This window comes from Glycine max, chromosome 20 (assembly GCF_000004515.6).
Source record: "Glycine max cultivar Williams 82 chromosome 20, Glycine_max_v4.0, whole genome shotgun sequence".
NCBI lineage: Eukaryota > Viridiplantae > Streptophyta > Magnoliopsida > Fabales > Fabaceae > Glycine > Glycine max.
The window spans coordinates 43709853-43853360 of NC_038256.2; the positions used below are offsets into that span (position 1 = coordinate 43709853).

The following is a 143508-nucleotide window of genomic DNA, read 5'->3' on the forward strand; positions in this document are numbered from 1 at the left end:
AAATAATTTCCCCAAAGAATTTCAGGGTCAGTTTGTTATAGGTTTTTCTAATATAAAATTCATTTTAAAAAAATATTTTAGTTTTCAAGTCTTTATTTCAAATTTTCAAAATAATCAGAAGTTGAAAAGAATCTATCTAATTAAAATTAGAAGCTATTTTGTATGAGGACACACGAGTTGTTGACTTGTGTTTCAAAACTCTGTAAGCAAAATAAAATGTGTTTGAAAAGGCAAGTGTTCATTGTTGAAGTAAGTTAAGAGGTAGTATAAAGCAGTCATCTAAGTTTTGAACAATACCCTTCACGTTAATTTAAATTAGATTTGTAACTTTTTTAAACAAAAGCTTTCACAAGTATTTCACAACTATGATCATTTGAGCGAGTACTAGGTCATATTGTAATATATTTTTTAAAATAATGGCTCAAATATCTAAGTTTACATATTATTTTGCAATTAAGAAATATCATAGCCTATGTGACGGAAGTATGCTCACAAATTATAAATGGGGCATCTTTTGCTCAAACCAAGAACCGGTGAAAATGTCTCTTCATGTCGTTGAATATACATTGGACAGAAGATTAGGTTTGGTGATTTCATCCAAAGAGAAGTTCTGAGGGTGACAATATTATGATAAAAGTGAGATGATTCGAATTAGACTTGACATAAGCTAAATCAAACTTAACATCTTAATTATTTTGAACTACCTCTAGAGTGATTATATTTACACAATAAAAAATTTAAACATTCAATTAACAATTCTTTTTTCTTCTTATCTCTCCCTTCCTATCATATTATATTATGAATCAAATCAATTATTACTCTCTCATCTCTTTCTTTCTCTCTAGTTATAAATACCTCAAAATTGTCCAAGAAACATTTTTCCTATATTTATTGGCAAAAACACCAAAAATATACTAATTCTTCACCAAATTGTTATGAATATGAACCAATAAAAATTTGTTTGATTGGTAGAATCAAACAACATCCATAAAAGTTTGCTGACATACCCTTTTTGTATAATTGAACATCTTTTCTTCCCTTCAAATTTTAATGTACTTGTGTAAATCCAGAATATACTGTTTGTGTAAATGTCACAATGTTCCACTAGACAATCTATAATGTTTACTCTCAAAACATGCATAGCTTGAATAATATTTGTGGTGCTATTTCATTTTCCTCCTCAACATTTCTCAGAAAATAAATAGTAAATAGGTCGAACATAAGCATTTTCCCACAACCATGTAGGAAAGCAAAAGACTCAAGGCAAATGCCATGTTTGCTATGCTAAACCCTTTCATGTCTTTGTTTATAACTTACACAAGAGACTTTTCAGGTTAATGCCACACAGAAACCCCAATACTGTGCCAACTTTTGCTTCTTCCCTCGGTAATTTAAATGTTTAGTTAATTGGAATTGACTTGAAGTTGTGTATATGTCATTGTCTACCCTAAACACAGAAACCAAAACATGTGTTGGAGAGGTGAAGAAGGGTAAGAGCGCGGGTTCTGCAACTTGCAACTTTTTAAAAAGCTAAAGTTAGAGAAGCAAATATAGACTCAACAATAGTATGGAGAGAAGGGAAAAGAGAATCATCCACATGGATAAAGAAATAGGCACAAAATTTTCACCCATTCAGGATGACAAACATTCATTCCTCTAGGTATATTTGTTTTTTTTCCCCTTGTAATGTAAAAAAATTCTCACTTTCATGAGCTAATTACACCGTTCTTCACAACAAAATCTCCTTACCTAACTACAAGAATTAGTAGTTCCCACATTTTAACCGTCCCAGATTCTTTCCCTATCTGCTAAAGTCTAATTACCAGAAATTTTCCATCTCTTTCATCCAAAAGCTATATATATAGAAATAATAATCCACTGCATGAAGAATTATGCCTCCTCAATCAACCATCTTCCACTGTCAATAATCTGTGCAATGAAAATGATATTATTATAGTAAAACGACAGAACCAAAATATAGAAATAAAAGTACAATTTGACTAATATTAAAAAACATGAGCCATCCATTCCATATAGCCATGTATAACATAACACCTACCATCACGTTTCTTCTTCAAACTCCTAGCAAACATCAAGCATATGACCAAAAACGCCACTCCAGCTGCCCCTCCTACTATTATAGCCACTGTCTTCCCTGTATTTTGCCCTGCCATTGCATCAATTAGCCACACATCACACTCATAATCAAACCATATTCTACATTGAGCAAAGTCGCACATTTTTTTAACATTGGCACAAATAGACAATTATCACAAAATTGAGCCGTGTGCATGTAAAAGATTAATGATAAACATGCACTCATATTTTAAACACCCCACTAACACCTCTTATTTTTTCATATCTCTTTCTTCCTATTATATCATAACCTTATCATACTTATAATTTTTTCTCTTTTCCAACCTATAATTTTTTTTTTCTTTTTCAACTCTCTCTAGACGTAAAATAAAATCAAGAGTATTCATCAAACATTTTTCCATGTAAAATGAACAACGACAAACAAAGAGGGATTATATTTTGACATCCAAAAATTTCAAACACTCAATCAACAACTTTCTTTTCTCTCTATCTCTCTCTTCCTATCACACTAAATCATCAATCAAACCAATCACTTGTCTATCCTCTTTTCCTTTCTCTCTCAAGTTCTAGAGAACTCAAGTTGTGCAAGAAACACTTTTCAACAAACACAAATTTAATGTCATTCATTCTTATCTCTTTTGGTGTCTAGGTATTAGTTATTACCAGAAGAAGAAGAAGAAGAAGAATAGGAATTGGAAGATGATGAAGCTGAAGAAGAGTGTCTTCCTGGAACCCCATTAGGGTAATAACTATAACTAATGAAACACTTGTGCAAATAGACCTGGCCTGAAATGGAGCTTCCACATTCAACCTGAGCCCTCTGGACAGCACTTTTGACACACTCCCCACAATCAGAATCACCAACATCTCCCTCACATTGCCCCATCACATACAAAGACTGGTAGCTGGTGGCATAGAAGCCATGGCCAGTGACCACCCCATTCTCCATCACAGAGAAAGCAGTGTCCCTCCTCTCCTCAAACCCTCTCCCAGCAGCGTTGGTTCCCCCACAGGTCTTGTACAAAATCTGCATCCCCGAGATTTGCGTGAACCCTACAACCTCGTACAGCATGTAGCAACCCAGGAGCTGGATTCTGGCGGCGGTGGTCTTGCCGCAGAGCTTGTCGGACAGGACCGGGAGCCTGCTCACGCAGTTGTAGCAGTCGGAGTTGGAGAGGTCATCTCTGCATTGGAAGAGCCCAGTCATGGAGGATTGGCCACTCCCTGCAGTGGCCTTAAAGAACTTGGCTTTGGTGGATTGTGAGACCAATGAGCCAAAGAGTGATGAAAGGGCTTGTGAGTATACCCCATTTGGATCTGTGAATGTTTCCTTGGAGCAACCCTTGTAGACCAAGGTGGTGTAGTCAGAAGCAGATTCAGCAAGGTTTGTGAAGAGAATCAGGAACAGAAGAAGGAATAGTGATTTTCTGGGAAACCCCATTTGGGTGTGTGTGGTGGTGACAGCTGAGAGGGATCAAATCATGGCAATTTTGGGGGGAAAGGAAAAACCTTTAAGTGTTTGTGTGTGTGTGGTGATATCAGATTCAGAGAGAGTCTGACTAAGGAAAAGAAGAAAGAATCGAGGGTTGAGGTTAAACTTTGGATTTTTCTTCTGCTTTTTTTGCTAAATCAGGAGGGAAAAAGGAAAGGGATTTGAGGGTTGCTGTGCTCTGCTGTGGTGGAGTGACTCTACGTTCTGGTTTTTGTGTCCTTGGGATTCACTTTCCTTTGGATGGGATAGCATAGCACAATGTAGTAATGAAATTGAAATGCAATTGCCTATGTAGATGTGCACTAGCTGTACTCTCTTTCTCTCTCTATAACTGGTTAATACTAAAAAGAAAAATGAGTTTTTTAAAAAGGGGTATGAGTTTTTTGAAAATGGTGAACAATTTTTTATTATTTGAAGAGAATGAGAACAAAAGTGGTTGAATTAATTAGGCGTTTAAAGTAGTGGGAGAAAATATTCCCCCATCCGTCTAGAGAGAAGGTTATGGTTTTGGAGTGCATGTAGAGAAAGGAATCTGGTTTTGGTAGGAGAGAACAAAATGCAGTTTGACCGTAGCACATTGTGGGATTTGATTTGAATTCAACTACGCCTTAGAAAGTTTGTACCTTGTTTTTAATTCTACTACTACTACGGCTTTGGGCACATGCAGGGACTAGTATTTTTTAGTGCCTAAAGAAGTGTTAAGGAAATGAGAAGCTTAAAAATTGAAAAAGGAATATTTACTAAGAATATTGCTAATGAATTCTAATCTTTGCAAAGCCAACCTGGTTGGCTCGTAATATACCTGTGCTACTCTTAACACCATGGAGCCTAACAAGACAATTTACAAAATAACATTATGGTTAGAAAGTTTATAACATTGTTAAACTTTAGATAATATTTTGAACTTGATTAAAAGCATGGGATATAATTTTTTTTTCATACTAAGCTAGTCACTACGCAATTTTTTGTCCTTTATTCGGTAATTTTATTTTCTTTATATTGCTGTTTTTGAGACTGCATGCATCCCAGAGATATGGCTAGATAAGATCATGGTTTTGAGAAGATGACAAATTAGAAGGGTAGAGCTGGCACAATTCTACTTCTAATTGAATTCAGACAAAAATATGTGCTATTGTTTAAGCGTTGCGTTGAGTCTCAAAACTATTCATATATCAGATTTGAGGTTTTAGATTGAAAACGTGCATATATTAACTTTTGATACCAATATTTTATCATACGAATTACTAATTAAATAACAAACCTATGAAAGTACATCTAATTTTTTTCAAAACAAAACTCTTCAATTAATAATCAGTGATTAGAGTGAAAAAGAAACAGAATATGCAGGGTGAGGAGGAATCTTCTTTAGAGGGTTCACTTCCTTTGGATTTGAAGCATAACACACATTCGGGTTGAGCTGCCTTCTCCTTGTGCAACAAAAACTGATGACAGGATGGTAGGTACCACCTAACAAATTGATAGATATCAAAGATTTTAAGATTCTCTAGTTGAAGGAAATGGAATAATAATAAGAGTATGTTGGGGTAATCTTGTTTAGAAGTACTTTTAAGAGAACATAAAAAAAATTAAATGAGATAAACTTTCTTATAAACTAAAATGAGTTCTCTATAAGTTTGTAGAAACTCTTATATATAATTTTTCTAAAAGTTAGATGACATATGGAAAAGCTAATTTCATTTTCTTCTTTTTTTTTCTCCTAAAAATATTTTTAGAAAAGCTTATTCAAACATGTCCTACATTAGTTACATATATAGATTGGTTACATATATTCACATGGAGAAACAAACCTAAATGCTTATGATCATCTCTAATCTATGGCTTTAGGGAGCATCAATCTAATCTTGCAATATTGATACTCCTTGAGTGGGAATGTTCTTTTGTGTATATAAAAGTTTCGTTGAGAAAAATCAAATTTATTAGTATTCACCTTAAAGAGAAACTAACTCATTGTATTGTCAAATTATTATAGTATTCTTTTTTATACTTTCATAATGCTATAAAATTTATAAATTATGTGCCACAGTAAATTGATGTATATATAACTGTGTGTGTGCACAAAACATTTAGAAAAAAAGGAAGTTGAATTATTTTAAAAACAATATCGCATGCCACAAAGGTCACAATGACTTGTTATAAAAAATTATTATTTGACATAGTTAATGTTACTAACTTAAACCAAATAAAAACACTAAATATATTTAAATGCTTAACATATTATATATAATATATAAAAGCTTTATATATCCACATGTCCCATGCACAAAACACTAGTTAATTATATGTGTTGGCATTTAGTTTCATGTTTATATTGGGCGCCGCATTGGCTGACTCATTAGTTGGTTTTCAATTATGGAAGAGCCAAAGATCCAACACGCTGGCAGTGCATTGCATTTTGAAAATGCAACGGAAGTATTATCATATATAGCTTAATGTCATGATGTTGTTCAAAACTAGTTTAGTGAATAGGCCATATTATATGTAAAGAAATATTAGCATGTACATAGCCCATATACATAACTCTAATATAGCAAGACACAAGTAATGGTTTCTTGGACCTACAGAAAAGAGCCCATGATCCATTCATAAAGAAATAATATGTATTAACCTCAAATAAATCCAATCGACCTCATACAACAAGATAATTTGTGTTTATTTAACAAGGATATCGTCACTGTATACTAAAATTAATAATTTAGTCACGAGGTGATAGGTTGAATATGTCATTTTCTTTGCCATTGTAATCATTTTTCTTTCAAGAGTCATTGGGACAAAACATAATATCATACTCCCATAAATTAAACAAGGGAATTACCATTAGCCTCTACCCGTGTCCCCCCACCTTCTTGGCACCCCTTCCCCTTTCCCTTCTTCTCTGCGCCCAACCCAAACCAACCCTCCCCTTCTCCTTCCCAACCCCTCCTTTCTTCCCTTTTGAACGTCCTCTGGTTGTTTTTTTTTGGCATTTTGTATTTAAAGGAATTATGATTCTGTTATTTACTTTTTTATTTTTGTTTTCAATGTGCAATATACTTTGAAAAGACTTTTTGGACTGAAAAAAAATGTTCCAATTTTTTTTTGTTTTAATTTTTTTTAAAAAACAATATAATTGAATCTAAATTTCATTGTTTTTTTTTTTTGCCTCAATGGAATCATGAATCCGTTGTGTTGTGAAAAACAATAACAACAAATCACAATTTTGTTGTGCTAAGGGAATGCTAAAAAAATAACAACATAATCTGAGTTGAGGAGGTGCAAAAATGATTAACAATGAAATCTAGATTACATTGTACATTTCATTCAACAGAATCATAATTTCGTGGGAAGGATAATTTGGAATTAAAAAAAGGGGTTAGCCCCTTAATAGGGACCAATAACAAATAGATGGGGACCAATAGCAACTCCCATTAAATAAATCTCACTGGGCTAACTAACTAAATATAGTAGGATCCATCCAAAAGCTAAGGATGCAATTGGACCTGAGTGAAAAACTAAAGACTCGTTATTTACATCCCTGTTTTTTTTCTAAGCACTCCCCTGTACCCCCTTTCCATCTTTCAATTATTCATTATATCTTTTTTCTTAAAGAAGTACACCATTTTTGTTTTTTAGAGATGTATTTCTGAAATTACATATACCTATTTTGAAAATGTATCTCTAGAACTATGATTCATAGTTTCAGAGATATATTTTTGGAATATGTATATATTTTTCATCAAAATATCACTTAAGAATTAAGATGGTTGATGAGAAATGAAAAAATGATAAATGTTTTATCTTATACCCATGTTTGTTAGTTTTATTTTTATTCTATCATTAGTGTTTTTTAAATCCTATCTAAAATCTTATTTCAATCGTATCTTTATTATTCTTTAAATCATAATTTTAAACTATCTTCACCATATATTCATTATATAATACTATATTTTCATCATTATTATACAATGTTTTACGTTTCTCTTCATGTGACAATGTATTTCATGGTACGTTTATCACTAACTTCATGTAGCACTAAATTTGATGCAGACTTGATTAGAAAATGAATGAACACACTTAATGGAAAGAAACCATCACCAAAAGTTTTGCTTTGTAATTAAGGTGTATAATATATGAAGTTAGTGATAAACGTCTCTTGAAATACAATGTCACATGAAGGAAAATACAAAATATTGTATAATAATGATGGAAACACAATATTATATAATGAATATATGGTGAAGGTAGTTTAAAATTAGGGTTTAAAGAATAATAAAAATAAGATTTTAGATAAGATTTAAAAAACACTAATAATAAGATAAAAATAAGACTAACAAACATAAATATAAGATAAATATTTATTATTTTATTTATTTATTGTTAATCATCTTAATTTTTAAATGATATTTTATTAAAAAATATATACTTATTCTCGAAGTATATCTCAAGCACTATGAATCATAATTCCAAAGATACATTTCCATAATAGGAATATATAATTTCAAAAATACAGTTTTAGAAAACAATAAGAGTGTACTTCTTTAATAAAAAAGATATAATGAGAGACAAAATGAGGATACAAGGGTGTACTTCGAAAAAATGAGAGTGTAAATAACAAGAGCCCAAATTAAAAGACCATCAAACTCAAACCCCACCTTAACTAATCAGTGCACTTCACTTTAGAGTTTGTTTTTAGTATTTGGTTTAGATTAAGAGTTTCATTTTCTACATTGGTTGTAACAAAGAATGCAAATTAGTGCATTTCTATCTAAACAACTTAACCCCATTCCATGATTATTATTTTAAAGATAATGCCATTCTTTCACCATTTTTAGATAAATATTCTATTTTCCTTTTATGGTTTTATAAAGATAAATATATTTTTTTTATAAAATATTTGAATATTACTTTTTCTATCATTTGTTATTTTAAAGGATATAGTTAATTACATTTACAACACTTTGTTAGTCCTCTCTTTATATTATTTAAAGTATTCTCTCTTTCATATCACCTTTTTTTTGTATATTCTGTTTTTTTTTTCTTTTTTTTATTGGCTGTGTTGTGATACTTCAACGTATTTTTGGGCTTGACTGCATGGATCCAACACGTTGCATCATAAACTTTGGGAGTAGCAAACAAACATCGGGTTGCACCTTAGATCAATCAAAATTTACTTTTATTGTATGATTATTGTCAAGGCACAACATTGTTCTTCTAATTTACATTGGGAATTTGTTCTTCTAACATTCTTTATGATGAATTTTCTTCTTTTATCTTTTGCTCTTCTTATTTATTTACCTCTTCTTCTAGTTTAAGAAATTCTGTCATTACAGAGCATGATTGCTTCTAATAAAAAAAATCTATAATCTATTAACAGTTTAAATAAAAAAATTGAGCGGCGATAAATAAAGAAGAAGGGAAAACATTCAAAAACATTAATATTCATTATATGAATAAACAAATAATGTGAAAAATAATTTAACGTTGTCAAGTGACGTAAAACAATCTTTGTTCCGTCAAACCAATCAATTTTGCTTAATTTACGTTTTGGACTTCTTAATTCTTATCATCATTTGTTCTGTTCTGTTCTGCCACCACCGACTCATACTCCTTCCCAATTCTCGTACACTACAAACCTTTTCTCTTCGATTTCGTTTCATGGAATCGCCGCATTCATAGCTCAAAATGCATTCCTTCAAAGACAAAGTTACACAGAAACTCTCTCATCTCTTTCCCAACTCCTTCTCCTCCTCCTCCTCCTCTCCCCAGGTCTCTCTCTCTCTCTCTCACTTTTTTTTTATGATCTGCGTTTGCTTATTCCCTATTATTTAAATTGAAAAAAAGAAAATAAAAACTAAGCTTGTTGTGGGGGCACTGTTATTCTATCCTTTCGTTCAAGCTTTGATCACCTTTCCTTAATGTTCGATCTGATCTGTGTGAGCGCAAAAATCTGAATCTGGGGTTGATTGACTTCATCATGTTTCATCGTGGTTTTGAGTTTCCCAATCAAATCAACCAAAGAAAACATGGTAGAAAAAAATCGTGTTGCTTCGTTTCATTAACAGTTCGAAGTTAAATATTGTTGTTAATCTGAATTGTCACCAAGTATATGGTTTTGTGACTTTTGATGTGCGCATTAGTAACGGTTAGTATTCTGCCACCTGTGTCTTTGGTAGCAAAAGCATGCATAATATATCTGGTATGACCTGTGAGATCCAATTGAGTGGATGCTAGTGCTGGAGATTACACATTGGTTTTCTGGACTATGCACATAACTTATTTTGTTGGCATGTGTAGTAAATGAAACCAGGAGAAGAATTCCAACTTCTATGTGTCTATCTAGCTCCGTACTTTAGTTAAGCTCTCCTGTTAAAGCTGCATTTGTTGTTGCTATCGTCAGTGTCATTATGTGAACAATGCACAAATAGAGAAACAGTAATGTTGTCCTTGACTCAACACCCTAAGGAGTTCAATAAGATTAAGTTTGTTTTTAGTTGTTCTTTCATGTTTTTCTGTCTTGGGAATGCGACCTGTAAACAGACTCTCCTCAGCTTGTCAATCAAAAAATTATGGAAAGTTAACCTGTTATAATTTTGTTCGTGTGACATGGGTTTACAATTGATGCTCTCTTACTTTGTCTTCAATTCATAATCCTAACTGACTCAAGTGGTATTGTGTTTTTTTGTATTATATTGTTGTTGGTTTAGACTTTTAGTGTAGCAAGGTCGTGATCTGGCTTTAGAAGATGAAAAATGACTGTTATAGGTGAAAGGGAATGGGTTCAAATACAAAGGAAGACTGTGAGCACAATTTGATTAGCTCTTGCTCCCAAGATCAAGTGCAATGCAATGTGTTAAAGGAGATAACACCGAAAGCCTTGTGGGAGACCTGTATTTGACAACACTCCACGTTATGCTTGAAGATGGAGTTGTATCAACTCAAAATGGAGATGGGAGAAAATCTCCATGATCACATCAACAATTTTAATAAACTAATATGCCAATTGTTGAATGTAGATGAAAAATATCCGATGAGGAGCGTGCAGTGTTATTGTTGGCTTCACTACCAAGGTCCTACAAACCTTTGGTTTAGACACTGCTTGTAAGGAGGACAACGTTGAAGTGGGATGAGGTGACCATGGCTTTAAGAGAAAATGAGAGAATGATGAAAGTATTGACAATGAAAGTCATGTACTAGCTGTGCAACGGTCTAAGTGAGGGAGGAATCATTCATGGAGACAACAAGATGGGCAAAGAGGAATATCAAAGTCACAATGATGTCCAAAACGAGATAGGAGTAATGTGGAGTGTTATTATTGTGGAGAAAAATGTCATGCAAACAATGTGTCCTGAAATGCGAGAGGACTAGAAAAAGTTGAGTTATGAAGACAAATGATGACAAGTCTGAGGCAAATGTGGTCCAAAACTTTGAAGATGAAGACTTGTATTTGGCAACTACTAATGAGGTTGCTAAATCAAAATGGATAATGGATTCCCCTGCTTCGAAGCACATTTGTAGAGATCGAGCGATGTTCGATACTTTGAAAACTAATGGGGAGTTTGGTCATTTCAACTTAGGAAATGGTGAGAAAATGAAGGTTGAAGTCATTGAGACTGTGAGAATGAAACTCCACAACAACATCATTCAAACTTTTCAAAATGTCAGATTTGTACCTTCTGCTACTACTAATGTCATTTCATTGGGAGAGATGACATCACCTGGGTATAGGTATGTTGGTTTAAATTGGGGATGCAAGGTACACTTGGTGTTGCGAGGGCAGAAAAATTGGAGAAATCTTTGCTACTTGGAAGGACAAGCTTTGAGAAGATAAAATTTTCTAATGAGGTGGTTATTTAGAAATTTTAATTGAGGGAGGAATTGTTGGAGAACAATTCAAATTTCAAAATAAATGGAGCTGACGAAGATTCAAGGAGATTTTTTTAGGAATTTGTTTCTTGTTTTAAAGATTAGGATGTGATAATATTTGGATTTTGTATTGCTATTTAGCTCTATATATAGAGCCAAAAATAAAAATTCTATAGCATGTTCCATCTAAGATCCCTTGGACGTGTGGGTAATTCTGTTGTGTGTAGAGGAGTTTTTTCAACACACTTCTTTCTGCTTCCATTACAAATGTCCTGCATCGAATCTTGTGCTAATCAGTTCTACATATTCCAGGTGGAAAAATAATCACCTTTCTTTTACTTTCAGTTTCTTTTATCTTTGATATGAGGTTTTTATTTGTGCAGGATAGTCCATATTCTCAAGAGGATAAACCTTTGTCTTCATATTTATCTTACATTATCCCTTCAGTCAGCTTTGATGGATCGAAGACAAACAAGAATCAACATGAACTTAAACCAATTCAATCAACTTCTGCTGGATATAATTATGAGAATTTTGAGTATCAGGATGTTCCATCGGATAATTATGTTGACTGTACTAACATGGATTTGTTGAAAGATGATAATGATAATATTAATGAAGATCCTATCTCTAGAAGGACCAGTAGCAGTAGCAGTTCTGAGGTTTTTGAAGAAGCAAATGAACAGCAAACTCCAAATACTTCAAAGAAGTCTCGACTCAATCTTACTGATGACTCTACGTTTATATCTCCTGAATTGTATGAATTTTTGGAAATATGCCTCCCTAATATAGTGAAAGGACGCCAATGGGTCTTACTTTATAGGTAACTTTCCTCTGTAGGTTTTGATTTATGCATTGAACAGTATTTTGCTATTGCTTTGAAATATTGATTCAACATTTGTTCTTTAAATTAAGGGCAGTACGTTAAAACATGGAGTATCACTTCGTACACTTATTCGCAAGAGTGCTGAGCTTTCTTGTCCTGGTTTGCTGGTATGTCAACCTTTCAGAGCTATTTTCCAGTTATGGTGTACATGTGATATTTGCTTGTTACTGATCAAGGTGTAGTTCCTTTGTTGACAATGAATTATTGCCTATTATGCAAAACTGTTAGATTGCGGGAGATATGCAAGGTGCTGTGTTTGGCGGGCTGCTAGACTGTCCCTTGAAACCTACAGCAAAGAGAAAATATCAAGTATCTAAACTCTCTTTTTTCATGGATAATGCTTCTTTATGAAGGCACTTCTTCATCTTGAAGTATGATTTCATTTTCTTTACTGTGGTGATAGGGAACAAACCAAACTTTTGTCTTTACAACTATATATGGTCAGCCAAGGCTGTTTCTACCTACTGGTAAGGATTCTCATCATTTAAATGCAATTTTTTTTGTAACTAAGGAAAATCTCATCAATTGATGCATTGTCTGACTTGTAAACAACTGGACAAATTGTCAAGTTCATATCAGCAAGAGTAACATTTACCTGTGTTTTATGGTCAAATATCTTTTCTTAATTTTAGTATTGCAATTTATAAATATTCACTAGGACCTGGATTTGTATGATGTGGAATCATGTAAGCTTGTCATAGGAATAATCTTTTTTGTAGTATAATATTGATGAATCCTATTCAATGACTGACTGGCCCATTATCACCTCTTGCATGTCCTCTTCTAGTATAAGTAGTGTAGAAGTCAGAGAAAACTCAAGAAATAAGAAAAAGGAAAAGAGATTTTTTCTGGCCAACTTTTCTGTAGAGTACATCTGAGTATTTATAAGCTCAAGTGTTATAAGGACAGCTGGCATAGACTAGCCTAACTGCCTAAGCTACCCAAGGATGCAGTTGAGAACTGCACCTTTAGACAATATACTTTTACAAGTAGTAATTAAGAAAGGTTTGGGATCAACCATTGTCATCATTCAGTGTCAATTTTAAATATATATTGCAAATATGGCTCTATTCACTGTACTTTGGATCATTGCAGAATTAGTACTTTACAAATATGAGCTCTTCACTGATAATCATATGTTTTAGGATCATAAAAACCTTTTGAATTGTTTCTTTTTTTTTTTAAAGAAAAAGGCATTTTCCCATGAGCATGTCAATTTGTTTTAATCCTTTTGACCTTATAGGGATTGACAGTTTACACATAGTGGGAGAAGGTAAGGAAAGGAAGAAGGAATATTAATTTGCCAGTAGAAATGTTGGATGTTTTGGTGTCTGAGGTTTTGACAATTGATGAGTTAGGCTAATTGCAGGTTGGAAATTGCAACCATTAGGAATCCTTACTACTTTACTCTATATTTGAAACAACTAAATTGTCTTTATTCTGGGTACAAGAAGTTTCTTTTTTCCTTTTGAGTTTATTTGAACTTGTGGTATTCCAATTGTATATATTTTTGTGCAGGTGTCAACCGATACTACTACATGTGTTTGAATGGCCTACTTGCACTTGGTGGTGGGGGTAATTATGCTTTATGCTTAGAAGAAGATTTGTAAGTATTTAATATCGATGTTTACTTTTGTTCCAGTACATTTTAATTGTAATTGAAGTACCGCTAGTGGAATCTCTTCTTGAATGTATCCTTTTGGTTGAAAAGGTTAACTGGAACTAGTGGACCTTCTGACACATTTGGAAACAAATGTCTAGCTCACAGTCCAGAGTTTGAGTTGAAGAATGTTGAGGTAATGTTCTTACTACTAATATTTGTTTTCTACCTTACAAGTTACAACAAATTATAAAGTGGTTTTCATCCCCTTCTGGTTGCTGCTCAATCCTTAAATATTTTTTGCATTAACTTGCTATTGTGCCTGTTCTGCTTCACATTGGCAATCTGGAACCTTCCCTAAATATTCTTTGTTCTTGTGGTTTATGCAATGCTACATGAAACTTATGAATTGAAATAAACCTTTGCCCTACATTCTGTCTGTGCTTTCCTCAGTCCCAACCCCATGAAAATGATGGAGGACAATGCACATAAGTTCCTTTCTTGATGAATGGTGTAAAATTCACGAGTCCAATCTCTTGCCACCATTTGCAAATTTTCATATTTCTGATAACTAGCATTTTTTTTTAAAACAAATGGTACTGGAACCAGTTTCTCCGTAAGAAAAAGGGTACTCATGATACCCAAGTTTGGAAGCAGAAGTGGGTTTTAATTTTTCCCAAGCTAGATGGGTAGCCAGGAAATATCAGCAGTTAGATTTTCATTGTATAACTCCATATTCATTGCTGTAGTTCATTATATGCCTTGCATTGACTTTGTCCATTGCTTGTTTCTACTACCATTTCTTTATTTCTTTATATAGAGTTATGGCATGTTGGTTAATGATTTTTTCACCGTATTTTTATTATGTGCAGTTGTGGGGTTTTGCACATCCTTCCCCTTTTCAAGGCTAAGATGCTTTTGTTTGGATGTCCAAAAGAAGCGTCTCTTTATTTTTCTTCTACTCTTTGGATGTAGTTTAGTGGTTGATCAATTTGATGTACCGTTACTGTCAGACATGTCCTAAATTCTTGGTAGTATATTTATGCATGAAATTCCATTTTCTAAAAGGTTTGGGTTTGTGAAGGCCAAATGGTCCAAACACAAGGTTTTGTAGAATGTGAGGTACGGAATCCACTCACTCAACTACCAAGAAAATAAAGCGCTAATTAGGCTATTTTACATGCAATATTTGGTTTCCCGTGGCATTAACCAAAGACCAGGTTCAGGTGTATATACAACATGAGAAGTTTGTACCACAACTCTAGCTACAAATATAACATTGGTTTTACAATTTTGCCTGAGAAACTAAAATTAGAGGCAAGTCATTTGGTGGATGGTGTAAAGCAGTGTCACTACGCTCCCGCAATGTATTCAAAATGGATGTGGTTGTTTATAGGTGGAAACTGGGTGGCTGCATGACTTAATTAACAATATGTACAACTATCGAATCGAGATTGTAATTAACAATGTGTAATGAAATTATGTTTGATCAGCTTATGAGCTCATAATTTTCTTTTTACTTTATTTTTTGCTTGCCATTCTGCTGTAAACCAAAATTATTGACGATGAACTTTTGAGCAAATTATAATTTATTCTGTTACTGAGGAAAATTTTCTTACAAAATTGTAAAACCAATGTTATATTTGTCAGGTATGTTTAAATTATTTCTGAACTCTGGCCTTAAAACGTAATTTGGGTGCTATTTATAGGTGGTTAAATATTGTTGCACCATATAAAAATAAAATTATAACTAAAAAGATTATTATTAAAAATGCATTTGAATACAGCTGATTTCACATAGAGCGCTTATATCTTAATCTTTAAAAAAAAATTCGAAAAATAACTATAATACAATTGTCTATTGCAAGATTTTTCAGAGGACAATAAGTTTTAAATTTAATAAACTATATTTCATTCCATTTTTTAAGTAAATAAACGAATTATCTTTTGAAAATTTCCCCAACTTGTGTTTAAATTTTGTAATCCATATATTTATAAAGTTTATTAATTTATTTTTGGGATTGAGCTATAATAAAAGTTAATTCGATTTTATAATGAAAAATCATAAACTCAAGCCTGAAAAGTTTTATTGTGTGATTGGATACTAATAATGATTATTGATTGATGTTTTTAAGCTACTTCTTAGTGATGAGTCAACAACTTGTTCTTTTTTAAGAAATGTTTTAATTAAAAATAGAGATGTATAATCCACAAGTTAGTTCAATTTTGTTTTTTTTTGACAAAAAAGTTAGTTCATTTCTAACATGCGTTGGTTTGAATATTATGTCCAATTTGATTAATTGAATATGATTAACAAGAAACTTTTGTTAGTTAAAAAAAGCAATTTTCTTTGTATGGGATGATTTTTTGTTTGTTTTATTTATTTATCTTTATATTATCAATATTATTTAAAACACTATATTAATACATCAATACTCTTCAAATAACACAATTTTACCTTTGTATTTTTTTCTCTCTTTTTTAATTAATTTATTTTCATATTTTCATCAAAGAACTAACAACGTTGGTGATTAGTTTGATATCAGAGTAGATTTCTTATATCATGAAATCTAGCCAATTAGCTTTAGTTGTCACTCATAATGATCTTTAGCCATTCTCTAGATGCTAGTACTTAGTAGGAGATATCTTCTGTTTCTGGTTTATGACTATTCTCCATAAGTTGGTAATTTGGTATTTGGCTTCTACATGAGAAACCAAAAAGAGCCGAACATGTGCAAAGAAAATAATAAGTACGTAAATACGACCAAATTAATTTAGTTAACATGCATGGGATGTCTCAAGAAACGAATTAATACCTTTTGCTATATAGCAAATGAACAATGCACATGATGACCATAAGATAATCGGTCGTACGTATATCTTAATATCTTATGTTTTCTGTTTTAAGGATTGCTTTTTTTAGTTTTTATTTTGTCAAAACATGAAAATTTGGTACTTCCTTTATTTGCTAAAGACAGTAATTAGTTGAATCTTGATTAACGTTATCTTCCTTTTAATTATCGTAGCATCGACAAAAGTTGCGAGTATTTCTTACTTCTTAGTGGATTATGATATAATTCACAAACACGTTTAGACGGTTTAGTATACAACATTTGTGCACAAGCAAATAATTATATTTCACGTTTCAGTTAAACTTTTGATATTTTTTGTCAGCATAAAAAAAATTATACTAATCAATCAATATAAAAATCTTAATAGGTACAACTTTTAAAATACTCGTTATAAAAATTATATAATAAGCTTATCATATACAATAATTTATAACTAGATAACAGTGTTAAAACTTTTCAACTGTATAAATTATTTATTCTTTATATATATATTATAAAAACACGTCTATAACCTCATTAACCTGCTAGGGAAAGATCAACGATTAACCAAAGTACACCTTAACAGAAAGAAAAAGTTTCTTTCATCAGTTTACTATTAAATGAAACTTAATTTTACATATTGAAGATATATAATTTATGTATATAAACTGAAAAATTATCATTTAAATCGATTTGAACTTGAAGTTAACAAGAAAATAATTTAATTATAGGTATTAAAAATTAGAAATATCATAAAATATATTCTAATATTTTCAGTTATATTAAAATGGCATTTGTACAAAAAAATGGTATTTCTTTAACTACTTCAGAATTATCACAAAGTCTGCCGCAACAACAACAAAAAATAATCATGAATCAAAACAATAAATTTAAACTTGAATAAATTTGATTTCATATGTCCACAGTCCGAGATGATGCTAATGTAGAATGATACAACTATACAAGTGCTTACGAATTCGGAGTTAATTCTCATCTCCTGTTTTATGTATAATTTTACATTTACGTTTAAAATTTAAATATATAACCTAATTAATTTAATGTATCATATTAAAACATAATAACATCATTTAGTTTCCCCCAAATATTAAAGAGCCCTTCGTAATATATGTAGGAAAGTAAAATAAGAATCAAAATAAATTTCTATTTTTTTCCTTAAAAAAATCAATACTATCATAATTTATTGTCATTAATCAATTTTTCATTGATTAAGTTCATCAATTATGCTGTCAAATTAGGTTTTTCTTACATATGGAGAAAATTAGAAAAATGGGTGTATCACAGTGATATTATGAATTAATGTGATGGCATGTTATGCGATTAGAATATTAAACTCATGACATTTCATACTGTTACGATACCAAATTAATGTATTATAAAAAAAAAACTAAAGCAATATTACTTTGTATTATTGATAGATTAAATTAAAATAAAATCACTTTGAAACGAAATTGATAAGACATGTATAGAAGATAAAAACAAGAATTATAACTTTTAGTTTGACTTGAAACGGGGTGTCCCCAATTAACCAAGGTATTTGAGGGAAAGAAAAAAAAAACAAAAGGTAGTCAAAGACAGATAAGAATAAAATAAAAATGTGTTAAAAGACAATATTTAAGACCAAAATTTCATGGGGGCAAAAGAAGAAAAAAAATGGTGAGTGGAGGGAGAATCAAATAAAAGTAAGTATAATTTAATTGTTTGCAATATACTATTCATTAGTATATAAAAAAATATAATTTATTTAAAGAAAGAAAGAGAGAGAGTTTGTGAATAGTATAAGGCTTGGTCAACCCAAAATCCAACTCAAGAAGAGTGGCATTGGCATAACACCCAAGAGCCAAGAGGGTTGCAGTGAATGAATGGCCCACCTTGTGTCTCGCTTTGACGCCAGCTTGACGCCTTTAGGGACAACCCCTTTGCCCTATATATCAACATAACTAATTCTTTCAGTCTTTGACACCCTCATACTCTCCATCATCCTAGCTAACTCATCATCATATTCATAACTCCCCCCCCTCTCTCTCTCTCTCCCTCCCTCCTTCCCTATGGAGTGCCCTTGAGCACATGTTTTTAGTCACCAACACACGTGTGAATTTTCCCACATTTTGCACTTCCATATAGCTCTTTTCTGGGGTGCCTTGATTGCCTCGTGCAAGGGGATACATACACACACACACACACCATGTTGCAGGATGTTTTTGATCAGCCACTGCCACCAAAGGCCGAACCACAACAGCAACTTCCCCTTGTAATAATCTCCAGCCAGCGGTCTCATTCATATCTTCCATGTTAATGCATGCATGTGTTCTGCCTACCTTAATTAATTAGTTAATTTGTGTCATGACTCATGACATGGTGTGATCTTAACCCAAAATTCATGAAACTTTACAAGTTTGTTTGTTTCCATTTTGGAATCTCTTTCTCAGGAATATATTCAAGTCTAAGGCTAAGTTGTTTACAATTGTCTCGTGATATTGGACCACTTGTGATTCCATTTTTTCATGCATGCATGAATGATATATATGGTTGTTTTATTTTTATGTTTTTTTGCAAGTTTGATATATTATTTCCCAGTGCTAATAGAATTAAAGCCATTCTCAAATTCTTTTCCAGGCTTCTCTGGCAATTTGCAGGGAGGAACGGGTTATTTTCTCTCAATTTATAGAGTTGGGGGGGGGAGGGGGGGGGGGCATAATGCTTATTGACTAGCAATAAGAAAGAACGTATTAGAGATTCCGCAATAATTATTAGTCTTTGTCCTTTTTTTTCTTCTATATTATCCTATCCAATCCAAGACAATGCCATTTACCAAAGATGTCATTTTCTGAGGGCAACATTGTAAACTGCAAGTGATATCAATTTCTACATGATTTTCAGTGTGATAGCTAGCCATTTAAACATAGCTTTCGATTGTTGTGGAATATATATCTTTCTGTGGTTGCCTATTTGCCAATTTTGATATTCTTATTCATTTAGAGAGGGGAGAGGAGACTTGAGGAACACTTCACATATATAGCATTATGTGTTCTTTTAAGTGCCTTTTAATTTAATTCCTATTAAATCAGTTTCCATACACTAAACAAACACAACGTAGCATGGCATGAGGTTCCTTCTTTGTTACAAACATACAAGTAACATTGTCACGCTAAGGCATAAATGCCCATCTTTTTCAATTTCCTAAAAAAACCAACCCTCTTGTAGAATTTATCTGTACATGACCAAATATAAGCACAACTGATAGAGGACACAACCAACCTAATCTGTATTTGGAGTTCCTCATGATGGGGTATTGTACATTGATTTATTTCGTTGATTTCTAGACAAAGGGCTTGTAGTGATGAACATAACTGATGCTTATAGGCGTGTTACTCACTATTTGATGAAGACACGCAATAAACCAAAGTTTAGACTGATAATAACAAGAGAATATTATTATCTTTTGAAAGTTTAGACTCTGATCATTATAGGCATGATCCCAATTTCTCTTTTGCTGATAGAAACGAGTCTGATAAGATCACACAGCCATCCCCGTAAGGGAAAACAAATGGTGTAGAATCAGTCTTCTACCTGTTTATAAAGGGTCTATCAAAATGTTATCAATATGTGTCTAATAGTTTTTTTGGTAGTCATGATGCTTACATTGTTTTTCATATCACTGGCTGCAGGATGAAATTTCAAGCCCTCTTAGTGCTCGAATCTTCGAACTTTGTAACACTGATTTTTTTCCAGAGGCTTTGCAGAATTCTGAGGTTACTTCCAGCTCAAACTGTTGTTACGAGGAGAACTCCTCATATGCCACAACAAATATATCTGTAACTGTAGATGTAGACAATAAGTTGAATAGCAATAGCAACACAGTCACCACCCCAACTAGCACTACCACCACCAACACCAACAACAACACAACCAACAGTAGTAACCTGTCTATTTTCTTTGACTCCCAAGAAGAGATTGACAATGACATTTCTGCCTCCATAGACTTCTCACTCTCTCCATCTTTCAATGTTCCCCCATTTCTCCCAGTCTCATCCCAGCAAGAACAGTTTGATTTCTCTTCTGTGCAGCATCAGGTCCAACTAGCAGCATGTTCGGTTGTGGAGGGCTTCACTCAGTATCCCACTGACGCTGTTGCACCTCCTTTTATGGGGGCTCCATTACCTTCTGTTTTTGAAGAGGACTGCATATCTTCAGTCCCTTCTTATATGCCTCTTAACCCCTCATCTCCTTGCACTTATCTCAGTCCTGGCATGCCACCATACATGCCTCATGGCCCCCTTACTACTGCCTTATCAACTGATAGTTCTGGAATATTTGGTGGGAACATTCTTCTTGGTTCTGAACTTCAGACACAAGAATTGGAATACCAAGGAGAAAATGGAAGAATGTATTGTACAGATTCAATTCAGCGGGTGTTTAACCCTCCAGACCTTCAGGTATGAATGATTTTCAAACTATTTAGTTAAGTTCTCCATCATTGCCTTTGTTAACAATACCATCCTAATGAAAAGTGTTCGGTTCGTTCAATATGCTCAGTAACGAGAGAAAAAGAAGTCCTTGTCCAAGGATTTTTTTTTTTTATTTCTTATGATGCTAAGCTGTTGTTGTTAGCTTGCTCTTTCAGGTTTCTAGTCTGAAAGGTTGCAGCAGTAAGGTTCTTGACTATAAAGAGTGGCTTTACAAGAGGTGAAAAATCTGCAAAAGATAACGGTCCACAAATTTCTAAGAAGCTGATATGCCCCATAGAATATATGCCCATATCCATCCATACAGTAGCTAGCATATCAACCCCTTTTATAATCTCATTCTCACCTGTAAAAAGTAGCATAAAATCTGAGCTAGCTAGTAGCAGGAAGGAATCACAACATTCCACAAAAATTGATAACGAACAACATCATCATCAGAAAAGACCCACTTCATGACAGTTTGTGATGATCAATTTTCCTTTGCGTAGCAAGAAAGTAACTGATTTTGTTTGCAATTTCTTTCCTAGGCACTTGGTACTGAGAGCCAGCAACTAGTACCCGGGGCTGGTGGTTCTGGCACTCTAACACCAGAAATCTCAAACTTAGAGGACTCCTCCTTCAAGGTTGGAAAACTTTCTGTTGAGCAAAGGAAAGAAAAGATCAATAGATACATGAAGAAAAGAAATGAAAGAAACTTCAGCAAGAAAATTAAGGTACAGTCAAGCTCCTTCCCATCTTCAAAACAGCCACATCATCAAACAAAATTGAAATCTTATCATGTTACATATGCATATGCAAGGTATTCCTTGCTTATAAACAACCACTTGTTATTGCATACTTTCAAGTTCAACTAATGATGCAACCAAATATGCAGTATGCCTGCCGCAAAACTCTGGCAGATAGCCGACCTCGAGTTAGAGGAAGGTTTGCAAAGAATGATGACTTTGGAGAAACCAATAGAACTACTAGTAGCAATCATGAAGAAGATGATGAAGAAGAAGTAAGATTTCCAGGGTTCATTCATTTATTAAACACTTAACAGGACGCTTTTTATTCAACTATTTGTTGATATAGTTTTTTAACCCTGCAGGTAGTTATGAAAGATGAAGATGATATGGTTGATTCCTCAGATATCTTTGCTCATATCAGTGGGCTGAACTCCTTCAAATGCAACTATTCCATCCAGTCCTGGATTTGACTTAATAGTTTGATCAGTATACCTACATTTAGCCTCTGTAGATTTTTTGCATGGCCATATACCACCCCAGATTTCTCCTATCTGGTTTTGATGGATGAGGAAACTGAATAATTGGGGTCCTAATACTATACAATAAGTGAATGAAAAATATATAGAAAAAAAACTGTATACATTTTTTGCAGACACTACCTTTCTTACTACTTGTATGTACTAAGAATCACATGTTGTATTAACTCAAACGATTTCATTTGTCTCCATGTACTAGTGGAGCTCATTCATGTACTCTCTTTTATAATATAGTGATAAGGAACTAGTTTTGGTTACATTCAAGGGCTTAAAGCCCAAGGTTTTAAATATTTTTACTGGCTTGGAATTTGTTTTTATTGAATCTTACAATTAGAAAGTTATCCATTTCTAGTAATCCCGGATTTGATTAACCATAATAAATGTTTTTGAAACAGTGACAACATGCTAAACCAGTTCAATGGATTAAATTGGTGAGACAGAATAGAATGCGTGACTTGATAAAAAAATCAGTTCAATGGGTTACGAAAACATTATAAATAAGAACAGAGAGAAGACTTGGTGTTGTTCCTCCCAAATCCCAAGATGGGAGTGGCAGCAGAGCATGTAGGCCATGTTGCCACCTTTAAGGTGCTAAAAATGAAGGGCACGTTACCGCGACATTAGGGATAGCTTTTAAAAAAGGGGCAGAAATGATATTAGCACCAGTATCTATCAATTTGATGCATTAGTACTCAACACATCATGGTCATAACATTATACAAGGCAGTTTCTCCGTCAATTTCCTCACACACCTACTCTTAACTTATAATAATTACTAACTCCACAATTCTCCCCATGGAGCGTTTAGAGAACGTGATTTCAGACACAATCCTCTACGATCCCTCCAACATAGGGTTAGGTTCCTTGGTGGACACTCTCCTCTCCGACTTGGACCAAACCATGTCGTTACCCTCACACTACCATCTCTCATCAGACCTTCCCGATTTCGCCACCACCGTGGAAGAACACTCCGGGATACGACTCATTCACACGCTGATGACGTGTGCGGATTCCCTGCAACGTGGCCACTTCTCATTCGCTGCCTCCCTCATCCAGAACATGCAAGGCTTGTTGGCGCACGTCAACACCAACTGCGGCATCGGAAAAGTCGCCGCCTGCTTCATCGACGCCTTGCGCCGCCGCATCTCCAACAAGTTTCCAGCATCATCCGCTTACGAGAACGACGTTCTCTACCACAACTACTACGAGGCGTGTCCTTACTTGAAGTTCGCGCACTTCACCGCGAACCAGGCGATCTTGGAGGCCTTCAACGGCCACGATTGCGTCCACGTCATCGACTTCAACCTCATGCAGGGGCTCCAGTGGCCAGCGCTGATACAGGCGCTGGCGCTCCGGCCCGGAGGACCGCCGCTGCTGAGGCTCACCGGCATCGGGCCCCCCTCGGCGGAAAACCGCGACAACCTCCGCGAAATCGGGCTGAGACTCGCCGAGCTGGCGCGCTCCGTGAACGTGCGGTTTGCGTTCCGCGGCGTGGCGGCGTGGCGGCTGGAGGACGTGAAGCCGTGGATGTTACAGGTGAGTCCGAACGAAGCAGTAGCGGTGAACTCGATCATGCAGCTGCACCGGCTGACGGCGGTGAAGTCCGCCGTTGAAGAGGTTCTGGGATGGATCCGGATTCTGAACCCTAAAATCGTGACGGTTGTGGAACAAGAAGCCAACCACAACGGGGAAGGGTTTTTGGAGCGGTTCACGGAGGCTTTGCATTACTATTCCAGCGTTTTCGACTCGCTCGACGCGTGTCCGGTCGAACCGGACAAGGCTGCTTTGGCGGAGATGTATCTGCAGAGGGAGATATGCAACGTGGTGTGCTGCGAGGGACCGGCGCGGCTGGAGCGCCACGAGCCGCTCGCTAAGTGGAGGGATCGGCTGGGGAAAGCCGGCTTCAGAGCCTTGCATTTGGGTTTCAACGCCTACAAGCAAGCCAGCATGTTGCTCACTCTCTTCTCAGCTGAGGGTTTCTGCGTCCAAGAGAATCAAGGCTCTTTGACTCTGGGTTGGCATAGCCGCCCCCTAATTGCAGCTTCGGCTTGGCAAGCCGCGCCTCTGGGAGACGACGAAACGCTGCGTTTTGAGCATTGAGGAAAAGAACAGAACAGAACAGATCACTTGTTTTTGTTTATTCTAGTAACTAGTAGCAGTAGTAGTACACGGGAAGAGTGGTGAATAATAATAATGTGGTCATTTTTGCGTAAAATTCTTCTGTTGTTGAATTCTCTATCACACGTGACTTTGGTTGGGGTTTTTCTCTTTTTGTCAAAAACCCAACCAAAGTGCTTTTCTCTTTTTTAGTCAATTGAGTCATACCACTGCCTAATTAGTAATTACAAGTAGTTGTTTGTTAATGCCAAATAGCTAATATAAGCAAGAGCACCATTAGCCGTGTAAATAAACTGAATTATTCGGGTATCATTTGCTAAATATTTTATCAAACTAATTAAATAAACAAATTCAAACGAGCTTAATTATTTGAATGAAAGTTCAAACTTTTAAAATTTGATATTAAAGGCGTGTGGATATCTCTTTTATGTATAAAATACATGATATTATTTTTATGAAAAAAATTGTATTGTCTTTTATTAATAATTTTTGTGATTTTTTATTTGTTATTAATAATTGTTTTGAGAGTTAATTTTCTTTTTTAAAAAAGAGATAATGCTAACGTAAAAAAAAAAAAAAAAACGTTCCAATTGCTTTTAGTTTTGAAAGTTCCCCACCGATTTTTCTTTTGCCTTGTAATTCAAAGTTGTACATATTCTTCCTTTTCCAAATCAAAATTCTACTTTCTAGGAACCACTCACCCAAGACACATCTAACTCCCGTCCTTCAAATTCTTTCACTCATTGTTTCAGATTCAATTATTCAAATATGGCGGCCCACTCTCATGCAGGACAACAATCAACTTTGAATATGTTGGTTTTTTTTTTTACAACGATTGATATTGTTATTTGATACTATTATCCTTCTTTTCTAAAAGGAAAATGATTTGGAATTTTATTGCAATATGTTTCCAGGAAAAAAAATTATTTCCATGAAAAAGTTAATATCAGTGGTATGTATGTGAAAATTGAAAGAATTTTTCGGGCTAAAAATTGTACAAAATTAATGAGAAATTTTCTTATGAGAAAATATAAACAACTTAAGAAAATATGAAAACAACTAAAACAAATTAAGTAATTCATAGTTTTTCTGAAGAATTAATGACAGTCAATTGGTTGTATTCCTCCCGTGGTAAGGCTTGTTCTGTAACATCTAAACCAAGGAAGCAAAAAGCAAAGCACTCTGTACCACACATTATTCTTAAGATTTACGACTCTTTCAAAACTTAGATGTCTTACTGCTCTAACTCCATATAATCCGCATTCTCTATTCTTAATTTTTGTACATATATTTTTAACTAATTCTATTCATCGTTAGTTAAGATATTTCAATTTATTTTTAACCTTTTTTATTAGATGATATACTTATTTGACAGATTGATAAACACGTTTTTTTAATAATTTTTAATATTTTTTAATATGACTTGAAGTAATATTATTTAAAACGTTAGTTTTTAACTTAATTTTTTTTATATTTTGTTTCATTTTTATTCTCAATATATTTATCTAATTTTTTAGTTATTTTTTTTCAAATAAATCATAATTTATTATTATTTTATCATTTTACACTCTTCAACTACTTTAATAGTTTGTTTTATTTAACACTTATAATTCTTTAATAAGCTATATACCTTTTCAACTTCCAAACTTTAGCTACTAATTAATTTTTCAACTTATAATTAATTTTGTCAAAAATAATCATCATTTATTTATCAACCACAAAAGCTTAAAAGCAAGGCATCTCAGTAATTTGAACCTCAATCTTTTAACTAAATAGGTATTTAGGTAACTTTTTAAATATTCACACTCTTGTTAAATTTCTTTTCAGTAAGCCTTTGTCTTATATTTTCACTCATTTTCAATCTCTTTTGTGTGTTCGGAGATATGTATAGTTAGTAACTTAGTATGTTGACTTGGATGCTCCTATGGGAAAAGTTGTACTTTTTTTCCCACAAGCTTGAGGTAAAATAGTTGTAATAGGAAGAGAGGGGGGAATTTGTTGTATTTGAGGGAGGGGGATCATACATTAGGGGGACTGAGAATGAGTTTTTCTTTTATGAAATAGGAGGTTCTGTGCCTTGGGCTAGGACTAGGAGGACATCTCCATAGATGGGGCTCTTGCAAGTTCTCCTATTGATTTGATTGGATCAAATCTCTAATTTTCTATCACAATTCAATCTTGTGAATGAAAGCTACTTTCACATCTGCATGTTAATACTTAAGTTTCATTTTAGCAGTACCTTTTTAATTTCTATTGCATCTCACGAATGAAGAATGTAAACAACTTTGTATGGTTCCATGTTAATATTTGACTTTACTGATGTATAATTATTGAATACGCATCATTGTCCCAAAAGCAGGCAACGGTGGATGTTACTCGTTTAACGTCTTAAATGTGTAACATATTTATGGTTCTATGCACTTTATTCAATTATTCCTGATGTGAAAGCTTTTTTTCTACGATTTGTTTTAACTTAACCCATCAAGCCTAACAAAGCTACCGTCATTCACGTGTATATGAAAAAAAATAACCCGAAGTTTTTCCAAAACAAAAATTGACAGAAATGTAACTCCCATTCCCACGTGAACAACCATTGTTTGTGTCCGTATTGCACTTGAGAGAAACAATGGCAACAATGCAAATGGGCTTGAGAAGGTAGACGCTGATCTAAAAAAGAAGAGGGAGAATGGACTCTTTGTATTTTCTACCTAATGAGTAGTTTAGTTGGACATGGATCACTAAATGGCTAGGTTCAATTAAAATAAAGAAAATTGAGACTGTTGTAATGGACTGTAAATTTTCCCTCTGAATATTAAGTAGTTATATAATTTAAGACTTCTCGTTAAATTGAAATGATCTCTTCTGGTTAAATTTAAGACCACTGGGTTTGATTTTCAACAATCTAGTGATATATCTTGCTTCACATGTTCTCTACTTCTAATTTATCACAAATAAAACTATCCCCAATAAGTTGGTTTGAGTTGAAAAAAGAATTCACTCCAACTTCCAAATTTGAGATTGAACTCTATTTAGAAGAGGCTTCTAAAAAAAAATATTCTACTTAGAAGAGAGTCCAATCATATGTGAAAATGGAGTTTATATAGAATTTAATGTTTTAGAATGGTGAACAAGACTAACAATTTGAGATATTTTTTTTTAATCAAATTCTTATATCAACAAATGTTTAATTAATTCAATATGTTGTCCCATAAGTATCAATATGTCCTTTACTTCTCTTATGTGTTTCATCTTATTCATGGATTTGTAACAATAAACTTCAACCAAAAAAAAAAAAAAAACTCAAGAATAGTTGTTGGATATGTTAAATTGTAAAAGATTACTTTTTCAGTTAATAATAAGAATAATATAATAATAATAATTTATTTTTATCAGTTATTTGTAAAACAAACAATTATATATGAGAAATGGGCTTCTCCCAAACACACGGAAATGTTACTTTTGTAATGTTAAACTTGGACGGAGTCGGGTATGAAATGCAATCCAAATTAACGGTCCAATTGTAGATATCCTACGGTGAAGGTTTCTAAGCCCTAAAAAGAAAAACAAGGACTAAAAATCACTATGTTGCCAATAAAAAGAAACTTAAAAACAATATCACGCCTCTAAAACCTCCTAATCAACGGAAAAATCATCCATGCAGCCATACTTCAATCAAGGAGATCGATTATGACCAATACTTAACGCAAAGAGAAATAGAGGAGAAACCTTCTAACTTGTAAGCAAACGGGAGACATATCCCAATCAACCATGTTTGTTATATGTAATATTTGAATATTTGATATGAAAGGTTGCTTCAAATATCTTATCATCACAAATACTGTGTTTGATTGAGGTTTTCAAAATGAAATTCTAATGACAAGAGTGTATTTAACGGAGGGAAAAGAACATGATTATAGGAAATAAATCACTAACTCGTTTACGCGTCACTATCTTTGGTTTGAAAATCGCTCCCCCTTTCTCTATAATACAAATATTATTATATTTGCTATATAGACGTGGTGTATGAGCATAAGCTATTATGATACGGACAAAAAATATTTATATGAGTTTAATAAAGGAAACCAAGAAGTTAGGTATTTTTTGTTTTCAAGTTTCAAAATGGTTGTTGGTGAGACGGCATCGGGCTATGAAATTTACATTTCTTTGTCGAGAGTAATCTAAAACCAATAATTGTGGACTTCAAAGAAGGGGGTAAAAAAGATAGGACGTTTCATTTCATGTAATATTCCAACAAACCTGCATTTGTAAAAGAAGAAAATATATATATATATATATATATATATATATATATATATATATATATATATATATATATATATATATAATATATGTTTCTAGGGTTTGTAGAAACGAATTCCCAATCAAGCCATCCTTGCAAGCACAAGGCGCATTGAACTTCATAGAGACTCGTCACATTTTTTTTTGTGTCACTTAATGTTTTCAATTTAATTATAATTAGCACTAGTGGTAGAATGTACCGGAATGCCCAACTAACTATATTTAGGGTAAGGTGCATACGGCTTAACTTAAAAACAAAACACTTAAAAGAAGTAGTAGCATTTATTTCAACTTTAAAAATTTCGGCCGAAGAGATTATGTATCAATTGCAATTGTGGAAAACTAACTGTTTCTCTTCCATAAATCTTCCCTTCTTAACACATCCAAACACGTGGCATGGAAAAAGATGTATATAAAGCTTTAATTCGACATATCATTTTTAAGTTAACATATGTTAATAGCATGTGCTTCCTGGAAAAGAAAATACCAGAAAATATATCATAATCATGTGCATGCATACATGTGGTGGGAGGCAAAATAAAGAAAATAAAAAGCAATAATATCACCATTAATTTTTCTTTCTTCTTCTCCATTCAACTATTAAAACTTTTTCTTATATATGCGTGCATAACATTTGGGTTTGGGACAAAGCATTTGAGGATTGTATTTCACACCTATTCTTTATCAAAATATAATAACCTCCATTTAAGAAAGGTATATAAATAGAAAACTACTTAATATTTTTTTTATCGTAGCAATTACTCACATAATTTTGAATTAAGATAATTATTAGATAATTTCAAAGTAAGGATTTCAAAATTTAACATATAGACATTGTAATTTAAATTTATTTAGAATGACAATCTACCAATTTTAATATTTAGGTTTGGATCCAATTCATGCTGAGAATTATACATCTTAAACATAAAGTTCATAAAATTTAAAACATTTACTAGCAGTCAATAAGACTAACAAAAATTTCTAACTATCATCTTAAAATTTAAGTTTAATTCAATTTTATAAAATAAAAAAGAAATATCTTTCATTTATATATACTTTTAATTTGATCATATTACCCTATATATATAACATGAGATGGTTAAGGAATGCCCAACAACTATTTGCTGGGTCAAAACATGCAAAATCAATTTGATTTTTTATTTATACTATTGTCGTTTTGTGATTTATTGAATGGCACATTTGCATCTCATCAATGTTTTTGTTTTTTGTCATTGAATAGTGCCTTAATTTTCTCCTTGATGGTAACTTAGTTACGTGGATGAAGGGAACATATACAATGTGGACTGGCATCGACCAGCACCCAATAACGAAAAGAAAGCTACAGATAACAAAAGACTGGCCTAAAAGGATAGTTTCTATTGAATTGAATGCATTCTCTACAGTAACATTATCAATATAATATATTTTTATTATAAAGTGTAAATTTTAAAAATTGATGGTAATAACATCTTAAAATATAAGAATCTAAAGTTGTTGTTTTTTTTTTTTGCACTCAAGAGGATCTCTTCTCTATTAATTTTCTTATATCACTATTTTAACAACATTGCTTTGAGGCATTGGCTGGTGATCAAGCCTTAGCACTTCATAGGGTCCACGCGGATTTGCATGTACTGCAACCAAGCACTTGTCGTTGTCTACACACACAAGTATATATTTGGTGTAATTGGTCTTGATGGGCATGATGAAGAGGGCATACAGGAAGAAGTGGCAATGAACAATCCCTTTTTCTGGGGGCCAAGGCCACAAAGAAAAGAAAGAAAAAAAAACTAGCTAGCAACTTCCAACACGGGGAATGTATCCTTACATAATCATGCAATGCAACGTCAAACTTGAATTGGAGGATGCTTTCAGACTTTGGTGCCAAGGTTCTTACACTAATATTACACAAGGAATATGCTCTTGGGTTTGCCTCTCTATACACACCATCATCCCTTTTCTCTTTATATATAACTTTCACAACTATTCTTTTTCATATCGAATATGAATTTTTTTTATCGGAGATAATTCTGCTTCAATCGAATAGAATTAATTATTTTGAAAATTATTCTGGTATTACAATGTTCAACAGCTAGCCACACCAGTAATCATGTGCAACACATATCAATCCAATCAATTTTTTTTTCCATCAGTAACTAGTAATACTACTGAGAAATTGGTCCACTATCATGTGTTTCTTATAACTAAAATTAAATCCTCTCTCTACTTACCCTTGAGGTCGTCCACCCAAGAAACCAGATTTCATTTTGTAACACAACCATTATGCATGTTTTCTATATTTTTATATTGAATCCCCTAATTTCTTAGGCCTACAAACTTTTGTTTCCAGGCCACCGGATAAATTTTTCCTGCTATCTTCACCGTGTCAATGAAAATGCTTTTGTAAATACTCAATGTCAACAGGTAGCGCACACAAATAATTTTAAAGCTTAAGGTCTGCGAAAATTTCCTCATTTCACATTATTTGAGAAGAATGCATGTACGTGTATTGACTATATTGACTTTACTTATACTCTAACCTGCAAAAGAAAAATCTATCATTATATTTTTGGATGGAGTATTTTAAAATTCAGACAAATTAAAATGCATCAATTAAAATTCTTTATTTGGATAAACTAATTTAAATTTCCAGAAATTCACAATAGCTCCACCAGACTGCTTCCTCAAAATTAAGTTTTTTGTATAAGCTTTCAATTTAAATTCAAAATAATCTCAATTTTTTATTAAATTATAATGTAAAAATCCATAAAGGTCCATTATGATGATATGTACAAGAATGGGTAAATTGGCGAATTTAGATTGGTAATTGCCCATAAGACCAATTTCATGCACGCGAACCCACACTTTAACTACTCTTATATTTTGGAATACTACTAAAATACTAACATAAGGTGATATCTCAATTAAATATTCTTAATATCTTCTCTCTCTTTATATGCATTTCACACGTTATTTTACAATTAGTTAAGATTTTCTATCTCAATTATCTTAATATATCTTTTTTTAATCCTTTAGCAGTCTTTTCTTTACACATTTTTTAATTGTCTAATTATTTTAATTTACTTTATTTTATTTTTATCTCTAATTTAAATTTAAATAATTGTTTTTAAAATAAACTGCTAATAATTAAAAATAATATTATATTAGATTTAAAATATTTATTTTAAATCTAAAATATAAATTATATACTAAAAAACAGTTATTCATATTGAATTTTATAGATTTAAAACGGCTCCAAAACATTTTAGTGTAGTCACAAACTAACAGTAGAAATATAATAAATAATTAGGGATTTAAAAACATACTCCACTTTTTTTCTTTCAAAATGATTATATTATCAATTTCTTTCTTTTAAGTATATAATTTATAAGGAATAAAAATAAAAAAATTATAACCTTAAAGAAATTAAAATAAAAAATATATAAATTTACAAAAACTAAAAATAAAAAAAAAACTTAAAAAACAAAACTAAAAAAACGTTAACTTACATAAATTAAATTTAAAAAATGAACTTAAATAAATAATAAATAAAAAATAAAAAATAATAACTGACATGAATAAAAATATATTTATAATGTTAAGATTATGATTCGTTAAATATATATACATATATTTTTAAAAAAAGTAATAAATACATATTAGTATCATGATTTTCTTTAAAAAAAACTATCTCAGTAAGTTATACTTTTAATTTAACCTAAAAATGTTCTATTTTTAATAAACTTTTAAAAATTTTAAGATATAATTTATTAACTTATTTGAAAAAACCGGTAAGTAAACCACTGCCGTATATTTATATTAACAGGAATTTAAAATATATTATCCATGTTAGTAAATCATATCATTTCTATCTCATAAAATTGATTAAAAAAAACACTCCATTTTATGTTTTTTTTTTTTTAAAGATCACCAGGTTTTAGAATTTCGTTGCAATTTGCAAAGTAGTAGTAGTAATTTTAGTCGTACAGTTAAAAAAAATGTCGTACAGAACTTTAATTAAGTAATGCGCCCAACCTCTGACGTTCCTCGCTGGCCCCCATTTGGGGTTATTCGAGGCCACCACAGTACTCAGACACAACAATTAAGACTTCAATAAAAACGAAAATTAATTACATTGAATAAGTTTTAAGTTTCAAGCCATATTGTTTTAATACAATTTTTTACATAGCACATTTTTGTAAATAAATTATACTACTTTTTTTATATAAAAAAAAATTGAGCAAGAAAATGTAGAGGTGTTATATTTTTTCACTTGTTTGATTTGTTTCGTAAATTTAATTTAGTGTCTGCTGAGAATTTTATATTCACAAACTCAATAATGACATTTTATCAATAAAAAATCTTGATATTTATTTAATGATAAAAAATCAATAAAAAATCTTTATAATTTTTTTAGAAGTTTCAATTCTTTTTTTCTGATATATTATTACGTAATTGAATGTTAGAATAAACTTTCCTTAATTACTGAGCTTTTTTCCAATAATAAGTATATCTTTTATAAGAGGCAATCTTGCATGTATCTTCTTACGTGAAGCTTAAATCCAAAGAATCAGATAAATTCAATGAGCTGATTTCTAAGCTGGTTTAAGAAAAAACTCAATACAAAACGGAATAAAATCATGTATATAGAGAAAGTGATCGATCAGAAACATTCATGCCGTGTTTCATGAAAATTTGTTTATACTTATATATATGGATATGGATGCAGTGTTTCATGAATTTTTTATTATATATGGTGAGGTCAGAGAAGGAAAAAAAAGGCTTTGATCTTTGGTTGTAGATAAAAGTAAAAATTTCACATTCTAGAATTTCGGCGTCTAAAAAAGCCTACTAATTTTATGGAGGTGATCATGATTGCCTCAAACTAACTCAAATAAATAAACGAGAGGTACCCAATAAAAAAATCCAGCTGCAACGCCGCCCAAGAAATTAATTTAATCAATAAATAAAAAAGAGGGTGAATACTGAATAGTGAGTAGGAGTACACTAAACAATTAATGTTAGGAAAGCAATAAATAAACTAACCTCAAAAGGGAAGGAAGGAAGAATGAGAATATGTCACACTGTCATGTCATGTGTGTAACAGTGCATCTCAGCATCTATGTTTGCATAATGCAGTGAACATTATGAACCCTTCAATGGTCAATAGGCATGCTAAGGTATATATGTACTTGACCAAGTGCCACGTTAGTAACCCGATTTCTCTCTCCATCACATGCAGAGAAATTATAAATAAAAAAAATCAGAATGAGAAGATAAAAAAGGAAAAAAGTGAAAAGAAAAAAATGGTAATAGCTGAATGAATATGTGCAAGTGGCACGGCAGCACCTTTGGCTTTAGTGGAGTCACATAGCTATCATGCGCACCAGCTCATAAGAGTCTATGTATGCTTCCCTCAATTTCTATGTCATATCCACGTTGGAATGGTTTGGGTACACTCTTGGCCCAGAAGATGCAGAACACAACCAAGTAGGGCCTACAGGAGCATCCTTATATTTTTTTTGGTGTGAAGTGAAGAAACACAAACTCCTTCTCTCCTCATTGTACTAGATTTTCAACCATCATCAAACGTGTCCTATGAAAGCCCGTGTTCAACCCACTGTGTCACCTTTTTTTTTGCTTGCTTTGGTGTAGTTGGTTTTCCTCTTATTTTCTCTCTCACTACAATGGTGTCAAATGCAAATACAGTTGCACCCTTTTCTTGTTGAAAGATTATAAAAACACTGTTTTTTGGAACCTAGTATTATTATTATCATTATTACTTGTGATGGCTGTTGTGTTCTGATCTTCCTTTCCCATGTGCTGACTTGGTTTTCTTCGCCTTGCTTTGTTTGTTCTGTCCATTTGGCTCTCCTCTTTCCTTTGTTATTTTGGGGGTTGAAAAGCCCTAGTTTTGAGGATTGAAGGAGTGTTCAGCAAGTGGGTTTGTGCTCATTTCATTGAGTTGTTCTTGGCTCTTACCGGATCCAGCTTCATCTGGTAATTAAAAATTTATTATTATTATTATTATTATTATTATTATTATTATTATTATTATTGTTATTGTTTGTTTTTGTGTTTTTTGTTTATTTTCGCTTTTATTGAATTTGTTTATTTGTTACTGGAGAACTTTCCGGGCTTCTGTTTGCTTCTATTTGTTACTGGAGATTTTGTTTGTTATTATTTGCTTCTGTTTTTATGGATTTAGTTTCAGTAGATTTCTGTCATAAGACGTTATTTGACTTTTTTTTTGGGATTTAAGATTGTAACTTGTAAGATTGAACATTACTTTTTTCTTCTTCTTTACTTATTTTGATGGCTCCTTTTTTCCTAGTATATTAAATACTATTAGATAGTGCAAGTGTATTTGTTTTGGTATAACCGAGTGAACTATTGATCAACTTAAATCATGGAATTGTTCGTTCTTTGAGTTTCATTATGCAAGGAATTTACTGAAATAATTAATATGTAAGCATTTTGTTCTGCAAATTCTTATTATTTGTCAATTGTCATGAACATCTCCATATGCAATCAATATGTATATGGATTTCTGGTTTCTTCCTTTTCATATCTGGTTTTATGGATTTCTATGTTTAAAAGTTGCTTGTCATGATATATAGTATAGAAGACTTCAATAATTTTTGGTTTTCATTGGGCTCACATAGGTTGACTCTCTAAGCAAAGCTGCTACTTTTAGATTCAAAATTTTTGCAAATAATTTTGTTTTCAGAAGTTACCTATTTTCTGTGTATTTTTCAGGTTATTGATTATATATTTCTTAGTTTTTAGTTGAAGGAAGATGACTGACAGAGAAGGGTCCGACAATTAATCCTGAATAGTAGAGGTAGAAGATGGAAAATACAGGCCTATGGATTCAGAAAGAGGGCCATGGAAGAAAAGATTCATTGCGTGGCTTATTGAATGATAGGGAAATATCAGAGGAAGAAGACTCTTCAAAATCACAGTTAAAGAAGTTGATCAAAAGATCAAACTCTCATCGGGCAATAGTTGTAAATGCTATCCAATCACAAATCAGCAAAGTTTTCTTAAAGGATTTATTCGTTCAACGTGTCCATGGACTAGACAATAGGATTCCGAAGCATGTGGTGAGTGTGGACGAGAAATACATCCACCGCTGCCTTGAATTCATACATAACACTGCATTAAAAGCAGCTCAATTCAACATACCTGAGAGCTTAAGAGCCACTAACATGGAGACTTTATCAGAAAGCTTGAATACAGCTAAATTTTTTGGTGGAAATGCATGTGGTTCGGGACATTTTGTCTTTGAATGTCCTGTGGTCACCGAGACTGGGAGAGTAGTTATAAGTGCTAATGCAGGGGACCAGTGGACTTTAGGTACAATAATGGGGAGCAAGAGTATGATAAATATATTGAATAGTACTCTTCTTCAGCAGTTTGGTGCTTCACATAGAACTGACAATTTGAATAGGATGAACTTTTCTGATCCTGAAGGATTGGTATGCTATGATTTTATGGACTCTCCTAGTGATTTATGTATCTCTTCTTCATATAAACTAGAAAAGGAAAAACAGTTAGTGCGAAGTCATAAGTATGGCCCCATTTCTGTTCACAAAAGGCTTGTTTCAACTTCTAGCACCACCTCTACTTGTTCTGATTGGTTGTCTTCAACATCTTCTAATCTATCTCAGGGAATGATCCAATGTACATGGAAGCAAGGGATTCCTCATTTTGTTTTTTCCGCAGATGATCAGAAGGAGGTCTATGTCACAAAATTGAGGAAGGTAGACTCAACAGATAATAAGGCTTTGGACTATGTGTATGAGTTTCACTTGAACAAGGGTGGCCAAAAGGGTCGTGAAATTCCTGATGGTGATTTGCCATTTGTTGGGAAGATGCATGTATCAACGAGTTTCACCCTTTGCCCGAACAATTGTAGAATAAGGGAGACGGAGTTTACATTATTCCATAACATTGAAATTTCTGACAAAGAAATGTCCGCATCAGAGCATGCTCACAGGAAGAGCAAGGGGCTGTCGAAGAAGGTGTCAAAAGTTTTTAAAACTAGCCCATCATCAAAACGCAGAACACTCTCAAAGTTTGGTGGGTCAAGTGCCATATCGGAGAGTTGTCCGTGGGAGCCATATGCTCTAGGTGGGACCAATTTACTAGATACTGATGTTCCTCCAAATATTGAGATGGCTGCCGTTGTTGTGAAAAACCATCTTCCTTGTAAAAAACCAGAGAAAGTAGGAGGGTGGGGTTTAAAATTTCTCAACAAATCAGGTGAAAATCAAGTCACATTGCCTTCTGAAAGTTGTAATCAAAATAATGGGAACTGCTCAACTAGCACGAGCATTCTAATTCCGGCAGGTCTTCACGGTGGCCCAAGAACCAGAAATGGTGGGCCATCCAGTCTGATAGATAGATGGAGATCTGGTGGTCATTGTGATTGTGGTGGTTGGGATGAGGGGTGCCCTCTGACAGTGCTTGAAAGAAGATCTAACAAAGCTGATGTTATGTCTAAAATAGACACACAAGATGAGTGCAAGTCAGTTGATTTGGTTACTCAGGTATGTTAGTGATCTTATATTATGATATGATGGGGGGCAACAAGTATGGGAGCTGTAAACATTGGTTTTTGCTAAATTTGTTTTTCTTCCCATGTGTGTGTGTTTCTACACAAATTATCAAATTCTTTTCCTCTTTGATCATCTTCACATTTCATATCTTTTGCTATATTTATATGTATTATGTTACAAATACAACCACCTTCACCAAGCCTTATCTCACTAGGTAGGGTTGACTACGTGATATTGTACACCATTGGACTCTATTAAAAATGAGTTGTCAATGAAAACATTTAGTGATAGGGAAATGAATGTTCGTTGCTATATTTGATGACCACCTAGGTCTAAACATAATAATTCCATATATTTTTTCACTCTAAAATATATTCTACAGTGATCTTTCTCTCAAGTTTAAGACAACTTTGTTGTTATATTTTAGACATCCATGCATCTGTAATCTTGTATTTACTTTCTGCTCTTATTGAACAATTACAATTATTTTTTAGCATGTAATGAGATGATCATACTCCTCAAATTTCAGGGTTCAAGTGATTACAGCCCCACCTTGAGGATGGTAAATGTTCACGATGGTCTATATTATATTCATTTTCATCCACCTCTGTCTGCACTACAGTCTTTCTCCATTGTGGTGGCAATAATTCATGCACAAAGTCCTACACTTCAGCCCAATGGTGCAAAGAAGCTGTCATAACTAAAGTTGAATCTGAGGTTATTTAGCAGTCATAATTCTCTTACTGTATTATAAAAAGTGAAGAGAAGATATAGGATTTTATACGTGAATTTGGTTTTCATTCTATGTTTAGGGTTGTAATTTTAATAGTCAGATGTTATCTTATTTAGGAGGAATAGTTTTGTTTTTCCTTTCTCACAATTCATAGTTTGTAGCCATCTTTTTCTTTTTCCTCATTCTTTTTGTTGAAGAGGATAGATCGTAAAAGGGTTGGTGGAAGAAAATTTGGTAAATCTTAGCATTGAGATTGCGTTTTTTACCGTTGTTCATGGGAAGGAAATGAGATTAGCACTCAATCTGATTAATAACTATGAAAATTGCTGTTCAATAATGGATCATTATTCATGACAGTTTGGTCTGACGTTGAGTTTGTCTTGGCTAATGAAATATGTAAGTCTCACCTTTATGACGGGAAACTCTACCATGTTTCTCATTTTGTTTTGAATGCTGCATTAATCCAATTGCTACTCCTATGAGGCTATAACAACAGCAAATGTTATCTCTCAATGTTCTACTTGTATCCGAATGATTTGTATTTGCTGGTATTATGTGTGAATGCGTGAGGAATAGTATTGGACTATCTTATATTTGGCTTAGTGTGTTGACTTTGCTGTAAGTTGGTTACTTGCTTGCAAGTGAGGTGTTTAATTGCTTTGTTTTTTGTGTTTTTTTGTGTACCGAATTCGAATTAGTTCCTTATGGGTACTATCATATGGCAATTACTACAAGATATATATATATATATATATATATATATATAAGTTGGACAATAATTTATACAATAATATCTTTCTTTACATCTATTTTGTTCACATTTCTCGATCTGAAATACTGAAAGAGCCCATGCGTGTTAGGGATGGAGCATGCATCTTTACCTTATGCCCTTCGACAATAATAATATTAATTATATTAATTTCATTTCATTAGTGTTTCTTAATGATTAATTTAAAAATATAATGGTGACAAAAATTTAATACATTGATTGATGAAAAATACTAAACTTTACTAATAATTTGCGCTCTGATCCAAAAAAGAATGAGAAAGTTTTTCAATTGTTCTCCTTGTATACAATTGTTTTACTACAATTTGACATCCCCATTAATCACACATATTTTTCATGCTTGGCTAATTTCTGGAGCTTGTGACTTACGCTGTAGCACTCATTAAACAAAGGCTAGAATATGTGTTTAACCATTACTTACAAGTGTAAGGAGCTTCACAGATAGTTGATTGAAAGAAGAGGTACATTTCATATGTTTGGATTTATTTTGGACTTCCAAATAAAACAAATATAAACCCAATTTTTATGAGTTTTTTGTGTATTGTATTTGATGTAATTATAAAGAAATAATTACATTGTTTGGATATGATCAACTTACAAAGGCTTTACATTTTATTTTAAGTTGGAGTCAAATTGAGTCATTATAACACTTCTACATAATGCATAAAAGATTACTATTAAATTTTGGTTCAACGTGTATAATTGAAAAATAAGATAGATTTTATTTCTAAAATAAATTATCCAAATCCTTTGCACAGAAGCATCACATTAGCAGCTTGCTACCTAGCTTATGATTGAAAGAGAAAGAACTCTCCGTGTACAAACCTACACTGGGCTGTAATGGGAATTTCATTACTGAATGCAATAAAATTGTACCTAATTCGAGTATTTTAGCAGTTTCTCAAACAAAACGCAACTATATCACTAAGACTAGTACAATAGTTTTCCAAAATTTATTCCTACTCCGAAGGCGATGTCAGTGTCTTCTGGCGTGCTGTAGTAAAACCAATTTGATTGAACATTAATCATTAAGAATTTATCACAAGACCTTGTCAACCCTAACAATAACGTGGTTAGCTGCAAATAGGATGAAAGCATGCGAGATGGATTCTAGGACTTTCTACACAAGCTTATGTTGAAAAACTGTTGCATAAAGCTTATTCAAATAAATTTTTAAAAAGTTATACGGAAATGCAAATAGGATGAAAGCATGGGAGATGGACTCTAGGACTTGCGTTTTCTACACAAGCTTATGTTGAAAAACTGTTGCATATAGCTTATTCAAATAATTTTTTTTGAAAATTATGCGGAAAGACAATGTTTTAATAATTGGACCAATCTTCAAATCGGTCAAACTAGATTAATGGATCACTGGTTGAACTGATTTGCATCAGTATATATTAAGAAAACAAAAAATAAGTAACTAACATAATATAATCATTCAATGCTCTAAATTTAAATTGATTATCATTATAAAATACTTAAATATCCCAAATAGCAATCAATATTCATGTTAATACTAGTTCATAAATAAGTTCTAAACACAAACAAACGTTCAATGTCTTGAAAATAATCGTTAAGTTTACAAAAAATAATAGTAAAAGTTTCTATTAAAAAAAATACCCAGTTCAACCCAAGACTCAATCCAGTTCAACCAAAGATCCACCTAGTTCAACCAGCTCACACCAATTTTGATACATTTCCCATCCTCTTAGCAAATCGAATTGGTGCCAAGACTCAACCCGGTTCAACCAAAGACCCACCTAGTTCAACCAGCTCACACCAATTTTGATACATTTCCGATCCTCTTATCAAACCGAACCGGTGCCAAGACTCAACCCGATTCAACCAAAGACCCACCTAGTTCAACCAGCTCACACCAATTTTGATACATTTCTGATCCTCTTAGCGAACCGAACCAGTGTGCCCACCGGATTCTGGTTGAACCAGCCGGTCTCATTCTTAAAACACAGCAGAAAGGTATAAACTACTTTCACAAGTTTAATAAAAAAATATACTTAGGGAACGCAAGGGGGCAATTAGAATTAGATATGATAAGTTAAGCCCAAATAAACTCTATAGAAGCCCCTCTACACACTTCCGTAGTAGACCCTTATCGAGGTGTAGAAAGAACTATCCACTTCATTAGGTCTCAGCTTTTAAGAACCTAAACTGATGAGAGCAGTATCAATTTTCACAGCAAGATATTTTCATGTGATGTATATATTAGCCAAGATTCATCACCTTATTGTATTCGTCAATCTGATACAATAAATTTGAAAATTGAAAATTCACATCCATCAAATTTAATTAGAATACACTCTAGTTGAATACACACAAGGAATACAAGTGATAATTTTTTTGCCCTGGCCATATTAAAATTTTCCATTCTAAATTGATATTTGACTTCAAAAAAGTATTGAAAAGATATGTATGTTTTATACAAATAAACTGCAGAGGAGAAAAAACCTATTGATTCTAGCCCTAAATAGAAGAAACAAAGCAATTAGTTGAGTCCATTAATAGGGGGAAAATGATTACAAAATGCAATCAAAGATCATCTTTCTATTTTCAGCTTTTGACTAAATTATTAACAAGTGTAATACTTCTAGATGTCCAAGGGATTAAGGAGATAAACTAAAGTGTGTGCTTATAAAGCCTGAAGATGTTAACATGTAACATTCTATATTGATTTTGATAAATAAATAAATAAAATACTTAATGGAGGTTAAGTTACTTCATCATTTTCATATCCCACCATCCTGCATAAACCTTCCAATTTCTGCATGCTTGCAAAAGCAAAAATGAGGCAGGAAAATAAAGAATCATATAGATCTCAAGTCAATGAACACAAAATGAACCAGCACATAGTGGAATAAACCCCATTTCCATCTCCATTGAATTTGTTGTAAAAAATTCTGAATTCCAGAGTAAAAATCATGGAATAGACAAAGCACATAAGCACAATACCAAAACTCAGTATACACTCACACACACACACACATGCCACTAAATAAAACTCAACTGCTACGAGGACCGACTCTGAGAAGAGAGTTTGAGGCATTCACTCTGGCACCTCCTGAGGCAAATGTCGTTCCAATTAGGGACTTGATGTTGGTTGATACACACAGTGCGGGCACAGGCATCAGCACATGCATCTACATCGGAAACGCCGCAAACGGTGACGCAGGTATCAGGAATGGGGTCCTTGGAGAAGGAACCAAGCTTCTTGAGCATCCTCTTTGAAGTGCAGACCCTTTCACACACGAAGATTTCATCGGAATTCCTTTCCCTCCCACGACCACTCTGCAGCCTCTGCTCCTCTGCACGCCGTTTCTTCAGGCGAAACGCTTGCCCAGCCACCACCACGGGGATCGCCGACCCCAAAAGGGACCACCAAATTTCACCCATTTTGAACACACAACAATAAATTAACAAATTCGCCTCCTCTTCCTATAATTCACATGCTGCATGCTCACAACTATACATTACGGAATTGAATTATGAATTGTTAAGGAAACTCTAGACACGCACACAGGCGAAGCGGAGCACAGAGAATGTGGTAATATATTGAAATGCAAGCGGAAAAGAATGAAAATGGAATTTATGTGCACCTAATTGAATTAATTAATAATAAAAACATGCGAATTCGATGGTGTGTCTCTTTGTATTTGCAGGGAAATGAAAGAGTAAAGGAAGTGTTGCATTTACCGCCGGCGGAGAATAGCAGGAGAGACAGCGTCGCGGTGCTTCGATGGCTTAAAACTCTCACTCCATCACAATTCACAGCAATCACTCTATTTAACATTCCTGTTTTATTTTATTTTTTTCCTCCCAAAAAATGAAGAGGAATATTCGACTACTTTATTATATTAAATAATAAACTGTATTTTTGTTGGGGTACTTAACTAATACATATTTTAATTTTAATAAATTAATTTATGTAACTGTGTTCTTAATTAACCTAAAAAACTACGATATGTTCCTAATTGATTTTCAAGTTTTATTTGATTTAAAAATTGTACCGATTTATTAAATTTTTAATAAGCTTATGAATTTAGTTTTAAATATTCATACTTTCAATCAATTTAAAAATCACTTTAAACATGATTTTTAAAATTACTTGTTAAAAAAATTAATAATTTTACCATGCATCATAATTCATGATTGAATAATCATGACATCTAAATGAAATTCATTTTTTTTGTGTATTGTATTAGTAATTTAATTTAATATATGATAAAAGGAAATTAAACTATTAATAATATAATTAAAAATTAAAATTTATCTTGATTTATATTTTTATTTTATTTTTTAAAAATTATTTTATTTTTCAAAACATGTTTGGTTTGATTTCTTATTTTTCATTTTCATCAAATAAAAATACTAAAAATTTATACTTAAAATTATATTCATTGTCACCGTAATTTCATTTTACTTGAAATGAGAATTTATTGTTTTCATATTCTAATTGTTTTCTGTTTTCATTTTCACTCAAAATATTTTTAGAAATTCAACCAAACACATTTTTATCACCATTTTCTATATTCAGTCAAAATAAAAACAGAAAACAACCAAACCAAATACCCCTAAGCTACCCAAATAAATTAATAATAATCAATCAAATTATAACATAATAAAAATGACATTAATCAATCAAATTATAGCAAAAAAAAAGTATAACATAATAAATTTAAGGGTTTAATATATTGTCTTAAAAAATTTTAATTTTTACTATTAATCTCTAAAAAAATTGAATTTTGTTTTTGACGGGACAATTGCGCAACTGTATTTTGTTCAAACCAAAGTCCTTTGATAGACTACCAACTTTATAATTCTGACAAAATAATACGTAAAAACAAAATATAAAATGATTTTTTAAATTAAAAATAATATGAAAATTATTTTTGAAGTTATTCTACTTCATTTTTTTCTTCAAACAATGAGATAATTCAAGGAGTTCATACTTTTGAGGAACCTCCAGCTTGAATCCAGAGAGCTCTGTTACCTGATGTTTCTGCTGTTTTGGATCTAGCAGATAGCTCTGTTATCTGTTTCTTTCGTGGATTTTGGGTTGAGCTATTAGCCCCTTATTGAAAAAATAAATAAAATCTTCATTTTTATTCTATTGTAAAATACATAAACCATGTTCATTATGGAATATTGCCATCAACAAGTCATTTTCATCCGTGCCTCTCAAATCTCGATGATTAATTAGTATCTGAATTCTGAACCTTGTAGGAAGTAGGAACATACCAGTGTTTTGACTGATTAATATGAATGAAACACAACAGTAGCCTTTTTCCACACGCGAGGAAAGGTTACATAACAAGAACGTATGCTAGACAGTAAACTCTTTTATTATACTGATCAATCCCAAGGTTTTGTTTTCGAACATTACACCACTAAGATGTCTCAGAGAAACGACACATAACGTAACTATACATACACACTATATAGTACTACATAATCCAATTTCAACCCATCTTGGCATCACTAGTAGCATGCATTTTAGCACATTAATCAAATAAGCTCCCATCAAAGCATCTTCTAACAGCTTCTTTAGAGAGGAAACCTTCCTCATCCCTAGCCAGAATGTACAGAACCCCCCATTCAAGTTTAGCTGCAAGCCTGCAAATTAGTAAAACACACATTCCATATATGTAACATTTCATTGGATCTATACAATGAAAGTAATTTGAGATGTCAGAAAATTCGCCAGCCAAATATGTCAAACGCATTTCGGTTTCCCTCTGTCATGTCCCAGACCTCCCCATGTGTGAGCTTGTCAGGAACTGTACGAGCATACTTACTGAACACGTTCTCAATATTTGCTGGCACATAACTGTTGTTTCATTTCATTAAGGACAAATCGTATATAGTCAATAGTTACATGCATGATACATTTTTTTTTTTAATATATACATGATTATTCATCAGCATCGATCACTTACCGTCCTTCTGTGTCATAAACTCCTGATTCACTCCCATGCTTTGCTTTGGGTATGTTGTGCATGTACACAGGAAAAAGGAGAGAAGGAAACCAACTCTGTATAATTACAATTCAAGTGAAGACTTATATCTTGAATATATTATAATATGTTTTTGTCCAGGGTTCGTACCTAAGAAATACGGACTCTGACTCAACAGAGAGAGTGGATCCGACTCTAGACTCAGACACGATTAATCTCTAAAATCTAGGAGAGGGGACAACATTATATATAAACTGAAAAATGAATAACATATAACAAAGTTTTGTTATATCTAAAATGATGATATTTTTAAATCAAGATTATTTTTTTTTTCAAAGTGTATGGGTTGTAGAAAGATGTTTAAGTGTTGAAGTCAACAACAAAAAATGATTTTTAAATTAAATTCTAATAAGAAGGATCGAACTAAGTGTTGTGTCAAATGTCTGACAGGACAACGGATTTCAATGAACAAGCTAATAACTGCACAGATTTTCATGTTTATATTGTAAAATATGCTCAAGTGCTTAATCCCTAAGATATACAGCATAGTTGTCCTTTTCCCGTTTTGATTCTAACTTTAAGGAAAAAAGAGAAATAAAAATGACTTAACAGGCTGAGTGGGATAACTCAATCCAGCATTGATAACAACAGCTAAAATAACAGATGCAACGACATTAAATCCAATAGCACGCAGCCCTGAAAAACAAAGATAAAGGAACTTTAGATTAGATGATAAAGAATGTGCCGGTGAGGACGCTGTTGGAAATCAAAACTGTTACGTTACGTACCCATGTAAGTTTCCCAAGGGTAAATGATTCCATTGTGATCTTGATCAAAAAAAGCACAATGTTGCTGGAGAGCAGATAAGTTGTGGTGCCTTTGGGCCTGTTGTTCCATTTGGGTGACCCTTATCAGGAGCTTTCAATGCTCTGAACGTGTCACATGAAAAAAAATATGGCTTTGCTACACATATAAGAGGAAATTTAAATCCAAATTATTTAAACAACCCATTTGATGAAAAGTACTTTTTATGCCTTGTATGTTCTGTTTCATTCAAAATGCAACTGTCTCCTTAACTAATATCTGACTTAACAGGACACGGAAGATTAATTTATTTACTTGTAATTCAAAACTTAAAACAACGCAATACTAACTTACACTGATAAATGATGAGGGACCTTAGCAGCATAAAGGGAGAGAACTCATGAACTTAAGATTGACAAAAAGTATTCATGGCATGGTCCTTTTGAATATAGGAATAATAAATACTGAAAACGGATGACAGAATATATTATTAGAATCTGCACAAAATTAGTGTATATGATCCTATAGCGTGGCCTTATATATGTTTTCATTCCTCTCTCTCGTGACTCAAGAGATAATGGAACTCCAAGAAGTTTTAAAAGATGAAGACTCTTACATGGTTTTGGTAGAGAATTTTCCAAGTCACTTCTGACCCTTCTCTGTGCAGTAACCGGTGCATTAGGAGCTTCAGTTATCAAGGACTCCCTCTCCATTTCTACAGCCATTTTGATATGCTTCTTCTCTTTCTCACTAACTCTCGTATATATAACTATATCTTCTCAACTTTTATTTTTCTCTTTTCACCTCCTCGTAGAGGTGTTGGTGCTGCATCATCACCTTGTCTATAATAAAAAATAAAAATTTTAACTTGGTGGACACAGTAGAAAAAGCCAGCAAATTCCACCAAGTTACGTGGCAAACATGCACAATGTTGCAGTGCATATTGTGCCAACTGCCGAGTTAGGATGGGATGCATGTAATTGTTTTGTCGGTTACTTGTCATCTCTGAATATCTTTCTCGATCATTGTCTAACATACCGTCTCTTGCGTTGGGCTGAATTTGATTTTATGAGGGAAAAAAAAAGTTAAATAGATTAACGGATTCGAGTGATACTGTTGGACTTAAATATTTTAAGTAAGATTTTCACTTTGAATTTTGTAAACGAAAAATATAATTAAAAAATAAGATTTTACTTAAAATAGTCACTTAGGTTCTTTAGGGTTTATTATCATCAATAAAATGGGTCGGTGATACTTTAGAATTAAGGTTATAATGAGAGAAAAGTAGTGTTATAGTGTTATTAATTATTTGGGATTGAGCTCGAGTTGAATTTTAGTATGAAAGAGTAGTTAAGAGAGGAGAAGGACATCCCACTCAAAATTTTGACAGAAAAATTATTTAAATTATCTATTTTTTTATTTTTTAGGAATTTTTTATCTATTTATTATTATTAATTTATTTTGTCCTCAATAGATCAATTTAAAATTTTAGACTGTAAGATTATGTATTTTTATTTTCTAAACTTTTAGTATAGTTTCTTTTTTATATTTTTAGGAAATTCAAGAAAGACTAAAATGAAATGTGGGCCTTTCCAGGAATATAAGCTAGGCCGTTGCTTCCTGCACCCTATAATTACTTTTTGCACCTAATGTGGAATGTAAAATTCCATCTCGGACTAACTTTTGCGAAAGATTAAAAAAGAATAGCAAGCATCTGCATAAAAGCTACTCAGAACAAGAAAAAAAAAAAGGAGGAAAAAAGAGGATTAGGAGATACTTTCTATTATACATTCTTTAGTTGTCATTAGGGATTCTTTCTCTCAAGAAGCGTTGCAGGCATAAGGAGAAGGATTATGGTGAAAGCTCACATCTTTTCAAGCGTCAATGGAGTTCTATTTTTTCTCTCCCTTAATCTCTATTGTTCTTAGTCTCTCTATGTCTTGCTAAAACTCTGTTGTTAGAATTAAGAAGATTTCTATGTAAGTTATGAGTCTTTGATTTGAGGATTTTTTTCTTAAAAAACGTTTATCTTATCATCGTGTTAGTATTATCTTTAAAGATGTTTTTAGTCTTTAAAAAAATTTCAACTTCTAATTTTAGTCTTCATAAAATTTTAATTTTTTTTCTTAATTATTATTTTGTCTAGTTTTAAACTTTTTTAAACATTGATGGTAATTATTAAAAAAAGTTATTAGTTGAATGATTTAAGTGTGGTGTAAAAAACCAATAAGTTGCTGGTTCGAGTGGTCAGAACTCGATCTTCTTAAATAAAGTCTCAGGTTTAAATCTTGTGAATGAAAAAAATATAATTAAAAGGGATGATCCTACTATAGATGATCCGTCAGGTTTTCCAACGAAGATTAATCATCATTAAAATTATCAACATCATGATATAAAAAAATGTGGTGTAAAAATTAAAAAATCTTTACAAAATTTTTATAATTAAAAATATATTTACAGTTGGTATATTTAAATTAAATTTAATTTTAATTTGCATGTTTGCAAACTGAAATTCCATGTTAGAAAATAACTTATTTAATAAAAGAATTTTTGTTTAATTTTGTTTATGCACTGGATTTCATTGAACTAATAACAGTTACATACCACAAGCGGTGATGCAGGGAGGAATACCCATAGTCTATGAAGAAGAAAAAAAGACTCAAATCCCAAGTTGAGCAATGTGATAATGTGAAACAAGAGAACCAAACAGAACAAACTAATTGAACAGTAAATGCGGCAAGACCCTGCATTTAATGTTTGAAGATTTTGAGTTGAATAAAGTACGTGATTGGTCCAGATATATGAAACTCACATGGTTAACGTTAACTCCCTGTATTTTAGGCGCGCCACACGTGGTATAGATCTCCCTCCCCATAATATGAAGCTCCCATCACCACCATCCAACCAGCAGCACCACTAATTAGTTAATGTAATAATCGAGTTGATAGGGAGTGTTTACTGTGCAACCATACTGCACTTTAGTTGAATCTGATTAAGCCTCCAAGTCCAAATCCTTCTTTGGCAGATTCAGTGTTGTCCACAAACTTCGGACAAATTAATTGTCCATTTCAATTTCAATGGTGTAAGACAATTATATAAAGATATCATTGGTAGGACCGCATGGGAAGAGGTTGGGTTCTTAAAGATAACTTAAATCAGGTAGGATATAAACAAATTTAAAAGAATACATTGTAAAAATATGCTAGTTAAAATAGATAAATATACATGGTCACGTGTAATATAAGAATGATTATGTGAAAATTAAAATGATTAATTTTAACTGTTAATTAAATTAAAATTTTAAAAATTTAATTTATGTTAAAATTGTTATAACAACCATTAATATCATGATTTTTACCCTGATTACAATGTTAATGATGGTGATGATGACAACAGTAATAGTGACAACAATCATGTTGGTAACAATAGCAGTTGATAATCTTGGTAGTGGTTATGATGATGATCATGACAGTTGTAACGAAAACATCATAAGAGTGATGATGGTTAGGTCATGATAATGATAGGTTTTAGATATTTTAGAATAACATAAATTAAAATTTAAAATATTTGATTTTTTGTTTAATAAATCTTATTGCATTGTGTATTTCTTGGATAGTCTCTCAAATATTTTAACCATTGATTATAAAGTATGTGTATCTAATGATCTTAATTTTTTTCGCACTATACATACCTCTCGAAACACGAATTCTCACACTGTGTATATCATGTAAGGGGTATGCATTTTGGCCAACCTCGTAGATCATATGCGAAGTTTGTCCATCGTAGTATTCAATATTCATCATAAATAAGACGAAGGCTATGGTGTATAAGTTAAACTTCTCACGCACTGTTCGCAAATTATTTCTGATCGTTAGATTTTTTTAACATGAAATCTATGGTTCAAAATTTTCTTTTTCTTTTTTTTCTTTTCCCAATTTTGTCCCTTGGAGAACCCCTTCCATGTCTTCCCTTTAGAGACCCAGTGATTTCGATCTCCACCTTCCTTGGCGCTAAACCATCTAGCATTTTTTTCACACAGGATGATGGGGGTGGCCGACAGCAGCGACACACGATGATCCCCGTTCACATGCAAGGAAAGGTTTCGCAATGGTTCGTCATTCTCCTTTGGGAATTAATTTCTTGTTGATCTGTGTTGAATTTTTTGTTCTATGTTGGATCCTTGTTGTTTGTTATTTTCTTGAAAGTCATTGATAGTCATGGAGAAGCAATGGATAGAAAGGTAATGGAGAGAGAAGGGACGATGGAGGAAATTAGGTGATTGGAGAAACGAGTAATTAGGGACAAATTGGGAAAGAAAAACAAAAAAGGAGAAAAAGAAAAAATTAAAAAAATATTAATCATTGATTTCAAAATCAGCACATCTAATGATTTAAATTTACTTAGGTACCATGTGAAAAATCTTTTACTTTCGCACGGTAGAATCCGTCAATAAACAAAGGGTGAAGAAGAAAATTTTTAAGAGAATTTGTCTAATTTTATATAGTACGGGAAAAAAAATCCTTATGGTGGTGACACTTCTGGCCAACTGCTAAAAGGTTACTTTTTTCTTCTGATGGTGGATGATGCAAAATAAATTTTTGCACCTTAATTGATCTTACGGCTAAAAATAATGGTGTAAAATGGACCACTTTTTCAGTGATCCACCATAGAATTCGCCTATCTAGTATTATATCTTTGTTTTTTTTTAATATTTTAGGTATAAAGTGATAATTATAGAATAGTTAAATAATAAATAAATTATTAAATAACAAAAAATATTTATATTTTCCAATTAAATATTTATATAAAACATATAATGAATAAAAATAAAAATTGAAAAATATAATGATTTTTTTTTTTACCACAGTTTCATTTCATGCCATACGCTAAACAACCTGATTTTAATTTTAAATTTCTTTTTTCCAACAAACCCAATTAAATATAATCCATTCAGATTTGATTCTATCTCCTAATCTTAAAAGAATCCAATTCATAAATCCTGTGCAAATGACGGGATTTATCTTTTTAAGGCGTTGAAAAAGGATTTTACAAAAACATTATTGAAAGTGAGTAAAATCTGTTTTTATTAGAGCGTGTTTTTTTCTTCCCCTAGTAGTAATAATAAAGCAAAAACCTGTTTTCGGAACAGTGCGAGACTGTACGTGCATCAATTCGGATTCTGGTTGTGGATTGTTTTCACTTTGTAACCATACAAATTTATGTCGTTTTCTTGTTTGTTGATACTCACTGCTCCTCCATTAAGTGGGTCGTGTCAAAGTTAATATCTTTTCTTCCGCTTTCATTCTGTTTCCCCTGTTTTTGTCTTCCTTCAACTCTTTGGTAAGTTTCCTCCGAAATTTCGGTTTTTGGAGGGACATAGATAGCACTTGCGCTGTGATTTTCAGGTCAATGGGTCAAATGGGTTTCTTCCAAGTTCCTTAATTTCCCTGAATTTTCGTTTTTTCTACTTCGGTCTGCCACGGAAAACGTACCAGCGAGAGAGAGAGAGAGCATAAAGAGTGTTGTTATTATTGATGGATACTAAAAAGTCAACCAAGGATACTAATGGCTGCATTAACAAGCCTATGGCTGTGACTGTGACTCTGACAGTGGCTTCTTTAGAGGGCAGAAAGGTTGAAGATCATAGCAATAGAGAAGATGAGAGTGATTCCAATTCTTTGTTGCCAGTGCGAAAAGGAGGAATTGCACGGAAATCAGATAAGACTTATAGGAAAAGGAAAGTGCAGTGGAACGATAGGATAGGAAACAAGCTTGTTGAGGTTTTGGAATACGAGCCAAGGTAACTAGTAACTGACTAACTTGTGTGTGTGTGTGTGATGAATTTTGCTCAGATACATCACAGTCACACGTTGCAAATAAATAAACACGTGCGTGTTGTGTACTGGCTCAATCAGCTGTATCTTGATAAAAAAGAGAGAGAAAGAAAACTTTGAAATAGTTTCCTCCCCCCCCCTATTTTGTGCAAATGGCAGAATTCATGTGTGTCTCTGCCTCCTTTGAATTTATTGTTGTTGTATCATGTATGCCTATTGCCTAATGCATTGGTGGGTCACTGAATTACAGTGTCCTTTATTGTTATATCAGGGTGACTTCATTTATGGATGCATCAATGTGGCTAATTGTGTATTTTGCCCTTTATGAATCCTTTTTCATGTTTAGTGTATGTTAAGCATTCCTGATATTCGTAGAATTTCCCTGCCAATTTTTCATCAAATTCTCTAACTAAAATTCTCCTTTGTGGATTCATTTACATTTTCTTTTTGTGTGTTGTTTCACTTTCACACATTCCAGGAGTAATCTTAAAATGTGAAGAAAGATTTGTGAAATTGAAAATATTAATTTTCTGATAGTCCTTTCAAAAGGCTCCTGAGAAGTACCTTCGTTCTTTACTTGCTTCTGACCACCTGAGAATTAACATTTGCAATGACTGATATTCAGCACTATAAATGGAAATGTCACAATAATTAGGTAACTATAGCATTTTATTATGTCTACGGTGACTTGTGTTCACTTTTTGTTTTGAAATATTGATCTCTCTTTTAATTCAAGATTTGTGTTTTATGTTAATTTTATACCAATCACATACATTGTATATAGTTTTGTCATGTCCTGTTCTTTTAAAGTTAGTTATAACACCATATATCATATAATTGTCCTCTGTCATATCTGTGTTTTCTAGCTCATATCATAAGACAAATTTTAGGAAATAAAAATCCAGTTCTTATCTATATAGAAATTAGAAACAGCAATAAAAGTTGTTTTTTCCATTAAAATGAATGAGGTGAGAACATAAATTAGCACAAGTAGTAAATTTTGAGACATGTTCTTGTTTTATGGCTTAGGAAGATATGTTATACAAGCCCTGAGACTCAACCAATCAACAACTTCTGAAATGAAATTGAACTTATTCATCTTTTTTTTCTTGATATACATAAATATTTAATTATGTGATTAATTCAGAGGTTAAATTTGGTAGGAGTTTCTCCCAAGTATGCTGGTGGAAAAAAAATAAAGGAAGAAAACAATAACCAAAGTTTTCTATCGTACCTGGGATACAAGTTCGAAGCATTTGCTTTACAATGTTATTCTAGCAAATTCTAGCGAAACAAGGTTGAATATGATAATCAAGCCGAGATGTGACATATAACCATAATTATCTCACATTTGGTCTTTCAACTATATGCGCAGTGATGTTAGTGACTCAGAGGATGAGGATGACGGCGGCGATCCTTGTATCTGTTCAATTATGTAGAGATCACCTTGATAAGCGATGCCAAATTTTCTGCTGGACTTATCATGGGAGCATCCTTGGGGGCTGTGCAACCTGAGTTTGAAGTAAATATGATGACTTGGGACTAACTCTTCAATAACCAAGATAAGAAGCTCCTTGTGTTTGCCAATATTTGGATCCAGTTTATCTTACTAGATTTTTTGACATGATTTCTTAGGTTGACTTTTGTGAGCTCTCCAGCAGATCAAAGAACACACACATTGCTTCCAACAGTATGATTTGGAAAGTATAGATAGTAGCACAACTTCCTTGTAGATTAAGTAAATAAACATTTTCATGCTTAGCCACAACTTCCAACAATATGACTTGGTACTGTTTCTCTAAGAATTATGCACTCATTATGTGGAATAAATTTTCATGATTCTAGTATTTATTCCCAAGTAATCTGCCGACAGGGTTTCTTTGATTCCGTTTGCATTTAGTTTACTTTTTATAATATATTAACCCATGTTGCGTACACAAAGATCACTTTGCAGAATGTCTTAATGAATACAATGTACTGTAATGTGAACATGAAAATTGAGAACACCTCAAATTGTATAGCTGTTACATGAAGATACAAAATACACAAATACACTCCCCATTGATTACAACATAACCATTCACAAAACAAAACAAAATACGGCATAAGAATTAGAAATACAAATACAATGAAATCAACCCAACCGGCAGATACTGATTTGGTGAATGAATAATCAACAGAAGAATCAAAATTTGATGCGTCCTCCTTTGAAGTTGCTGTCCATGCTGGTGGCAAAAAAAATGCTTCGTTAAGTCCACAGAATTGATATTTTCTAAGTTTCTGTTTTTTTCAATGACATGACCGCATCATTGGCAATGAATTGTGGTCGAGGAGACACGATAATTAGGAGAAACCAACCAGTTTGAAAGACTAGCATCAACTGCAATTTCTGGCAATAGAGGCATGGACTGAAGGGCATTTGATTCCAAGCTGCAAGGTGAGAAATTCAAGCTTGCTTCAGAGACTAAGGGCATGTTTGTATGTTGCTTTGATGGAACATTCTCCTTCCTCGTGTGCTTGCTTGATGATACAACTTTTGTTTTGATTGCTTTCCACTGTGTGAGATTCTCCACAGGGATCAGAACAGAATGCATGTCCTTGCTTCTGTCTCCTCCACTTAAATTGGATTTCAGCTCAGCTTCATCTAGCATCTGATTCCTTATCTTATCTTCTGCCAGAGAAGGATAGCATGACTCCGCCAACTCTTTCTGTTTAGTGTTTGCATCACATACCTCAGCCTCATCATTTTCCAAACTTCCATCACAACCATCATCATCCCAATCATACTCATCATCATCAAATTCATTGTCATCGTCATCCTCATAGTCATCAATGTCAGAATCCTCATATGCCATTTCATCCTCCTGATCATCATATCCATCTCCGCAATTGTAATATCTATGATTAGAAGGGTATCTCACTGGCAAGGCTGCAGATCCTTCTGTTTCTGCAGCATGGTTCCTATTTTCTTCTTCCTCATTATTCAATACCTGATAAGCTGTGGGGTTTGGCTCATATACCTGTACATTCAAATTGAAGGTAACTTTCTTCTTCTTGCTTTTAACACTATTCTGCTCCTTAACTTCATCTCTTCCTCTGAAAAATAAAATAAATATAAATAAATAAATAACCTATCTTATCTACACATTCACATAACACATCAAGGTAAACGAAGAGAGAGTAATAAATACTAACCTGAAATCAGAATCAGGGATAGTGAATTTTTCGGTTATGGCAAGAGCTTCATAATTTCCATATTTCTGCTAGATAATACAATTATCTTTTAAAGTTTTAATTGATAAGTGGCAATCTAGATCAAGTATGAACATATTTTTATACAAATATTACAAATTAAGAACAAAGGAATGGGGTGTGTACTTACTTGGTGTCCAGCTAGGACTTTGTAGATAGTCTTTCTACGCTTTCTTTTGTTGGATAGACCAAAACATGCCATGAAACAACCCATGTCTATTGGGAAGAGGAAGAGGATAAGGGGGAGGAATGTTGTTGATAAGGTGGCATATAATGAATGAAAGTAACTGAGTCAGAAACTGACATGCATGCCACCCAGAGAGAGAGAGAGAGAGAGAAGGGAGAGGAACATGTGACAAGTTTAAAAGCCGTTTGGCTCCAAAGAATTTCGAAAATATTAACGTTAGGCTTTTAATGATGATTGTGGGCACAAGAGTATTTTAATAATGTAAGAATGAAAGGTAGGGACAACATTGGTTACTTTGTCTCATATCTGAAAAATCTTTTGCTCTCCTATATTTGACTACTTGTCGTTATAGCAAGAAAGGAAAATGCCTTGTATTTAATCTTCTTGAAACCGGATTGGGTAGTGAATTTGTGAAGCTTCCGTTTTAAAACATCTTGTCAATTTGATAGGTAAAAATGAATGGCATTGTAGAAAATCATGGAAACAAGTTTTTCTCCGTAAACAAAATGATCGGATGGTTCATGATTTTTTTATAACCATGTTATTGATATAAAATAATTTATTAATTTTATCAATATTTAATCTCTACTGATAAATTTAACTCATCAGTTTTAATGAATTGTCGAAAAATCGAATGGTTCATGGTTTACATCAACTAATTGTTTTAATCAATTGCTAAATTACCTTGCCACTCTTCAAATTAAAGTCGTGCTTTTGCAAAATTAATGTCTTGAATGGTTGGCATATCTATAACATAAATGTCCAGCTAGATCATAATTTTTTTAATACTTCTTGTTTTACTGCGTTTTTAATACTTCTATGTCATGCTATGTAGTACTATTTTGGTCGAAGAAAATATCGTAAGCCATATCTAGAACGTGGAATCATTCGCAGTACCATAAACTATGTTTCTATTTAAGCTACTTTGATATTCAAGTAGAACTACGAATATTTTCATTATTTTGCTTTTAACTTACAAGAGTTATTATACTACTTATGTATCGAGACAATAATTTAGGCGTTCACTTTGAAATTTGAATCAAACACTTGATTTTTCATCCCTTTTTGTTGAGTTACTGCTTTGCTTTATTCAAAGAAGAATAATAAAATTCTTTACCCAAAAGAAAGTATCACTTGCTAGTGACTACTTTACTCATAGTTTGGTAGTATGTAATGAAATAAAATTGAGAAAAAAATGTTTGAATTAAAGTATAGTATAATGAAAGTAAAGGATTCACTTTAATTTTTTTTCACTTCTCCTCTACCAGACTATGCATTAGCCTGTTAATTAAAAAGAATTTACAATTTTACTTAATAGGTAATTAATCCTGATAGTTATCAATCACGAATAATAGTGGTTTCAAATCTTCACAATATTTATTATTATTTTAAAATCAACAAAATATATATAATATGGTGGTTTGAAAATTATATTTGGAAAGATTATTGATGCTCTTCTATTTCTAATTGGAAGTGAGACAAACTTGCAAGAGTTGAGATGACAACGTTGACGTGCTTCATGTGTCCATCTCTGGTGAGTTTGGAAGACAAGAGAGATTAAGAATTAGATGCAGCAACAGCATGTCAGTTAATATTCGAAGGGAGCCCGAACCCGCTAACGACGTTGGTGAAAGCGTTTGCTCCCGCCATGGTGGCCAATCTGGGTCTGGGCTTCCACTTCCTAGGCTGCACTGTGGACGAACTCGGAGACATTGTATCAGTGAAGATGCCCCAAACAAGCTCAGCAAAAACCCTCTTTGGAATTGCGCTTGCATTTCCGCCATCGAAGTCATGAAAATTGTCGTCGATAATGGGGGGTTTTGTGCTGATTGGGAGCTACTCGTCGCTGGAGTTGATGTCGTTGAATTTTCTTGCAGAGGAGAAGAAGTTGTATTTCGTTCGCTGATTTTAAAATTATATTTGTTTTATTTTATTAATTTCAAAATAAGAATAAATATAGCGACGGTTTTTAACCGTCACTTTTCAACTTAATAATTGTCAGGATTTATCACCTAGCTGAAATTCATTCAATTTGAGGAAAATTATCCAATTGGATAAAATTAAAAAACAAAAGGATACAATTACATACTAAAAAACTTAATTAAACACTCAAAATAAACTAAAAGTGCATTTTGATAGAGAATTTTAATTGAGCAAAGAAATTTATCAGAGAATTTAAATTTCTGTAATCTAAAATTTATTGTTTGAATGTTTTTTTTTATAAAAAATTTAAATTTTTGGAATTTTAAAACAGAATTTTAAATAGTTAAAGGTGTGAAATTTCATTTTGCTTCTGAAATGTGAGAAATTGAAATTTTCTTATTGACAGAAGAATCTTTCTAAACTTTTGCGTATTTTCTTTATAACCTTCATCATTTCTTCCACATGAAAGTTTTCAAAATCTTGTTCTCGAACTCGCGACTCTTCCCTCGTGCCGATGATCCTCTTCTTCAAGAAACACCGTCTGAACTCGTGGAGCATCGATCGTGTATGGACGTAGGGAGACACGTAGAACTGTATCCGCCGGTTATGGAAGCAGTCATCGCTACCCATCACGCGGTAGAGGTGTTCTTCGGCGTGGAGGGCCTAGGCCATGCCTTGCGATGTTAACTGTGGTAGTGTACGTCGCCATGTCTCGATTTTCCTACAACTTCTCATACTGCATCAATATTATTTTCTTTGGAAGTACACCTGTCATATATTCTCTTCTTTTTGCATTCATTTTCTCACCCTCACAACTTTAATTTTTTTTTATTCAAACACAAAATTTTAAAAATAAAAGAATTTCAATTAAAATATTTAAAATTCTTAAAATCAAAATTTTAACTTCACTAGTCCAAACACACTCTAAGAGAATTAAGTCTCACAATAACTACGCGAAGAGGTTGGATATCAACCCTATGAATTTCTCTAGCGTATTAAGGATAGAATAAATTGGGCTTGTACACATGTAAGGAAGGGTCATGTTTCCTGTACCCCGTGTATTTCGTACACCCCCTTTCAAGTTTCACCTTTCATAGCAGTGGCGATTTTCGTTCCCATGTCACCGCCACATAAAGTGATTGCACTCCCTGCAGAGAGATATTTGCTTCCTCTTTGTGGCACCACATCTTCTAGTCCCTTTTGCTATAGAGGCCAGTTTTTGTTTTTTTGTTTTGTTTTTTGTGGTGTTTGTGTTTTTTTCGGATTATTGAATTCAAAAACTGAGGTTGTGTTGCAAAGTAAAAAAATTCATATTAATTTGCATGTTTTTGTTGCCTCCAAAGCAAATGATATGTAAGTTTAGTTAGGTTGTCCCGGAATAGGTAATATGGAACGCATCAACTAATCTAAAATTTATATTACGGATTGCCTGTGCCAAAATTGGATTTGTATAAATTCCAGATCACCTAATTCGTAATGAAAATTTTATATTACGGATTACATACTCCAGAATTCGTACCTTTTCAAACGTTTTGGATTAGATGATCCAGAAACATTACATGATTTTGCCAAGTCCAGTAGCTACAATGATTGCAAGGTTGAATGTGTGAAATGTGACTACAATTTGAGTCATTGGATCATGACTGCAAGGTTGAATATGTGGAGTGTGCAAGGTAATTAATCCTCTATGATTTATGAAACCCACCGCGTATGTGGCAAAATTATGAATTACAGTGAGAACTTTCAAATATTATCTTTAGAAAGAAAATAAAAGAAAGAGGGAGAAAGGGAGGGAAAACCGGAGAAGCTGACGAGAAGAAGGGTACGCGTAGGGCTGGGAGTACAAGTATAACATATAGAATAAGAAGGATAATTCTGAGATTTTCAAAATTATAAAAGAAAAAGGAGGTGCATGTTGAAATTTATGAGGTGCAGGAAGTAACAGTCATAAGGAGCAATACAATTCATTGAACAATCCAAGATAAAAAAAAAAGTATATCCAAAATAATTTATAAAAATTATCATAGCAGTATTCACTTTTTCTCTCCATTTTTTTATACTATTTTGTCTCTTAATAATATTTTAAACTACATTACTACTATCTTTAATTGAATATAAAAAATCTCATTAACTACATATAAAGTTCAATTTCAAAATAACAATGCACTTTTTATTTATTTAATCTCCATCATCTTTCTCTTTTTATTTTATTTTTATTCTTTTTAAATAGAGAAAGGCACATTATGCTCACAGTGTCTCCCTCTACAAGCTCACTTTTGTGATCACTCTACAAGATTAAGCTCATTCTTGCCTACATATCTCATCTCCCTTTACAGTCTATTTTTTGTTAGCCCGAGAGGTTTTAGTAGGTTATAGGAAGTTAATTTTACACATCTTTTATACTCTCTGACATTGACATCAGAGTTTTTGTGTGGGTGTATGCAAGTTTCACTTCTCACTAAAGATCATTGCACTCATTGGAATCCTCAGTATTGCATGAAGCATCCATCATGTTCAAAAACACTATCAAAGCAAGCTTGACACTCAGATGCTAATATGGAATTAAAACTTGGGATCATGGTTAGCATCAAAATAACCCATTTATTATAATTAAAATTGTTGAAAAAAAACACTTAAATACGTATCATGGATTGGAGTCTTATTAAATCTTTTAGGTTTGGACCATCTTCAACTTAAATTAAGTATACTCATCTTGAGTTCTCATCTTTCATTTTATTGTTATATATAATATTGATTAATTTAGTCATCATGTACAATTTTAGGTTTATATAATTTATGGATCCCCTCGTTTGAGTGTATATTTGATTTATTTACGTATCTCTTTTGCACCAATAATCACTTCCCATTCTCATAAGTGCCTCTGGGATGTTACAATGTTATCTTAATAAGCATGTATAGTAACTTTTAAAATCAAGATTTTTGTAAATATGTAATATAATGATATAAACTATTTATATTTTAAATAACATATTAATACCTTGGAATATATATTACAAGAGTGTATCCACAAGTTTCTAAATTATATAACATTTTGTATATAACATTTTGTTGATGACAACTTTTAATATAAATAATATTACAACAACAATGATAAGAACAAAATATTATCTCAATAGACAATATCTGTCATATGATCACACAATATTATTTACTTTTTTTGTCTTGTGTTAGAGATCACAAATGTTCCTTGATTTATTGCATAAAAATTTTAAAATTTTCATCAATAATATATAATACAAATGTATCAATTATCTTGGTTAAAAACTATAGTTTTGAAAAAAGTAATTTACCATGGAACACCTTTGTTTATAAATAGACATGAAAATAAAATATTTAACAAAGATAAATTTTATATATTTTTTATTGTTGGGTTAAAATTAGATAAAGCAAGAAAAAATATACATGTCCCATGGTAAACCTATGTTAAATTTTCTTAATCCAATAAATAAACCATACAACATTCCCTTAACAATCAAGCAACATAAATTTTGAAAATTCAACATTTTTAGTAAATATGAAATCTAATGATAGGAATTTATTTATATTTTAAATAACCGATTGTACCTTAAGATAAATGTATTAATTTCCTTTTTTATATTATATAAAACTTTAAATACTTTTTCTTATTGATGACAACTTTTAATATAATGATTACAATTACAATAACAATAACAAAATCTCATCTTCAAGATAATATCGACTATATGAATCAACTCATTTCAGTCAATTTGGTTAAAGATCAAATTTTAGCAAAGTTTTTTATGATGGCGAACCTCCAAAATTAATGTATGTATTGATAAAATTCAATGTTTGTTAAATTATATATATATATTAAAAATGATATATAATATCAATTAATTTCATTCTAATTGTCTTATCATATTTGAAGTGTATGCGTAATTTTATTTTTAGTATCATTAACTAATTTTTTTTATTATTCTATTTTAAAATTTAGATTCATGAATATATTTAGAGACCCCATGCGCACTTATAAATAATTCTTTTGAATAAATTTTATTACACAACAGGCAAAAATTAATTTAGAATACATTTTATTAAAAAAGTATATGTTAAAAATAGGATAGATTCAAAATTTATATTTATAAAATATATTTGACTTGATTAAAGTAAAAAAAAAAACGAGAAAAAGCGCATAAGGCTTCAACAAATTATTTGTCTTTAAATTGTGAAAAAAACGAGAGAAAATTAAATTCATTAAATGGTAAATTTATCTACCTACTCACTAGTTGACATTTGATTTCAATAAATATGCATTATTATATAATTTTTTGTTACTGTAAATCAGTTAGAAATCATCTTTGATATAATTTGAAGTAAATTATTTTTAAAATTGATAAATATACGATATATATATATATATATATATATATATATATATATATATATATATATATATATATTAAATTGTGATTGAATAATAATATAAAATTATTTATACCATGAATATAAAGACTATTTATGTTAAAAAATACTTATAATTTTTTTTAACAAAAATGCGATTAATTACAAAATGCTTTCACTCTTTTTTAACAAAATAAAAAATATATGTATCTTTCATGTAAATGACAGCAAATTTTTACATTAATAAAACAGTAAATTTTATTTCTTCATTATTTTTTTCCTTCTGATTTATTATTATTTTTCTTACACTTAATTTTGTCTTTCTTGGTCCAAAGAAAGGATTGGAAGTGTATTTTGATTTTGATTATTAATTGAATAGAATTGTTATAAAAAAATGGAATCAAACAAATCTGAGCCGTGAAACGAGACTACCTTTTGAAAAACACTACAAAAACCAAACACACTCACTCGCACACTCTCATTCATTTATTCGTGTCTTGGAAGCCCTCACTCTTCCCTCTTTTCTTTCTTTCATCCCCAAATCAAAACCTAAATTCCCACCTTCAACTTTCTCCCCCAAATCGACCACCACCACTGTCAAGCCCATTCATTTATATTTTATTCGTATATATACATACAGAGAGTGAGTGAGAGAGAGAGTGGGAAGAATGGATTCGGATCAAGGCAAGCTTTTCATCGGTGGGATTTCATGGGATACGACGGAGGACAAGCTCAAGGAGCATTTCGGTAACTACGGCGACGTTTTGAGCACTTCCGTCATGCGGGAGAAGAACACTGGGAAGCCAAGGGGCTTTGGTTTCGTCGTTTTTGCGGATCCTAACATTCTAGATAGGGTTTTGGAAGACAAACATGTCATAGACGGCAGAACGGTAACGCTTCTATCATTTTTTTTGTCATTTCTTTACTTCATGTTCCGATTGAAAGTATTGTATTGTACTTTTTAGCGTGGTTGTTGCTGGTTCTGAATTGGGGGTATCTTCTAGGGGGTAAAAATGAGCCGTGGTTTATTTTTTGTTGTTAAATGATTGATGGCTTTTTGTTTAGGGTCTTAACTGTTCTCGCGGTTTGTTCATGGAGGTAGGGCTTATTTAGTTTTTTATTTCCTTGGCATATATTTACTTTTGGTTGACTAGTTTCTGTAACGCTGGGCTAATTGTTTTGTTCATGGCTTGCTTTGCTACTTTGGTTTTCTTAATTCAAGACGTGTTTTGCCAAAACTCTTTCAAATGATGAAGGTTTTAGGTCTTGTGCCTGTGGGCTAAGTTGTTAGGAAACAAGTAATTGTTGTGCTACTAGCTGTGGTGAACTGTTGTTGATGGATGGATGTGGAAAGGGACTGCATAGATTCCTCTGCTCTTTGTTTGCTTTGAAAACAAAAATCTGCTTTATTACTCAAGGGAGTTGATAAATGTTAGCATTTCTTTGGTTGTTGGTATACGATGCATCAAGTATATGATGATTGCAGTTTATCCGTACTACTTAAATCTCTTAGATTTTTTTTCCCTCAAATTGAGACAAGTATACTTGTAATTCCTTTGTTCAATTCTTGAAATGCAAAGAAGTAGAAATCTTTTGAAGTTGGAAGTATTCGATGCATTTCCTTCAACGATTTGCATAATCACAAGTGTTGACATATGCTTGTATTTAGGAATAGGATTGGTTTGCTTGTTTTCATGGATGAGTATGCCCCAGCTTGAATGCAGTACCATCAATGGTTCTTGTGGGATCTATTGATAGCTTTTGTCATGTTTTGTTTTGTATGGTTTTGGATATATATTATGGTCGTATATGTAAAACCATGAATTAATGCCTCTTCCTCAAAGATTTGTTTTCATAATGTTGATAACGTGGAATATTGATTAATTGGGATCTTGTGTTTGCTTTTCTTTTCATTATCAATTAAAGGCCCAACTAGCAACTTATTTTATAATTTCATTATACAGGTTGATGCCAAAAAGGCCTTCTCAAGAGAGGATCAACAAATTTCTGTCACTTCCAGAGGTGGAAATTCCAATTCTGGCATGAATTCTGAAAATGGAGGAAACATCAGGACTAAAAAGATATTTGTTGGAGGGTTGCCTCCCACCCTGACTGAAGAAAAATTTCGTCTGTACTTTGAGTCTTATGGACATGTAACTGATGTAGTAGTCATGTATGACCAGAATACTGGGCGTCCACGGGGATTTGGGTTTATTTCATTTGATACTGAGGAGGCAGTTGATAGGGTTTTGCACAAATCATTTCATGATTTAAATGGTAAACAAGTTGAGGTAAAGCGTGCACTTCCCAAGGATGCCAATCCTGGTGCAAGTGGCCGTATGATGGGTGGTGCTGGAGGTGGTGGTGCTGGAATTGGTGGGTATCAAGGTTATGGGGCATCTGGTGGCAGCCAAAATGCATATGATGGTCGTATGGATTCTAGTAGGTATATGCAGCCTCAAAGCGCTGCAGGTGGATTCCCTCCTTACGGTTCTTCTGCCTATAGTGCTCCTGGGTATGGTTATGGTCCGGCTAATAATGGCATTGGTTATGGTGCATATGGAAGTTATGGTAGTGCCACTGCTGGGTATGGTGGACCTGCTGGTGCAACATATGGGAATCCTAATGTCCCTAATGCTGCTTATGCTGGTGGTCCACCTGGTGGCCCAAGAAGTTCATGGCCTGCTCAGGCTCCTTCTGGTTATGGATCTATGGGTTATGGGAACACTGCTGCTTGGGGTGCTCCTAGTGGTGGTGCTGGATCTGGTGGTGGCGGTCCTGGTTCAGCAACTGCAGGTCAGTCCCCTGGTGGAGCTGCTGGATATGGGAATCAAGGTTATGGATATGGTGGGTATGCTGGATATGGTGGAAGTGATAGTTCTTATGGGAATTCAAGTGCATATGGTACTGTTGGTGGACGTACTGGGAGTGGTCCAAACAGTAATGCTAGTGCTCCTGGTGGGACTGAACTAACAAGTAGTGGTGGCAGTGGCAACTATATGGGTGGTGGCTATGGGGATGCAAATGGAAATTCAGGTTATGGAAATGCAGCTTGGAGATCTGAACAAACTCATGCATCTGGAAATTATGGGACTCCTCAGGGAAATGGTGGGCAAGTTGGTTATGGTGGTGGCTATGGTGGTGCTCAGTCTCGACAAGCCCAACAGCAGTAATTTTGATAGTTGAATCTATTGCTGGATCTTGAACTTCAACTTGAGGATCCCTGGCCTTTTCAAAGTCTTAAATCATGAGGTCACAATGAATTCTTCCAGCAGCAAAGGAGTGGCTCAAAGATCGATGTCAATACACAATGGGACTGGTTGGGTTGCTTGAATCCCAGTAGTTTGCAGTATCTGCTTTCCTAGTTTATAATAAGTAGTATGGTTGAAGAGATACTAGATGCTACTTTCTATTTAGTATTCGTTTCTGCGTGTAGCTTTAATTTGCGTGCTTATGATTTTAGTTGGTCTGGAATTGTCAGTTCTTGTAGCATTTAAGCTATAGTATCATATTTCACCTTATATGATGGTTTGATGCAGTTTATTATCTGTGTTGTCTTTTTATTGGTGTTTGAATTTTATTTCTTGTCTGTTTACCTTTGATTACAGTTTGGCAGTAAAAAATCTTATTTTGTAGACTCATACTTTAATTGTCATGACAAATAGAAATATGAAGATGTAATCAAGGTATTTACTGATAGCAGTGGACACTTGGTTGATCACTTCGTAATGGGTAGCGTAATGGTAGTCATAGTAAAAAACTTTGAGGATGGCATAATCATTTTCCCCCTGTATTTGCACTTGTGTTGTACAGGAGGAGAGGTGCACGAGTATTGAAGTGGAGCCAAGTGTCCACTCAAGGCTAAGGAATGAACTTTGGTCAATCAGTATTGTGTTTTTCTGGACCAACACGTCGTCAAATTTGGAGATTCCTGGCTTTTCATGTGATAAAATCCTATAAAATCTGGTGTGTGATGGAGGGCAGAAATTGTGAGGGTTAGCGGCACATTGACTATATCTGTTGGCTGTTGACTCATTAGAATTTTATTCTAATTCTAGGTGTCCAGACTCCAGATGATTGATACTTTTGATTCTGGCATGTGTGTTTGAATATTCATGCTCCAAATAATTCAATGTCTGGAACATCTTTTAATGTGATATGGGCAAGATTTTTAAGAAGTTCCTCATTACATTTTCATTTTCTATCACTTATGGTTATCTTTTAGTTTTAGTTTTGTGTTTTGCGATGTTTAAATATTCTTTTATATGGCAAGTGCTTTCTCTTATACCTCTCAAGGGGTTAAATTGGCATTTCTTTTATGTAGGAAGTACTTTCTGTTCTTTCATAACTTGATGTATTGTTGAGTTATTCTCAGGTAGTCAATTTCTCGCAATTATTTTTAAATTCTGTTAACAAAATGTCCTTACTAATAATCCTCTTATTAAAGGAAGTATTTGTCTTTTAAGTTTGCAAGACGTTAAATATATTTATTTTTTGTTTTATTACTTTTTTTTCCACATTAGGTTTTCGTAGTCCACAAAGTGTTCCCTTTGTTTGTCCCTACTTTTAATTTAGAAACGATTTGGATGTGATTTTAAGCATGGATGACCAATTGAATATAACACCTTACACATGGACAGGCTTTCCTTGTAGCAGATTTTGGAGGATTGACGTTTACAGCGATTTAAAACAGCTTTTTAAGAGATGTTTTTGACATTTTCTTTATATTTAATTTCTTGGTGTATTCTAAGGAGTATTTTTTTTTTCTTGGTGTTTTTCGTAATTACTGATAGTGATAGCACTTTCAAATTGTTAGTTTGTGACTTTTGATGAAATGTTAGGTTATATTGGCAGGCGCCTCCGTTGGGAGTTGGGGGAACTGCGAAGTTCACAGAAAGAAACGCGCTTTCTTTGTGTGGACCCTTGAGTGAAACGAGCTTACTAGTTAGGAGGCCCAAACATTACATAAAGCTTGTATTAATGAACTATGTACATAGCACATTTCCATACAAGGAGAGGAGTGGGAATGCGGGATCATAAAAACACATGAATGATGAAGTAATTATATAAAATAATCTCCTGTATAATCCCTTGACTCTGAATTGTTTGTGTTAAACAATGTGTTATTTGTGAAAGTTCTTGGGTTCGTTGCAATACTTGAACCTACCAGTCTCTTTCAAATCTTTAGAAAGTTATCGGAAGTTGAAAATTAACAGTCGAAATTAAAGGATCTGAGGCTTTTATTAATGGAAAAATGCTGAAAAGTGTCAAATGGAGCAAAACATAAGCTGAATGAATTACATGCAGTCCAGGTTTGGTGGCTAATTTCGTCTAATTAATTCTGCTAAATGCTCTAAATGAGTTTTACGATAAGACAGATGGTTGACATGTTTTTATTTGTTTTGATGCCAAAAACAGCTACTTTACTTCATGTTTTGGTTAAGAGATGAGATTTTTTTTTTCTTCTTCGAAGAAACGAAATAAAAGTGGATATTTGTTGCCGGAGTAAAAAAAATAAATGATTGGTAAAACTGATCATCAGCACACACCGTTTCTGATTTTTGATTTCGGTCTCTTATGTAGAATGGAGAGGAGAAACAAGACATTCTGTGAAGATTTTTTTTTTATTACTCATAGGTACAAAATATTCATTGATTTTATTAATAATTAATCTTTACTAATGAATTCAATTAGTTACTTTTGTGAGATTTTCATTTTCATTTTTTTACACCCACAAGAGTTTTACGTTTAGGTATGATGATATGATTTTCTAACTTTCAACAAGTTTATGTTATAATGGTTGGCCTCCATGCCAGCAGGTTATGAAATTAAATATATAAATTAAAAAATAATGCTACAATTTATTTGTTATATATAAAATCCAAAAAATAATGTTATATATATATATATAATTTTTATATATTTTAATTAATTAAATGATTTTGTGATGTCACTTTAAGCGATTATGTTAAATCTAGATTCAATTAAAATAAAGTAAAAGAAATAAAACATGGAAAATTAAAGATTCAATAAAAAATTGTAGATTTTCAAATTAGGAGACTAAAAATACAGAAAAAAGAGATCAAAATTAAGGATAAAAAATTAAAGTGGACTAAAATTCTAATCTAGCTTAAAATAAAATATACAATGATAGAAAAAATATTAAAATTAGTAATCCGTACATCTCATCATCTTCAGAAAATACTGCTCTTGTTATTTCTAAGAGGACAATTATTCTTGCACATTGCTATTCATGGGGGTTTGTTTTTGAAGAAATTGAGCTTAGATATGCTGAACCAATCTTTAAAAAATAAATCTAACTAGATTGGCATATTAAACTAGTTGAACAAATACCAAAATGTGGTTGGGTTAAGTTCTAATATGCTCAAATTTTTTAAGTAATGTCTAAATTGAGTCTTGTGGATGAAAATAATATAAATAAGAGGAGAGATTCTATTAAAAGTTATCAGTCTAATTTTTTGATGGAGATTAATCATAAAAAAATACTAATAAATGTTTCATATCAATATCGTAATAATACAAACAACTAATTAAACAAATTATGAGTTATTTTTTAGTTTAAATATTATGTAGAAGGTGTGAGAGAGACAATGAACAATGAAGGAAGGGGGTGGAGCTTGGAGGAGGTGAAGTAAGGAGAGGGGAAACCTTTATATTAAAATTTAATATAATACTAAAATATTTTGTCTTCAGTAAATGTTTTAATTTGTTTTTTTTATTGAGTTCTTATAAATTATCTTTGTTTTGTTTATAGTCCCTATTAATGTTTTTCTTACCATCTTTTATGCAATGGATATTGGCGGTAGAGACAAAATAAATGAATTAAAATTTGTAAGGATGAAGCAAACTTTTTTTTTTTTGCAGGGATTAAAATAAAAAATTACTAACTTGGAAGGATGAGAAAATATGTTCAAACAAGTCATAACGTAAATAAGAGAGATAGAAAGAAAAGGAAAAAGGTAAAAAGAGAAAGTAATGAATGTGATATCTGATGCAATAAAAAAAAGGAAGGAAAAAGTGAGATGACAATTAGATGAAAGAGAAAGGAGATGGACGAGCATACTTTTTCTTGGTTTAAATATATTTTTATACATGTAATATATATATTTTTAGTTTACTACCTTTTTTTTTTTTACTATCTAGCATTTTTAAATTTTTACTTTTGGTATTTATTAGTCTAAGTTCGTTAAATAATGACATGACACTCTGTTAATCTGTATATCATCACTTAACTAATGATGTAACACTCTATTAGTTTGTCATATTATCACTTAACCGGTCAATACTAATGAAAGATATCAATAGCAAAATTTTAGAAATGTTAGTTAGTAAAATAAAAAAATATTTTTTAGGTGATAAACTGTAACAAAAAATATTACATGTATGAAAAATATATTTAAATCATTTTCCTTTACATATTTCAAACACCTCACGCCTTGCTGCTTGGGCTTGAAGCTAGTTGTAATAACAAACATAGGGACAACAATTTTCACAAATTTTGTAGACTTGTAATTGATATGCTTAAATTTTTAAAATCATTGAAATTCCATCATTAATCTGAAATACGTTGTCAATAAGAATTAAATATATGGTGCGTTTGATTTGCTAAGAAGACACGAGAGATAAAATAATATTGGACAAATAGCTAAGTCATAAGACAATTTTTTATATCGTACTTTGTTTGGTGGTCGATACATGGTACATGTAATTTTGTGTTGTATCTTGTTTAATGTGCTTACGTATGAGATAAAATAATACAAATTTTACTATAATATCTTTTGTACTATGCAATGTTTGGTTTGCACTAGGAAAAGATACAAAACAAGATTTTGAAACTTTTTAAATTATTTTATTATTTAACATACAATTTATTATCATGTTTTTATAAGTATCATATTATAAAATTTAAAAATTTTTAAATAATTAACGAAGTGCATAAGTAAGCTAATAATAATTTATCATATTGCCTTTCCTATCCATTTCAATTCTTTTTTTCTGTTCGTTTTTTAAAATTTTTTTGAGCGACCCAGCTTATCTTGCAAGTAAAGGAATGGGATGAAAAAAAGTTAGGTGTTAAACGTTGACCACACAACAAAGGAGAGTCACCTCCATGGAGGAGGCGCGACCCCTAATGCCATCGGGCCCAGGGCCTAGCCGGGTGAGACCGTCATAGGGTCATGGAGGAGGCGCGACCTCGCCGGAGTTGGTCAAAAGAAATAATAAAAACATAACAAGAAGGAAGAAGAAGACAATGAAAACATTTGAATAAATTAATAATGAAAAGAAAGAAATAATGAGCAAAAATGAAAAATGAAACAACAATAGTTCATATGGCCTTCGCCGGTGGCCAAGATACCCATCTGCGAGGTGAAGTGAAACAAATCAACAGAAAAAAGAAAGAAAGAATGAAAAAATGAAAGGGAAGAAGAGGGGAAGGAAGAATGAAGAGGAGGAGCATATGAAAAGAAAAAGTGAGATAATGAAAATTAGCAAAATAGGGATAATATTATATGTTTACTTGTCAGCTACGGGATAAAAAGTTACACAGAAATTTAATGAGTTATTTGTTTTTGGGCATCAATAAGCTTGTTCCTTTTTAAAAAAATATCATTTGTGAGAAAAACTTCTCACCAATCTTGCTGTTTGCCACGGCAAAACAGCACATTTCAGCTCCTCTATTTTAACAATGTACAAGAGATCTATATTGACAAAAAAATTACTTCGAGATTATCAAGAAAGGAGATACATGGTGGCACCATCATGTAATGCACTTTGGTAGAATGTGTGAGGCTTGTTCTGTCAACTGGTTTTGGTCTAGCTTTTGTATGGATCGCCTAATGCAGGAACGTTACCAGGGCGTGAGAAAACCACCTACATGGTACATAAAACATATTATATACTTGTTTTGTTACAATCGCAACTGCGAGCAACATGTTACATTTTGACAAGTGTCACTGTTGAATAGAATATCTTGTTAATCAAGTACTCAAAGGTTAACCTAAATTTCAGCAAAATTAACATCAAGTTTGTTACAGAAATTTGGGTTGTTTTTCTAGAAAATGATATTTTACTGGTAGATTACATGATAGCAAAATTAACACTAACTTTGTTACCATAACGTGGTTTAATTCATGTGGCAGACTTTGACCATTGAGAGAAGACTAGATTGCTGTTGTCAGTATTACATAATAGCTAAGTTTAGGTTGGTACTTTCTTGTAGGATGATGGCCAGCACATAAGAATGACACATAAGGCTATGCCAAGTCATCTTAACTAGTGAGTTTAATGGATAAAGTTACTCCAAGATTGTAACAGTAACTGTAATATACCTGATAATTCCCTAGTGTGAGTGACTTAAAACCTGCACCACAGTAATCAAAATAGTATTCCCATGTCCTGATAAATTTTTCATTGAATCCGAGAGCCAAAATTTCACTGTCAGCACAAAAATAAACATAATAATTAGCTGTTGTAAGTAGTTACTTGAATTTAACATACAAAAGTGAGTTTCAATCAAATTAATAGCATACTTCTGCCTTTTCAAGAAGTTTTTTCTCCAGCATCTGAGTGTTTGGTAGTAATGAATACCTATGTTTTCAACGTGCTCCACGCTGCATTTAAGAAAATTCTTTTCTGTAAGAGAAAAGAATGAAGGGAAAGCTCATTGATAAAACTCTATTTAGATGTAAATTGTACCATAGTCTGGATGTGGCTGCCATGGCAGATGTTATCCTACTTAGAGAGGGTAGGCAACCTCCTGGAAATATATATTCCTTTATAAAATCAGAACTGCGCCTATATTCATCATAACGCTCATCCGGGATTGATATGAACTATAGAAAATAACCATCTTTTCAATAGTTAGCAGTAATTTAAATACCAAAAATAATGTGCATGTTCTTGTTTCCTTTGTATAGCATGCCCTGTATAAAGTTTTTTAATCTAAACATTACATAAAAAAGAACCATACAGATAATAAAAGTAATAATCTATCAAACACCTGGAGAACAAGAAGTCCATTATCCGCCAATACTGATTCACAACAGCCAAAGAACTCTTCCATGTATTCATGACCAACAGCTTCTATCATTTCACTGAAGTATGCTTATACAAGTTATGCAATGTGTTGGAAAATTGCAACTAGTCTGCAAAGTAAATTAAATGATAAATAGCTCACCAAGATATAATCCTATCGTATTTATATGTCTTGGGCAATTGGCGATAGTCGCATAGAACAAAATTGATGCGGTCCTGGAACCATGAATAAAATAACATGAATTCACTTGAGAATTTCTAACATTGCATTTAGCTTTTCCAAATTTCATAAAAAAATCCATCATATTTTATGTTATGAAATTCGTGAAACTGTGAAAATAAATGAGCTTGTAAATACCTGAAGCCCAGCATCTTTAACTCTTTGTTCTGCAAGTTTCAGTTGCTCCTCAGACAAAGTGATACCAGTGTATTTGCAGCCGGTTTGTTTGACAACTTCAATGGCTAAACTTCCCCATCCACATCCAATCTCAAGAATTTCATGTGTCTTATCTATTCTAGCCTTGATTTATTGAAGGAAAGTTCTTATAAGACCTTTTGTAAGATAACAACTAAAATACTAGTAATAAGATAGCAATCAAAGGCACTTACTTTTTCAATCAGGAGAGAGATTTTTCTCTTTTGTGCATCTTTCAAGTCTTCATCTTTATTCTACCAAATAGTTTAACAAAAAAGAAGGAAGAGTATTAACCAGCGCTGCTCCAGAAACTGGAGAAATATTTATAATGTGAAATTCTGACTCAAGCATCAGATAGTTGTTGTTCTTGCCTTGAACACTGCACATGAATATGTCATTGTTTCATCCAAGAAAGTCGCAAAGAGGTCATTGCTCTAGAAACAGGCCAAAGAAAAATTACAGCTTCTGTTCATTTAGTGTCAGGTCTCAAAAAACTATGGAATATGCATAAATAAAATGTTAACACAAAAGAGAGAGCAATTGAGAAATTCAATTACACTTCTTTGTCAAGCAATATATATTTCTAGCTGAAATATTGTGGTATAACAAACTGTATATATGCTATTCACAATCTATAAACTGTAACCGAAGCATTGAGTATGTCTATATTCATGTTACACCAAGGCAAAAGAAAGATCCAGTCCATGTTATTCATGTATGTAGTCTACAGTCTTCATGGATCTCCTATGCATGACTACAGTCTGTAACATAGTTCTTGGAAGATATTTCCTATTCCGAGCCTCTTCATTATTCCTTCGACAGGTACATACATTTTGAGAGTAAACTCAGTCTTCAAATATTTGAGTTATCTCTCTTGATAAAGAATCTTTCATTTGACTTTTTTGTGATTGTGTGTAACTAGTTATATGCTCACACTACTTTATATTGTTGGATAATGTGCTCATACCAGATCATAATGCCTAGAGATGTTCCTGCGAGCCTGCGTGAGAGTATTTCGCCTTGAAACATGATCCATGAAGAACTTTGCAGATGTCAAAGCAGACGTAAAGAAAACGGGTGTCCACCAACCCCTAAAGGCATAAAACAAAAAAAGTTTGATATGCCGATACAGTTAATATGTAAGTGTAGGCTTCAACTTACATATCCACTTACCTATTCTTCTTCAGTTTTGAGTTGGATGCATTTGAATCTCTGTTGGCTATGAGAATCTGCAGTAAAAATACCATGGTATATTGAAGTGTAGAGTCCCAAAGAGACAACTCACTGAAAGATTCAGATGAGAATGCTTACCAAAATAAGATTCAAGAGACCTTCATCTTTATCAACAAATGAAAAGTCCCCATTGATATATGCATCTGCAAGGCCTAAATCTGCCTGTGTCATCACCTGAAATATACGTACAAATGATTAGTTTTAGCTCCTTGCTAGCTACTTAATTTTAGAGTTGCATTGACAAAGATAAGCATATCTTGTCACTTCCGCAGCTAGAATGACATGAATCAATAATCATAGTTCATGTGAAATTTAAAAGTATATACCTTCCAATAAAATTGTGGATCGTGGACCCTCAAAACACTCTTCAGACCACAGTTTTTCCCAGTTCCCTCAAAGGTGAACATTGTTCCTCCCTCTTCCAGTAACCTGTACACCTCAAGGTAAATGTACCATTAACTTGAATCATTTTTTACCAGTCAAATCCATAGAAGATGAAGTAGATGATATATTTTGGACCTTGTTATTGTCAAGCTTTGAAATAAAAAAAAAAATTATGCTAAGAACAGTCTAGAGCATGATATCAAAGTAAATGTTTATTATTGTTTTCATAAATAGCAATTCCAATAGATCCTCTATTGTTTTTGGAATCACCCTCATTCAATTTTTGGTCTTCGAGCATACAAGTAAATGATAAGCTTTGTACAATTTTCCAAATTACAAGTAAAGATCCTGTGTCTAAATGAATGCCAATTCTACTTGCATACGTATTGAATGAATATATTACCAACTTGAAAGAGTAACTGAAGCTTGTATAATTCCAAAGTACTTAGGTGTGTTCACTACTATCCTGATACATCTTGGTATATTAACATCAAGCATATGATTATGATACTTTTTTGTTTTTTGAGAGAATTCTTACTGCTAGATGTCTCACATTAAACAACCAGTAGTGATATAGCAACTCAGGAATCTAGTCACAAAAATGCGTGCTCCCAGTTCCTTCCAAGAAGGTACCATGTGTTTTGGGTTGGTCTGAAGGGCACAGCAGCTTCCTAGAATGCCATGAGCTGCGATCATGCCAGCCTGAAAGTTCAATCGTATAGTTAAGTTTTGTTTCATTTCAACGGGTTGGTGACAATTTGTAATTAAATTAATTGCCTCAAGACATTTCCACTTTAAGGAAACTCTTCAAAGAAATATTTTTCAGTTAAAACTATATTTCTTCTTTCATTATATACTTAGCTTTAACTACCTTAAATCCATCTTCATGAAATCCATAACCTGAAAAAGCACAAATATATGGTTAGATCACTTGGTATATTTGAAGTATATAAATTCCTCAACCTAACAAAGGTTGTTTCTAAAAAAAATGGAGATTAGATATACATAATTTAGTAGGCATGAGAGAGTTCATGGAAGCTAGTACTGTCATGATTATTAGTAGTTTATCTTGATTGTCAATACAATAAGCAGGAATGTACCTTGGTATGCTCCTGAAAACCAGATTTTTCTTTTCCCTTGAATATGGTCAAGCTCTAATGAAGCTTTGAATGCAGCAACTGATGGGACTGGATGGCCAGTTGACCACTTTAGCAAGGTATTTTCTGGTATATGGTCTGGATTGAGAGTTACAAGAAAGGGTTGACTTGTCTCTTTAATATTCTGCAAATTAGAATAAATATTAACCAACAATTTTGTCCATTACCCTCTTTAGATAGAATAGGCCCAAGACAGTTCAGTTATGATCAATGCATTTATATAAAATTTGCCAACCTGAAGAATATTGATCCAGTATGTTAGACAAACTTTGTTGTTGTTACTACCAAGAAAATTCCATGCACTCCATGCTGCTGGGTTTTGGGGCATTAAATTTTTGTCACGATGAAGAAAAATATCACTGCCAATACAGATCAAAGAATAATTGTGCATTTGGACTTATTTGAATATAGATGAAAAAAGATTCTTGATTTTAGCAACTTCACATATTTTTGTCATTAATATATATGTGATGAGATAAACGTATACCATTGCCTCCAGGCTTATAATACTTAAATTTCTGCCATAGGTCCTAAGACAATAAATTTAAGATTGTTTTCATCCTTTGGTTTGATAACACGCTGATAAAAGCATTACTATCCAACGTCAACTCTATTGAGTCTACGGAAATGATAACACAAAGATATTGTAAATATAACCACTACAATTTGTGTTATCTTATTCCCTGAGAGGAGGGTAGCTAACAATTAGAAATATTAGAAGGGATTTTACCTGTAAGCATATTGAAAAGCTCCGAGTATTCTTCGCTCATCATATGTTGCTTCATCTCCTAATAATCGCAAGGCATCAGGTGCATGCACTGCCATTATGCATCCATCATACATTTCTTGAGAACCATCATTGCAGTACACAACACATCCTGCAATAATTTTTCCAACATTGTTACTAGAGCAGCATTACATAGTCTATATATAATTATTATTTGAAAAAAAAGCGACGTGCATGCCAATCAATCCAATTGAATTCACCTTCCCTTTCTGAAGAGGAAGGAATTGAAAAAGTAACAGATGGATTGCTTTATCACCTTTTTCAGATGTCGTCGAAACCAAGTGAACCTCACGATTAGTTATTATTTGACTACCTTCCCTCTCAAGCTCTTGTTTGACCTGATTTTATGACAAAAAAATGATTTACAGCTTAAGCTGAAAGATCTCTTGTATGAGTGACAATGAAAACTGCTTCACAAGTGACACAGGTCTACAGACTTTGCATGATAATCAACAAATCACACCTTATTAACATAAGTTTGTGAGCGCCATCTTACAGTTAGCCACTGTGGTCTGCCAAAGAGCTGCAGAGAGGATCAAGGGAATCAATAAGTAATCTTTAGTTATTTGGATTATAGAACTAGATTATATGCCACTATAAATCTGGAAAAGATTCAATTGTGCTACTACCTGAAGTAGATGGTGGTTGCGACAGAATGAAAGAACTGAGAAAGCAGAGAAACTCATAACTCCTTCAGAAGAGCAGGACCAGATAGAACCACAAATTGGAATCTATAGGCATTGGATGTTATAAATATACACACTTAGCATAAAATTGATATATATAGAAAATACAGGTGACACCATTGAACTCACAAGATAGGCTTTCTGAAATAATTCGGAGTAACCCCTTGACTTGATGAATTCCCCTAGAGGCTCGTTGCGGTCAATATCTGGGTTATTCTCAAGCATATCAAGATAGCTGCATTGCAGAATTGGAAAAGAGAAAGCCAACTAATTGATCAGGGTTCAGCTGTTCAGGACAATAGGAAGTAGACTACTATACGGTATACACTTGTAATTAGTGTTCATCACAACTTTGAACTTTTTGCTGTTGAGTTCAAATTCAATATTCAGGCCAGAGAAATTAAAGCTGATCTGTATACAATTTTATCCAAAGCTTAGAAACAAAAGGCATCATCAATTTGGAGATGTTTATGTGATTTATTATTTCTTAGTTCACTGACAATCGAACACTGAAAGAAAGATTTAACTTCAACTATAGTAGGTACCAACTTGCCTAATAACATCATCTTTGAACTTGACAATTTCCCTTATCATTTGCCAGAAGTAAGGATTCAGTACATTCTTCTTCTGTGCAAACAAGCTTGACAAACCATTTCTGCTTCCCCATTCGCATCCACGACCTTTGTCTAAACTAACAGAAAAAGACATGTCTGATGATTCCATGTCAACTCCAAGATTCTCAAAAAAATCCAACATGTTAGGATAGGTGACCTGTTCAATAATCCATGTTACAATGTCAATAAATATATAGCCTCACAAGCACTGCTGTAATCATTCCATGATATAAAATAAATAGAAATTGACTTCTCTGTCCTTTTGTTAACTGGATCTATTCATGTAGTTATATTAATATTCAATTTTAAAATTGTGTAATTTTATAAAGAAACCTAAACAGCTGAGTACGGGACAACAAGTCAGGTCCAAATCAATCAGTTTCACAAACAAAGCATTGAATGCCCAACATTTTAACTGATAATACTGATGCTTCACATGAGGTTACATTAAATGCCCAGCACATAAATATATATATATATATATATATATATATATATATATATATATATATATATATATATATATGCTTCAATTTGACAATTTTTTTCATTTTTTTAGTTGCGTTCTGTCCATCGGGTTCACAATATCTAGAAGTCCAAACGAGTCTGAGCCTGATAGAAACTACACAAGTAAACATCATGACCACAGGTGGGGCCCATAGAGCTGTAAAGTTAGGTGATCAACTTAAGTATAGTTACGTGAGTGTTTTTTTTTTAATCCATATAGTTACGTGGGTCACGTGGGTGTTTGGGCGAATAAAATGTTTAAAGTATTGTAACTAAATATTTCCTTTTCATGTGCAATGGCGTATACTTTCTGGCTTTTGTAGTCTCTTGGTCTAATAATCATTCTTAGATTCAACATTCACATGGACTATTCGGGAGAGTTTGTTTGATTTGAAATATTCTTTTTCATAATTTTAAAAATACTATTTTTTTATTTTAAAAATTTATATATAAAATGATATAAATAATTACATTAACTTTCTTATTTTTTTATTATCAAAATTTGGAAAAAAGATAACATTTTTATAGCTATTGATAAATAATTTTTTTTAATCAATTAATATTTAATTTTTTCAAAAGTACACTAAAGTAATAAATTCAATATTAAATAAAAGACAATTTTCTTTCTAATAAATTAATATTTAATTTTTTAAAAGGGCAATTAATATTTAATTAATTCTTGGAAGGAGTTACTATAAAAAAGGTTTTGAAAAACTGAAATTAAATGTCAATTATGGAGAAATGGATGCTCACAAACCGGACATGTATGCTGTTGAATGGGAATAGAATAAGTAACGCTCAGGTGTGGCTAAGCATCACCCAACACTACAAACAATAAATTCGTTATTCTGCAAAATATTAACTAAGTTAATTATTCCTCTCCTGAGGTCAGTCAGCTGTTTATAAGTTATTTAGGCTAAAATGTTATTATTAAACATACAATACACCTAACTTTTCTTTCACCTCATTTTCATTTTTTTTTCTCTTTACGTTTTTACTGTTATTTATTACATCGATCAAATTTCTCTCAATCTTTTTCTAATTTTCAGCTTCACCCCAAAATACGGTATATGTTCATACTTTTCCTTTGCTAAATGAATAAAATTACAAGGAATTAAAACAACAATGGCTTCATACCACATTCTGAATTCAGCAATGTTTTTCGTCTCTGAAATTGTGAGTTTTCCTAATTCCTCTTCTAGAATATGATATTTTCACTAATCTTTTCTAATTAATCCTTGAAAATCTGAACATAATTCTCATTCTAATAATTCTATCTCGAACACTCTTGAGAACTCCAACAACATCATCTTAACACTCACATTCCATGTAAGAGAATCAAAGTTTACATGAAAACCAAAACCATTAAAAAAGCAGCACCCTTTTACTGTTCTGGATAATGTGTGACTGATTTTGAAGCTAGGATTAATTGACAATTCAATCTTCACGTAAGAAAAAAGTTATAACTAAGAAAAATAATCCTCACAAGTAGTGTGTTCAAGAATTGAATCAGAGAAAAAAAAGAAAACCATTGCAATGCTTACCCGATTGAAGACCATGAAGCCAAGGTCAACATCAACCCCATCAACATTCACAGTCTTGGCATGTCCTCCCAACGAATCCTCCTTCTCATAGAGCACCACATTCACTCCCCCTTTGGCCAAAAGATAAGCTGAAGCCAACCCACTAATCCCACTACCAACCACTGCAACTCTCATCCTTGCTCTCTACTATTTAGTTTACTATGTAACAAAAACCAGTAAGTTTCAACCCTTTTCCCTTAATTCAAGTGCCGCAATCTGAAAATGTGCATACATAGAACAACCCAAAAAGACCCTTTAATAAGAATGAGGGTAGCACTCAAGTATCAAATGGATGGATTGTATACATACGTGGAACTCAAAGGTCCACATACAAGGGAGTTGCAAGTTGAAAGTACTAAATTAATAATAGTGATTGATTCCTATTCACGTTAAACGTAAAGGGTTGTTTTCCAACAGCCGTTATCCTTGAAAATGAATAAATAAATATTAATCTTTTTGTCTAATTAATGCACGTAAATATGAGTTGGGCGCTCACTGGACGAAAGGACTAGAAAAAGTAATTTTTTATTGTCTTCAGCATCTTCAATCACCATTCATCTCTTATCTTCTGCGGTTCCGACAAAACTGCACAAATGAAACATTGAAACAAAATAAGGTCTCTCAAACTAGTATCCGATGTTCACATTTTTTAAATGCAAGAAACGATTTGCTTTCTTAAATGCTGCGTGAATTGCATTGTTCAGTATTTGAGAAATGATTCGTTTCTTAGTTAATTTTTACCTTATATCATTAATTAGTTGACATATGCTTTGTTTATTTAATTTACCACAGTGGTAAGAAGGAGATACGGTTCCTATTTTGGATATATTTGAATTTGCACTCACAAAAATATGTAGATGCATGTTTACTTTCACATTTGATAATTAATTTTGAGATCAAAATTGATTTTGGATCAATTTTCCCATATTTTTTATTTTCCATTAGAAAAATGTAGGTTCATAATTTATTCTAAATTAAAATAACTTTTGGTAGTAGGATAAAAAAAGTTAATATTAAATTTTATTCTTAATTTATTTTTATAATAAAAACATTCAAACATATATTACATCACTTTAAAATTAGTTTTGATCAAAATTATTTTTAAAAAATTAATTTTATTATTTAAAATCAATTTTATCCGTGCCTATTCAAACACATACCTAAATTGTGAGTTGTACTAAACTCTCGTGTACATGTCTTTGATTTCTATGGAAAAAAATCACTTAAATTATCTTTTGTTCTGTAACTTTTTTCATTTACATCTTTGATCATTTATATGGATTTAATGAATATTTATTTTTGTATAATTAAAATTATAATAAATAAATACTTTTTATCTAAACTTTTTATTATAAATAAATATATTTAAATATATAAGTTTATATTTTAAATTTACAACAAATAAGATAATTGTTAAATTATTTTAGTACATAATTATTAAACTTTTAAGAAAATTAGTTAGCACCATTTAGTTGTATCATTTTTATTTAAAAGTAGTTCTTTTATAAACTATTTTTAATTAAAACTTGATATAAAAAATAAAAAAAAAGACTCATTAAAAATAAGTTTCTAATTAAATGAAGAACATTTTAAGTTTTATGTCATACAAGAACTTCTCATATTTTGAGATAATCTTATTAAATAAGATAAAATTAATTCAGGTTATATCTGAAATCAATATGCAAAGCACTTTTTTCCCACTTATATTTGAGATTGATACTAGAGGGAATAAATTAGACTCATACACATAAAACCTAACATATCAGTCCATATTCACCCTAACAAAGTAGTATTATTTATTTCTTAACTTAACTCCATGTATTTTGTCAAAAAAATAACCTTAACTCCATGCATGTATAATTTATTTATTGTAATAGATAATTAGATGTATGATTTTGACTTTTTAAGAGTTTTATAGTGTTTAAAGGAAAAGGCTTTATAGTACGAAGAAAAATTAATACGAAATACATGTATTAACGTGGCTTATCCAATGTTCAGTAATTTCAACTTTCTTCATGAGCTCCCTTCTCACCATTTTATTTTGATGGGTTGTTGGTTGTTTCACTTTTCTTCTTCTCTTAGAATTTTAATTACAAATTGAAATCTCAATTTCACAATGAGATATTGCTCTCAATCTCCTTATACCATTTTATGTCGATTTTTTTCCAACCCGGTGAAACCCAATTTCACTCAATGAGATATTGTATGTTTCGGCTTATGTTACCAATTCTTCATGCTTTGAAATTGATAATTTTAGGTGTGGGTGTGAGAACTTTGCATGATAAGTGGGATATTATTACAGTTCTGCTATTTTATTTTTCTTTTAAATTAAAATTTGATTTATTATTTAAAATAATAACACATTAGCTCTTCGTGCATTTTATATGATTAATCTTCGCACTATATAACACTGTTCTTTTTTTTTTTTTAATCAAAACCATATCTTTCCACCAGTTTACGGTTTTTTTTTTGTTTTTTTATTTAACTCCACCAGTTTACAGTTTAATCATTAGTAAGAAAGATAACGTAGCCATCAACAATAAAATAGTAACGTAGACCATAATTTATGCGTAACATGGCACTTTATTAAATAAATCATTTTTATTTATAACTACTAATAAAGATAATTATTTTCTTTAGTGTATATATTTTTTATTCTTAAATTACTCTTTAATATATATATATATATATATATATATATATATATTTATTTATTTTCTTCATGAATCTTTAAGATATAACTGTTGTCATTTTTCTTTAAAAAAAATTATTATCACTATTTTCTTTAACTATTTTTTTAAAAAATCAAATATAGAGACACAACTTGTCTTTTTTTCAACTACTAGTAATAATAGTAACATAGCCATGAATAATAAAATAGTAACGTAATCTATAATTTATATGCACATTTGTCGAAAAAAATAATTTATATGTACATGGCACTTTGTTAAATGAAAAATTTCTACGGTAATAATAGTAACGTAGACATCAACAATAAAATAATAATTATGGTTCCCTTAATTTGTATGTGTAACATGACACTTTATTAAATAAAACATTTTTACAATAATATGTGAAGTAAAGTAACCCTCTTATTTATACTACTAGGTCAAGAATAAATCTTAGTGACTTTTATTAATTGTATTAATATTAATATTAATAATTAAAATTAATAATAACTCTTAACAGGTAGAATGTGTGTGGCTAGATCTCTCCTTATTACAAGGACAAATCAACAGGCTTAGGGCAAGCTTTGGAATGGATCGCCGAATATAGTGACGTTACCAGGGCGTGAGAAAACCACCTACATGGTACATAAAACATATTATATTTAGTATTTATTACATATATTAATTTCTCTTAATCTTTCTCTAATTTTCACCTTCACCCCAAAATATGGTATATGTTCATTCCACATTGATCTTGTAACAAAAAATATCACATTTTTTTATCAAATGATAATTTATTAGTTTTATTAGAAAAAATATCAATAAGTAAATCTGAATCCAAGAATGAGTATATAAATTCAACCGTGTTTATTCATCTGTGAAATTGTGAATACAATTCTCATTCTACTAATTCTCTCCCCGACACTCACTAGAACTCGAACAACATCGCAACACTCACAATCCACGGAAGAAGAGATCGAGACTTGAGAGATTAGTCATATTAAGTTTACCGTTACCAAGAATGTGTGACTGATTTTGAAGCTAGGATTAATTGGTAGTTCAATCTTCACGTACAAAAACTTTACAACCCCCATTAGTATTAATATTTTGTTCAAGAATTGAATCATCAGAGCAAAAAAAGAAAAAGAAAAAGAAAACCATTGCAATGCTTACCCAATTGAAGACCATGAAACCAAGGTCAACATCAACCCCATCAACATTCACAGTTTTGGCATGTACCTCCCAACGATCCTCTTTCTCATAGAGCACCCACTGTCACGCCTCCGTTTGGCCCAAAAGATAAGCTGAAAGACAGACCCGACTAAGCCCACCACCAACGCACTGCAACTCTCATCTGTGCTTTCTATTATCTAATTCACTATGTAACAAGAACCAAAAATATTCAACCCTTTTTCCCAACTGAAAATTTATATATATAGAAATATATAACCCAAAATATATAAATGCTAAAATTCAAATAAGGCCGTACTCAAGTCTCAAATGGATAATAGTACATTCACATATGTAGTAGAGAACTCAAAGGTTCACCACACGCACGCATATATACAAAAATAAAAGGAAGTTGGACGTACGCACTAAATTAATTAATTAATTAATAGTGATTGATTCCCATCGAAGTTTTTTTGGGTAATAATGTTAAACAAACGTAGAGGTCATTCTATAATTAGCATTACCAACTGCCGTTGTCCTTGAAAAACCACTAAACTGAATTTGACGCTGACTGGACGAAACAACTAGAAAAAATAAATTAATTTTCTGTTGTCATAAAAAGGTCAGCATCGATCTTCCATTATCATTCATGTCTTATGTATCTTCTTCTGCGGCTCGGACAAAACTTCAAAAAGGGAAACATTATAACAAAGTAATCCCAAACAAGTATCCAATGTTTCCTTGGCACGTGTTTTTATGTTCTTGTTTGCTTTCTAGCTCGAGATTTGACTTTAGATTGATTCCAAGTTAAATAACTTTAGTAACTTTTGTGCTGGCTAAAAATTCTATATTAACTTCTACTCCAATTTTTTTTTTTGATAAAAACATTCAAAATATAAAACACTTTATTTCAAAATCAATTTAATCAAAATCATCCTTCAATTTTTTTTGTCAATATAAATATTTTTATCCCACACACATATATAATATAATATATTTAAGACTTAAATACATTTTTAATTTTTGTAATTAAGTATTTTTTACTTTTTGTCCTAGTAATATATATTTTTTATTTTTAATTCTTTCAAATTATGTTTGTTTTGTTTTTATTTTTATTTTTATAGCACTTTAAATAACACTTACACTATTCAAAATGCTATCTAAAGTATTTTAATGATTAAAAATAAAAAACATAGTTTACAAGAAAAAAAACTAAATTACACTGATTAAAAAATATTTAAATCTATATTTAATTTGGTGACATGCTTTTTTTTAGTTTACTGTTTACCAAAGTAGGAAGGGTAAGCTCCCTGTCCAATCGAAGAGGAAAGTTTTGGATATTTTAAAAAATATTTAAATATTTTATCAAATTAGTTTATAAACTAATCAAAATAACTTTAAATTATTATAGTAACTTACTAAATACTAAACACACTAAAAAAATATGTAAATTAGTTTTTGCTCCGTAACTTCTTTCATTTATATCTTTTATCATTTATATGAATTATTATTTTAGTCGGTGTATTAATATAGGATGATTTCTTTTAGTATCATCAAAATTATAATAAATAAATATTTATTATATGAATTTATGATAAAAAATAATTTTATAATATTTACATTAAACAATTTAAATTATGATATATGACTAATTTTCAACTATTAATAATTTATTTTTAAAGAGTTATTGAAACTGAACTTAGAGATTGAGAAAAAAAAAAAGATAAATTAAAAGGAATAAGTAGTTAAAAACATATAAGATTAAAAAAATAGTTTAATTTAAGAGTTTTACAGTAATAGCTGTAAAAAAAAAGTTTTACAGTAATATTTTTTAAAATTAAAACCAGATCTTAATTTCCATCAATTTACGGTTTAATCATTTGTAAAAAGATAGTGTAGCCCGATGTAAAAAAAAAAAAGAGTAGCCATCAATAATAAAATAACAATGTAGCCCATAATTTATATGTGTAGCATGACACTTTATTAAATGAAACATTTTACAGTAATAACAGTAATTAACGTAGCCATCAATAATAAAATAGTAGCGTAGACCATAATTTATATGTGTAACATGATACTTTAATTATTAAATAAAACATTTCAACAAACTTGATAATAGATTTAATTGGATCACAAAAAAAAATAGTATATTTAATTTATCAAAGATATTGTTTATTTAAATAGATATGCCACTTTAATTAATTTATTTATATGGAGACATTCAAATAAACTGAAGTCGTTAGTCAATCCATTAAATTAAAGTGCCAATTCAATAAAATATGACTTTATACATATAAACCATTAAACACATTATTAATAATTTAATGATAAATGGACTAAAGATCTAATTTTTAATTAGAAAAGAAAATTTTGATTAACAAAAAAGTTATGGAAGAATTAAAACTGTACATAAATTATAATAAAAAGATTAAAACACAACACTAAGGGTTTTTTTTTAAAATATTTTAATATTATTTTATATTAAAATAAGATATTTTTCACATCACTTTTTTTCTTAAATAAATACTAATAAATAAAGATATAAATTATGTATTACTTGTAAAAAAAATTCTCCATTGGTGAGATTAGAAATATGAATTTGGTTTCCACTTTTTCCCAGTGTAGCTTTTATTTTTTATTAAAGAATATATTTAAAAAAATCATTTTAAACAAACACATAAAAAATAACAAATTACATAGGTTTATTATTTTTTTTAAAAAGGTTAAAATATATTTTAAGTCCTTGATTAATTAGCAAATCTTAGGGTTCCTAATAAATTTTTTTATTTTTTGTTTTATCAAGGACCTATAACAATTTTTTTCTTTAACAACCAAAAATAAAATTTATTAATTTATTAAGGACTTAAAACATATTTTAATCTTTAAAAAATAAACTTAAACTATGTGTTTATAATGATTAGATCCATATATAGCTCTGCTAAGAAGTGATTAGTTAGGCACGTTGTTAGTATGAATATCAAGCTTCAAAAGACTAATGATAATTATTCTAATAAGAGTATGATACATAATAGATCAATAAATTTTTACACTATCATCACATTATAAACCCCCATAGTTTATGATACTATTATTGACTTTCATAACAATTATCTTGAAATAGAGAATTTTTTGATTGGACCAAAAATCAACACCTCATCTTTAAACTCCAACAAAATATTATAACTATAATAAAAAAATTATTATTTATGAAATTTATTTTTATTTCTTCTAATAAAGATATAATATTATTAGTTTCCTTTAACGAGGATTTTATCTTAATAAGATACAATAAATATTTACAGAATTTATATTTTTCAATTTTTTTTGTTATCTTTGTTTATGTAAATGAAATAAGGCACGTAATCAACGCCATTAAGTTTGGTGTAGTAGCGGGGGGTTTGAATAGTTTGCACCAAATTTTAAGTAATTAATTATAACTGGAGATCAACATGAATAGTGAAATTGTTTTGCTCATGAGTTATACTAAATGAGAAATATGATAAATATACTTTTTATGTATTTATTTATATATATATATATATATATATATATATATATATATATATTAATTAATTAAAATGTATGTGAGATTCGCCTTTATTAGAATGAAATTCGTTCAAAAATTTGAGACACATGTTCTTTAATAATCTTAAATAAATTTAAATGCACTAAAAGTGTTATGAAAATAATGTAAATAAAAGACACAAATATTAAAAAAATACGAAAATTCATTAACAGAGTTAATACTATATGAATAATAGCACGTTTAAATTTTAGAAACACTTAAATGCATAATTGTGAAGTCCAGTTTGATCCGACTGGTCAGATCTGTTCAATTAGGATCTGGTGATCTAACCGAACCGATTTCACTATTTAATTGATCACACAATTAACATGGGATGATTCGGTCAAACCTAACCGGTTAAGTAATCAAATCTTGATTAAACTGGTCTGACCTAGTCGGTTTTACAAAAAAAAAATGAATTACCTCTACAATACCATTTTAATGTCTTATTATTATTAATTGTTATTTTGGATTTTATAGTATGAATGAACTTTTTTTACACAAATAATGTTAGTTATATATTTATATATAATTTTAAATTTTTAATGTATACCAGGTCAAATCGAGCTAATTATTAACCTACCAGTTGGACGACTAATCCATTGGCCCATAATCTCGATGGAGTCAATAACCGAACCCGGATTCACAACTATGATGAAATGTGATGAAAATTTTTGAAGGGGGCGATTTTAAATTTCACATATTTTAGAAGGATCAAAAATATATTTGTACTCATAATTTTTTTTAATAGATCACAATTTCATTTTTAAGGTATTATTCATTCTCTTGAATAGTCATTTAACTAAAAAAAATATATAAATAGTAATTCTTTAAATATTAGAAATCATGCTAATATTAAAAAATGTTTTAAATTAGTTCTTAAATATTAGTAAAATATTGATGTTCAATATTTTTATTTATATAGTTTCGTTATTTTAAAGATTACTTAAGAGAAAAAATAATACTAGAATGATCATATTGATGGTTTATTTATAATTTTTCTCACTTCTCATGGTTTGTTTGTTTTAAAACTTGAAACTAAAGTTACACATTTTTCCAAATGAATAAAACTTGCCTTCGAATCCTTTTTGTCTGAAGCAAAAAATATTTCTATCAGAAATTTGAGATGAGATGAAAATTATTTCTACTTGATGTGGTCAAAATATAAGAGGATTGCCATATAAAATATCCTATTATATTAATATTATATAAAAATAGATTCCAATAATGATAAAATTATGTATCACTACGAGAAAGAGAATGTTATAGAAGATGTTCTTCTATTTAAAAGTGAGAACTCATATTTATAATATAAGGGAGATTATATATATATATATATATATATATATATATATATATATATATATATATATATATATATTACATGAGATTTACAAAAACAATATTGCCAGAGTTCGATTATTTTTATATATTAACGTAACATGTCAGTTGATTTTTGAATGAGTGAATAGTCTCTGGCTTTATTTCATCCAAGTACACATCAGTTTATACTGTCAACAGCATGTAGTTAAATTCTCCACTATATTGCCTAAAAGCAAAGCTGGACGAATATTTTTGGAGAGATAGAAGGGACTTTTACACTTTCCTTAGTAGAGAATAAAGTGTAAAAGTGATGGTTGTGGCCAAGATATTTATTTGATGTTACATTTAGAGCTGCTGAAGGATAAATGCGTCCTACATCTTTCCTTATCACCAAACCTTCAATGATTGAATAGTTGACAACAATGATATAAGCTGGAAGTAAAAGCTGTATGAACATCTGGTCCCAATCTCCCACAGATAACACTCTGTAGATGCCCCCTATGAAGCAAGATATGCTGATGATGAGAAGTGCAACCATTGGCACAAGGAACATGTTTGATGTTCTGAAGTCAAACTTGTCCATTTGGTAGAGCCTAGTCTGTTCATCATCCTCCACTTTATTGGTTGGCAAGAAACTAGCCTCTTTTAAACCAAATTTCTTCAGTAGAGCATCCAAACATCTATATAGATGGGATGTGATTCATGTGATCATGCATATCCTTTGCTCAATTATCCATTTTTTGAATGTTCCTCCAGTTGAGAGGACTTCGACTAAGTGCTTGGTGAGAGCTGATAGAGGGATAAGCAGAAAAATGAAGAAAGATGGGTCTGAGACCTGACACCCAAAAGAAAAAACAAGAGAGCTATGTCAAAATATTTGAAAGCAAATGATGTGTAGTCTATTGGTGAAAACCAAAGACTTGTTGGCATGGATGAGACTGAGAGAAAGAGTCTCCTCCATTTCCCTTCCTTCCTATGGTTTGACGGTGTATCATAGAATATATTTGCTCTTCTAGTTCTATTGGGAAATCCAACGGGGAAAATGCCAGATACTTTCACCAATGAGTCTCGAGTCATTTTCAAATCCTAACTTAGTTTTATTGCCATCCATTTGTTTCAAGATGGTACTAGGATCGGTGATAAAATTTTATGGGTTCAAATCAAAATACTAAATAAAACCTTTTTATAACTAGTTATTTTCTTACAATATTATTTTTTTAATTACAATCTTATAATTAAGTATTTAGAAATAGATACTTAAGTTTTTTTAAAAAAATAATATATTTTATTGCATTATACAAATATACTATAGTTTTAACAAATATGAAAAGACATAACACATTTTTATATTATCATTTATCATTTAATTTATATTTTTAGAAAAAGTTGCATACATAAATATCTATATATAAAATAAGTATAACAAAAAGAAACATATATTATATTATTTTTAAACTCATTCATACCTCTATTTCAAGTTTGAATAAATTCTTTCATTAAGTTAGCGGATGAATGAATTTGTCATACTTTTTTTAGAGATTAAAATTTGAATTTTTATCTTTTAAAGACAAATTTATTAGGACATTACTAGTTTATGGACAAAAATAATTATTTATCCATATTAATTTTAGTTTTATTTTCATTATAATTTTAATTTTTGTTTATATTTCTTATCTTGTTAAAAATAAATATTTTAGGCATATTTTATGATAAATCCATTACATCGTGATATATTATAAATAGTTAAAAATTCATTCAATATAAATCTATAATAGTAACATTAGAAAAATTAATTAAAAGACTGATACATGTCACGTTTTAATATGAATTAAAAAATGCATAATGAAAGATTTTTTGATTCTGTGGCTAATAATAAAGTTGTTCGTGAGACCACATTGATTACTAAAGGTTGATGTTATCCAATAATTGAGGCCATTATAGTAAATTAGTAACGAAGATTTGTTGTTCTCGATGATTTGGATAGCAATGTGTGCACTTTGGTTATCGATCGTTAGTATTTTTTTTCTTGTTTTTTTTTTTTGCCATGGTGGTTGATACTTAGAACCGTCAACTGTAGAAGCTTTTAACACTTGAAAATTTGTATGTTTATTTTTATTGATTAACAGGAGGATTTTTTTTTTCTAGGATCCGCATGATAGACGTACAATTCATAATGTGAAATATTTAGGTGAAAGAAGAAAGAAATAAAAATAAGTGAAAAATAGTGAGCACATATAAATATAATTATTAGTTTGCCTATGGATATTTTTCTATGATTTGACCATTTGACTTGATGAGATTGGCGGCTGGCGTGCCAATTTTTGTGTTTGACAAATTTTCGGAATTCCCTTTCCCTACAAATTTCGCTCTTACTATTGATCACAAATAATTATCCTATTAAAATTTTAATATAATTATTTTAGTTAGTACAAGAGTTTATTTGAATTGATTAGATGCTCCAAAATTATAAGTTGAATAACAAATGATAAATTTAGTTTTGATTCTTCCTTAAATTGTGAAAAAGACTTGAGTTCCTTTGTAAATTTTGGTTTGTGAGAAGAAGAGAAAAAATGCCAGGTGAACCTATCTATTTAATCAATTTTATTTAAATGGAAATTTTCTTAGCTTGAATCTTCAACTTGAACTAAACCAATTTTATTTTTAGGAATTGACTGTGAGGTGTACATGAATTAAGGAAGGAAGGATGTGTGGAACCTGTTTAGAGCTGATAGCTGAGATAGATAATTAAACTTTGCCTTACGTAACTAAAAAACAGACAACAAAGAGGTCATTAAATGGTAGTAATTGCTTAACTTCTCCACCGAATGAAACAAACCACTTTCCCTCCGAGAAAAAAGCTCCAAAAAGAGCAAGTGACACATACATAGACATACACGTACACCACACCACGTCGCTTTCTTCGCTGCCCCAACAACATGCACTTCTTCTCTCCTCACCCTCTCGCAATGCAAGACATATTATTCTGACGTCCAAACCCCCCCTGACCCTCCGGCATGGGTCACCACACCCGCCGCGAGTCCTACCCCTCCGCCACCTCCTCCCGGTTGGACTACAACCTCCACAGCCAGCGCCCCCTCGACTACGCCGCTGCGCTCTCGTGGCCCTTCGGGAAGCTCAACGGCCTCGACGCCGACCATGTCAGGGAGACAGCCTACGAGGTATTCTTCACGTCGTGCAGGTCCTCGCCCGGCTTTGGGGGCCACCACGCCCTCACGTTTTATTCCAATCACGAGAATGGTGGCGAGGGGGGGAAGCAGAACCAGGTGGTGACGAAGCCGACGAGCAGGGTGAAGAAGATGTTGGGCTTGAAGATGTTGAAGAGGAGTCCTTCCAGGAGATTGGCCACCAGTGCCGGCTCATCCACCCCCTCCTCTCCTGTCGGTGCACCCGGCAGCCCTCTGTCGCGCACTGTGCCGCCGTTTAGGCCGCGGCGGCCCATGACCGCCGCGGAGATCATGAGGCAGCAGATGAGGGTGACGGAGCACGATGATAATAGGTTGAGGAAAACCCTCTTGAGGACCCATGTTGGCCAAGTATGTCTCATGGTCTTAGTCATCTTTAGTACGTATCCATAGTCTTAACCTGATAGGTACTCGAGTTTTTTCAATTTACCAAGAAGAGATAATAAAACTTGATTAAATGTCACCTAGAGATTAATCGGAACTATAGATACATGATGGTCCCAGATCATGTGATAATTCCTCCCATTTTGCAGTATATAGGGTGGGAGGAAAAGAGATGTAGAAAGAGAAAGAAAAAGTAGAAAGAAGGTTGTATGTGGTGGAAAAGGAAGGGAGAAATAAGAAACTTGGGTAGAAAAGGAAATGAAAGTATTTTAAATAGTACAACTTCGAACTAATCACTTGTGTACTCCTATCCTATGTGTTTATTGATGTATAGAATTATGTGGTAACTAAACGTTACTATTGGTCTAAATACTAAATATTTGTAATTGCTTGTTGAATTTCAGATGGGAAGGCGAGCAGAAACTATTATCCTCCCCTTGGAACTGATACGCCACCTAAAGCCCTCAGAATTCAGTGATTCCCATGAGTATCATATGTGGCAAAAGCGGCAACTCAAAGTCCTTGAAGCAGGGCTCCTCCTCTACCCATCAATCCCTCTAGAACAGACTAACACATTTGCCATGCGCCTCAGGGACATCGTAAATAGTGGTGAGTCCAAACCTATTGACACCGGCAAAAACGCAGACATAATGAGGACCCTTTGCAATTCTGTGGTTTCCTTGTCATGGAGAAGCCACAATGGCATTCCCACTGATGTTTGCCACTGGGCTGATGGATTCCCTTTCAACATTCACCTCTACACCTCTCTTCTTCAATCCATTTTTGATGTCAGGGATGAAACACTAGTGCTAGATGAGGTTGATGAGCTACTTGAGCTGATAAAGAAAACATGGTCTACACTGGGAATCACCTTGCCAATTCACAATGTGTGCTTCACCTGGGTGCTGTTTAAGCAGTACGTGAGCACTGGCCAGATAGAACCTGACCTTCTTTGTGCCTCACATGCCATGTTGAATGAGGTGGCAATCGATGCTATGAGAGAAAAGGAATCTTTGTATTTTAAGATGCTGTCGTCAGTGCTGAACTCAATACAGGGTTGGGCAGAGAAGAGATTGCTTAATTACCATGACTATTTCCAAAGAGGGAATGCTGGTCAAATCGAAAACCTTCTTCCTGTGGTGTTGACAGCCTCAAAGATTTTAGGTGAAGATCTGACACTCACAGGTGGAGAAAGGGGAGAGAAAGGAGGCATAACCGTAGTGGATTCATCAAGTGACCGAATTGATAGTTATATTCGTTCTTCCATGAAAAATGCATTTGATAAGGTTTGAATATAACCTATCTTTAGCTTTAGTATTCTAAACTAGTCAAGTCTTCTAATAATGTATTTCTTTCTCTTTTTTTGGGTGTAGGTATTGGAGGCAGCGAATGCCAAGTCTGCTGAATTTGAAAGAAAGAAAGAATTGAGTGAAGTTCTTCTCCAACTGGCTCAGGAGACTGAAGCCTTGGTGATGAAGGAAAGACATCATTTTAGTCCAATTCTAAAGAAATGGCATTCAATAGCAGGTGCAGTTGCAGCAATGGTGCTGCATACATGCTTTGGTAAAATGCTGAAGCAGTACGTAAGGGAATTGACTTCACTGACAACCGAATCAGTTCAGGTGTTGCAGAAGGCTGGAAAGCTAGAAAAAGTAATTGTCCAAATGATGGTTGAAGACTCTAGTGAGTGTGAGGATGGTGGCAAAACATTAATCAGAGAGATGGTTCCCTATGATGTTGATTCAGTCATATTGAGTCTTCTGGGAAAATGGATAGATGAATCATTGCACAAAGGCAAAGAGTGTTTGCAGAGGGCAAAAGAAACTGAAGTAAGTTTTGCCTTTATGATTCTTATTCCTTTGTTCATATTGGAAGGACACAAGAAATTTATCACATATTTTGTTATTGATCATAGAATATTGTTTATAACTTTTTCAACTTTGTTATTTCAGACATGGAATCCAAAGTCCAAATCAGAATTACATGCACAATCAGCTGCGGAGCTAATGAAATTGGCCGCGACAACTGTGGAAGAATTCTTCCAAGTTCCAATAGCCATTACAGAAGATTTAGTTCAAGATCTGGCTGATGGATTGGAAAACCTCTTCCAGGACTACATGAAGTTTGTTGCTTCATGTGGTAAGTAGTGTGAATTCATAATATGACTGATAATTGCCACAATAGAGTAGCAAAGTTTGTATCTAATGGTTTTGTTTTAACTTCCACTTACTCTACCCTCTTTCAGGTTCAAAACAAAGTTACATTCCCATGCTTCCCCCACTTACCAGATGCAACAGTGATTCAAGATTCACGAAGCTGTGGAAGAGAGCTGCTCCATGCAATGCTGGTTTTGATGCTCATATACAACATATTAATGGAAGACACGAAGGTCATAATCCTCGGCCATCAACTAGCCGTGGAACTCAACGCCTCTATGTTCGTCTCAACACCTTGCACTATCTTGTTACTCAAATTCATTCTCTTGAGAAAACACTCTCTATGAACTCCGGAGTTGTTCCTTCAAACCGCCTTCGGTTTGCAAGCAACCGCAAGAGTTGTTGTTCATACTTTGAAACAGTGAACTTGTCCATTCTTGGAGCCTGCCAACATGTCTCAGAAGTTGCTGCATACCGTCTTACATTTCACGACTCAAGCTCTGTGTTGTATGACAGCCTCTATGTTGGTGGTGTGGGTAGAGGTGAGATAAGAGCTGCATTGAGAATCCTCAAGCAGAATCTCACACTAATGACTACAATTCTCACAGATAGAGCTCAACCATTGGCAATGAAGGAAGTGATGAAGGCCTCATACGATGCATTCCTTATGGTTTTGCTTGCTGGTGGAAGCTCGCGGGTGTTTCACCGGTATGACCACGAGATCATCCGAGAGGACTTCGAGAATTTGAAGATAGTTTTCAGCAACAGTGTGGAAGGGTTGATAGCAGAGAATGTGGTGAATGGAGAGGCTGCAGTGGTGGAGGGAGTGATTGCATTGATGGGTCAAAGTAGTGAACAATTGATGGAAGATTTCAGCATTATGAGCTGTGAGTCAAGTGGGATAGGTTTGATGAGTAATGGATACAAGCTGCCAATGCCTCCTACTACAGGAAAGTGGAACAGATCAGACCCCAACACAATATTGAGGGTGTTGTGCTATAGAAAAGACCGCGCAGCAAATCTGTTCTTGAAGAGAACATTCCAGTTAGCAAAGAGGAGATAATGACTGATTAACAGAAAGGAGATATATTGAAATAGTTGAAGGTCAGAGAATCCAAACTGGCAATGCATTTTTTTGTATATTATTCCTGCATGCATTCTAAAACTTATGGTACTATGGGGAGGGAGTGGGTTGTATTTTTTCATTTTTTGGATATTGGAGCTGCAAGCACCTGGGTTGGGGAGGGGGAGGGACCAGATTTGTATTTGGAAGCACATACGATCTGAAATGGAGAAAAAAAGCAGTCAAGAGAGCAATGCTTGTTTGCATCATTGATGAAAAGATGAAAACAAAATTTGACTAAACCGATAAATCTTCAGTAATTTGCTTATTTCCAAATCATCCAGTATGTTAATCTTTACATTTGTACTGCATAAACGCTATTTAAGGACAAAATTGTTTCACATTATATGAACATGGATAAAAAGGAGGAACGTCAGGAACGATTATATTGCAGATGACTGAAGTATTTTGCTACAAACTGAAGCAGGAATTTATTCTACCTTGCAATAACGCTAATTTGACTAGAATAATCTGTAACCCATAACATGCTGTTCTTTAACAGTAAGACATCCTGAGGTAAAGAAAATGAATACATTTATAGGACAAGCCACATGAATAATGTGGACCATAGTGTAAGAGAAAATGAGGCACAGACATAAGTTGCTAGCATAACAATCGAGCATTCTGTTTGCCTGGCTCCAAATAATTGAGTAATTGTACCTGGCAGAGTCATAACGTAAAATATAACTAAAGTGCAGAATATAACCGTGATGGAAACTATAAGCGAAAATCAGTGGGTGCATACTATATTAGAGATTTTGGTTATGTTGTGCATGATTAATCATCTACAGAAATATGCCATAAGTTTTTCAAAACAATTTGAGTTAAATATGCTATTGGTTCTTAAACTTCTTTCAAATTTCACCTTTAGTTCCTAAAAAAAATTGATGAATTTTAGTTCCTATATTTTTCCTTTTAACATTTGTAGTCCTTGTCATTGTGAAGTATCACTGTAATAATGATACTTGATATGGAAGTGACTAAAAACAATGATCAACAATAGTTAAAGGATTAAGACAATAAAAAAAATTGTTAAAAAACTTAAAGTGAATTTCATAAAAAGATGAGAGACTAAGAATATTAAAAAAAGTACTAAGGAATTAAATATAAATTTTGTGGAAAAAAATGAGCAACTAAAAATAATTTTAAAAAAGATTACATATAACTATTATACCACATGAAATTAGTTGATGACATAGTAACTTATGTGACTACTAATATAATTATTACATCATTACTTAACGGTGATACTTGATTACAAGAATTTAAAAAATATCAAAATTAAGATCGTTCAATTCTTTATTCACGGAGTAGAAGTAAAATTTGAAAAAAAATTTAGGAACCAAAATTTTATGCTCAGGTCAAGTGAGTGATGTGTTATCATTTAAAGACATTGACATCTCATATAGTTAAATTTATTAAATGATGTAAGCATACTTCATAATGTGCATTTGTACAACTTCTTAGATGTAAACTTTTGTATGTGTATAAAAGTAATATGCTATACGAAGGTGAATCATTAAGGCCCTGCACAGTAGTATTAAGGTGTCTCTTTGTTGTACTACTTTTTTTTTACTTAAAAAAAAAAGAAATGATTAATTCTCGCAATAATCTTAATCAACTTACTTATGCTTGTTGCAGGTGGAAGGGCGTATTGAAGCATTAAAACAAACTGGTATAACGGATCGTGGTGGATAATGCCAAAATGGATTGCACCTTTTACAATGACCACGCCTAAAATTGGTAAGGCAATGTATCTAATCACAATGATCCCCACAAGAAGTGAAAACTTCATTCCTGACCGTTTTAACCCTGAATAAAGTTAACCCAGGTAATTTGTCACTAAAACCTTGTTCATTGTCAGAATGATTGACGCAAAGACCCCAAGATGAAAGGGAACATTAAAAGATTCTGTTTGTTATTACCATTCAGAAGATTTGCTCCAAGTAACAAAGTCATTGCTGGAATGGATGAGTCCCTGCAAAATTAATGTCATACAAACGTGTTTTACTAGTCAATAATAATAATAATAATAATAATAATTCATTTTCTTGATTTCTTACTCGCATGAAATTTGATCATGACAAAGTGTTACTTTGTCATCATACATTTTTGCTTCCATAGTATTATCATTCTAATTTTAGTTACTCAATCAAATAAAGCAACTTGCAAATACCTGATACCCCCATTATGCCATGGTTAGCAAGACAAGGCAACTTACCCCAGCATGGATGCTGAGTCTTCAACCACGCTTAAAGGAGCATTATCGCCAACAAACATCTTTTGGAATGGAGGAACTACACCAACTATTAGACCAAGAATCTACATTTGCAAAAAGACAAACATAGTCAATAAATAAGGTGGTTTCAGTAAAAAATTGTCTTTTTTAACATTAAAATAAATGCCTAATTCAAGTGAAATTAAGAAAAGAAATCCCCCCCTTCCTCGCTTACCTATGTTTGTGACTAAGCTGGTCGTGGTGGAGTTCCAATTGTAGATCAATATGAATTTTAATTATGCTAATGTAACTTGTAGAGTTGATGTGATCAATATGAATTTTAATTATGCTAATGTTGACATATTAAATGAAGTCTAACATTACTTATGATGGATGATTCTGTTGGCGCTAAAAATGGTTTCACACCAACAGATTTTTTCCCGGTTTGCATTAGTACAATATTACAATTCTAAATGTGGTAGTTTTTATTATTCATCAGATAGAACAATGGAGGGGGGAAAAGGAAGAAGAAAGAAATTAAGAGAACAGTTGGCATACCGATCCAATAGTTGCAGGTGATAATATGACCTTCAGATTGAGTTTATCTACTAATGTTCTTAACGATGCCTGTAATAATAACAATGGGAAAATGTAAGAACCTTTACCTGATGCAGTACAAAATATCTTACCGGCAACATATGCTGGCATCACGTGGTATGTGCATGTCAAATTCCATTTCAACATAATTTTTTTAGTTGCTTTACCCAATTAGATAAAATAGTTTGCGGATTAAATATTGCCTCAGGCATTGACCATTCTCATCTATCCGTAGAGATCAAAAGAAAAGAACTTGGTATTTCAGCAGATTAGAAGACTAAAATCTTGTATTAATGATATGAGAAAGGTGAACAAAGGAGTGATATTCACAAAGTTGTGTCATACATCATTGGTGGAAGAGTGCAAACGAAACTATCATACTTGAAGTACAAGTGCACATAATGTATCCATATTTCTGAATATATTAAAACATGGACTAACCCTAGCTTTTTCCCCAGGCAATGTAAATTCACTTCCAAAATGAGTCGTGCGATCATTGTTTTCTGAGATATCCTCTGCAGTAACCACTGGTACAGTTGAATGGCTTTCGAGATCTGTTTCTATTGCTGACACTGGACCTACTGTGGAATCATCAACTTTGTTCACGTTGAAAATCTTGCCTGAATAAATGCGGATAATGTTGTATGCAAAAGTCCAAAGGTAGATGTTTCCTATCTGGTAAACCAAAATTAGAAAATCTAAAATCTTAATTCAAAACTGTCAAGCTTTTGGTATGATGAACCCATTCAATTAGATAAGTGCACAAAGTTAGATTGTCTTACTGCCAAGGACAAAGAAGCATATGCCATCCCTTTTTTATTACAAACATCCACAGCTCCAAAAGGACTACCGCTTTCCTTACAGACTGCTGGAACTATGATAAGAAGCAAATTACCTACATTTCCTGTTTGCATCAAATCTAAAATAGTTAGAAAATAAAATTTCTAAGTGTCAAGACTATATGTGATATCCCTTGTGCTGCTATATATCTTAGAAAAATATTATTGATTGAACATTGACTTGATCTGATTTATTAAAATAATTATTTAAAATCTGAAAGTGAGCTACCTGCAGCACAACACCCCAACACAAGACCTTGCATATCAGAAGGTTCTTTAGTTATTTTCAGAAACAACCATCCTAGTGCCGCGCCAATGATATATGTGAGAAGAACATTCAATGGCATGAACCACCTTCATAGTTCATAGAAGCATCTCAGCTAAGCCAATTAATGAAAGAAGGAGATGGAAAATAAAAGTAAGGGTTAAAATTGAATATGCAGCAGTGTGGCAAGAAAACAACATACACCATAATCAGGCTCCTAAATGTTATAGTCTTAGTCAGAATGCTGAAAGCAAGAGCCGGAGTGAAGACAAAGTAGACTATCTGAACATCAACAAGAAAAAGTCATTTGAATTAGTCGTGAGTCACCAAATAATGTCCCTTTCTCCTATAACACTTCGTTCGAGCAAAAAATATGAGATAAGAATGAAGCTTAAACATTTTTGAATGACATTATCCTTTTGTAGAATACTGCAAATATGAATGAAATAAGGCTTGTAAGATTTCCTGCAGCCTTGAGCAAGTGATTGAATTCTATTAAATCAAATGATAAAAAAAAACATTATTGGTTTGTTTTGACTTCAAGCGAATGCCCTTAAATTTGCGGGAAGTGTCATCTGTATATTTACTTAAGATTTAAAATGTGTTATAGCATTTTTTTTTTCCTTCCCATTGTGTTTGCCAGAATCTTGTCATGGGGGAGGACAACTAGAGTTGCTAAGGAAAAAGGCAGGTTATACTATCTTCAGCATGAGAAAGAAAAAAGTTTATCATGCATCAAGTTTCTTCTTTCTGTCATCAAACAAGATCAGAATCCGCGAGCACCCAAGTAGCTGCAACAGAGGTTCCTTGGTCATCCTCCTTTCAGTGAAAACTTTGTTTCCTTCCTTATTTCACAAAGCAGATGTTGAATCCTTTCATTGTGAAGTCTGTCAATTTGCTATAAGTAGTGTTAAAACATAATTTTGGTCCCTCATTTATATTTTTTTATTTCAATTTAGTCCCTTCAAGTTCTCTGATATACCAAATTGGTCCTTCTTTTAATTTTTGACTGAGATAATAAACGTCTATTTGACATGATATCTCTTACAATTTTTTGTCTAAGTTGGTGTGATAAAATAGCAAAACGACTAATTTGACCTAGCAGATAACTTTAAGATACCAAATGAAACTTTTTAAACTTAAGAAAATAAACTAAAACAAAAAAAATTTAGATAAGATACCAAAATTCTATTTTAGCCAAAAGGAACAAGAAATGAAAAAGATAGGAGACAATTAACATTGTATCATGCCTTGGTATTCAAGAGCAAAAGGGAGGAATAAAAAAAGGAAAAAGAACTGAGACAATTAAACTTACTACATTCAAGTGCTTCCTAGCACTCTTCCTCAGTATATTAAAGCGGTGCAGAGCAAGAAATGCGCCAACAGCAGTAAGCAGGAGCAACTTAAGTACGGGCATTAATGCAGTGATGAAGAGCTTCCACAACTGCATTGTGTCTTCTTTCTTTACACTATGTTAAAACTGAAAATAATATCCGTACGTATTATAAGGGTCTCCAATTTATAGGCCTAAAACTGAAAATAGACAAATTAACGATCATAAATTTGCATGCAGCAACAAATAAACATATAAAATCACCTTGAAACACTCAGGGGAAAGCAGGTGCAGAAACAGTAGTTTCTCCTAATTTATTTTTTAGAGACAGAGAAATAAATGGTAGGGTTTAGTGTATCGACAAACAATTAAGTTAAGAGAGATACGATCGAATACATTTTGCAGACCTTCCAATTCCATGCATGAGAGTTCATTGGTAGAGTAGTGTCCTGTACTGGAATCCCAAGGCATGGACACGTGGATCAACTGGATATATAGCATTTGCATTTACACCAAACTCATGGAGAGAGGGACGTATGCATGCATTACATTTACATGTTATGTTAGTGTGTCACTGCATGCAGTGGCTTCACATTTAACTGACATGCATGTCGTAACTTTGCTTATAGACACGTTGATCTGAGGGAAGGTATCCAAGTTTATTGAAATACAAATGTAAATGTGAAATTCTTAGATAATAATGAAAAAATTAATATATATATAAAAGTGATGAAAATACTCATGTTAATTTGCTTATGTGGTGTACTTATGTCTTTATCCCCTCGATTATACGACAAAGTTTGAATACGTGAGGTCAACAAGGTATTTGGATTCAAAATGTAGAATACAATGGAAAGGTAAGTACGTGATCGAGAATAATAGAACGGTATAGTGGGCTGGATAATCAAATTGAAATACTCGCACGTACATTTGGGCTCAGTTGGTTTCATAGAGATTTAATGGAATATTTTCATGCTGAGCAATAGGAACATGGTGCAGCCATCTACGCCTTAGCAAGAGTAGGACGCTGCCACTACAATTTTTTTTCAACCACAATTGATTTCTTTCACCTAGATCTGGCTCCTAGGTTCATGCACGGACAAATTAAGAATAATATTGCGGGTCAACTAATCATGACCATAGCAAAGATATAAGATATATAATATCACAAAATGAAAATTATTTGGGAAAAAAAATTATAACATGTAATTTACTTTTAGACGGTGTTAAAATAGATTTTGTGATATCACAATAGATTTTTTTTAAAGGATATCCATGTAAAACTCTGACTTAACCTACAAATCGAATTCTGGATGACTTATTTTGTGATAATTTAATACTAAAATATAACTTAAAATAAGTATGTTAAAGATTTATAAGAATAAGTCTAACTTGTTTACATTTATGATATCAATTAATTAGTATATTTTTTTAAGTCAAATCTAACATTTATAACTATTTAAAAACATATTTGAATATAAAACCGTAAGTTTATCTTTCAATAAACTTATAAACTGAACTCGTGAACATGTTTAATATTTAAAAAGACACATAAATGCATGATTTTAATAATTATACCAAATTCAATATAAAAATAATAATACTAACAGTAAATATATTTTTTATTTGAATAGGTTAGCTTGTTAGCCCTAAAAAGGCTTTCTGAATGATCTAAAGTGTAACCTTTTTAATTAGATAGACTTTAATAAAAGTCATGGTCAGATTTATTTTCTAAAAAAGATTGATCTGACTGAGCTTAATGTAAGTAATGTCATAGGCTCCTGTTAAGGAAAAGGACTTATTTCTACCCCTAAGTTTAATTTTACAATTATATAGGAGGTTGTTTTAATTCTAATCATGCTTTAATCTGAACTGTTTGTTTGAAATTTTGAAACTTATATACACAAACTCAGTAGAGTCACTTTCAATAATTATTATACTAGAGATGACTGAAGTATTTTGCTACAAACTGTGGACCATAGTGTAAGAGAAAATGAGGCACAGACATAAGTTGCTAGCATAACAATTGAGCATTTTGTTTCACCGGCTCCAAATAATTGAGTAATTGTACCTGGCAGAGTCATAAAGTAAGAAAAAGTTCAAACCGTGATGGAAACTAAAAGTGAAAATCAATGTGTGCATACTACATTATAGATTTTGGTTATGTCACTCATAATTAATTATCTGAAGCAATATGCTATATGTTTATAAAAAGAATTCAATTTTGATGCAAAATATAAAAATTTTATACTCACACCGAGTGATGTGTTATCATTTAAAGACTACGTTGACATCTCATATAGTGAAATTTATTAAATGATGTAACCATACTTCCTTATGTGCAAATGTACAACTTTTTTACATGCAAAATATTGTATTTGTATAAAAGGAATTGATAACTGCGAAATATAAGCTAATTTAATAGTCAATTTAGATTAAGAATGATTACAATTTCTTTATTTTATTATTATTTTTAATGAAATAATGAAGAAATTAACATCTTTACTATTTTTTTATTAGCAAAATTCAAAAGAAGAAAGTTTCAAGTGTTTTGAGAAAGAATTGATACAAAAACTAAAAGAAAAAAACTTTAAAGAAAAAGTTAGAACGTTTGCTAAGCGCACGATGGAGGCTTAGCACGCACTCTAGGCTTAGCGCGCATAAGGCCCACGAAGAAGCCCAAAGACACATTTAACGCAAAAGCCTACGTTAAGTGCGAAGTTAGCGTGAAAAGTAAGCTACCTAGTACCGATATAAGGAGGAGAAAGGGAACAGCCTCAGAACCCACACACTGGGTCTATGCCTTAGGGGGAACCCTCTCTCTTTAGTCATTCTTCATTTTCTTATTATTAGTCATCCATCACTTTCTTCCATTAGTCCCTAAAGTGTAAAAAGGAGTCTGGAGATCAAACTCTTGTAATGTAATTCTTTCCTACTATCTATTTAATACAATTATGTTTCTATTACTCTTCTCTGTGTTTTTCTACTATTATAATTTGATCACCCATATAATGTTTAGAGGGTAATGTATTAAAAAATGGCTATTTTTTAAAGAACTGAGGAAGAGTATCTTAATAAATTTATTCCTAGAAATAGATTAACATTTATTTTGCCCACAAATTTTTGTATCTCTTATCTTAATGCGGTTTGTTATTTTTATCTCTGCAAAGAAATTTTGGGGAAAAATGATAAATAAACTAGGCTCTTCGTGCGAGAAACCAAAGATAGGGTAATTCAGTATATGCGGGTGAAAATAGGGATTTCATAAAATAGAGAAAATCAATTACATTATATTATAAGTAGTTTTGGCATACTATGACTCATTGCATTTTGATTCTATCTTTTCATAGTTGTTTACCGGTTCCTGTTATCTCTTTCTTTGTCTTACTCCAAATTTCACATTTATAATTCTGTCTTTGACTTCTTCTTTTTCTTCTCATTACTTAATAATTGGGGTTGTATCACTTATACAACCAAAGTTCCGATAGATTTAACACTTGACTTCCATTTTAGTTTTTACTACTTATAATATAATAAAATTGGTGCACTTGTCAAGCTGTTAATATAACATATGAAACGGTGAATTCTCGCAATCATCATAGTCAACTTACTTATGCTTATTGCAGGCGGAAGGGCGTATTGAAGGAGTAAAATAAACTGGTATAATGGATCATGCTGGATAATACCAAAATGAATTGCACCTTTTACAATGGCCACACCTAAAATTGGTAAGACAATGTATCTAACTATAATGATCCTCACAACAAGTGAAAGCTTCATTCCTGACCGTTTTAACCCTAAACAAAGTTGAGTCAGTATTGATTTATCAGCAATATATTGCTGATTTTCAGAATTAGACACAAAGACGCCCAAGATGAAAAGGAACATCAAAAGATCAGGTTAGTTGTTACCATTCAGAAGATTTGCTCCAAGTAACAAAGTGATTGCCGGAATGGATGCGTCCCTGCAAAATGATTGTAAAATGAAACATATTTTACTAGTAAATAATAATTTATCTATACTATTAATAAAAGGAATATTTCTCTTGGTGCTCACAAATTTAAGATAATTTTATTATTTTTCAGTTTTTAAATTTTTATTACTCTTTTTTTAATAATTATTCACTATTTTCATGTTATTTTTTATTTTTCTTATTTTTTATCTTCCAAATCTTTCTTTTATTGTTATTTAAAATATATAGAGAGACATTTAGAAGGTTAAAAATAAGACTAATAAAAAAAAACTAATCGTGCCGCTCTCTCCCCCTATAGTAACTATTAAAAGGAATATCCCATTTTTATGTCACCTTTATTAGACACTTTTACCCTTCATTTTCATTAAGTAACTATTATATTTCTCTAGATTTCATTTTCTCCACACCATTTAACTCCCTCCCTTTCTTCCTATATAAAATTAACAGCACACTCTCACTTTTTTTTACCCCCATCATCTTTAATTTCTCTTTTATTTTATTTGTATTTATAAAAGGAAATGTACAGAGGTTCGAAGTGCCTTTCATTCCCTAATAATCATAGCAATGATTAATTTTCTTGATTACTTACGCACATGAAATTTGATCATGACAAAGTTGTTACTTGTCGACATATATTTTTGCTTCTATAGTATTATGATTCTAATCTTGGTTAATCAATCAAACAAAAAAACTTGCTAGTACCTGATACCCACATTATGCCACGGTTAGCAATAAAAGACAACTTAATTACCCCAGCATGGATGCAGAGTCTTCAATCACACCTAAAGGAGCATCATCTCCAACAAACATCTTTTGGAATGGAGGAACTACACCAATTATTAGACCAAGAATCTACATACATAAGCAAAAAGACAAATGTTGTCAATAAAAGACAAACGTTGTCAATAAATAAGGTGATTTTAGTAAACGTTATCTAATAAATTCTTCCTTCCTCGTTCACCTCCTTCCACTTTTCCACTTCCATAACTATGCCTGTGAGTTGTGACTAAGCTGGTAGTGGGGTAACAATTGTAGATCAATATGAATTTAATTAAGATGCCTCGTTAAACTTCGTGATACAAATATTAATTGTGCTGATGTGACTTGACAAGCTGATGTGTTATTCAAAATATTTTAACTAGTTAATTATGTTCACACGTCTAACATGCCTTATGATTCATGATTTTTTCCTTGTTTGCATTACATTAGCAATTGAAAATATAATAGTTGCTAACGTAAGAGAATAATTGGCATACCGATCCGATTGTTGCAGTTGCTAAAAGAACCTTTAGATTGAGCTTTTGTACTAATGGTTTCAATGGTTTCATAATCTGCTTTTGTTTTGGTACCTGTAAAACAATTGGAAAAGGTAAGAACTCTTACTTGATGCTGTAGAAAAATCTGAAAGGCAACATGTGGCATGTCAAATTGCACTTCAATGTAATTATTTTGGTTGCTTTATACATAAAATAGTTTTCAGATTAAATATTGCCTTAGCCATTGGCCATTCTCATTTATCCGTTGAGATCATAAGTAAAGAACATAGTGATTCAGCAAACCTAGTGATATTCACAAAATTGTGTAAGACATCATTGGTGAAAGAGTGCAAACAAGACTATCATACATGAAGTACAAGTGCACATAATGTATCCACATTCAATTTCCAAATATATGAGAACACAGACTCATCATATCTCTTCCACCAGGCAATGTACATTCACTTCCAAATTGACTCACATGATCGTTGGCCTGTGAAAGATCCTCTGCAGTAACCACTGGTTCAGCTGAATGGTTTTCAAGATCTGTTTCTATTGCTGACACTGGACCTACTTTGGAATCATCAACTTTGTTCACATTAAAAATCCGGCATGAATATGCGGATGATGTTGTACACGAAAGTCCAAATGTGGATGTGTCCTACCTGGTAAACCAAAATTAGAAATTGGAAAATCTTAATTCAAAGCTGTCAAGTTTTCTGTATGATGAACCTAGTCAATAACCAACGTGCTAGGTTAGATCATCTTATTGCCATGGACAAAGAGGCATATGCCATCCCTTTCTAATTACAAACATCCACAGCTCCAAAAGGACTAGTGTTTTCTTTACAGACTGCTGGAACTATGATAAGAGGCAAATTGCCTAGATTTCCTGTTTACATCAAATCTAAAATAATTAGAAAATAAAATTTCCAAGTGTCAAGACTGTATGAGATATCCCTTGTGCTGTGATATATATCTTAAAAAAAAGGTTATAATATGTTTTAGGTTCCTAATAAATTAACAAGTTTTGTGTTTACTCCTTGATAAAAATAGGGTATGTGATATCCTTGTGCTGTGACTGATATATCCTTAAAAAAAATTATTGACTGAACAATGGCTTTAACATAAGGCCTTGCATATCAGGAGATGCTTTAGTTATTATCCGAAACAACCATCCTAGTGTTGTTCCAATGATAAATGTGAGAAGAATATTCAATGGCATGAACCACCATCATAATTCATAGAAGCATGTCAGCTAAACCAATTAATGAAAGAAAGAGATGGAAAATAAAAGTAAGGGTTAATATTGAAAATGAAGCATAGTGGCAAGAAAACAACGTACACTGCTACCAGGCTCTTAAATGTTATAGTTTTAGCCTGGAGTGAATACAAAGTATACTATCTGTACAAAAAAAAAAAGTCATTTAGTTGAGTCACCAAATAAAATTAGTTTATGGTAATTTGAAACCGGAAAAAAATTATGACGATTTTACTAGCTCCATTGTTTGTGTCTTCTTTTTTTCTTTTAAATTTAGAGATCTAATTAAAAATATTCAAAAAATTTAGAGACCTACTATATATTAAACCTTGAATTAGCTATTTACTTTTTACTTTTAACAAGTTAACATAATAATATTAACATTTAGTTGCTAACACTTAAAATTCAGTTAAGTGATCAGTGATATTGAAACCACCGGTTGTGTAATATTTTAAACCCTAGTATGAATAAAATATTAAGAGAAAAATTATTTATAACAAAATTGAATTCAACTGCTATAACCATAGCAGAAGACAATATATTATTAAATCCAGGATTATCTCTTTTTATCTTTTAGTGTCCTCCCTTTATGTCAAAGATGAAAGCATAAAAATGATGGGATGGGGATGTTGGAGTACAAGTGTGAGATGAAATCTCACATCGGGTATAAATGAAAAGATTAAACACTATATAAGTGAGGAGAAGACCCATTAATCTAAGCTTTAAGGTTTTGAATAAAAGTGTTGTGTTTTTCTCATATGATAGCTCCTGGTCCACAAGACATTTGAGGGGAAGATGTAAATATAAAATATTTATATTGAAAATGTATATCTATTAACAATTTAAAAAAAAAAATCTCAAACTAGTGTATTTTTTTATTTTCCTATTGATCCCTTAATTTAAATTTTAATCTCTAACACTTTTTCTTAAGTTCAACTCGCTTGAATTCTTGTCTTTAATATTGAGTCTAAGCATGGACTTTAAGTTCGATTTTAAGAATAAATACATCTTGATTAACTATGAAGCATTTGTTTTGGCCTTGCTCAGCTTTTTAGTCTTTCATTTTTTTATTAATTTTTTTTTCTTATTTAGGCCTTACCTTTTGTTTTCTTATTTAGGCCTTACCTTTTTTTCTTAAACTCTTATATTATATTAAAAAAAACTTGCAAGTTATATCCAAAAGTATAAGAAAATAAATTAAGGATTTAATAGACAATTAACTGATTTATTTCTTAAGAAAAAATATTAACACAATTGATGTTTACATCCTCGACTCGAGATTTTATTCTCGAACAGTCGAACGTGAAAGACCAAGCATGGATTAATATTAGCCACTATTTTAAAATGTTCAATTACTGGAGATTTTAGGACAAAATGATCCGTCCAACTTAGGCGCATGTTTCCTCTTTTGCATTTAAGTTATTTATTTGTTTAGGATTACAAATTATCAACCACAATGTATATCTAAAGAAATTCTCCACTTTGGAAGAAATTAATATAAAGTAATGTATCCTGTTTAATAAAAGATCATATCATTTAGAATGAAATATGTCCCTGCTATTTTAAGCTAAGCAGCACCACTAGCTAATTCATGTGTTATCGAGTTGAAAGGGAGCTCGAGTGTCCATTGTGCAACCATACTGCACTTTAGTTGAATCTGATTAAGCCTCAAAGTCCAAAATCCAAATCCTTCTTTGGCAGATTCATTAGTGATGGCCACAAACTACGCACAAATATATTGTCCCTTACAGTTTCAATGGCGTAAGATCATTTGGTAGGACCTCATGGGAACAACTTAATTAGGTAATTGTTATATGTACGTTGTTCACAAAAATAAATTAAATTAAAGCACAGAGAAGAGAACCACAATTAATACAGTATTCTGATTACTGGTTTAAGGTATGTAATTCCAAGGAGCTATATGCGTTGATTACTTGATTCGGCTAAATGAATAAAAATTTGCACTATGACTGGGTAGAGTAACAAAAATTTAATGTGTCTGTTTCTTCTTGGGAGCTAACAAAAATATGTGCTGACTACAAACATATTGTTTCCCTCTGTGAACTCAATTGTAGAAGGGCTATCTCTTGTTACATACATTCATTTTATGCTATGCTATCTAGTTTCTAATGCTCTGTCCGTGCGTCGTAGTCATTTTCTAAGCAAATTAGCATGCAAAATGCAAATAACAAGACGAAAATCATGAGTCAAGAAGCTAATCTCGTAACGTTTTGTGCAGTTGTGATTTGCATACTGATTTGAATTCGATTTGGATGTTTGAATATAATTATGCTCATATAAACACTCGTAAAAGCAAGAACAGAAAAGAAAACGAGGTGCACAATATTTATGTTCATCTCAAAACTAACAAGTCAATTTCAATCAGCAAATTAAATTCAATCTCGTGGATCTTACTGCTGAAAATCTGTCTAGACTTGAATAAAATGACTTAATTTTTCAGGATACCTCTTAATAGAGTTTTTTTTTCCTTAACATCTTTTGAATCAAATCTGGCCAAAAAAAATAGGATACCTCCCCTCATACTGTGTACAGGTCAATTTTATCATATAGTAGCATTGGGTTAGCCATTTTTTCCAATCCCACCTCAACGCTAAGGCTAATCTTCATTATTGTTGTCACTTGTCAGATTTTTTTATTTTAATCCTTTATTTTATTTGGGAAAACAATTTTGATTAATCTGTAATTTGACGAAGGTAAAAGTCTAATTGATAATTATTTTAACATTAACTTTAGTAAATTATTCGTTTGTCTTTAATCATTTAATTTGATTTTCAGTTCTCACCACTCATCACCATTAAAATATGAAGAAAAAAAACAATTTTAAAAAATGTCAACATTTTTTTAGCTAAACACGTCAGTTGCCAACTAGAAAAAGACATCAATCGAATCCTCTTAAAAGGCTTCAGCATTTATCTCGGAATGTTTATCGGTAGTTGAGTTAGACCATCAAGAGCACCATTTTTTAAGAGGATCAATTTAAAATATCATGTAATTAAATTACTAATTTATTTCTTCATGAAAAATAATATATGTACTAATAGTATAAAATCGATTTTATACTGCTGTCTAATTATAAACTGTCTTATCTGGTAAGTTTATTGATGGTTAAATACTTATCTAAAAAGTTATACTTAATATGATTTTTTCCTTGATAGTGTAAAAAATTTATATTATTAGTATATAAAAATTAAAAATTTTTGTTAAAGAAATATGAGCGGTGAATATAAAAAGAAAAAAAAATACAGGGTAAGGCCTCCTCAACAACATACATGAGATTTCCGGAACACACTAAATTTGACGGCCGGCATCCTCAAGAATCACATTCCTGATCACATCGCATTTTCAAAATTAATTTATGATTGGCCTTATTTTAACCTAAGGTATAATTTCTTGCGTTTGTGTGGAAAAGGAAAAGGGATTTGAATTAGATTAATTGTAGGGAAATGACTGATTTGTGGGACTCTATTTTGAAATCCTGAAGCGACAAGTGGATAAAGCATACTAAAGTAGAAAAGACAAGTCCATATTAACTTAGAATTCCCATGGAAATGAAATAATTAAAAATAACGAAAACATTTATCTAGTGGTTTATGAAATCAGCTCTGATGTAGAGTTTATCTAACAACGGAATCCGATGGTGTTACGTCAAAAAATGGCAACTAGGGACCAAAAGGGGCACATATAGCATTAGAAAGAGTTCAACATTAATGCTTAGTTTATTTTAATCAACGGGTTCGTAAAGTGTAATGCATTGACTTATGACTTATAATAATTACATCATGTTCCTACCTAGTACCTACTTCCCTCCCTTGCAAAATGTCATTTTGTTACCAAACTCGGGGCCACTTGAATTTCAACATCCACACTACTTTTCTATTTTATTTTACATGAAATTAACATAATTCATCTCTCTTCTTAATGAAAATTTATGTATTTTATACCAAACTTAACTTGCTAAGTTAGTGTAGATTACACTCCTCTCTGGTAGATGAGAGCGTTACATCACCCTCTTCTTGTATCACAATTAATATAACTCCCCTCTCATGTCGTGATAGGGTGAGTATATTCTTTTAAAATATTTAGTTCAAGATAGAAAAAACTTTTGTGTTCAAAGAATTCTTATAAAAATATTTAATTCACCCCTCCTAAGGAAACAAACGAGGATTTAAACCTGTTACCTATCAAATGTGAAACTTTGTTTGGTTCTGTCCTATCAACTCCATGGAGTTAATAGAGTATATGATATTTCACTCAATTTTTTTATTTACATCTAATAACTTTAAAAAAAAATACATCTAATAACTTTGAACATCACAAGTGGAATATTCACTTGAAAACCAACTAAACTAGATTCATTTTAAAAAATATTAACTAAATTAATTAAATCCCTTAGTTATTAATTCGTGCGCAGCCAAAGAAACGCTTTCACGCAAAATATAAAGTCAGCCGGAGTTAGCTGTTTATCCCCGTATTATTTCATTATTTTCTACTCTTAGATCCGACCAAACTTAATTCAAATACGTAACTGCGGAAGAATACACACATTCATCACCTTCTGAGTTGGTGTCCACTTTAACATAGAATATTTTGATAACTTAGCATATGTTATGTAGAGGAAAATGAGAACTAAATCTAATTTATTCAGTTTTGAGAAAACGATAAAATGATCTCTTACCATATATGTAAACCACACATAAGAAGTGGTATATTAATTATTTGGTGAAGTTTAATAAAATTAAAACTACACAAATAATGTATAAATTTGGTGGAAAGAAAACTATTTGTAACTCGTATGTACTATACAGATACATGCAATCGATCCCATCAAACTATTCTTTAAATAATATTTATATATCATCAATACATCTCAAAGCAAGAGTTTATATATACAATACAATTGTCTTATATGTTTAAAAAAAGAAAAAGAAAAAAATGTCTATATCCAACATTAATAAAGCATATAACGTAAACTGCGGAAGGTTACAAATAAATAAAAAATCATGATAAATAAGCAATGATAATAAGATACTTTTGTTAGACACACACATGTGTATATATAATATGTATGATATAATCTTTGATTTCTTCGAATAATTGGAGCGTTCACCCTCCACCAAAAAGTGTGCTCTCTGAGATTAATTAGAACTTAATTATAACCAGATAGGCTTTCATGCTTATAAAGAGAGCTTCAATGTTGATTGGTTGCAACACCAAATGGAACAACTAGACGAGGATAAGTTTCATCACTGTGGTGCTGAACGTAATTTCCTGCGACATTCATTTCCTCCAAAGGGGGGCAGTTTTTGCCACCGGTTCCGGGAATGTAAGTGCAGGTAGAAGGCCCTGAGGGGGTCACAGGACCCTTGTCTAGAGACATAAGGTTCAGTTGTTCCTTCATGTTCAATACCCTAACAGCTAGGTTTGGCTGAACATGAACCACAGCAAGAACCAGAATCAGTGCCAAAATAAATTCTAAAACCTTCATGGCGTGTGTTAATTTTAAAATTGGAGGAAGCAACAAGACAATTGATGAAGAATCTCAATGGGGGTAGAGGTATTTATAATGGTAGCCTTTTCGAGTTGAGTCTATTAATTGTATGACTCATGTCTTTGTTTTACGATTTAATTTTGACTATTGATTATACTATAGTATTTAGTATTTGACAAAAACGTCATCAGATATGAATTAGTCATGTGCTGGATTAATTCATGCTGTACAGAGTTTTTGACTTGAAAATTGGATAATGGTTATCCCTTTCTTTCCACTTTCTTGTCCACGTATTTGATATATATGTAGCCTAATTGAATAGTGCTGTTAAAAAGGACTAACTTCAACTATGATAATTAATTAATTTAACTTTGGAGAACAAGTTTGGGTAGTTAACTACTTGCTCTCCTTGATATAGAACAGTTTACGTTTCAGTGAGAAGAATTGCAGATGGTCAAATTTGAGAAATTTCTCGGTACTATCGTCGACAAATGACTAAACGTAAACTATACAAGGATACACAACAATAATATTACTCCTTCTACTATAAGACTTTTTAAACTAATTTACATTTTAATAAAATTGGTTAATATAATTAATAGTATTAAATTTATTAATAATTTATACTATTTAGTCAAAACTATCTTTAAATTTATTGGAACTCATAACCTATCTCTTTTTATTTAATTGTTTTCACACTTAATTAATTAATTAATGTATCTTAGTCTTCTTATTCAATCCTTATAAGAGATATAATGTATTTACTATAAAATAATAAAAAGGTGTCTGGATAAAAAATAATTAATACAAAATACAATTCAAAAAAAGTAACAAATAAAATTAAAAAAAAATAGTCTTATATTTAGACACAGAAAAAGTACATAAAACATGCATTCTATTATTTTTATAAAAAAAATAATGCTATTTTTACAACACTTCACATTTGCATTATATGATAAATGATATGATAAAAAAGAGATGAAAACAAGAATTAATTATAGCTATTGTAAGAAATTAATTTTTATAAGAAAAATATTTAATTTGGAGAGGATAAATTCAGACAGACTATAAGATCTATACACTCATTAGAAAAAGAACATTGAACTTGTCTTGGGCACCACATACAAGATATTATCCACCTTGACAATGGCTTAAGTCTTACAATTTTGTCATTAAAGGATATCTCAGCGGGTTAAAAATTGAAAATGTTTATAAACTATGCTTAGTCCTTTTAAGCAATCTAAGACTTTTGAAAAAATAAAAAAGAAGTAATGTAAGATTATTTTTATATACTGGGACGGTGGCCCTCCAGCAAGATTAAGATCTAAGAGGTTAGAGGGTCTATGTGTGCTTAAACCCTCTTTCTAGTGTCAAATTAGCAAACAATGTTTAGAATAAAATGATGCTAAAGATTCAATAGATTTGAATTCAGAATATTTACAAAAAGACACCACAAGCACTTTGATAGGTGCATATAACTCCTCTAAAACTTCTTTAAAATATTAGAACGACGAGAAAGATTATTTTTATATAATTTAATTTGTTTGGGAAAGAAAAAGTAAATTGAGTGTGTATTTGAATGTGTTTTATACCATACAATTATTATTTAAAAAGTAATATGAAGGCTTTTGTATAAAAATGTCGATCATTTCAAATTTTCAAAGTGTATGTTTAATACCATACAATTAAAATATGCATGAATTAAGAACTCTAAAACTAACTTTACCAGGTGGGGACATCTCCAAAAGGCACAGGGCTTTCCTTTCCTCATGCAAACTGAAGCGGACACGCAAGCAAGCAGACGTCTGGAAGCTGCCATAACTTACATGAGTAAAACTATATATATCAAATCAAGTAACTAACTTTTCCATGACAATAAGGAAATAAAAAAAGTTGGTCTGATCCTGCATTTGGCCTTAGGTGAAGTATTTGATAGTAAAGTGGGGTAGGTAGAATCTAATCGCAAATATCACATTTGAATCTTGAAGTTACGTGCACTAGCGCCAAATAAATTACATGATCGAATCGATAGTGAAGTGCTGTTATCAATCTGAGGGTATGTCAACGTAGTTTACCTCATCAAATAAAATATTGAGGTATTTTTATTAGTTAATGAAGTGTCTATATTGCTAACATAAAAAAGAAAGATGGTAGTTTTATCTAGTTTACTTTTATCTCTCTAAATACCAAGGTCATGAATATTTTCAAGTTATGCAAAGTTCTGACTTTTTTACCATTTTAGATTATTTTTTTTCAAAATGGATGATCAAGCAAATTATTTACCTGGCCATTTTGATATTTTTTTTGGAAAAAAATTCAATGGTAAAAAAGTTCAAAGGTCTTTTTCCATGATTTAATGGGAATAATATAAAAAAAAAAACTGCATACGGGGTTAGTTGAGACAAAATTTGCCTACCAAAATTAAGTGGTACGTAGATTAAGGGTAATGGATTTGAAACTGTGTAACTTAAGCTTATTAACAAAGTGAAGGTTGTAATTTCTAGTTGATTCTGACGTTTAGTTTTCACTTTTATCTTGTAACTTGTCTTTATTTATCCTTTTGATATGGTTAGTTTAAGGTCAAGATGTGAGTGGAGTTTTATGTTCTTTTTCTGTTCATTATTGATATTGTAACTTGTCTTTTTTTACCCTTTGATATGGCCTTGTAAGTCTTTCAATTATATTCAGGTTAAGTATTGTATTATGTTTCTAAATTAAAATTTTACTTTGAAAAAAATAGAGTTATATATGATAGAAGATACTAACAAAGCAATTTCTAACGCGCATTTCTTTAGATCGATATATTGTGTTTAGTATTAGTTAAAATTTGTTAAAAATTATATAATTTTTATTTTATGAATTATTCGTTAATATCATTAGATTAAAAGTAAGTAAAAGATAAAAATGAGTCAAATTTTGTGTTAATTGATTTAAATAGATGTGTACTTGTACAAGCTAGGAATTATCTAGTGTTAATGTTTCAACCATCATTGTTCATTAAATAATAAATATCTTAATCCTCACTTAAATCAATGTTTTGTTGATAGGGGTGGGAACAGGCTCAAGTCCCTTCATAGGACCTATCGTCTAGTCTACATTTGGTCGGATCAAGCATTTTTTAAAATAAACAAGAAAAGACTTTTATAAAAATCTATTTTATTTAAAAGATTAGACTTTAGATTATTTAGAAAGTCGATCTTTTAGGTCCAATAGATCATCCTATTTAAGTAAGTATAAATTATAATCAGTTGTTCAATATTATTCTTATATTATAATGTATCTAAATCATTGTTTATCTTTTAAAATTATTCTAAATGATGACTACAATAAGAGTCAAACACACAAGTTTATTGAATGATAAAATTATGTTTTACTTAGAGAGTGTGTTATAAAATAGGTTTTTTTAATTAAGTTATCTTAAATGTGATAAACTTATATCATATTAACATGTTAGACTTGATTCTTATAAAATTTAATTTGTCTATTTTTGTCTTACGCATTAAGTAACGATAATTTTGATTTTTATAGATTATAATTTAGTTTGTATTGAATTTTTCTTTATGGTTTATGAGTTCATATGTCTAATGTAAAGATAAATTAAACTTATACAAAAAAATTTAATATGAAATACATCTTTAAGTTAATTAAGCTTTCAAATAAGTTAGATTAAACCTAAAAATAAAATTTATGATAATTAATAGGTCAAATTGAGATTTTAAATTTTTTTTAACAAACTAATTCTATTTGAAGAAAGACTTATTCGATCTGACTTATAATTTTCCCTCATATTTGCCGAAAGCAGAGATATCATTTCATTAACGAATTTCAACTAAACAATTCCCTATGATGGAAAACATTTTAGTGGCTACAGCTTCAATTTGTTCAGACTTTTGAATTTGTTGAACAGTACTTGGAGCTACATATGTACTCAGAATGTTTCGAACGTCAAAATAAGCTTTAAATAAACCACACACAAGTGGCATATTAACTATTCGGAGAAGTTTAATAAAATTGAAACTATACAAATAATAAAAAATTAGTAGAATTATTTTTTTTTTGTAACTTTTGATACATATACATGCCTCCCATCAGATTATTCTTTAAATAATTAATACTTTTATGCCATACATCTGAATACAATCAAAGAGTGTTTACATATATTTGTATATAGTTGCATGTATCAAACATTAATAAAGCACATAACATAAACTGCAGAAAATTACAAATAAATATAATAATGATAAATACATTAACCAATGATCCTTTTGTTAGCTAGACACACGTATAAAATATAATGCAGTAATGTAGTGTTTGATTTCTTCCAATATTATTGGAGAATTCACCCTTCACCAAGAAGCGTGTTGTCAGCTTATATTTTTAAAACTTATAACCAGAGAGGCTTTCATGCTTAAGAGAACTTCAATGTTGATTGGTTGCAACACCAAATGGAACAACAAGACGAGGATAAGTTTCACCACCGTGGTGCTGAGCGTTTCCTGCGACATTATTCATTTCTTCCACAGGGGGGCAGTTTCTGCCACCGGTTCGGGGTATATAAGTGCAGGTAGAAGGCCCCGAGGGAGTCACAGGACCCTTGTCTAGAGACATAAGGTTCAGTTGTTCCTTCATGTTCAAAACCCTACCAGCTAGGTTTGGCTGAACATGAACCACAGCAACAAGTAGAATCAGTGCCAAAATAAAGTTTAGAACCTTCATGGTGTGTGTTAATTTGAAAACTGGAGGAAGCAAGGCAATTGATGATGCATCTCAATGGGGGTGGTGGAGGTATTTATAGATTCGTTTCGTACGTGTGAAGTCTATTAATTGTGTGACTCATGGTTTTATCTTACAATTTAATGTTGACTTTATTATTTGAGAAAAACGTCATCACATATATGAATGTGCCATATGCCGAATTAATTCATGGTAGTGTACAGAGTTTTTTACTTGAAAATTGGATCATTGTTATCCCTTTCTTCCACTTTATATATCCACGTAATTGATGTAACCTAATTGAATAGTGCTGTTTAAATGGATTTAGATCAAATTTGATAATTAATTTAACTTTGAGAACAAGTTTAGATATTTAAGTACTTGCTCTTTTGATATAAATCAGCACGTCTACATTTTTGAGTAAGAAGGAGCAGATGGTCAAATTATTTTAGAATAATTTCTTACTCTATCGTTAGTAAATGACTAAATGTAACTATATAAGGATAAATGACAATATTATATGCATAAAAGCGTTATATTATTTTATAAGAGTGGTATTATTTTAACAACACAATTTCATAATATATATTACAAAAGGAGAAAAGTTAGAAGGAGAAGAGAGAAATTTATAAGATAAATGATATGATAAAAAAGATAAAAAAAAATGAATTATAGGTAATTAAAAATGATATGGACTAATTTTTTTAAATTCAACAATCATGTGCATTTTCAGTATAAAAAAATTATATTATTGATTAAATAGAAATTATTATAAAAAAGTTATATTATTGATTAAATAGAAATTATTATTAATGTGACTTTTAAAATATATAAGTATCATACAAATTAAAAAATTAAATTACTATACAATATAATTATGATTGAATAATAATATATAAAAATTGCTTTTTCTCTCTCAAGCAAATAACATAAAAAATAAGGTATATGCTGAAAGTCTTAAACAATTTTAAATATGTGTTTCATTAGTATTTTAATATTATTTAAAATTAATATAGAAGCTTTTGTATAAATATGTTATTTCAAATTTCGAAAGTGTATGTTTTATACCATATATATGACAATTAAAACATGCATATGAATTTAGAATTCATATGCCAACTTTTCTTGGTGGGGACATTCCGAACATGCAAACTCAGGCGCAAACGCAAGCAAGCAGACGGCTGAAAGCTACCATTACTTACATGAGTTATACAGTATATATCCAAAATCCAAGTCACTTTTCCACGACAATAAGAAAATTAAATAAAAAAGTTGGCATGATCCTGCATTCGACGTATAGGTGCAAGTACCTGGATAGGAAAGTGGGGTAGGTTGCCAATATTCAATTGTTTGAAGTCTAATCTCAAATATCACTATCACATTTGAATCTTGAAGTTATGCTAACCAAAAATAAATTACATGATCGATACTGAAGTGTTATCAATCTTTTATGTGAATTTAGTTTACCTCATCAAATTAAAATATAAAGGTGTTATAAAATTAATGTGATAATAACATGTGTGTCACAATATCACGTCAATATGTCAGTGTCATGTCATTACTTAAATGTTACATTGATAATTTTTGTTAAAATATCGACAATAATCTAATAATGGACAAAATTTGCTAAATTTTTAAAATGGGAAGGACCAAATGTAAAATTAAATATTTTATGGATTAAAAATTCATAATTATAAAATTATAGAAATCATAAGTAAATTTAAGTTTTTTTGTGATTGTTAATGTGTTCACGAGGGATGGAACACTTGTTGTAATCCTTAACAAACGACTCCAATGGTGTCCAATGGTGATGATATCTATAAAGACTTTGACACTTAAGTTAGAATGATAAGAAATTGAGATCATGTTTGATTCCGGCATAATGTTATTGGATAGGCAATGTTAACCTACAACACTCATCAAATGGCTGATTCACAATGATTTTGTGACAAAGACAGGGGAAGAAAGGAGATGATCATAAAGAGGAGGAGAAAATTAAAGGAAAAAGAAAAACAAGAGAAAAGAATGAAAAAATCCAAAAGAGTATATACTACTGGAAATCCCCCTTGAGCTCCGAGCTTTGGGCTCTCGTAACAATGTGGTGGAAGCATATTCGTTATTGGAAAAAGCCTTTAAACATCCAAAATCATTTCACACCTTGAGACAGATAGAGAGAGAAAGATTGATATGATAAATGGTGGAATTTGATTGGAAGAGAGAGATGGAGAAAAATTAAGATTTAGGTTGATGGGATGTTTCATATTTAGAGGTGTTGAAATATATGAACTCTTCATTATTTATGGCTACAAGGTGAAAAAATTTAGTGGTTTTACAACCCCAACTTTCATTTTATAACAATGTTACAGCACCAACGCCCACAAAGTTATAAGAGCATCAGTGGAATCAATTTTAGGTTTTTAAGTCATATTTTTTTATGGATTTCATGATGTCACGTAAGATACAAGAATTTATTTCTTTTTTATTCTAATAGTAAATCTCACTTTGAATTCTTGAGCTACTTTTATTGATCTCACTTAAATAAATTTTATCAATCAATTATGAAGAAAGACATTAAAAAAATTAAATGAAAGTAATTCTTGAGGAGGAATTCAACATTTGTGTTGGAGATCTCCAAAAACATATATAGTAATAGATCTAACAAAAAAGAGTTATTAAACTCAAAAAATTTATTAAAAATACTCTAAAGCCAATTGATAATAAAGACTAAAACATATTAAATTTGCTTGTTTAAAGGATAAAACATAATATTTACGCGTAAGATCAAAATAGTAAAGTTAAGAAAAGTATATGGATGAAATAAATAATTAAACCTAATATTTATATATCATACATCTCAAAATACAATTAACGTACAAGAGTTTATAAAGCATATAACATAAACTGCTGAAGATTACAAGCAAACATAATAATGATAAATAAATTAACCAAAGGTCCTTTTGTTAGATATATATATATAGTCTTTGATTTCTTCCAATTATTGGAGAGTTGACCCTTCACCCAAGTGTGCTCTGAGCTTAATAAAACTTATAATCAGAGAGAGGCTTCCATGCTTATAAAGAGAGCTTCAATGTTGACTGGTTGCAACACCAAATGGAACAACAAGACGAGGATAAGTTTCATGACTATGGTGCTGAGCGTTTCCTGCCATATTCATTTCCTTCACAGGGGGGCAGTTTGTGCCACCGGTTCCGGGGATATATGTGCATGTAGAAGGTCCTGAGGGAGTCACCGGACCTTTATCATCTAGAGACATAAGGCTCAGTTGTTCCTTCATGCTCAAAACCCTACCAGCTTGGTTTGGCTGAACATGAACCACTGCAAGAAGAAGATTCAATGCCAAAATAAAGTTTAGAACCTTCATGGTGTGTATAGGTTTGAAAACTGGAGGAGTTTAGAGAATTAATTGATGTAGCATATCAACGGGGATAGAGGTATTTATATTGGTAGCCTTTCGAGTTGAGTCTATGAATTCACCCATAGCTTTATTTTACTACTTAATTACTTTTGACGACTATTGATTATACTATATTTAGTATTTGTAAAAAAAAAAAACAAAAAACTCATCAAATATGAATATGCTGGATTAGTCCATGGTGTACAGAGTTTTTGTCTTGAAAATCAAATCCATATGGCTATCCCTTTCTTCCACTTTCTTGTCCATCTAATGCATCTCTGTTGCCTAATTGAATATATAGTGCGCTGTTAAACAGGATTTAGACATCAAATATGAGAAGCAAGTTTGGATAGTTACCTATATTTGCCCTCCTTGATATAGCTAGATCAATCTACGTTTCTGAATGAGAAGCAAATAATGGTCAAATTTGAGAAATTTCTTGGCACTATCGTTACCAAATGTAAAAAAAAATGAGTGAAGATATTTTTTAATTTTTTTAACTAATGTCTTAAAGTCATTGGATAGCAAGATTCATTATTATTTTTATAATTTACTTGAGAAAGAAAAAGTATGTGTATTAGAATATGTTTTTTTAACTATTATTTTATTATTTTAAAAAGTAAAATATCATTTCAAATTTTCAAGTTTATGTTTAATAAATACCATATAATTAATTAAATGCATGAATTAAGAATTCTAAAACCAACTTTACTTGGTGGGAACATTCCCAACAGGCACAGGATTTTTCTCATGCAAGCTCAAGCGCACACGCAAGCATGCATATTGCATACGTGTGAAAACTACCTTGAGTTATTATATTTATATATACTATAACTTTTCCTAAGACAAAAGAAAATAAAAGTTGGTCAGATCCTGCATTTGGCGTATAGGTGGAAGTAACTGGATACGAAAGTGGGGTGGTATAGCATATGGTGAATCTAATCTCAAATATCACTATAAGATTCAGAGTATGTATATGTAAATGTAGTTGACCTCGCGTCAAATAAAATATAGCGGCAGGATTATATATAATTTCTTTATACGTAGAAATTGAATTTATAACACACTACTTGCTAAACGTAATCGTTGGTGAATTAATATATTAAAAAAATTGTATATATGATCGAATGAACCAAATTTGGGATTAGTGGGTGCTAATTTTTCGAATGACAGATGATCACCATGCGTTGACTAATAAATAAATACTCAAACAACAGTTAAATCAATGTTTAATTTCCCGTGAGTAGTGATTTCATTTCATTAGATCATATTTGATAATTGAAATTTCAAACCTTTGAAGAATTTTAAATTTATGAGAACTATATCACTTTATTAAATTCTTTTTATTATTAAAATATTTTTTTTGGATAAATAAATTTCGTATTTTAAATTCTTTATTTAGATAAAAATAATAATTTGATTTTCATTATATGTATAACATTAGTTAATTTTTCAATAATAATAAATTCAATTTTTATGAATTTTTAGGGTGAGAATTTTTTCAAGTAGCGCCAAGAAAAAAGGATTTTTAAATTCTTTCATTTTAGATGTTATTTGAGATTTATTTCATTTTGCTTGTAAAATATATAAATCTCCTATAGACAGTGTTGTCATGATATTCAGAACTATATTAAAGGGGAGGGTAAAAAAAAGTTCCTTTACAATTATTTAACTATTTAACTTTCAACAAATAATTATCTACAAATAATGAATTCCATAAAAATATTTACTAATTTTACACATAAAACTAAATATTATTTTTATTTAAAACGATAAAAAAAGAAAAAACATAACAACAACAACAAAATTTACCCATATTTTTTTATTTCAAATAATAAAGTTTATGTAATTCATAAGATGTCAATTATTTTTAAAAATAAAAGGAATAAATATGATAATTATTTTTTAAAAATTTATTGAATAATGTAATAACTGACCAATATAAATCTACTAGATTGTTGAGTAATTTTATAGAAATTCTACCCACTTGTCAATTTTTTCATTATTTTCCAGCCTTGAAATAATAAACAAAATAAAAAGGTGAATATATCTCAAAAAAATAGATGCACAATATTTCTGAAAGTAAACTCCATAGAACAAAAATATGCCAAACATTACCATAAGATATAACATATTTTATTTGTTCCCAGTTTTCCACTAACAAAAAGATCTTGCCTCTAAAATATTATTAATAATAATATATATTGATATGCTTAAAAGTTATAATTAATATATATATATATATAATATTATTAATTTATAATGATTATATATATATATATATATATATATATATATATATGTTTATCATAATTCATAAATATGTTGTTATTATATATAAGAAGTCGAGAGGGAGGGGGCAGTTCTCATCATTTTAAGAATTATTAGATGTGATATCCAAAAAAGTTATTTTAATATGTGGTATTTATATAAATTCGCTTAAAAATCGTATTCCTCTCTGAAAAATATTCATATATGGTAGATATATGCCAAAATAAATTTAACTAATGAATTGATATTATAGAAAACTTTTTAGTGGCTGCAGCTTGAATTTATTCGGAAGTTTGAATTTGTTGATCGAACAGTTGGAGCTATATACATTACATGTACTCAGAAGTGAACGTCAAAATCTATGTGCTTAATTAAATGCTTGGAACCAGAAATGTTGACTAGATTCAGAGTCATGCATGAGTGTCATGAAGCAAAGTTGTTAATAAGCACTCCCTTAATTTGGAGGAGACTTCGAATCCAACAAGCTAGACACTGTACGTGATCCTGGAAACAAAAGATAATGCAAAATCCTCTAACATCAACCAAATAGCTAGGAATATCCTGATAATTATGTACTGTAGATATATTTATATATATATAAGAATGAAACGTTTTTTTGTTTGAAAAAAAAAAAAGAGACCAAGTGCTTGGAGATCGGTAATATATTGAGACCATAAGAATATTGTTAATAAACTCTGATCGAGGTTCATATTAAAGGCCACATTGAAAAAAGCATCGATGATATACCCAACTGTGCATGAACTTCGTAAGCACATGAAAGCCAGAGAAAGAATAGTGCGTAAAGTATAATCAACCAACAACTGATGAGAATATTCCTTAGCTAGCCACACAGCGAGATTTATTTCTTTTTATTTCGGTGACATATAGGCATATATGATTTGTGTTTGCTTCAACACACCCATTTATCGATGCTACTTTAATTTTGAGCAAGTGTTTACGCAGCAAGATCCTTGCTTTGTTGGGTATGTGTATGGGGAAAAAATTCACATAATTTCTTTTTTATATATTAATGACTTTATCTAAATTAATTTATTTAATATCTTAGTTATTCTCTTTTAAGTTTTAAATACGTACGTGCGTTTGTATATATATCCTTAAAGTTTGTTTAATTTTAAGGAAAAAGAGTACTTAATCCCCTTAAACTTTACTTCTTTTACAAATAAATATACTAAACTTTAGTTTTGTTCCAATTTATATAATCCTTATAATGAAATTAAAGTTTAATATGTCTATTTGTAAAAAAAAAAACAATAAACTTTAAGCATCAATTAGGGAGAAATTAAAGTTCATGGTATATTTTTATACACAAAATCAAGTTTAAATATTAGGATCTTATATTAAAGTTAGGTTGTACATTTGTATAAAATGGTAAATTACTTAAATTTTAACATACTCATCTCTGAAATACGTAATAGTTATTTTGTATTTATTTTCCCTTTTTTATTTGTCTGGTTTGTTGTTGGCATATTGTTTAGACTAAGTGTATCATTAAGTATTTTCAAAAAAATAACATTTATTAGAAAAACCAAATTAAAAAGAAAATTTAATATTTCATTGAAAAACGTCAATCAGTATGAAATTATTTTTAATGCTAAAACTACATCATTATTAGAATGAGTATGCTCTGAATTAGAATGAGCATGCACCTATATTTCAGGAGACTCCCAACCTAATGTTACCTCAAACCCTTCTGCACTGTTAGCCATTGGCTAAAATAGCCTCCTAATATAAAATTAATTAATTACAAACCCATTGTTTTTAAAATAAAAATAGGGTAACCGTCGACCATTTGCAAATGTCCTATTAATATCCATAGCTCATTGGGTTACAGCCTTGTTTTTCGAATTCTGCAGCATGCATCTAAAATATTGGATGCATGGCAAGCTCAAGTTATTAAGACCAAAGTGTTCACAAACCTGATCACGATTTCTCCATAATCCCAGGAAGGCAAAGACAAAGACATGAACTGGAAGAGATAAAAAAAAAAAAAAAAAGCTCGAAGCAAATAACTCAAAAACACTCTTTACAAAATGTATTTCTTATCAGAGATTACATACAACCTTACTCCAATCTAAAAAGACCCAACAATTTCCTCAAATACATTACATTTGTTAGTGACCTCTCATTTGAGGACACGCTTCGTAACCCTCTAAGGACCACTTGATGGCCTGAAAACAGTATAACCATTGACACCACATGCTATATTTGAGTAATCTGGGTAGTATCCATAACTATCATTCTCTGTGTTTCTCATACCTAAATACAACAGATCAGAACCAGCCACCTGCCATTGGTTTGGAATCAACCCATCGACCTGCCCATTGACGCCAGGCACACCACTAACCGGTGGAATATAATCCCTCAGTGAATGATAATGCCCACCAGACAAGCCATACCCTCCTTGCAATCTATGGTCATGCTGGAAACTCCGTGATCGCTCCAACCTGCAAGAACTGGTTGAAGATCCCAAATCATCATCCGCACCCAGGTCCCCAGGAAAAGTGAACTGTCGATTCAGCAACTGTGGTCCACTATTCAAAGACTGGAATGCTGAACTTGCCTTGGCCGTCTTCCCAATACCATGTTCATCATCAAGCAGGTCATTTATGATATCAAGGTGTGGGAACTCATCCACCAACAACCCTTGGTTCTGACGCCCAGATGTGCAGGCTGAGAATGCAGTTGACATATTGCCCAATGATCTACTGTGTAGTGGCCTGTACAAGTCATGATTTTGAACCTCATAAAGCCCAGAGGGTTGATCATAGTGCATGCTTCTACTTGATTCCCTTTGAGAACTCTCAATCCACTGGGTACCATTCTGTAAAACATCCCGTGTAATCATGGTAAAAGGAACACAAGACTGACCAGCACTAGTGTCCAATCTGTCAGAGCTCCGGGATAAAAACATTGACGACACGAAGGAAGATGGTTGAGAATAGCCAGGTGATGGGATCACTCCTGAACTTGAGGAGCTGGAATGGGTCAGACTAGCAGCAGTTGAGGCCACAGGGTTCCCCATCATCGCATTTCTGTAGGATTGAGGAACATGACTATGAGTAGCTGGTGAGGGATCAGGACCCAACCGAGTTGCACTCACTGAGTGTGCAAGTAGGGGAGAAGTTTGAACCATAGAGACAACCGGAGCAGTTGGCCTGGGACCAGGAACTAAAGGAGCACTTGAAGGTCTTGACATCATAGGCACTTGTGCCACAGATCTTTCAGTTAATCTTGCAGTTGAAGTCTTTTGGATCTCAGTTTTGGACACAACTGGAACTGGTGATGCAGAAGTAAAAGGTGAAGATGGATCTTTATCAGTCTGTTGGGAGCCACTTGAAGATGTTTTCCTGACATGAACAGGATCTACAGTAGAACTAGTTTTGTGTTCTAACTTCACTTGAACAGAGGGGGACAACTTTCTGGGAGGACTAATAGGCGAGGATGGCACAGCTGATATCTTCTCTTTCTGTAGGCTTTCATTGTCAACAGATCTCTTTGTCTCAACCAGGTCTTTGATGCCCGGTTTATCAAGGGAAAGAACCTCCCCTTCCTATCAATTACAAAAGCAGAAGCATGACATCAAGCTCCAATTGAAGCAGAGATGGAAGCTTCAGTGTGAAATTAAGTATAAACATAATTTATTGGTGAGAAAAAAAATTATTGCATGAAGACCAGAGCTTAAAACAAAAACAAAACAAAAAAAGGCTCAAGGAAAACTGTAAAAGCAAACATCAAATCAAAAACAAATTCCAGTGCCACTCCAAATCTGATCTCCCACCACCTTCAAGAGAAAAAAAAGTCCAAAGTCTTTTGCTTCAAACCAATAAACAGAAAACAAAGAATTCCAAGAAAAAAAAATCAAGGGGGTATCGACATCTTTATTACAGCTAAATCATGGAGATAAACATTTAAGCAAAGGAAGAAGGGAGAAGTATGATTATGAATCTATTTTTATTTTCACATCTATGTGGCCACATGGAAGGACAGAAGACAGGAAGAATTCAACAATAAAACCATCCTTCCATACCAGGTGATGGAAACAAGATGAAATGGATACACATCTTTTTTCCCATGATTAATCTGTAAACAAGATAGGAATGTAGAAACATCACCAATTTGTTCTGAGATGCATATTCAAATTATTTTCATCTATTTGCAGATGGAAAATAAATAAGGGAAAGCAAGGTGTTCAGTCATCTCTCCATTTTAAGACCCTTACTTTCATAATCACAGAAAGTCATGAATAGATAAGCTATCATTTGAAACTATACTCAGATGCGAAAACTATCCTTGCTCCTCTTCAATGGTGAAAAAAAAAGGTAAAAATTATTCAAGAATCTTAGATGATAAGGCACAACACTTAACAATTTAAGGAGGAATAAAATAGACAAAATGGCAAGACATTTCATAATCACAGAAAGTCATGATTAGATAAGCTTTAGAGCAGAACTTATGATATTTTAGTGAGTATTTCCAACAAGGGAGGAAATGAGACAACCTTTCTGACAACATGCTGCTCAGCCCACTTCAACCGATCCTGTAAGGAGATTACAGCAACCTCAGACTCAGATTTGCCAATCTTACCATTTCCAGACTCATCGTTAATATCCCCAGCATCTGCTGCAGAACCAGATGGCAGACTATCTATTTCAATCGTCAATCTACCCACATTAGATGATGTTTTGCCTTGGTTCTTACCTCTACAGAAAAAAAGTGTAATATCACATTAACACATAAGCCATCATTGATATCATTCTACACACAAAAGAAATACTAACCTGCTAGGTGACTTTTGGACTTTATAATTTGAAAAGCAGTTTCCCTTGTGGGGGTCATTCATGACTACTGACGGCAAAGAATCAGTAGAACATGTTGAAGAACTATCATCTATCACTGAACTGCTCCTTTTCTCAGACGTTCCATTTTGTATGGTTGAAACACTACCTATGCCATTGTATCTAGCCTCAGTTGGAGGATTAACTTCTGATGCATCAGTATCCCAATTAACAGGACTAGCATCTCTGTCTTCTGAATCAAGCTGAAGCGTTTCAGCAACTCCATCTACAGAGTCGGACACGTCAGAAACATCTTCCATGGGATCAGGCTTTTCAGACACAGCTTGAGCCTCCTCCATGCTAGAATCATTTTTCTCATCAACAGCATTGTTTTGGTTCTTGTCAGTTACAGACACAGCAGTCCTCTCCTCCCTCTCTTTATCCTTTCCTTTTTGGTTGTTACGTTTTTGTTTGGCCTGTAGTGAAAAGAAAGGAATATCTGTCAACAATTATAAAGAAAATCAACCAACAAAACTCCATACCCCATGCACATGACATCATTTGATCCCAAAAATAGCAAGCAGATGTCAAGAGAAAACATCCTGGGAGCATTACAGGTTACAAATTGCTAGCGAAGTTACATCCAATTTAGGAAAATTTAGCTCCAAGGGTGGTTATTGACTAACAATATTCAAAGGGTGCTGAATGGGTTAGCCAGGTACTGACTAAATTAACCAGTTTGTTAGTTATTCATAAACTTGAATATTTTGTCAGAAATTTCAAAATTATAATTATCAATAAATCGATAGAAAGTAACAGAAGCATAAGTCTTCTCAGCTCAAGTGAAAATAAGCCTATCAGCAGTTTTTTTTTTTAATTTCTTTGTTACTTATATTTTTTCATCATGATAGTTGCTCATCAAGTTTCTACCATTAATGTTTTTTAATTCATTTAAGCAATGAAGCTATCTGCTACCATGTGACATTAATGAATTTGGATGCTTGTGCTTGATGCTTCACGAAATAGATAGTAAGGGTTCCAGGGTTATAAAGATTCTATACAACACCCATGGAAACTAATCAGTTTGAGTTAACAAGACTTCAAATCTAAAGCTTTCCCTAGAGTTTCTAGTCTTCTAGACCCAAAGTGGTAAGCTATTAAATCAGTTTTAAGTAACAAGACTGCTGGTCTAAAGCTTTCTCTAGGGTTCCAGACCCAAAGTTCTAATGTTCTACTTAAATCTCCTAGCTTTCTTAATTACTCTCCTTTTGTTCTGCTTGTATTTTTTGGTATATTATTACTTCTTAATTCTTGTGTTGCATCAGACATCCACCTAAAGCAATTTATAGAAGGCAGGGTAGGTAAGAAGGAAGTAAGAAGGAAGAGATCTTAAACGTGCACCTCACACGTAAATATAGGCAAATTATGCAAGACATGTGTGCATGGATGAATTTAATATGCCTTCAAAATACTTGTATCAAATCATTTGTCAGACCTTTTTGTTAGAGGGGGATTTTCCCTTAAATTTAAGTGTATCCAAACAAGCTATTTATTAGAAAGAAAGAATCAAAAAATGTAAAATTTCACATTACTTCAGCCTGGAGTTCAGTATACAAAATCACATGGAATAGTAGAAATGAGATATCAGGAATTAGATGACTTCATCAATATCATGTTAATAAAAGTAAGACATTGGTGATAACATTTACCAACTATACCTACTTGATAATGTGTTCAATATCTCATAACAGTTGTCATCTACAATGCATGTTCTGTAGTTTAATTATCTTTTGTAGTGAAATTTATGATAATGATTTAATTTTGCCTCTTTATTGACTTCTAAAACACAATATTAACATCATTTCAAACTGTGATAGACAATCAAACAAGAACCTAATTTGCTAACAAGAGAGCCAGACAATGCATAGCATCTGTGAAATGACTGAAATCGACATTCAGATATCTAAAAATCCCTTGACAAAGCAGTTTCAATGTGTTCCAGACCTGTTTTTTCTTGGACTTCTTTTCCCTCTCACCCCCACGTTTTGCTTTTTGATCACTTTCAGCTTGCCATGCAGCTTCTTCTTCACGGATGAGTTCTTCTTGTCTTTTCAGAGCAACAGCTTCCTGATAGGCAATCTCAATTTTATTACTGCACCCATGAAATTAAATAATTAGGATATCTAAATTGATGCATATCTAATGACTAATACCTACTAGTAAAACAAAAATTATGCCTATCCTTAACTTCCAGGTAGGTTACATATATGGGCACTAACATTAGGAACTTCTCAATCTCTCCATATTTCAAACAATTTTCTATTCTCCATTGGATCACAAAGTAGATAATTTACGAAATATTATTCACTTTATTATAAATTATATTGCACTACATTTGTGAGGATAAACCTTACAGAACCCAAATCTATAATTGCAAAACCATCTGAAACAATTGCTCATCAAACGACTGCTAGCTACATATCATCTGGTAATGCAATTAACTCTCATATTCTAAGTATCACAAATTAAACTCAGCATAGCACACAAGCAAAAGTGCTCAAGCTTCACAGTGTTATGTTATCAGCTAGAAACAATAATGTTTGTAGGAAAGTTCGTAATAGCTTATTTCTCATCAACAATGAAAGAGCATGTATCTTTTACCAGATAAGAAGAGAAGAAGATCAAAGACACATACGAGCAATGAGTCAATGACTTAATGACTCTAAAAGAAACTTAATAACATGAACACTATGAATCCATTGCAAAATCATTGCGACTACTACCAGAATATATGGGCAAGGACAAATATTTCCAAAGTCCTACGGCCCAATTCTGTTAGGCGCCTTTCATCACGCTCTACAGAATCTTTATTGAAATCCTCTCCAGAATTTCCATCCTGCAAAAATAAGTGAAAAAAGGTTTCTTAGCGGATTGACTGGATAAACTGTAAAGCCAAAAGTACCATATCCATACATTTCATTGCACTTATAATCCCCCAAGTTACTGGAGATACAATTGAAGTAGTGTAATATATGTCCACAAGTTTAACTAAGCCAAACTTTTTTTTAAATATATATCTTAAATATTAAAGCTTGCATATACTGCATTAATGTCAGTAAGATAATACATCTACAGAAATGACACAAATAAAGTATGAACTCAAACTAAATTCAAATGGCAAAGGAAATAAATACTTCAGTTAGTGGTGCGGCAAATGGTAAAATCAACAATATCAACCATGCACTAAATTATGAATAAACGAACTACTACTTATTTGGACCTCCATTACAGGATTAAAGGGCTCAAAAATATGTTTCTGCTTCCAAACTCAATTTTCTAAAAAATAAATTGTAGATATATCTTTCAGGCTGAAATTGTGTTTGCACTGATGCAAAAGCATTCCCTGGGTTTGACTCTTAGTAGCCTAGCTCCCTTATGTGGGACAAAATGAGTTTTATAAGTAACTAACACAAATATCCCTATTAATTTTTAACATGAACAAAATTATTTATTGGGCCCATTCACCTGGTTTTTTTTCAAAAGGAAAAAAGTTTTTTTTTATTATAAAAAAAATTGATCATTTGGGGGGGGGGGGCAAAAAACTCAAAAAATTTCATAGTCCTTGCTTACAAAAACAAAATTATAAATCAAAACCATTACCATAAAACACTTTTTTAAGCTTAAATAAATAGACACAAAGTGACATCCTGTAGCAAAATCCAAACAGAAACAATTTAAAAAAAAAAAATTTACAATGATAAATTGTTTCAAAATAATTATTGCAAAATTGTTATTCTTCAATTTATGAATCTTCAAAGCAATTTGAAACATGTGTAATCATTCTGAAATGATGGAATAAGAGCCACAAGAAATAGGAAATAGAAGCAGAAACAACCAAGCAGCAAAATCATAAATCGGAGAACTATATAGATTATTAGTTCAGATGACTGGCTGATGCAGTAGCAATTGAGTGAAAATCAATCTTAAATATACTTTAATTCAGAATACAGTAGCACAGTTTCAGTTCTTTTTCCCCTGATTTTGACCTCAATAAAAAAGACTCTGCTGTACTCTCTTTTGTCAAACTTCATCCTCTAAAAACTCTCACCCTAATACCATCACATTTCAATGGGATCAATGCTCAACCATATCACCATCTCTCAGGTGTCAATTCCTTGGTTACTCTTACAAATATAATTCTATGTCTTACCTTCGTACGGTTTTGAGGACACTTCTCATCTTTAGGAGGCAGTGGTTCTATTGCAGCCCTTTCAAGTAGCAGTAAAACATCATCCACCAGTACAAACATATCTTTCTCGACATGAACAATTGGTGCTGGTATTTCTTCAGCATCCAACAATTTCACCCTACCTTTTTTACTCTTGGTCTGGCCCTCAAGAGCCTTCAATCCACTATACAAGGAATCCATTACCAAAGTAGAAGTGACTTCTTTCTCTATAAAGAAGTGTTTTACAACTACTTTCAAAATTACATCTGTCTTCTCCCTAGACATGCGGCGCCTGGAAGTTTGATCAACTTCTCGCCAGAAAGTAAAGAAGCTGCACGCATATTAACAATTGATAAGCCAATAAAATAAGACACCACAACTTAAAGGTCTGACATACGTAGCAAAGAACGATAATACATTATATTGAATAGGAAAACAGTATACATTCCAATAAAAAGAAAATGTCAAATCAAATTTAATTTCAAATAGGATATAGGATATAACATACATTTCAAGATACACATGAAATAGGCAGACTACCTGAAATATAATACATCAAACCATGGTCACCTATTAGATTTAAGTTTTGACTGTGACATTCATTCCTCTTCTGTATCTTTTTCCCAATATGGATAATATTTTTTCTCCTTTCCAGATTGAAGGGGAATTAATTCAAATTTTTCAGTTCAAGTATTAAAGAATTACTATTGATCTGGAAGTGTGAAAAAGAAGTAATTTGATGATCCAGACTTTCATTAGGTGACACTTTGGAGCAAGATAAGAATTCCACCATACATTATGTGACATAATAGATTATGTATGTCTGTGTCTGAAGAGGGAGACTTTTAAAGGAGAGCACAAGTACCTTGACCACCTAGCTTTATCCTCTATCAACTTTCCAAGCTTGCTTCTTCTCTCCTCCACAAAACGCCGACAAATTTGCTCTACATTTGTCAAATATACTCTAACAAGTTCCCTCCTATACTGGCAATCAAGGCAACGGAAAGGCCTGTCTGATTTTTCCCTATGCATCAGAAACAAACCAAAAAAAATATACAGTCACACATCTAAATATAAATTTCAAGTAAAAATGTAAACAAATTAACAAGATTACCACATTTGACAGCCACACAAAGCATAAAATGGAAAAAGTAAGGACAAAATTCAGTATATTTAAAAAATAGACAAGAAGATGACCGCCCAACTTGGCAACAAACAATGAAAAATAGTCACTGAATTTTGAACTTCTGTTCAATGCTTTCTTCCAGGTGTGCAGCAAATGTAGGTATTTCTATGACACAAATGGAATCCAAGATTTATAATCTTGCAATAAATGCTACAGTAATGGCATGTTTAGACCCAACTTAACTAAAAAGTTAAGCTTGGCATCATAGAAATAGTATTTCCTGCTGGCTTTCAATTTACTACGAAAACTATGGATAAGGACCAATCACTTCAACTAGCACAATTACAAGACATTCATATGTTCTGTTGTCCGTTCTTTCTACAAAAGTAAACAAAACGAAGTTGAAAATTATATGGACAACATCCTTAATTATTAAGACAGCTGTACGCAAGATGGCTGGTGAATATTTGAAATATCCCTAAATGACATAAATTAAGCATAGAATACCTTATGACTTGAACTTGAGCTTTTATTATTAGATTGTCTGAAGAGTCAACAAATCCATCATACACCTTAGACAGTTCCATAAACTTTTTCCACCCCCAGTCATGCTCCTTCTTCCAAAATCGATGCAATGTATCTGTAAAACTCAAGCACAAGTATATCAATAATGCTGATAGGAAAATTGTAATCTCCAGTAATTAAGCCAACTATTAGCCAACAGACCAGAATATTTTGATTTCTTTGGATCTTTATTGACCACAGCTATTGTAAATTGTGCAAAATGACTCCATCCTGTATTGCCCCAAAAAGAAAAAGGGTAAACAAGTCAAATACTACGGAACTAATTGTAGAAAGTAAAATTAATGATCATTACTGCAATCAGGAAAAGTTCGTGAATTGAACCTGGAAGAAGTTTGTCATGATTAGCTACACACAGAAACAGCGAGAGATGATTGCAAACATCACAGCCTTGTGGATAGATTAAAATGTACCTGCCACAGACCAAACTATGATTAAGTCAAAAAAAAATCAATACTAATATTCATCATGTCATAAGTAGTCAATCCTAGATAGCGGCACAGAGCAGCCACCCCCCATAAACGATATAACGGATAGTGGGGTGACCACTATTGCGATTTGCGACTAGAAAATAACATACATAATTTATAAATAACAGCTAGAGGTCTGAGAGACTAAGCAAAATAGCAAAGAACCAATAAGAAATAGAAGGAGAAAGGGGAACATGAAGTCTTCATGTTCTCATGAAAAAGAGGGAGTTAAAAACTTGACATTCTCGTAAAAAAAGTAGGGAGATATTAGGACCAGTTTTATAAAACCTTTCCAAATGGAAAACGTAAATATCATTAATAAATAGAGGGCTTAATCTAAAAGGCATAAAAGATAACAAAGATTAAAAGAAAATAAAAAGGATAAAAACAAATACAATAGGAAAATGTAACCAATGACAATTAATAGGGGAGAGGCGTATTTGAAGTTTTGAACAGGCTTAACAGATTAAAAATTAAAAAAAAATACAATAGGAAAAGTAACCGACATCGATTAATACGTGGCTTATTTGAATAGGATTAAAAGATTAAAAAAAGAAAAAAAAAACAAATACAATAGAAAAAGTAACCAACAGCAATTAATAGGAGGCGCATTTGAATAGGCTTAAAAAATAAAATATTAAATAACATACAAACAAATCAAAAAATTAGATCTGAACAATACTATTCAGGACAAACATGATTTCCTTTTTATCCCATGATGAAATAAGGTATGATTCAGGGGCAAATGTGATTTTCTGATCACACGTTGAAGTCACACGCACGCCTGCTTGCACATGCAATTGCCGCGAAAACCAGTTTTCGTGTCATGCAAGATTGACAACCTCTCCAGCTAACCGCAAATGCGGCACTATTAACTACTTAGGTCATATGAAGTTGCAAACTATCAAAGCAAACCAGATTTATTTATTATACTGCGCATACCAACAATAAATTAAGGGCATGAATTCCATTAAAACTTTATAGTCCTTACAAAGGGCACACCTGTCGCAAGTGGAATAAACAAGGTATCTTTCTCTTGTATGATAAATTCATATATGAAATGGTCACAAACTCCATGTACATATCTCAAAATAGCAGATTTTGATAAACCTCCAAGGAAGTCCAAAGCCCCACACCTAAGGTAAAGTTATTTACTAGAACAGCAGGGCTTTGATGGAATTAATACTGCAGGTTCACAAGTCACATAAAGCTCTTTCCTCAGACGTGTGTTTTGGCATGGTCCATACCTGCCATTCGTAACTGACAGTGACATGTCTATTTTTTTCATACTTTTTGCAGAATTCTGGTGTGGGGCTTGGACCAATTTTTGGTTGCGATAAACAGTGGTTTTGGTAGTAAAGAGACCAATTTCTTTTTCTAAGGCAATGTACAACCTATGCCACTATTTGGTTGGATCATAACATTCGTATTCTAAAGGATATCTTGTTGGCTCAGCAGTCTGATATGGGATAAGATTAGAAAATTTACTACAAAGCACAGAAAGGATAGTTAAGCTCTACAGCACAACAAAGGCTATGTAAGTCCAATAATATCCAAAGCCCCATACCATTTGTAACCGCCAACCTCAAATGCACTACTGCGAAGTTCCCTTTTGGTAATTTGAGAAAACTTTTCTATCTTCCACGTATATCTTCCATATAATGCCAAAGGTTTTGGTCCTGTTAAAGACAAAAACAAATAAGATTTTTAGTGTAGTAACCTTTTTTAACAATTAAGATGGAGAAAGGACATATACATTAAGATAACACCTATGCAATCTAAGATTCAAATAAATACCTTTTTAATTACTCGTTCTCACAAATCAATCAACACACTAAACCATTGATATCGATCAAAAAATCAAGGTGCAAAATATTACCACATAATACAACACCAAATCCAAGCATTCTTAATTTCTAATCTATATGTCATAATTACCATCCCTAAAACTCATTCAGAAAAAACACACAAATATGCAATATAACAATATAAAAATTTTAAAATATTTGTATAAAGGAAAAATAGGAAAAAGAATTTGTCACCATCATCTTCATCATCAGTGTCCCAGTAAGGGGGCGAAGTGGACGCGATACCATTCTCCACCTGCTCAGAAGACCGCCACTCTGCCAATGCTTCCCCAGATTGACAACGCTGCCCATTTGAAATACCCTCCACGGACTTTCCCACTCCAGACTCCTCACTCACAGTCCCAGCCATTCTCTGGTCAATAAATACTTCACTAACACTCTTCTGAGAAGCCAACTGAATAAGAATCACACAGACAGCCAAAATCAGCCCTTAAACCCCACATTGCATTACAAGACAGTAAATCATTCCCACAAATAAATAAATAGAGTATCCATTTGCAACTGCATCTAAACATTCCCTACAAAATATAACCACAATCATAAGCAACGCACATTGTCAAGGAAGACTGAAGGTAACAGAACAAATTCAAAATGACAAAAACTGATAATCCACCAATTGAAAACCCAAAAAAACAAACCCAACTCCTTCCTCTGAACCGATATTAATTAACCTAATAAAACGCTGCCCTCCCCAAAATTTATTGAGGACAGAACACAAACCAAAAACCCCAATCATCAATTATAAAAATAAAATAAAAACTAAAAAGAGATTTAAAACAAATCAAACGAATTGAAACAAGCCTGGATTAAAAAAAAAAAAAAAACACAACGAGATGGCAAAACCAGCTCGATGACGTTCAATTGCATGAACCCCGAAAATCGAAAACTCCTTAAAACAATCAACGCCGGCAAAAACGAAGATCCTGAGCAGTAATTTCCAGAAGCCACACTAAAAAAAAAACTCATTGATCAAAATCGAAAAAATGGCGCAATAAACAATTAAGAAAAAAACGAAGAAAAGGATTGAAGAGAACGAAGTGTGGAAAAGGAAGAGGCGATGGCGTGGATCAATGAGGTGCAGACGAACCTGGAATCAAAGAGCAGAGGTTTGTCAAAAAGGGCACAATCTGAGTCCTGAGATTTTAGAGAGAGAAAGACCAAGTGAGAGAAACAAAGAAAAGGTTGAGCAGCAACAGGGAGCAAAGGTATGACCCAAAAAAATTAAAAAAAGAATAATGACATTAAGTTTTATTTTACATTTGTTTTTTTGTTCTAATTTAGGTCGTTTCCTGCTGAAATCGAACAGATTCCCTGCACAATAACCCTAACCGCCACACCCTTTTTCTCCTAACAGATACTGATAATGTTTTGGTTTCTATAATATCAATACAAATAAATATATTCTTTGTTACGCGTGGAGAGTGAAGGACATATAAAGATAAATTAATGGTAAAGGTTTTTAATTTCTCACTGTTTGCCTGGTAGTGAAAGGAGAAGGGAGGAACTGGCGAGTTTGGATTGTTCTATTAATAAAAAGTTATTACTAATAATTAATATTTGTTAATAAAAATATTAATTTGTTGACTTTAATTATGATTATTTTAAAATTTATATCAATAATAATTTGTGATTGAATAATAATATTTAACTATTAAACTCTAAAAAAATAAATGTTAAAAAAATTATTTTTTTTTGAATAAATTCATTCAATAAGCACAACTTTGTTTAACACACATTAGACTTGTAAAAAAGAATTTGAATTCAATTCTCACATAATATATTTTTAAAACACACATTGGACTTATAAAAGAAAATTTGAATTTAATTCTCACCTAATATATTCTTGAAGAAATGATGAGTATTAACTATAAATAAGTCAAAGATGAATGATTAAGGTGGCAACTAGTGTGGAGACCTTATTCTTTTTTTGGGAAACTAATTATGTCTATTAAATAAAATCATTTTTAAATCAACATCTCATTTTTTCCTCTTTTTTTTATCTTTTCCTAATTACCATGGTTTCCCTTGCTACCCCACCCACCACCTTTTTCATTGCCGCTATGGCGCCCCATCTTTCCCATTGTAACCATCAAACCACCACAACCCACCTTCACCTACACAACTCAAACTCGTAAGAGACTAAAAAGGAAGTAATCCACTTGAATTGGACCATCGCTCCCACCTTTCTCATTGTCGTAATTGAATCACCACCACATTTCTCCCATTGTCGTTGTTGAACAACCACACCCCACCTCCTTCATCATCGTCATTGAACCGTCACACCCTCACTTTCTTCTACATAACTCTAACTTGCAAAAGTCCAAACTTAAATCTCAACAACCCACATACCCACGCACCTCACCAAATCAACAAATCTCATTGGCAACAACACCAACCAAAAAGGAACCCCTCCCCCAACCCCCCCCCCCCCCAAAAAAAAATTAAAAAATCACATCTTCGATAGCCTCTAGCCTCTACAATGGATCGCCTTCTTCTTATTCCCACAATTGCACTTATCTCTCGACCCACGCGCTTCCACCAACACCGCAGCAAGAACCAATCTCATTCTTGTTGGGTAATCAACGCTCCCACAAATAAAATTACTCACACCCACAAAGGATCGTGAGAATACAACAAAGATTATACCGTAGGAAAAATAATAACAAACACAAGAATTTAATGTGGTTCGACACCTCTTGTCTACGTCTACGGAACCATCTCAAAAGGTATTTCTTATCACAAAAAATGATTACAAGATTATAACACACCCCAAAAAATGTATCACTCTACAAACTCGAGTACCCTATTCAATAGTTACAAGAAATGATAACACTCACACAAAGACATTTTTCTCTCAACAAAGTGACTTTGGTTCACAATCTCTCTTCTCACACACTCTATCTTCATGTGTTGTGTTTCTTTACTAATTCTCTTATGTATTTATAGTGAAGATTGTCACCAACTATAATAAATAAGCTCTCTTAGAAGTTGAAACAAAAAAACAACTTTCAATGTACCAATTCAACTAAGGTTCATCTAGTAAAATGCAGTTGAATTTGAGTTTAAGCCACCTAAACCTTAGTAATAAAAAAAAATCCAATTCTCAATATTCATGCATCTTATCTTTTGGTTTGAACTCTACAATTCTTCCCCTCAAGGCAAAAGAGAAATATTACTCAATCAATTTGAAAGTGAACAAACTCTCCCTCCAACGGAAGTATCTCCTAACACTTTCACAACATTAAAAAACTTTACTTTCTTCTTCACTTTGCTATCATGGTTCCTCTTTAAGACTTGATCATCCAAATAGCAAATGTTACCTTTATTTTTCTGTCTTCGCGACACCAAGTGTCTCCCCTTGTACACTTTGCATCCCCACTTTGAACCAATATACTTGTACTCTTCTGATGTCATCTCCCTTATAGAAATCATATTGATAACAGTAGAAGGTACAAACCTCACATTTGAGAAAGTTCAAATAACATCATCATGGAGTTTTATCCTCATGCTCCATATGCTTTCAATCTTATTAACATATTATCTAATATATTTTTTAATATATGTTTTTAATAACCGAAAGTTATTAAAAGCATAAAAATTATTCTTTAGTTAATATATTTCATTCTCAATTTTATAGTTTTTATAAATTTAAACTAATAATAATAGAAAATATGTTTTAAAAATATATTGCTAAGACAGTTCTTTATATACTAGCCCAGCGGCAACTCGTTGTCTGTATAATACAATGATGGGCTTAGGGCGTTGGACTTAGCGGGGTTGCACTTGTGAATTGTATTGGGCTGGAGTTAGTGATTAATGGGCTATTAGTCTTTGTAGTTTTTACAATATGTTGCAACAAGTTTATCTCCATGACTTAATTTTTGGGTTTGAGTTCACTCTCTTTTGAATAAAACTCACCTAATAATGAAACATATATACATATCCATGTGCGTGCTATAAAAGTATACATTAATAAGTGAGCTATTAACATTTTTGGGTAAAAATATGCTACTGTATTACATGCAATTCAAGTTATACAGACACGTGTTTTGTTAGCAAACTAGATTCAGTGCAGTCAATTTTTTTGCATATTTATGCCGTCGGCACTATTGTAACTGTTGAATAAAGGTAGCCGTGACCCCTAACAATTGAGTGAGATGACGATGTTTCTCATAAATTAATTAATTGATGAATTAGGTTAGGCCCAGCCCAACCCATGAATTATTAGGCTTAACAATTAAATTCACCTATTGGTTAGGTCCTTACTAGTAGCAGGCTAAATTTGAAGTAATCCTTATGATCTATAACCTCACAAGTCACACTATTGTCTATTACCAGCCACAAAAGCCATCCAAACTATTGGCCCGTATAAAATCACCCACCACGGTAAAAGACATCAATAAAAGAAGAGCAAATATGTCTACTTTAATTAAAGAATAGACTTCAATATTGGTACCCATTTTTCTTTGATAAGACTCTCTAGGAGATTTCACTTGTTTGGGGGCTAAACAAGTTTTCATGTAAACGATTTCCTTACCAGGTAAAACTGCAAAAGACTAAAAAAGAAATAAAAATTTCAGGGGCTAAAAATAATATTAAAAAGTTCAAGAACTAAAGAAAATAGTTTGAGAAAAAGAAGAAAAAAAAAAACCTTCAAAGCCAAACAAGGCAAGCGATGAGTTGCAATGCAAATGCAAGACCCTTTCATTTGTTAGACATGGTGTGCTGCATCATCATGTGGACATAGGGATGGAAGCACGTGGATTGTGACTACAATGGCAACACACTCCCCTCCCCCACTCTCTTCAATTTGTACATTTTGCCAGTTATACGTGTGCAGAATTCATAGACTTGGTTATGGTGTTGATGAAGCTATTTTATTTCATTTTCATAATTCAGATTCTTCAGAATTTAGTGTTCAGCAAATGGTAGGTTGAGGAGTTCTAAAAATTAAAAATGTTCATACAAATACCTAAGTATTTTACAGATAAAGGAAAAGCTCAGCCATGCCTTCTTGACTTTTCCTACTCTGTTTGCATGCGTTTCGTGTGTTCCCTTAACATCTAGCATTTCTCCATATACTCAATTTTTAGTGGCTCGTGTGCAAATGTTCCTTCGTCGTTCTGAATTCACTTTTGAAATAAAATAATGCTAACACAAATATACGCGAATCATTTCATGTTTGAATAATAGTATAATTTTTTTATACTATCAATTAAATAAAAATTAATCTAGATGTGGCTTTTAATTTAAATACATTGAGAATATAAATTAGATATAGTTAGCATTGAATTTAATTTAATTTTTATTCTAACTATAACACTATTGTAATAAATAAATACTTTAAAATGGAATAATTAATTATAAAAGTAAAAAATATTATCCAATATTATAATTAGATAATAACAATGTAACATTATTTACACTATTAGGATATTTAAATTAAATTCTATTGTAACTATATCTAATTTTGATTTATTTTTATATATCCACTTTTTAGTTTTGTTATCTATTATAATTTCAGATGATACGAGGAACATCCACGGAAAATAGTTATTTAAAAAAGCATTAGTTATTTATTGACTAAAATATATTTTTGTGCTTTTTCCTTTTATTAAAAATCATTTCGACACTTTACCTTTTAAAAAGATTCACTTTCATCCTTTATCTATTAAGTGTAAGTTGATGTTACCCTTCCCAAATAAGAATAATAATGGGTATGATAGTATAATACTCATCTCACACCCGTACTCAACCTTACACCTTTGTGGGTAATAACTTTTTATCCTTACAACCATACTCGTTGTATATTAGATACTCATATTCGCGTTACCCTTACCTTTCTTAATTACAAAGCTGTGGCAAAAAATTCGAAGGTTTTGGGCAAAATTTACATTTAATTTTTAATTTCATATAATTTATTGGAGCTTATTTTATTTTTATTAATTATGATATTATTAGTGAATTTTAACACTTTACCATCAATAAATAAAGAGACAAATTCATTTAATATATGCCTTAATATAGTTAGTATAAAAAATTGAATAATTTTAATTTTAAAAAACTATGTTTAACAATATCAACAATTACAAGGATTATTAACAATATTTTAGAAGCAATACATGAATCTAAAAAAGAACATAATCTTTTCATATTATTTAATATTTTTAGTAGAGTATGAATTATTTTTAAAATTGATTTACATACAATGTTATTGCAAAACATTTTTACACATGCATCTCATAAAATTTGATTATTTTATCACATCATCTTATTATGAACGGATTGATTTTAGTTTGACAAAATATCTCCCAAACTCAACCTAATTCAACTAGTACAATTTTAATTAGATTAATTAATAAACTTAGTTAAACCCAACTCTTGAAGAATCCTATCTTATTCTCATTCTCATAATTCGGCTTAAATGTAATTAGCAGCCATGGAGACATCGACAAGCTATTGATTGTGATCAGGTTACTAGGTCATAAAGAATATGAAAATTAAGAGGATCCACTAATTTTCATTTGATCTTACCCATGACGGGGCATCAAGTTCAAATTTACTTTTCTGAAAACAAACAAATAGTTTTTAGCTATGATGGGGCATCAAGTTCAATTTTACTTTTTCTAAAAAAAATGTTCTATGATGGGTCAAAAAATGATCACTGCCCATGCTTGAAACAATGTTCTCTTTACACAATAAGTCAAAGATTAGAATATTGGGTTTTAGGAAGATATGTGGTTTGAAAGAAGGAATCAAATGAATGACAAGGCATTTGAAAGAGTGAGTTGAAAGGGTTCAAAGCATACATGGAAATGAAACCAAAATACAATGTATTGCGTAATGACTAGTAGAAAACATAAAAGCAAAAGGGCCCCCCATCTTTGACCTATATTATAAAATAATTCTGAGACCCAGATGGAGGAGGCTTCTGTGTGAGCATGACTTGGTGCTTGGCGCTTCCCACCACCAAATCAGCTAAATTTCAAAATAAACATCCATTTAGATTAGGAAATTTCAAAAAAAAATGTGTTAGGATTTATGATGGACACCTTCATAGTTATTATATGAAATTAACATTGAATCTATTGTTGACCCAAAATATCTTAGGGATAAAAATTATAATACATAGTAATTTTTTAACTGATAAAAATATATAGTAATTTTTAATTGAATTAACATTGAATATATTATTCACCCTACACGTATACGTTTGACTTTTGAGTTTAAAATCCATATTTAAAAAAACTTTATATCATCAATCAATTACAAGTTATGTTAGGAATGAGTTTAAATAGTCATGAAAAAACTAACAAAATTATCATACATATATAATAATTTTTAATTGTTTGGCAGTATGAAAAATACACTTTATGTTATCAATGTATATTATGTTTCTTGGCACTTCTTTAGTTAAGACCAATTTTTTTTATTTGACGAAGAGATTTTTTTTAGTATAGATCATAAATATTCCTTAGTGAAAGTTGATGAAGAGATATTACACAGATTGTGCTTGAATATCTATTCCACTATATCACGATAAAAGAAAAACTTGCTCCAGCTAGTTACTTTGATTACATATCTGATTTTGGATTTGACACGAGAACTATTTGCATTGAAAATTTAATATTGTGAGTTTTAATTAGGACTATTTATTTTTCAAGTCTTAAATATTTTAAATTACACTAGATACTATTTATTCCTTTTAAGTGACTATTATGAGTTTTGAGGATGATAAACATTGTCACAGTTCAAATGACTGATTAGGATCCAACATAGACAAACCTGAGGTGGCCAACAATCAAGAAAAAGTCCAAGCAATGAGCAAAACCTTATCAGGGCGCAGTACGATAATTAAAATGGAACGAGAACATGTATATACTTTTTATGTCTCACCCTATGTGTTTCATTCCGTGTAAAATACGATAATTAAACATTAGTCATACGAACAAGGATTCACGAACCAACGTTTTAAAAATGATATACAAGGAATGAGGGGACTAAAAGGCAGAGAAAAACATAGAATGAAAGCATGTTCCCCGTAAAAGTAAAACACACTCTTTTCCTTTCCCTTTCTCCTCTCTGTAATTATGAGGCTAAGAAAGTGACAATGATTATTTATTTGAAACTTCCGATGTTTACCAAAAGAAGAAAATAAATCATTAACGCTTATTGTGATTTGTCACAAGTTTGACATTTTACTGTCACATGTTTGACAATCATATATTGTAAGTTTATTTTATGTACTTCTGTTGCTTTTGAATTTTCTAGTAGTTGTTACTAGCAGGAAAAAAAATAAAAAAATCGAGGCGTAAGAAAGGATTTGAATAATTTCCTCCAAACAACGATTGATATATTCAATAATTAAGCAGAAAGGTTTTTCTTTTGTGAAAAAATAACAGAGAA

The 143508-nt window shown here is 32.0% G+C and overlaps 14 protein-coding genes and 1 long non-coding RNA gene across 26 annotated transcripts; 7 read left to right on the forward strand and 8 right to left on the reverse strand.

Annotated features, from left to right (window-relative positions):
• Positions 1 to 1571: 1571 nt before the first annotated feature.
• LOC100784759 (plasmodesmata-located protein 2) lies at positions 1572 to 3972 on the reverse strand. Its single transcript, XM_003556294.5, has 3 exons — positions 2761 to 3972; positions 2060 to 2167; positions 1572 to 1929 (listed from the first exon to the last, which is right to left on the reverse strand). Exons 1-3 carry the CDS (start codon positions 3536 to 3538, stop codon positions 1922 to 1924), a joined length of 894 nt encoding a protein of 297 aa, XP_003556342.1. The 5' UTR covers positions 3539 to 3972; the 3' UTR covers positions 1572 to 1921.
• A 5132-nt stretch (positions 3973 to 9104) lies between these two features.
• LOC100813268 (oxidation resistance protein 1) lies at positions 9105 to 15002 on the forward strand. Its single transcript, XM_006606285.4, has 8 exons — positions 9105 to 9352; positions 11833 to 12272; positions 12370 to 12442; positions 12564 to 12644; positions 12739 to 12802; positions 13854 to 13941; positions 14047 to 14131; positions 14808 to 15002. The coding sequence occupies exons 1-8, from the start codon at positions 9269 to 9271 to the stop codon at positions 14844 to 14846; spliced, it is 954 nt and encodes a 317-aa protein (XP_006606348.1). The 5' UTR covers positions 9105 to 9268; the 3' UTR covers positions 14847 to 15002.
• A 5069-nt stretch (positions 15003 to 20071) lies between these two features.
• Positions 20072 to 22858, forward strand: LOC100813806 (uncharacterized). Its single transcript, XM_041013441.1, has 5 exons — positions 20072 to 20334; positions 20453 to 21220; positions 21778 to 21963; positions 22125 to 22250; positions 22341 to 22858. The coding sequence occupies exons 1-5, from the start codon at positions 20257 to 20259 to the stop codon at positions 22446 to 22448; spliced, it is 1266 nt and encodes a 421-aa protein (XP_040869375.1). The 5' UTR covers positions 20072 to 20256; the 3' UTR covers positions 22449 to 22858.
• A 105-nt stretch (positions 22859 to 22963) lies between these two features.
• LOC100785293 (DELLA protein 2) lies at positions 22964 to 24729 on the forward strand. Its single transcript, XM_003556295.5, has one exon. It carries the CDS (start codon positions 23310 to 23312, stop codon positions 24612 to 24614), a length of 1305 nt encoding a protein of 434 aa, XP_003556343.1. The 5' UTR covers positions 22964 to 23309; the 3' UTR covers positions 24615 to 24729.
• A 9493-nt stretch (positions 24730 to 34222) lies between these two features.
• On the forward strand, positions 34223 to 38548 carry LOC100814338 (uncharacterized). Of its 3 annotated transcripts, none has more exons than XM_006606286.4 (3): positions 34223 to 34928; positions 35688 to 37483; positions 38022 to 38548. In XM_006606286.4, the coding sequence occupies exons 2-3, from the start codon at positions 35780 to 35782 to the stop codon at positions 38190 to 38192; spliced, it is 1875 nt and encodes a 624-aa protein (XP_006606349.1). In that variant the 5' UTR covers positions 34223 to 34928; positions 35688 to 35779; the 3' UTR covers positions 38193 to 38548. The 3 variants fall into 3 exon arrangements, with proteins under 3 accessions (XP_006606349.1, XP_006606350.1, XP_003555501.1); XM_006606287.4 differs by having other exon boundaries at positions 35711 to 37483; XM_003555453.4 differs by having other exon boundaries at positions 35718 to 37483.
• Positions 38549 to 41817: 3269 nt separating this feature from the next.
• Positions 41818 to 42833, reverse strand: LOC100305811 (uncharacterized). Of its 2 annotated transcripts, none has more exon segments than NM_001250094.1 (2): positions 41818 to 42493; positions 42724 to 42787. In NM_001250094.1, a coding segment is annotated over 1 exon segment (384 nt). In that variant the 5' UTR covers positions 42424 to 42493; positions 42724 to 42787; the 3' UTR covers positions 41818 to 42039.
• A 1521-nt stretch (positions 42834 to 44354) lies between these two features.
• Positions 44355 to 46528, reverse strand: LOC100814870 (caleosin-like). Its single transcript, XR_001386814.3, has 6 exons — positions 46405 to 46528; positions 45773 to 45947; positions 45595 to 45680; positions 44967 to 45061; positions 44732 to 44857; positions 44355 to 44643 (listed from the first exon to the last, which is right to left on the reverse strand). It is a non-coding gene; the product is annotated as a caleosin-like (long non-coding RNA).
• Positions 46529 to 50812: 4284 nt separating this feature from the next.
• LOC100786350 (uncharacterized) lies at positions 50813 to 53560 on the forward strand. 2 transcript variants are annotated; one of them, XR_420401.4, is made up of 3 exons: positions 50813 to 51588; positions 52998 to 53144; positions 53258 to 53560. XR_420401.4 is itself a non-coding variant. In XM_003556297.5 (2 exons), the coding sequence occupies exons 1-2, from the start codon at positions 51323 to 51325 to the stop codon at positions 53059 to 53061; spliced, it is 330 nt and encodes a 109-aa protein (XP_003556345.1). In that variant the 5' UTR covers positions 50813 to 51322; the 3' UTR covers positions 53062 to 53547. The 2 variants fall into 2 exon arrangements, 1 of the variants encoding a protein (XP_003556345.1); XM_003556297.5 differs by having other exon boundaries at positions 52998 to 53547.
• A 53-nt stretch (positions 53561 to 53613) lies between these two features.
• LOC100815399 (protein PFC0760c) lies at positions 53614 to 55248 on the reverse strand. 2 transcript variants are annotated; one of them, XM_006606289.4, is made up of 3 exons: positions 55005 to 55248; positions 54818 to 54885; positions 53614 to 54718 (listed from the first exon to the last, which is right to left on the reverse strand). In XM_006606289.4, the coding sequence occupies exons 1-3, from the start codon at positions 55086 to 55088 to the stop codon at positions 53929 to 53931; spliced, it is 942 nt and encodes a 313-aa protein (XP_006606352.1). In that variant the 5' UTR covers positions 55089 to 55248; the 3' UTR covers positions 53614 to 53928. The 2 variants fall into 2 exon arrangements, with proteins under 2 accessions (XP_006606352.1, XP_003555502.1); XM_003555454.5 differs by having other exon boundaries at positions 54818 to 54882; positions 55005 to 55245.
• Positions 55249 to 61789: 6541 nt separating this feature from the next.
• LOC100786882 (heterogeneous nuclear ribonucleoprotein 1) lies at positions 61790 to 65524 on the forward strand. Of its 2 annotated transcripts, XR_420402.4 has the most exons (3): positions 61836 to 62257; positions 63332 to 64686; positions 65181 to 65524. XR_420402.4 is itself a non-coding variant. In XM_003556298.4 (2 exons), the coding sequence occupies exons 1-2, from the start codon at positions 62036 to 62038 to the stop codon at positions 64538 to 64540; spliced, it is 1431 nt and encodes a 476-aa protein (XP_003556346.1). In that variant the 5' UTR covers positions 61790 to 62035; the 3' UTR covers positions 64541 to 64913. The 2 variants fall into 2 exon arrangements, 1 of the variants encoding a protein (XP_003556346.1); XM_003556298.4 differs by lacking the exon at positions 65181 to 65524 and having other exon boundaries at positions 61790 to 62257; positions 63332 to 64913.
• A 4350-nt stretch (positions 65525 to 69874) lies between these two features.
• LOC100815937 (tuberculostearic acid methyltransferase UfaA1) lies at positions 69875 to 79179 on the reverse strand. Of its 3 annotated transcripts, XM_006606291.4 has the most exons (24): positions 78751 to 79171; positions 76639 to 76856; positions 76215 to 76320; positions 76029 to 76130; positions 75863 to 75922; positions 75656 to 75737; positions 75343 to 75490; positions 74848 to 74971; positions 74556 to 74736; positions 74327 to 74355; positions 74009 to 74157; positions 73398 to 73500; positions 73150 to 73245; positions 73012 to 73067; positions 72806 to 72929; positions 72210 to 72272; positions 72033 to 72092; positions 71782 to 71943; positions 71566 to 71639; positions 71389 to 71482; positions 71085 to 71221; positions 70919 to 70999; positions 70718 to 70823; positions 69875 to 70259 (listed from the first exon to the last, which is right to left on the reverse strand). In XM_006606291.4, the coding sequence occupies exons 1-24, from the start codon at positions 78922 to 78924 to the stop codon at positions 70203 to 70205; spliced, it is 2586 nt and encodes an 861-aa protein (XP_006606354.1). In that variant the 5' UTR covers positions 78925 to 79171; the 3' UTR covers positions 69875 to 70202. The 3 variants fall into 3 exon arrangements, 2 of the variants coding, with proteins under 2 accessions (XP_006606354.1, XP_006606356.1); XR_005890326.1 differs by lacking the exon at positions 69875 to 70259 and having other exon boundaries at positions 70762 to 70823; positions 71085 to 71145; positions 78751 to 79179; XM_006606293.3 differs by lacking the exons at positions 75863 to 75922; positions 76029 to 76130; positions 76215 to 76320; positions 76639 to 76856; positions 78751 to 79171 and having other exon boundaries at positions 74848 to 74921.
• An 11027-nt stretch (positions 79180 to 90206) lies between these two features.
• On the forward strand, positions 90207 to 94765 carry LOC100816466 (protein unc-13 homolog). Of its 2 annotated transcripts, none has more exons than XM_003555455.5 (5): positions 90207 to 91070; positions 91508 to 92389; positions 92477 to 92932; positions 93056 to 93242; positions 93349 to 94765. In XM_003555455.5, exons 1-5 carry the CDS (start codon positions 90531 to 90533, stop codon positions 94320 to 94322), a joined length of 3039 nt encoding a protein of 1012 aa, XP_003555503.1. In that variant the 5' UTR covers positions 90207 to 90530; the 3' UTR covers positions 94323 to 94765. The 2 variants fall into 2 exon arrangements, with proteins under 2 accessions (XP_003555503.1, XP_040869331.1); XM_041013397.1 differs by having other exon boundaries at positions 90993 to 91098.
• Positions 94766 to 94905: 140 nt separating this feature from the next.
• LOC100816995 (protein PIN-LIKES 3) lies at positions 94906 to 99783 on the reverse strand. The gene is made up of 10 exons (XM_014772293.3): positions 99617 to 99783; positions 98504 to 98583; positions 98266 to 98390; positions 97980 to 98101; positions 97639 to 97872; positions 97159 to 97227; positions 96604 to 96704; positions 96308 to 96360; positions 96009 to 96194; positions 94906 to 95042 (listed from the first exon to the last, which is right to left on the reverse strand). The coding sequence occupies exons 1-10, from the start codon at positions 99749 to 99751 to the stop codon at positions 94918 to 94920; spliced, it is 1230 nt and encodes a 409-aa protein (XP_014627779.2). The 5' UTR covers positions 99752 to 99783; the 3' UTR covers positions 94906 to 94917.
• Positions 99784 to 101485: 1702 nt separating this feature from the next.
• Positions 101486 to 111630, reverse strand: LOC106797708 (protein PIN-LIKES 3). Its single transcript, XM_014772556.1, has 8 exons — positions 111357 to 111630; positions 105345 to 105433; positions 104864 to 104956; positions 104359 to 104459; positions 103546 to 103598; positions 103246 to 103431; positions 101605 to 101705; positions 101486 to 101506 (listed from the first exon to the last, which is right to left on the reverse strand). Exons 1-8 carry the CDS (start codon positions 111628 to 111630, stop codon positions 101486 to 101488), a joined length of 918 nt encoding a protein of 305 aa, XP_014628042.1.
• A 12429-nt stretch (positions 111631 to 124059) lies between these two features.
• Positions 124060 to 136471, reverse strand: LOC100818052 (TNF receptor-associated factor homolog 1b). 3 transcript variants are annotated; one of them, XM_014772703.3, is made up of 14 exons: positions 136360 to 136471; positions 136190 to 136236; positions 135277 to 135496; positions 134802 to 134913; positions 133089 to 133177; positions 132909 to 132977; positions 132690 to 132822; positions 131922 to 132080; positions 131039 to 131387; positions 129612 to 129724; positions 128833 to 128980; positions 126832 to 127304; positions 126552 to 126753; positions 124060 to 125603 (listed from the first exon to the last, which is right to left on the reverse strand). In XM_014772703.3, the coding sequence occupies exons 3-14, from the start codon at positions 135449 to 135451 to the stop codon at positions 124203 to 124205; spliced, it is 3423 nt and encodes a 1140-aa protein (XP_014628189.1). In that variant the 5' UTR covers positions 135452 to 135496; positions 136190 to 136236; positions 136360 to 136471; the 3' UTR covers positions 124060 to 124202. The 3 variants fall into 3 exon arrangements, with proteins under 3 accessions (XP_014628189.1, XP_040869330.1, XP_040869329.1); XM_041013396.1 differs by adding an exon at positions 126081 to 126133 and having other exon boundaries at positions 136190 to 136467; XM_041013395.1 differs by having other exon boundaries at positions 136190 to 136467.
• Between the last annotated feature and the right edge of the window lie 7037 nt (positions 136472 to 143508).

Excerpts from the sequence above, each read along its gene's own strand:
- LOC100784759 (XM_003556294.5), bottom strand. The coding sequence starts at position 3,538 with ATGGGGTTTCCCAGAAAATCACTATTCCTTCTTCTGTTCCTGATTCTC. Across the intron at positions 2,168-2,760 it reads TTCTTCTTCTTCTTCTTCTG|GGCAAAATACAGGGAAGACA; the intron begins GTAATAACTAAT and ends ATGCAATGGCAG.
- LOC100813268 (XM_006606285.4), top strand. The coding sequence starts at position 9,269 with ATGCATTCCTTCAAAGACAAAGTTACACAGAAACTCTCTCATCTCTTT. Across the intron at positions 9,353-11,832 it reads CCTCCTCCTCCTCTCCCCAG|GATAGTCCATATTCTCAAGA; the intron begins GTCTCTCTCTCT and ends TTATTTGTGCAG. Across the intron at positions 13,942-14,046 it reads TTATGCTTAGAAGAAGATTT|GTTAACTGGAACTAGTGGAC; the intron begins GTAAGTATTTAA and ends TTGGTTGAAAAG.
- LOC100813806 (XM_041013441.1), top strand. The coding sequence starts at position 20,257 with ATGATCCCAATTTCTCTTTTGCTGATAGAAACGAGTCTGATAAGATCA. Across the intron at positions 20,335-20,452 it reads CCCGTAAGGGAAAACAAATG|GATGAAATTTCAAGCCCTCT; the intron begins GTGTAGAATCAG and ends CACTGGCTGCAG. Across the intron at positions 22,251-22,340 it reads AAGAAGATGATGAAGAAGAA|GTAGTTATGAAAGATGAAGA; the intron begins GTAAGATTTCCA and ends TTAACCCTGCAG.
- LOC100785293 (XM_003556295.5), top strand. The coding sequence starts at position 23,310 with ATGGAGCGTTTAGAGAACGTGATTTCAGACACAATCCTCTACGATCCC.
- LOC100814338 (XM_006606286.4), top strand. The coding sequence starts at position 35,780 with ATGGAAAATACAGGCCTATGGATTCAGAAAGAGGGCCATGGAAGAAAA. Across the intron at positions 37,484-38,021 it reads CAGTTGATTTGGTTACTCAG|GGTTCAAGTGATTACAGCCC; the intron begins GTATGTTAGTGA and ends CTCAAATTTCAG.
- LOC100305811 (XM_014772210.3), bottom strand. The coding sequence starts at position 42,423 with ATGGGTGAAATTTGGTGGTCCCTTTTGGGGTCGGCGATCCCCGTGGTG.
- LOC100786350 (XM_003556297.5), top strand. The coding sequence starts at position 51,323 with ATGGATACTAAAAAGTCAACCAAGGATACTAATGGCTGCATTAACAAG. Across the intron at positions 51,589-52,997 it reads GTTTTGGAATACGAGCCAAG|TGATGTTAGTGACTCAGAGG; the intron begins GTAACTAGTAAC and ends CTATATGCGCAG.
- LOC100815399 (XM_006606289.4), bottom strand. The coding sequence starts at position 55,088 with ATGGGTTGTTTCATGGCATGTTTTGGTCTATCCAACAAAAGAAAGCGT. Across the intron at positions 54,886-55,004 it reads AAGTCCTAGCTGGACACCAA|CAGAAATATGGAAATTATGA; the intron begins GTAAGTACACAC and ends TGTATTATCTAG. Across the intron at positions 54,719-54,817 it reads ATCCCTGATTCTGATTTCAG|AGGAAGAGATGAAGTTAAGG; the intron begins GTTAGTATTTAT and ends TTTATTTTTCAG.
- LOC100786882 (XM_003556298.4), top strand. The coding sequence starts at position 62,036 with ATGGATTCGGATCAAGGCAAGCTTTTCATCGGTGGGATTTCATGGGAT. Across the intron at positions 62,258-63,331 it reads ATGTCATAGACGGCAGAACG|GTTGATGCCAAAAAGGCCTT; the intron begins GTAACGCTTCTA and ends TTCATTATACAG.
- LOC100815937 (XM_006606291.4), bottom strand. The coding sequence starts at position 78,924 with ATGAGAGTTGCAGTGGTTGGTAGTGGGATTAGTGGGTTGGCTTCAGCT. Across the intron at positions 72,930-73,011 it reads TCAAAACTGAAGAAGAATAG|GGGTTGGTGGACACCCGTTT; the intron begins GTAAGTGGATAT and ends TTATGCCTTTAG. Across the intron at positions 71,944-72,032 it reads TCTCTCTCCTGATTGAAAAA|GCTAGAATAGATAAGACACA; the intron begins GTAAGTGCCTTT and ends CAATAAATCAAG.
- LOC100816466 (XM_003555455.5), top strand. The coding sequence starts at position 90,531 with ATGGGTCACCACACCCGCCGCGAGTCCTACCCCTCCGCCACCTCCTCC. Across the intron at positions 91,071-91,507 it reads TGAGGACCCATGTTGGCCAA|ATGGGAAGGCGAGCAGAAAC; the intron begins GTATGTCTCATG and ends GTTGAATTTCAG. Across the intron at positions 93,243-93,348 it reads GAAGTTTGTTGCTTCATGTG|GTTCAAAACAAAGTTACATT; the intron begins GTAAGTAGTGTG and ends ACCCTCTTTCAG.
- LOC100816995 (XM_014772293.3), bottom strand. The coding sequence starts at position 99,751 with ATGCAGTTGTGGAAGCTCTTCATCACTGCATTAATGCCCGTACTTAAG. Across the intron at positions 98,391-98,503 it reads TTTAGGAGCCTGATTATGGT|GTGGTTCATGCCATTGAATG; the intron begins GTATGTTGTTTT and ends TGAACTATGAAG. Across the intron at positions 96,705-97,158 it reads CACCTGCAACTATTGGATCG|ATTCTTGGTCTAATAGTTGG; the intron begins GTATGCCAACTG and ends TTGCAAATGTAG.
- LOC106797708 (XM_014772556.1), bottom strand. The coding sequence starts at position 111,630 with ATGAAGGTTTTAGAATTTATTTTGGCACTGATTCTGGTTCTTGCTGTG. Across the intron at positions 104,460-104,863 it reads CAACTGCAACAATCGGATCG|ATTCTTGGTCTAATAATTGG; the intron begins GTATGCCAATTA and ends TTATGTATGTAG. Across the intron at positions 103,432-103,545 it reads TGGAGCAAATCTTCTGAATG|GGTTAAAACGGTCAGGAATG; the intron begins GTAACAACTAAC and ends AACTTTGTTTAG.
- LOC100818052 (XM_014772703.3), bottom strand. The coding sequence starts at position 135,451 with ATGGCTGGGACTGTGAGTGAGGAGTCTGGAGTGGGAAAGTCCGTGGAG. Across the intron at positions 131,388-131,921 it reads GATAAAGCTAGGTGGTCAAG|CTTCTTTACTTTCTGGCGAG; the intron begins GTACTTGTGCTC and ends ATATGCGTGCAG. Across the intron at positions 125,604-126,551 it reads AGCAGCATGTTGTCAGAAAG|GAAGGGGAGGTTCTTTCCCT; the intron begins GTTGTCTCATTT and ends TGTAATTGATAG.